General features: G+C 43.7%; 5 protein-coding genes and 2 long non-coding RNA genes across 11 annotated transcripts; all 7 read left to right on the top strand.

The window, feature by feature from the left end:
* Positions 1-2,545: 2,545 nt before the first annotated feature.
* LOC106568396 (uncharacterized) lies at positions 2,546-4,547 on the top strand. The gene is made up of 3 exons (XR_001320279.2): positions 2,546-2,837; positions 2,931-3,117; positions 3,190-4,547. It is a non-coding gene; the product is annotated as an uncharacterized lncRNA (long non-coding RNA).
* A 21,697-nt stretch (positions 4,548-26,244) lies between these two features.
* LOC106568349 (septin-5) lies at positions 26,245-40,621 on the top strand. Its single transcript, XM_014138627.2, has 12 exons — positions 26,245-26,344; positions 26,606-26,619; positions 28,741-28,831; positions 28,935-29,021; positions 29,152-29,275; positions 30,986-31,120; positions 31,281-31,398; positions 37,312-37,413; positions 37,649-37,745; positions 37,860-37,995; positions 38,460-38,562; positions 39,295-40,621. The coding sequence occupies exons 1-12, from the start codon at positions 26,302-26,304 to the stop codon at positions 39,358-39,360; spliced, it is 1,116 nt and encodes a 371-aa protein (XP_013994102.1). The 5' UTR covers positions 26,245-26,301; the 3' UTR covers positions 39,361-40,621.
* Positions 40,622-41,240: 619 nt separating this feature from the next.
* On the top strand, positions 41,241-42,225 carry LOC123726079 (uncharacterized). The gene is made up of 2 exons (XR_006758350.1): positions 41,241-41,411; positions 41,893-42,225. It is a non-coding gene; the product is annotated as an uncharacterized lncRNA (long non-coding RNA).
* Positions 42,226-51,287: 9,062 nt separating this feature from the next.
* Positions 51,288-57,087, top strand: LOC106568387 (toll-like receptor 8). Its single transcript, XM_014138696.2, has 2 exons — positions 51,288-51,666; positions 53,222-57,087. The coding sequence occupies exons 1-2, from the start codon at positions 51,653-51,655 to the stop codon at positions 56,310-56,312; spliced, it is 3,105 nt and encodes a 1,034-aa protein (XP_013994171.2). The 5' UTR covers positions 51,288-51,652; the 3' UTR covers positions 56,313-57,087.
* An 11,093-nt stretch (positions 57,088-68,180) lies between these two features.
* Positions 68,181-74,699, top strand: LOC106568345 (arrestin domain-containing protein 3). Of its 2 annotated transcripts, none has more exons than XM_014138614.2 (8): positions 68,181-68,702; positions 71,675-71,756; positions 71,999-72,146; positions 72,248-72,350; positions 72,455-72,711; positions 72,921-73,065; positions 73,199-73,353; positions 73,505-74,699. In XM_014138614.2, the coding sequence occupies exons 1-8, from the start codon at positions 68,423-68,425 to the stop codon at positions 73,574-73,576; spliced, it is 1,242 nt and encodes a 413-aa protein (XP_013994089.1). In that variant the 5' UTR covers positions 68,181-68,422; the 3' UTR covers positions 73,577-74,699. The 2 variants fall into 2 exon arrangements, with proteins under 2 accessions (XP_013994089.1, XP_045548155.1); XM_045692199.1 differs by lacking the exon at positions 68,181-68,702 and adding an exon at positions 70,995-71,067.
* A 16,788-nt stretch (positions 74,700-91,487) lies between these two features.
* Positions 91,488-93,807, top strand: LOC100286508 (centrin 3). Its single transcript, NM_001146447.1, is given in 5 exon segments — positions 91,488-91,584; positions 92,189-92,324; positions 92,433-92,547; positions 92,817-93,008; positions 93,164-93,807. Coding segments are annotated over 5 exon segments (507 nt in total). The 5' UTR covers positions 91,488-91,564; the 3' UTR covers positions 93,208-93,807.
* A 5,183-nt stretch (positions 93,808-98,990) lies between these two features.
* Positions 98,991-143,590, top strand: LOC106568324 (myocyte-specific enhancer factor 2C). 4 transcript variants are annotated; one of them, XM_014138574.2, is made up of 10 exons: positions 98,991-99,458; positions 109,927-110,134; positions 120,046-120,209; positions 121,501-121,704; positions 136,831-136,974; positions 137,067-137,319; positions 137,778-137,968; positions 141,544-141,673; positions 142,007-142,130; positions 142,208-143,590. In XM_014138574.2, the coding sequence occupies exons 3-10, from the start codon at positions 120,156-120,158 to the stop codon at positions 142,542-142,544; spliced, it is 1,437 nt and encodes a 478-aa protein (XP_013994049.2). In that variant the 5' UTR covers positions 98,991-99,458; positions 109,927-110,134; positions 120,046-120,155; the 3' UTR covers positions 142,545-143,590. The 4 variants fall into 4 exon arrangements, with proteins under 4 accessions (XP_013994049.2, XP_013994064.2, XP_013994076.2 ...); XM_014138601.2 differs by having other exon boundaries at positions 98,993-99,458; positions 137,070-137,319; XM_014138589.2 differs by lacking the exon at positions 109,927-110,134.
* The last annotated feature ends 589 nt before the right edge of the window (positions 143,591-144,179 follow it).

The raw sequence follows: 144,179 nt of genomic DNA, 5'->3' as shown, positions 1-144,179 counted from the left end.
TTCCACTGCTCCTGTTTCAATACAGGTGCATGATAATGGTCCATTCTAAATCAAAACAAATTTCACACATATATTTTTTTTGGTATATGTAATGACAATATTAAATCAAGAACAGTTTGATGGGTAACAATATTAGCTTATCACTTGTGAATTATATATTATCACTTGTGAACGATGCCCAACATAAGAAACAATGCATTTTTTGCGACTTTTTCTTATCATAGTTGCACACCCATAGGCCTATATGTTTTAATAAGGTTTGTATCACAACTCTCTGCTTTACAAGGGGTGTAGAGCCTAACTGGCATACATAAGCAGCGTGTGAGTTTCAAATGCACCTTTATAATAAAATAATTACATGCATAATTGCATTTGCGATCACTTTTGATTATGGTGTTTTCTGCTCATGGAACATTTGCTCTTAATGCTTCTACCATGTGCGCATTGTTGCACTTATGTGAAGAAATAGCCTAATAGTTGATCAACATTTTAAGGTAAACGTTCTGATCTGTTGTGTCAGCCACATAGGAATCTATTGCATTGTCACGGTAGTCGTAGAGATTAGACCAAGGCGCAGCGGATTGCGTGCTCATCATATTTTATTTAAACGTGAACACGAAAAAAAACAAGAAAACAAAGAAGCGACAGAATGACAGTTTCACAGGCTATACTAACAGCAATGCAAAAATAACTACCCACAAAGGGACAGGTGGAAAACAAGCTCCTTAAGTATGACTCTCAATCAGAAACAATGATGTACAGCTGTTCCTGATTGAGAGCCACACCAGGCAAACAAAGAAATACACAACATAGACAACCTAGAATACAAAACAAGAACATTAACCAAAAACCCCGGAATACATAAATCCAACACCCCTCTACATACACACACACCCCAAACCATATAAAACAAATACCCCTCTACCTAAATACATAGCCCAAACCACATGAAACAAACACCCCCTGCCACGTCCTGACCAAACTATAATAACAAATAACCCCTATTACTGGTCAGGACGTGACATGCATCACACAACTGTCCCAGACTATGTTTGGAATATTTATTTTTCGCACAGAATAGAATAGGTAGACTTTTGTACTATGGGGATAGTAGATTTACATAGGCTAGTGGTTTTGCTGTTCGTTAGGCCTACTCATCTTGTTGGCTGATAAAAAGTAAATGTGGACAGTTCTTCCAATATCTGCAATATGCACCTCGGAATTGGATAAGGATGCACGCAGTTGTGTCCCTGATGTGTCTGTCTTCAATAGTAGCCTGTGAGAAAGACCTGGGCCCTCATTTATCAATGTTGCATATGAACAGAAAGGTTCGTAAACCATGTGTGCAATCATTTCTAAGCAAAGTGTGGGATTTATCAATTTGTACTTATACTTGAGAATGTGTGGGATTTATCAATTTGTACTTATACTTGAGAATGTGTGGGATTTATCAATTTGTACTTCTACTTGAGAATGTGTGTAAATTGAAGGACACCTCTGACCATGCCTACCCACAGCACCTTGTGGTAGAAAAGTCAAACTGCTAATGAAATACCATCCACCAAATGGAGAAAGTATTGACATACTGGACCAAATCATAAAATATGAAGAAAAAAAATAATACATTAATTGTTTATTTCATATTTATTTTATAGACACTTAAGCTACTAATATTTTTCTCAGGGTGCTATCGAATTCATAAACATGAAACCATTTAAGCCTAATTGAATAATAATTGAATAATAAAGTCAATTAGAAAGAGAGTGGAATGTAAGGTTGGAGGCAATTTAGTTAAACCAGTTAAATAATATAAAAGGCAACACTGAGGCATTGTGACTTGTCCAAAATGGCAAATCTTGCATTGCTGGAGGATCTGGCACAAGCTGCATTACGCAGGGAGCGTGTTTTCAATGAGCGTGCAGATCTTTTTGCTGAGAGTGACACTTGGCTTATTAGTAGATTTTGTTTCCCAAGGCATATTTTATTGTATGTCTGCAACCAACTCTCTCCGGTATTAGAAAGGGAGACGAAATGCACCAATGCCATCCCAGTGCATACCCAAGTCCTCTCCACCCTGGGATTTTTGGCCACTGGAACATTCCAACGGGAGATTGCGTATCGGTCTGGCATTTCACAACCAACCATGAGCCAAATATTGCCTGCAGTCCTTCATGGTATTATTTCATTGACCCCACAATACATACCGTTTCCGTACACTGCTGTGCAACAGGCCAGAGTGAAAAAGGATTTCCATACCATAGCTGGGTTTGCAATCGGTCTGTGTGTAGCTGGTGTGGAGGAGTCAGGCGCAGAACAGCAGATATGAGTAAGGAACGTAATTTACTCAAGGAATCAAATAAATACAACACAATAAACTAGCACACAATAACGGACCGTATACATACAATCACTCACAAAAACCATGGGGAACAGAGGGTTAAATAATGAACAAGTAATTGGGGGATTGAAACCAGGTGTGTAAAACAAAGACAAAACAAATGGAAAATGTAAAGTGGATCGGCGATGGCTAGAAGGCCGGCGACGTCGATCGCCGAATGCCGCCCGAACAAGGAGAGGGACCGACTTCGGCGAGGGTCGTGACAGGATTTCCCAATGTCATTGGAGCAATTGACTGCACCCACATCGCAATAAAAGCACCATCAATGAATGAATTCAACTTCGTCAACAGAAAAGGTTTCCATTCTGTTAATGTGCAGGTCATCTGTGATTCACATTTGGCTTTGTTGAATGTAGTGGGCAAATGGCCAGGTGGGACACGAACAGTTCAGTTGGCCTTAACCTCCAGGAAGGAGCTGTTGAGGACGGATGGCTTATTGGTAATTGACTTATGTTTTATTTTCAAGGTTTTATTTGCCATGTTAGACCTCTACTGGGAAACAATATCTGAATGGTGTGTTTCATAACTGCAGGAGACCGGAGTTACCCGTTAAAAACATGGCTGATGACTCCCCTCACAAACTCCTCAAACCAACAAGAGTCAAGGTACAACGAAGCCCACGCAAGCACAAGAACAACAGTGCAGCGCACCATAGGCCTGCTGAAAGGGCGTTGTGCTTGTCTGGGACAGGAGGCACACTGCAATACTAGCCTAGCAAGGTTTGCCTCTGAAATGACATTCCTTCAAATGCCATTACGTGAATGTAATACAATGTGCAAATTCCTTTTTAGGCTTGCTACATTGTCAAGGCTTGGAGTGTATTCCACAACATTGCAATCAAAAATGGCATTCCACTGAATCATCCACCCAGACCCGATGAGCCCATGCCTGACAGGGAGTTTTTTCCACCACCCATAGCTCTGGCACTGAGGACAAGAGTCAATATCATACAACAGTTTTAGATATCTGTTCTTCCAAATATTGTAATCAAATTGACAAGGAAAACACATTTACATTGCACCAGAATTTATTGTCTCACATGTTTGACACAATCAACAAGTTCTTTCAATGATTGATTAATCTCTCTCAGGCCGTTGCATACATCCTCCAGCTGCTGTTTGAGTCCAAGAATTGATGCGTTGATCTCTTGTTTCAGGACTGCGTCAGTCAAAACATGTGGCACAGCTGAATTGCTCCACAAAAAGGATACCCTTCTGGTAGGCCTGGGACTGAGGGATCAGGCAAATCACCCACATCTGTCAAGAGTTCATGTTTTGTTATTTTTGTAATATTCATTTTGTTACATTTATTTTGTTATATATATTTCTTATATTTATTGTCAACAAAAATTATTTACATGTGGTCCATGTCTGAATATGGTTGCAAAAATAAAGCTTGACTTTTTAAATTTCATTAACTGTTCTGCACTCAGATGAGGCAGAATTTACCACAGCTCAAGCCTGCTCCCAAGCAATATTTTGTCTCTTATTTGTCAAGCCATTGCTGAGGGCACCAAAAAGTATGGCTTGTTTTGCTTCCACTTCAGTGATCAAAAGTTATATTTCTGTGTCCTAAAAAAGTTTTTTTTCTTTGTCTTCTTTGATTTCTCCATGTTGGTGGACAGAAATTAGTGACATTTCTTGCAGCTTTAAAGGGAAGGTTTGTGACCAGAAATGGTAATTTAGTGCGGTTCTTTATGTAAATGAGACTTTACGTGCACAGTGTTTTAGAACGTGTCTGATTTATCAAGGCAAAATAATTACAGGTGTGTGTAAATCTGTAAACGATGGGTGCTGAGAGTCGGGAAGCAAGTTCAGGGTGTGAGTGTTTTAAACGGTGACAGGTATGCGCCATAACGAGCAGCCTGGTGACCTAGATTCCGGAGAGGGAGCACACGTGACAAAATCAAGCATACGAGCAATTGATAAATACCACATTTTTTTGTACTTGCAAACATTCAAAATGTTCTTTGTACGAGTTAAATTAGAAGCTTTCTACGCAACATTGATAAATGAGGGCCCTGATCACGTGATGGAGTGCGCAGCACTAAGGGAGAAGGCCACAACGACCGCTGGCGGCAAAAGGCATGGATTTTTTTAGGGTGCATTACGGCCAAACAAAGGGGATGCCGCAGTGAAATTCTAGGCATTATCAAGTGTTTGTCAAATTGTGAATGAGTGACTGATGTAGTGTGTACAGCCTGCACAAAAATCTGAGATCATCGCTTTCAAGCAACTTTTTTCAAATCATCATTAGAGTCGCATCATGCAACTTAACATGTATTAAAAATCAACATATAGCCCAACGTTTTTCCAACAACTAAAGTTACATTAATAACTCTAAATTAAGCATATAGGAATACCTGTTTCTTTGTTAACCGCTCAACACAGAAGAGCCGCATGTGCGCACTCCCTCAAATTGTTTGGAGAAAATATCCTTTCTATTTTATTCAGCTTTGTTCAATTGTATTCTTCATACTATAAAATAATGCCAAGGAATTCTAAGAAAATCTTGACTGCTAAATTAACTAGTGTAGCACACAGCCATTTGGCATAGTCAGATCAGGATCTAACATTTTAAGGTTCTGCTTTTATTTTCTTAGTCAACCTTATGTTCTGTTTCTTCGTGTTCTTCAACGTAGTCTCTTTCATTTTTGTTCATTGATTTCACCTGTGTTCGTTTCTCAGCTGGTCTCATCAGCTCCCTATTTAGTTCAGTTCTTTCTGTTTGTATGGTTGTGAGGTATTGTTTGTTTTCGACTACCTACCTGTGTTTGACAATTGCTTGCCTGTGACCACGATTCCTGCCTCCTGCGAAGGCGTAATAAACATCTGCCGTGCTCTGCGCGTGAATCTACACCTTTTTCTCCCTGAGTATTCATTACAAACATAAGGACAACTCAGAGTATGCTATTCTATTCTTCTGAAATATATTACATTTTCTTAATATCATGCTTCTTTAAACCTGTCTAAAATAAATAATGGATTTATTGTGAAGGTGTTGGCTATATTACATGGATTTATTAGACTTTTTTTAAATGAAGATGCTCCAAAGGTACGCATCAGTGGCTTGTATGCTATGTGTTGAAACTAGGAGATGCTAAATGTGTTTATGTTAATTAACAGTCAATTACCGTGAGACCGACAGTTATTTGCTTGACAATCACCCACTGACAAGATTTTGTGACCGCCACAGCCCTAGATAATTACTGTGTAAGTCTACGGAAGGGGGTGAGAACCACAAGCCTCCTAGGTTTTGTATTGAAGTCAATGTACCCAGAGGAGGACAGAAACTAGTTGTTCTCTGGCTACACCATGGTGCTACTCTACAGAGTGCTGTTGAGGCTACTGTAGATCTCCATTGCAAAACAGTGTGTTTTAATCAATTATTTGTTGAGGTGAATATATTTAGTATAGTTTTATCTAAATAGGATAACTTTTTTAAAACTTCTTCAGCCTAGGGTCCTATTTTTATACATTTCTGCTTGACTGACGTGCCCAAAGTAAACTGCCTGTTGCTCAGGCCCTGAAGCCAGGATATGCATATAATTGGTACCATTGGAAGTAAAAAAAATATGTTTGAGAGCCCATGCTCTTACAATGGAAAGTATAGGGAAATAATTCAATCTAGCTCCCAGTATGTAATTCCTATGGCTTCCACAGGGTGTCAGCACAAAATGTTCAAGGTTTCAGGCTTGTTCCTTCCAAATCGAGTAAGAAATATGAGTTTTAGTACTGGGACACACTATTGGAAATTCGTGTTTGGGCGTGCGAGGAAGGCAAGTAAACCTGCAAATATCGGTTTCCTATTGAACATACTTCTTTCTGTATGAAATATTATAGTTGGATTACATTTTAGGGTATCTGAGGAGTCAATAGAGACGTATTGTAACGACCCTGGGTTTATAAGCGCGGATATCGACTCTGCCGATCGAGCATGCTTTTGCGGCACGGTCGATAGCACGCTGGACTTCAGGATAGAAGGTTGAGGGTTCGAGACCTGCTCCCTGCCTGTTTCATTATAGTATTTTTACTTGTTTTAACAAAGTTTAACGGTAGATTTTTGGATTCCTTTCTCTGCATGTTGAATGAGTGGATTACTAAAATCGATGGCGCCAACTAAACAGACTTTTTGGGATATAAAGAAGGATTTTATCTAACAAAACTACACTACATGTTATAGCTGGGACCCTTTGGATGACAAATCAGAGGAACATTTTCAAAATGTAAGTGAATATTTAATCGCTATTTGTGAATTTATAAAACCTGTGCCGGTGGAAAAATATTTTGATGTGGGGCGCCATCCTCAAACAATCGCATGGCATGCTTTCACTGTAATGGCTACTGTAAATCTGACAGTGAGGTTAGATTAGCAAGAATTTAAGCTTTCAACCGATATAAGACACTTGTATGTACCTACATGTTTAATATCCATCCTTTTTATGATTATTTATTTGAATTGCGCACCCTCCAGTTTCACCGGAAGTTGTCCTGCTAGCGGGACGCCTATCCCAGAGAGGTTTTTTAATGTTTCACTATTTTTCCTTTAAGTAAACACTGTGGATGGGCCTCCTCTTCCTCCTCTGAGAATCTTCCATTGTTATTGTGGTAGAGCGTGTTTATACGAGCAGAATTCAATATAAATCCAATGCAAAAAACAAATATGCAATGTAGACCCTGAGCCGATTTCAACTGCCCCCTTCTCCTGTTCTTCTCCGCAGATCCTCTCAAACGCTGTCAGGTTGGATGGGGAGCGTTGCTGCACAGGTATTTTCAGGTCTCCCCAGAGACGTTTGATCGGGTTCAAGTTCGGGCTCTGGCTGGGCCATTCAAGGACATTCAGAGACTTGTCCTGAAACCACTCCTGCTTTGTCTTGGCTGTGTGCTTAGGGTCATTGTCCTGTTGGAAGGTGAGGTTCCCCAATCTTTCTGTACTTTGCTCGGGTTCATCTTTGCCTCGATCCTTACTAGTCTCCCAGAACCTGCCGTTGGAAAACATACCCACAACATGATGCTGCCACCACCATGATTAACTGTAGGGATGGTGCCAGGTTTCAGACATGATGCTTGGCATTCAGGCCAAAGAGTTTCATCAGACCAGAGAATCTTGTTTCTCATGGTCTGATTCTTTAAGGTGCCTTTTGGCAAACACCAAGCGAGCTGTCGTGTGCCTTTTACTGAGGAGTGGCTTCTGTCCGGCCACTCTACCATAAAGGCCTGATTGGTGGAGTGCTGCAGAGATGGTTGTCCTTCTGGAAGGTTCTCCCATCTCCACAGAGGAACTCTAGAGCTCTGTCAGAGTGAACATCAAGTTCTTGGTCACCTCCCTGACTGTCTTCTCCCCAGATTGCTCAGTTTGGCCGGGCGGCCAGCTCTAGGAAGAGTCTTGGTGGTTCCAAACTCCTTCAATTTAAGATGGATGGAGGCCACTGCGTTCTTGGGGACCTTCAATGCTGCAGAAATGTTTGCCTTCCGCAGATCTGTTCCTCGACACAATCCTGTCTCGGAGCTCTATGGACAATTCCTTCGACCTCATGGCTTGGTTTTTGCTCTGACATGCACTGTCAACTGTGGACCTTATTTAGACAGGCGTGTGCCTTTCCAAATAATTTCCAATCAATTGAATTTACCACAGGTGGACTCCAGTCAAGTTGTAGAAACATCTCAAGGATGATCAATGGAAACTGGATGCTCCTGAGCTCAATTTCAAGTCTCATAGCAAAGTGTCTGAATACTTATGTAGATAAGGTATTTCCTTTTTTTAATTTTAAAATCTAAAAACCTGCTTTCGCTTTGTCATTATGGGGTATTGTGTGTAAATTGCGTAGTATTTTTTTAAAATTTTTTTTAAATACTTTCCGAAGGCACTATATGTACTTTGGGTGGTACCTATATTGATCTTGTCCCTGCTTACAAATATCTGGGCATCTGGATAAATGAAAAGATGTATTTCAAAAAGCATATTGATGAGTTTATTAAGCTGAGAGTAAACATGGGCTTCTTCTACAGAAATAGGTCATGCCTCTCACTAAATAGTAGAAAGTTGATTATTCAGTCGACGTTCCTATCGGTCCTAGAATATGGCGACATCATCTATATGAACACAGCTGCCACTTCATTAAAGCCATTAGATGCAGTTCATCATAGAGCACTGCTTTATTATGGGCAACAGTTTTAGTACTCATCACTGCATTCCTCTGTGATGTCATCACTGCATTCTCTACCAGAAAGTTGGTTGGCCCTCTGTGATGTCATCACTGCATTCTCTACCAGAACGTTGGTTGGCCCTCTGTGATGTCATCACTGCATTCTCTACCAGGAAGTTGGTTGGCCCTCTGTGATGTCATCACTGCATTCTTTACCAGGAAGTTGGTTGGCCCTCTGTGATGTCATCACTGCATTCTCTACCAGAACGTTGGTTGGCCCTCTTTGATGTCACATAGGTTGATACATTTCTATATGTTAATTTATAAAGCCCTTTTACAAAACCTCCGACTGTACCTAACAACAACATTATTAAACTTTAAACTTATGAGTTACCACACCCGGTCTCAGAGATGGCTAACTCTGGAAATTCCTTTGGTCTCTACTGAATTAGGTAAATCAGCTTTTAGTATTCTTGCACCTTATTTGTGGAACAATCTTCAAAATGATTTTATGTTGGATGTTCTGTTGCCTGTAGGGTAATTCAGAAAGCTGATTGAGGACCCTGTTGTTGGTAAATGTTTTTATGTTGGTAGTCCTGGTGCCTGTAGGGTAATTCAGAAAGCTGATTGACGACCCTGTTATTGGTAAATGTTTTTATGTTGGTAGTCCTGGTGCCTGTAGGGTAATTCAGAAAGCTGATTGAGGACCCTGTTATTGGTAAATGTTTTTATGTTGGTAGTCCTGGTGCCTGTAGGGTAATTCAGAAAGCTCATTGAGGACCCTGTTATTGGTAAATGTTTTTATGTTGGTAGTCCTGGTGCCTGTAGGGTAATTCAGAAAGCTGATTGAGGACCCTGTTATTGGTAAATGTTTTTATGTTGGTAGTCCTGGTGCCTGTAGGGTAATTCAGAAAGCTGATTGAGGACCCTGTTATTGGTAAATGTTTTTATGTTGGTAGTCCTGGTGCCTGTAGGGTAATTCAGAAAGCTGATTGAGGACCCTGTTATTGGTAAATGTTTTTATGTTGGTAGTCCTGGTGCCTGTAGGGTCATTCAGAAAGCTGATTGAGGACCCTGTTACTGATTAATGTTTTTGTTTATTACCGTGTTTTCTTTCTTCTTGCATGTTGTATCTATATTTTGATGTGTGGATTTTCTTTATTTTCGGAAATTTCAGGGCTCATTTGTAAACGAGACCTTGGTCTCAGTATGACTCTCTGATAAAATAAAGGTTCAATAAAATGCAAATTCTGAGGAGAAAAAAATAACAGTGATGTGAGGTCAGAGCAGAAACAAACATGGTCAACTATTTATGCTATCTGATATTGTTTTGAATAGGAGAAAACAGATTTAATTTGTTGTTATATTTGCAAACTATAGTGTGTGTGTGTTCTCCAAGCCAATGTCAGACCAAGTTTGTTTCTAGTTCCGTTCCTTGCTTGTGTCCACTTTGTCTGTCCGGAGACGTCTGGGAAATGCATAGACAGGAAGTGTTGTCCGCTGTGTCATTCTCTGGCCTAGCACTGGACACAGCTGCGCAGAGAATGAGGGATGGAAAGAGTGATGGAGAGGGAGGGAGAGGCAGTGGTGGAAAAATATCCAATTGTCATACTTGAGTAGAAGTAAATATACCTTCATATAAAACGACTCAAGTAAAAGTAAAAGTTACAGAGTAAAATTCTACTTGAGTAAAAGTCTAAAAGTATTTGGTTTCAAATATACTTAAGTATCAAAAGTAAATGTAATTGCTAAAATATATGAAAGTAAAAGTATAAATAATTTTAAATTCCTTGTATTAAGCAAACCAGACGGGACCCTTTTCTTGTTTTTATTTTATTTACGGATAGCCAGGGGCACACTCCAACATTCAGACATCATTTACAAACGCGGCATGTGTGTTTACTGAGTCCTCCAGATCAGAGGCAGTAGGGATGACCAGGGAAGTTCTGTGTTTAGTGGGCCCGCCAGATCAGAGGCAGTAGGGATGACCAGGGATGTTCTGTTGATAAGTACGTGAATTGGACAATTTTCCTGTTCTGCTAAGAATTCAAAATGTAACGAGTACTTTTGGGTGTCAAGGAAAATGTTTGGAGTAAAAAGTACATTATTTTATTTTAAGGAATGTAGTGAAATAAAAGTAAAAGTTGTTAAAAATATGAATAGTAAAGTAAAGTACAGATAAAGTACAGACCCCAGAAAACTACTTAAGTAGTACTTCAAAGTATTTTTACTTAAGTACTTTACACCACTGGGGAGAGGTGGGAGAGAATGGACTGTTGGAGGGATGGTAAAAGTAAGGCAATAAGAAGGAATGTTAACTTCAGCAAGACAATGGAGAGATTCCAAGAGTTTTGAATCTGTGATATCTGGATATCTGGTCTGCATGGAGGCAAGCTAACTGTTGACTTAGTAGAGAAATGCTACTGTCACTCATATCAGTCTGACAGGCCAGACAAACAGAGGCAGACAGGATACTCTCCATAGGGCTCTGTTGGTCCTCACTATTGTGTTCTGACAGGGTTGATGAAACGTTCTCTCAACGCTCTCTTATTAGTGTCTGGTCACACTAGACTTAAGTGACCATTTAGTCTAAGTAACAATCAGACTGATTTACTATGTTCATGTGTCTTCTTACACATTGTAAGAAGATGCAAGCTCAGCATTGTGTGTGTGTGTGTGTGAGGGTTACTGTGGACCCTACAGCGTTTACTGCAGAGAGAAGTGATGTGTGTTGATAACTATGTGGACAATGCCTAATTACTAAATTAACTTGTGGCAAAACGAAATACTCTTAACAACACTAATGCCTTCCGCGTTCTTGTAAAAGTGAGCTGTGGGGCTGATCTATTGTAGAGGCATATTTCTCAGTCAGTGGCACCAAGGCCGATAAACACACACACAGACACACAGGCAGACCGGGATGGAGGAGGGAAGCCCGGGGCTCACAGATAACAACTCTGTCTTAAACAGGAGAGAGAATGACAAAACAAGACATGATGTTTGTGTTTTGGTGTGGATGTTTTGTAGGTCTACGCCACTGCCTGAACTGCCTGCCTGCATGATAATCAATGAGAATAATAGATTTGGTTTATAAATTTCCTTATAACCAACTTACTTATATATATATAAATAAATAAAACAACGATCAATAGTTTAGTGGATTTATCCAGGGTTAATAACCCAGGCAATCATTAATATATGACCAATGCAGGAATAAAACGCAACTGGTGTTGCCAGAACCATGTTATAACTCACTGATTCAATGGATCTACAAGGACAGGAACAATTAACAAATACTTTACAGTAAACTCAGTCTGACTTTCTTAATGATGTTCACTTGATGTATGGTGAATGGGTTTAATATGAAAAGTAATTTATGGATTAGAGCAACATTCGCAGGTGCACTAGATGTTTGTTCATTAGGGGATGTCAACATGCTGACAAACAACATTCTATGTATATGACACACAAGCAGCTCTTGTCTGTATGGAAATGACATTAGTGAAGTATGCACGCACACACACACACACACACACACACACACACACACACACACACACACACACACACACACACACACACACACACACACACACACACACACACACGTGTATTTGTGGGTGTGTATATGTGTATGTTTGTATGTGTTGTCTTAACATCCTGGCCAGATGTTTCCTCTGCTTGGCTAGGGTGTGTGTGTGTGTGTGTTGCATGCCTATATCTGTATATGTGTGTATTGCTTGAGCACCAGGTGTCTGTGACTTACCCTTCTGGGCCTCATTAGCTACGTCAGAGCCTGGGGTACGTGTAGTTGGCTGTGCCCAGACAAACACACCACAAGGCTGGGAGGTCTGGTGAGAAGCTGGGGGAGGGACAAGAGGACAGGGGGAAAGGTTGTGAAGCCAAGTCTAAAGGGAGTTGGACAATACTGTATGCTGCTCAGTTGAAGACTATTGGAGCCTTACAACAAACCAATATGTGGGTGCAGAAATAAAGGACAGGAGTTAGCCACGGGGTCAGAGTGACAGTTCCTCCAGGCCTGGGGGCAGGGGGGTAATGTGTTACTTTGCGGGGGCCAGCTGAGACAGACAGAGAGGAGGATGAAGTAGCAGTTAGGATGTCCTGCCTCTGTCCTACTGTTTCCCTTGAGTCTATTGTTCTCTGGCCCCAGTGACAATCCCCCCTCCTCACTTTCCACATTACTGCTTTATTACTGCCTCACAGAACACACACACACACACACACACACTGAAAAATCCCCAGCCGTGACGTATGTGGCTGAGATTTGGCACTAAAACGTCTCTTGGCATGTATGTGTTTTGCATCTGGAATTTGGTATATATGTGTGTGTTAATGTGTATGTGTTGGGTCTGACATTTGGTGTGTGTGTGTTGGGTGTGTGTTTGCTTGTCTGAATTAGTGGTCACTCTGTTCTCTGTAGTTCTGTTTCAGCACAGAAATGCATCCACTTCCATGACCACAGATGACCCTGTATCAGTGGTTCCCAAACAGTGGCACAATGGGGCCACATCGCAGCCTGTCCCTCTTGGGTCACTGCTAAGGACTGGGTTGTGGCTAGAAGCATGGTTTTGGGTGAGTAACAAGAACATTCCTAGGACTTTAGGTGAGTCACAATATGTCTTATGTACAATTACTGCTATCACACTAATCTGTGTACCGTCACATAGGAAGGGTTACGGCCAAACAGGACATGCAGTCTTTGATGAGTCACATGCAATCCCAGAGTTTATGTTATGTTAAATGTGCCGTTGGTCAGTCCCAGTGGTGACCTGTTATTCAGGGCTGGTGGGGCAGAGCCTCACCTGTTTTGAGCCCCACATCTATTTTCTTTTTTTAAGGGGGGGGGGGGGCTTGCCTGTTTTACATGTTATTTTGGCATTAATATGTGATAACATATCAGTTTGCAAACAATATAAAAAAAATTATATATATCATTAAGTTAATAAAGCCGCATACAAACATGGTCTCTTTTTTTGTTTTCTTGAGTAAGGCAGCTCCAAAATGTAGGTGTTTCAGCCATGCTCAGTGCTTTCTGTGGTGGTGGGGCAATCCAGCAGAAAATACGGAATGTTGCGTCGTGATTGGCTCAGTGTTCTGTCACTCATGAGGACACTACTTCACCATCAAGTCTAAGGGTAGACCTCAAAAATACTAGCCCTTTGGGTGCTGCTGTTAGGTTTCGTTCCTTTTGTCCTTGTCAATCATTGGTGAAATTAGCATTATGACAATATTTTTTATTAAATCATTCAAAACCCTTTATTAATGCAATTGCAGACAGAAGTTGACAATCAGGAACATAGCACGCATGTTTCCAAGTAAGTTCTGCATCAAACAAAAGGTCTCAAGTTGTTTTATTAAACCCTCAGTCTAGCCTGATGATGTCACTACCTATGTCATTACATTTTTACTCCTGAGACCATAACCCTGCCTACCAAGCTATATAAACAATGGCTTTTAGTGTTATCTAAAAACTTAGCAGTAAACGTCCACTCCCCAAAGTTGATTTATTGTGGAATGTTTGACTAGTCTTATCTCCTTCACTCCCCTGCAGAGCTCCTTCTTCACAGTCACAGATTTCTCAGAGGGACCTCTTTATATTGAGGCAGAGAGAGAATTAGAAAACAACTGTGGAACAATATTAAAACCTCATAATGTGTATATATTGTTAATCTGTAGTCTAGGACCCTATAAATGTAAGGAGGGAGGGGTTTTATAACCCCTCCCCCTCTAATAATACAACATAAGTATAATCAATTATTCTAATACGTCAAACATTTTGGTACAACCCGTATCATGACCCCTAGGTGAACCTGACACTGCCATAGAGTTACATTAGAAGTGTCCATCCAAGAAGGCTCAAGGTCATTGGCCACAGATAAAATGACGTCATATCACATTATATGTACAGTAGCTTTGATTGCACTGATCATGTCAACATCATACTTTCAAAATCTTAGCTAGCAGTCATCATTGTGAATCAAGTCGACAATCTATTGGAAAATCCTTTTTAACCCTTGTCATATGAAGAGAAATAATGAAGAGAAATTATAGATAAAATGTGCTCATCAGCCATTGGACATAAACATTACACAAGTTGAAAATCGCAAATTCAACAATGAGTGGTTTGGAAGGAATCAGTGACAGTGGCAGTGTGGTCCCAAATCTGGGATTAAGTTTAATACGATAAACATTCAACATTGGCCGTGCTGTCAATGAAGCATGATTTGTGCCGCACTCAAAACAACTGTTAACTCGGAACTGTGAAAACTTGACTTCAGTGAGTTCAAGACAACTGTGAAGTCAGGAATAAATGAACTCCGACTGGGAAAATATGTTTTGAACGGTCATCCAACTCGAAATTGTAAATAGAGCTACGACCTGAAGATCAATGACGTCATCATGATTCGACCATGTTTTTTTTCAGAGTTCCCAGTTGTTTTGAGAGCACCATAAATCCAGAGAATGCCAGACTTTGATGATAAAATTTGCCAACTAAGGACCATCGCGCCACCTTCCTGTTCAAGTGAGCACAGCACAACAAGGTGAGTCCAAAGATGTATTGTATGCTGCTGCATAAATGATGTAATATGCCAGAGAGATATGCATGCTGTAGTTAAGAAAGTAACAATAAGTGTATGTTGTGTACTAAGATGTTAGTAGCCTATGTGCCTCACCCTAATAATTTGGTCTATTTACCCTTCTTAATTTCGCCTACTGTTCTGACTTGGTGGTGCACATTTAGCCTATAACCTGTTTTAGAAATGTAATCTTCGAATATTATAAGAGCTTTCATTGTCTGCTTATATGCCCCCTTTATTTATCCCATGGTTCTGACTTGGTGTACAGGGAGAATACTGTAAGAACGGCCCATGTTCTGAATTCTGTCGCTGTACATTTCAAATGTGCTAAACAAACAATTATATTGACTATGTTCGTCCTAGCTCGCTCATTAATGTTTTAATCAAAATTACGGATCGCTTCTTATTCGCTTGTCGTCCCCTTATGCCATAGTTTGTAAATCTCAATTGTCATTAGGAACCACATTTGTTTAAGCAAGTCAGGCCATATCAGCTATGTTTTTCTAAAAGGCAGTAAATGAGGCTGAATGAACTGTTTCGCTGCCAGACAAGGCTCTCCTGATAGCCAGGTGTAGCAGTGGTAAGGTGTTGGAACTTCTGTTGGGACAGTTTTATGTAGGCCCTAACAGTTTGTGGGCACCGTTTGTCACCGTTACAGTGCAATTCATGTATTGTTTAGTGTTGTGTAGTGGCTTTGCTGGCATGCATCACACTTTTTTTGTTGTTGTTGCCCCACCAAGATTTACATGCTAAAATCGCCACTGGTCAGTCCGATCACCCATCAGTAACACATTTAGGTTTCTTTGATTGACTTTGTGATAACAAGCATTCTTTCTCCTGATGACGCATCCAGAAGGTTACTCACTGGGAGAATGAGAGCATTTCCAACCTATTGTCAAGCCCACCATTCACTCCTGCTACACATAGCTCGGTGAGTCAGTTTCCAACTGCCCCTCTCAGTTCCCCTGGGAATTCCCGGTACCTCTCATCCTTAGGATGATTTATGATCTAGTACCATGGGAGTTAGCGGGACGTTATGTCAGTTGTTCCATGAACAACGTTTTTTGTTTGTTCACAAGAGTGTTGTGACGTTTCTTTAGGACATTCAGTTTACCATAATAATATCCATAGCAGAGCTACCATGCTAACTTTGCTAATGCTACTAACTATGCTCATGATGCTAGCGGTAATTAGACAAATGCTGTGTGTTTCCTGTCAGGGTAATCACTGCAGTGATAGACATGTCACTGTTTACATCGACAGTGTATATTAATAGGCTCTTTACTGTCACGTTTAATCACTCTGATGATCATGATGCTCTCATGGGAAAGTCATCTTGATAGTGTGTCTTACCCCCAACAGTTCTCTTAGACCTAAATGGCCTCAAAGCCTTTAAGTGGTCGCTGTGATTATCTTAATAGTAGCAAGCCTGTCTCCAGGGGATATGACTAAGGCCGCGATTCAATCTGAGGTGCATTGTAGAATGCTTTTGTAGATAATGTGCCATTCAATCGGAAATTATCTGTAAATGTGAAGCACTCAACAACATGCCTTGGATTGAATCCCGGCCTAACATTATGGGCAATCAGAAAAAAGGCATGGGGATAGCCCACACAATGCTACCTCAGGATGCATTAAACCACCTCATAGCTTTGTTTACCACCCGGCCTAATGGGCTTCTAGCCTGTATTCATCTCTGAGTTACAGTCATTACAGGAACTGAATCATCTGTGAGTCACCATAGATAGGCCACTTTCTCCTGTTGGGTTCCACCATTATTTGAACAACACCTCCCTGGTCTCCAGTAGATGTTTCTCGTCATGACCCTGGCCTGTTTTGATTTCTGGAGTCATATTCCTCCCCTTCCTATCATTCCATCAGCCCAGAACAACCCTGTTTCCTGACCCCATTAAGCACAATCAGTGAGATAACACAGTTACCAGATCTCTCTCTCTCTCTCTCTCTCTCTCTCTCTCTCTCTCTCTCTCTCTCTCTCTCTCTCTCTCTCTCTCTCTCTCTCTCTCTCAAAATTCAAGTGGCTTTGTTGGCATGGGAAACATATGTTAACATTGCCAAAGCAAGTGATGTAGATAATATACAAAAATGAAATGAACAGTAAACATTACACTCACAGAAGTTCCAAAATAATAAAGACGTTACAAATGTCATATTATGTATATATATACAGTGTTGTAACAATGTACAAAAGGGAAAATAAATATGGGTTGTATTTACAATGGTGTTTGTTCTTCACTAGTTTCCCTTTTCTTGTGGCAACAGGTCACACGTCTTTCTGCTGTGATTGCACACTGGTATTTCACCCAGTAGATATGGGAGTTTATCAAAATCGGGTTTGTTTTCAAATTCTTTGTGGATCTGTGTAATTTGAGGGAAATATGTGTCTCTAATATGGTCATACATTTGGCAGGAGGTTAGGAAGTGCAGCTCAGTTTCCACCTCATTTTGTGGGCAGTGTGCACATAGCCTGTCTTCTCTTGAGAGCCAGGTCTGCCTACGGTGGCCTTTCTCAATAGCAAGGCTATGGTCACTGAGTCTGTACATAGTCAAAGCTTTCCTTAATTTTGGGTCAGTCACAGTGGCCAGGTGTTCTGCCACTGTGTTCTCTCTGTTTAGGGCCAAATAGCATTCTAGTTTGCTCAGTTTTTTTGTTAATTCTTTCCAATGTGTCAAGTAATTATCTTTTTGTTTTCTCATGATTTGGTTGGGTCTAATTGTGTTGCTGTCCTGCGACTCTGTGGGGTGTGTTTGTGTTTGGGAATAGCTCTCTCTCTCTCTCTCTCTCTCTCTGTTATATTATCAGCTATGTACAGTATTTTAGCAATGTGCAAATAGTTGTAGTACGAATAGTGCTCTCTCATGTTTTCTCTCTCTCTCACTTTCTCTCTCTCTCTTCCCCTCTCTCTTTATTTCTCTCCAACTCGCCCCCTCATCTCCTTCCTTTCCTTCCCTCTCTCTTCTCTGTACACTCATTTAAGATTCGTCATTTTGGGAAGACCATGTGAGGATACAGCTAATGAGACTCTGTCTCCATCATGCCATCCCCCTGTCCCACCCTCACATCTAGTCTGTCTTGTTGACTCATACCAGACTAACAAAAATATAAATCTTTCAAAAACGAATAACTAACAGTTATGGTAAAAAAGAAACTGGAGTCTTGACCTAAGAAAGTTAATTTATTTTCAAGTGGGAGCAGAGAAACTCCCATCCTCTGGGTTTGGAGAACAAAACTAAACGTACTGAGAGGAACACTCCCAAGTGTCTGATTCAGCTGCCAACACACCATCACTCACGCTCCTTTTCCTATACATTAGTCTGCACAACAAAAAATAATAATAATGTTTTCCTTCTTGTTCTCTCCCCCCTTTACCCGTATCTCCTGCAATTGTTTCTCAGCGAGGGGGAAACTGAGAAAGAGCTCATTGAGAACAATAAACGCTTCCTGCAAATGAGTTAGGCTGGTCTGAAGGGGGGTGTGAATCAGGGCAGTACACATGCCATGGGCTATTGTATGTGTGTGAGGTAACCCACTTCCCAGTCATTGTGTGACCCTGGGACATAGCTTTGTCTGTAGGGAGGAAACACTCAGAAAATGTTTACACACACACACACACACACACACACACACACACACACACACACACACACACACACACACACACACACAACTGCATGTGAGTAGACTATGTGTAACAGAGTAGGTCCTGTCTCTCTTCCGGCCTAAGGTTGAACCAGGGACCTTCTGCAGAATAACACTTCAATGGACCAATTGAACACAAATGATGGTGGTTCACAAAAAAGGCAGAAGAGCCAATTTCCTCAGGCCTCAGATCATCAAGAGGTCTCGTGAGCTGGGCATGATTAAGAGAAATTATACTCGTAATCATCAGTAAAGTTGCAAAGGAAATGGTGAGGGAGGGGCACTTTGCCTGGCCACTGACCATACATTGTTGATAAAAAAGGCCTCCAAAAATGTAAATGAATCCATATAGCTGAATAATAATTCATAATAGATCAATAATTTGTTTCCATACATATACATATTTCATATCAATATTAATATAATTCAAGTTTGTATCATAATAGTAGAAAGAAGTGTAATTAATCACCCATGGACTGGTTGATAAAAAGGACTATTCCAGCCTGACAGAATTCCCGTGCATCGTTTCACGCAGCAATGAGGTGCTTTCAGGTGCAACTCAATATTAGGAAGGTGTCCTTAATGTTTTGTACGCTAAGTGTATAATAAAACAGAGGGGTGCTGTTTTTCTTGCTCAGATGCTTTCTCCTTTGAGATAGTTTCAGCCACTTGCGAATTGAAGGAAGTTGGTGGGTGCACTGTTCGGATCAATAAAGTATATAAACCCTGTATTGCTGATGCTATATATTGGCCATTGAGAGCCTTTGAAGCCTCCGGTCTGCCATATTGGCACTCCCCATTAGGAGCAGTCCTCCATAGGAATGAGTGGAATTCTACAATATTTCAATTAAATGTTTCAAGGACAAAATTACATGTATTTAAGTATTTTTTGTTATTGTAGTGGGGACAGTAACATTATTACTCTGTAAAACAATTACATTTACATTTAAGTCATTTAGCAGACGCTGTTATCCAGAGCGACTTACAAATTACCTCTGTCTGGGCCCTCCAAATCACTAAGTCCACCCCTGGTGATGTCATTGGGGAAAAGTGATGACCATCTTACCTCAGCTACAACAACACATAGAGGAAAATTAGATTAGTCTGTACAGCATCCTCACATTAAGGATGCTGTGGCAGTTATGCTCTAGCACCCTGACTCTGCCTGCAGCCCCACATTTCCATCACTGTTCTGCTGCTGTGCAGCACCAGACTCATTCCTATCACCCTTGTTGAATTGTGCAAAACCAATATAGTATAAATACAGGTATATACCATTAAGCAAACACTTTTATACTAATCGACGCACAGTACAGTGAGTGCATACATTTTGTATGGCCCCAGGGGGAATCAAACCCACAGCTCTTATCAACTGAGCCACACAGGACCACAACGACTCCTGTCTGCATTGTTGAAATGCAATGAAAGTGATTCTCAGGTATCTGTCAACCTCACAGTAGTTGATGTCTGCTTGTCACTTCTGTGTTTCTGCATGTCTTTGTTAGTGACCACAGAGTTTTGACCTCCACAAACCTTACACCAGTAAACCACCAGTAAAAACCATTATAATGTACCAGCCATAGGGTTTATGGTACCAAGGGTTCTTAGTAGTAGTAGCAGTAGTAATAGTAGTAGCAGTAGCAGCAGTAGTAGTAGCAGTAGTAATAGTAGCAGTAGCAGCAGTAGTAGTAGCAGTAGTAATAGTAGCAGAAGCAGCAGTAGTAGTAGCAGTAGTAATAGTAGCAGTAGCAGCAGTAGTAGTAGCAGTAGTAATAGTAGCAGTAGCAGCAGTAGTAGTAACAGTAGTAATAGTAGCAGTAGCAGCAGTAGCAGTAGCAGTAGTAATAGTAGCAGTAGCAGCAGTAGTAGTAGCAGTAGCAGTAGTAATAGTAGCAGAAGCAGCAGTAGTAGTAGCAGTAGTAATAGTAGCAGTAGCAGCAGTAGTAGTAGCAGTAGCAGTAGTAATAGTAGCAGAAGCAGCAGTAGTAGTAGCAGTAGTAATAGTAGCAGTAGCAGCAGTAGTAGTAGCAGTAGCAGTAGTAATAGTAGCAGAAGCAGCAGTAGTAGTAGCAGTAGTAATAGTAGCAGTAGCAGCAGCAGTAGTAGTAGCAGTAGTAATAGTAGCAGTAGCAGCAGTAGCAGTAGTAATAGTAGTAGCAATAGTAGCAGTAGTAGTAGCAGTAGTAATAGTAGTAGTAGTAGTAGCAGTAACAGTAGTTGCAGTAGTAGTAGTAGTAGTAGTAGTAGTAGTAGTAGTAGAAGAAGTAGTAGTAGTAGTAGTAGTATCAGTAGTAGTAATACTGGTAGCAGTAGTAGCAGTAGTAATAATAGTAGTAGTAGTAGTAGTATCAGTAGTAGTAGTAGTAGTATCAGTAGTAGTAATACTAGTAGCAGTAGTAGCAGTAGTAATAATAGTAGTAGTAGTAATAGCAGTAGTAGCAGTAGCAGTAATAGTAGTAGTAGTAGTAGTAGCAGTAGTAGAAGTAGTAGCAGCAGTAGTAGTAATTGCAGTAGTAATATCAGTATTAGTAGTAGTTGTAGCAGTAGCAGAAGTAGCAGTAATAGTAATAGTTGCAGTGGTAGTAGTAGTGGCAGTAGCAGTAGTAGTAGTAGTGGCAGTAGCAGTAGCAGTAGTAATAGTAGTAGTAGTAGTAGTATCAGTAGTAGTAGTAGTAATAGTAGCAGTAGTAGCAGTAGTAGTAGTAGTATCAATCAAATGTATTCATAAAGCCCTTCTTACATCAGCTGATGTCACAAAGTGCTGTACAGAAACCCAGCCTAAAGCCCCAAACAGCAAGCAATGCAGGTGTAGAAGCACGGTGGCTTGGAAAAACTCCCTAGAAAGGCCAGAACCTAGGAAGAAACCAGGCTATGAGGGGAGGCCAGTCCTCTTCTGGCTGTGCCGGGTGGAAATTATAACAGAACATGGCCAAGATGTTCAAATGTTCATAGATGACCAGCAGGGTCAAATAATAATAATCACAGTGGTTGTAGAGGGTGCAACAGGTCAGCACCTCAGGAGTAAATGTCAGTTGGCTTTTTATAGCCGATCATTCAGAGTATCTCTACCGCTTCTGCTGTCTCTAGAGAGTTGAAAACAGCAGGTCTGGGACAGGTCAGGGTTCCAGGCAGAACAGTTGAAACTGAAGCAGCAGCACGACCAGGTGGACTGGGGACAGCAAGGAGTCATCAGGTCAGGTAGTCCTGAGGCATGGTCCCATTGCTTTGGCAATGTAAACAGGGGCAGAGAGAGAGGGAAAAGGAGGGCGATGAAGAGTGAGTTCTGTTGAGGTTAAGAGTACAGTTCTAAGGCAACGTCCCTTTGATGTTTTAGGTCAATAAACCCTTATATATCTGTTCCCAGGAGAGAAGTCAGAGAATAGAGGTATTACTGAGTGGTCAACTCTGAGTACACATCAAACCACTTCCTCTTTGTGTCACAACTAGAACAATAATAATTTACTCGTTTTTTTTTACTACATTTACTCATTGGAAGCACCATTGTGTTAGTCTGGCTGACACCAGCTCTCTAAGTCCTACTGACTTAGTGAGTCACAGCTCTTCCTCGCTGTGTAGCCACATGGGTCACATCAGCCAGGCTACCGTTGTGTAGCACCATACACAGTTTCTATCCACATGGCAATCTCTCTCAATTCAATTCAATCTCTCTCAATTCAATTCAATCTCTCTCAATTCAATTCAATTCAATCTCTCTCTCTCTCTCTCTCTCTCTCTCTCTCTCTCTCTCTCTCTCTCTCTCTCTCTCTCTCTCTCTCTCTCTCTCTCTCTCTCTCTCTCTCTCTCTCTCTCTCTCTCTCTCTCTCTCTCTCTCTCTCTCTCTCTCTCAGGAGCTTTATTGGCATGGGAAACATATGTTACAGTTTTTCTCAATTGCTAAAACACAATTTCTGAAAGCTTGCTCCATTTCCTGAAAACATTAAACACAAAACCTCATCTTCAAGCACTATTTACATAACCTCTGACTCCTCTCGCAAAATGAAACATTCGCCTCAAAACAGTTTTACCTGTGTTCAAAATCAAACACTGCTCTCAAATCATAAACAAAGTGATCAAAATGATATACACTCTCAAGCAGTCAGTAAACAATACACTGAAAAATAGAAAACACATTGTTCAAAACATACAATTGTCAGGGAGAAGTACATTTTTAATCTAAAAAAAATATTCAGATTTTTCCGTCATTGTCTTTTGATGAACGAAAACATGTTCTATCATAGTAGCTCAAAATTGATCAGAAATTACTACTCTGCTTTGCTCTTTGCAATTTTGTTTTTTGTTCTTCCTCCTCCTTGTACCCCTATTTGTACAGTACTGTACCCTGCATCTCACAAACTTGTCCTTTGTCTCTGTGATACTGTAATTCTTGTTCTTTGTTGATATGAACCTGCAACCAGTCAAAATCTATTGAGCAGTCAGTACTGTTAATAAATGGAAAGCACAATGTTCAGGGCCATACAATTTGTCCATTATACAGCCTACAATGCACTGTACTACAGTATACAATACTAAAAGGGACAAAAATCAAAGGAGTAAACATGTGATCAATGTGCTTGTTCTTGTCTTTGGGCTGGGTCAGGCCAGAGCACTTCGTCGACATCACAAGCAATATTGTCCCTCCTGAGGCAACGGGGGAAGAAGCCTCTTGTGTGCCGTATCCAGCCCTGACATGATTCCTCACCTATATCACCACAGGCTAAATCCATGGCTTGCAGCAGATTTACTCTGGTGTAGGGTTGTCTATCATACACTTTCCATCTCCAAGAGGAGAACAACTCCTCAATCGGATTCAGGAAAGGCGAGTATGGAGGGAGGTACAAGTTCATAAACTGCACATTGATGTTAAACCATTCCCTTACCTGAGCAGCTCGGTGGAAACTGACATTGTCCCACACTATCACATAGGTGGGGATGGGATTCTCATTTAGCTCTTGACCCTGCTGCTCTTGAACCTGCTGCTCAAATAAAATATCTCTTAGATTGGCAATAAATGTTAGAAGGTGCTGGGTGTTATATGGCCCGAGTGTAACATGGTGATGTAGAACACCATGGTTGCTGATAGCAGCACAGATTGTGACATTGCCACCTCGTTGACCAGGGACTTCAACAATGGCCTGCTGTCCAATCATGTTTCGGCCTCTCCTTCTCCTCTTTGTTAGATTGAAGCCTGCTTCATCGACAAAGATGAACTCATGGGGTCTGTCCAAGGATTCCAAGTCAAATATTGTCTGTGTAGAAATACAATATACTGTATGTAGGATTTTGTAAGTCGAACAGAGACAGTGCTATACTGTAGAGTACAATTAGGCTTACTGTATGCACTTCTGATTCACATACATTGTATGTACTGAAGAGTAATGTCATTCACATAGTATGTGTTAGTACTGTAGACAATCTGGATTACAGTAAATGTTTCTGAATGTACACTTACTTGCACATACTGAGCTCGCAGTTCTTTCACCCTTGGTGAGTTGCGCTCAAAAGGTACTCTGTATACTTGTTTCATTCGCATCCTGTTACGATGGAGGACACGGTCAATTGTGGAAATGCTCACACTGTCGATTCCCTGGAAGTGTGTGTTGTCTTCTATCACTCGTTCCTGGATTTCTCTGAGTCGTATTGCATTATCTTGAAGGACCATGCCAACTATAACGGCCTCTTGCTCCCGAGTGAATATAGCTGTCCTTCCACCTGCATGTGGCAGCCTTGAAATTCTACAAAAGGTAGTTGTGCAGTTACAAAACATATTCATGCAGCACAATACATACAGTGATTAACTTTACAAATGTCTATTGAAACAGCTGCATATAGTGTAGTACAGTAAATTTGCAATTACTAAAATACAGTAGTATACTGTACCTGTTCTCTTCTCTGAACGTCCTTACTATGGTGGACACAGAAAATCGGCTCAAATTGGGTTGCACTCTAAGTCCTGCTTCCCTCATTGTCAGTCCATGGACAAGAACATGGTCTATAACTGTTGCTCGAATTTCATCAGATATTTCCACTCTTTGTCTTCCTCTTCCTCTTCGTCCTCCTCTTCCTCTTTCTTGCCCTCCTCCTCCTCCTCTTCCTCCTCGTCGGCCCACCTCGCATACGCACTCGTCCTCGTCCTCTCACATTGTTTCTTCTATCCATTCTCAGACTTTCTCCTTCCCACCTTCAACAACCTGTTTGCTCTCTGAACTGGCTTATATTGGTTGTGTCGCATCATTTGAAACAGGTTAAATCCATTTTGAGTGGTTGTGTTCAATCAATGACATGTGTTCTCTATTTGTATTTGATTGTTGCCACTTGTGTTTACCAGTATGGATGACATGTGCATTAGAGTGCAGAATGTGTTTTGAGAATGAGAATGTGTTTAGAGTTTTGCTGAAAAGTCTAAGTGAGATCTGCAAATTGTGTTTTACCATGTTAAATGGTTTAAGGTATTGACAACAGACTGCATAATTAGCTAAATGAGTCCAGGCAACTGAGAACTTTGTTCAGCCAATGGGTTTTAGTGTTTTAGCAATTGACAAAAACTGTAACATAGCCAAAGCAAGTGAAGTAGATAATATACAAAAGTAAAAAAAAACAATAAAAATGAACAGTAAACATTACACTCATAGATGTTCCAAAATAATAAAAACGTTACAAATGTCATATTATGTATATATATACAGTGTTGTAACAATGTACAAATGGTTAAAGTACAAAAGGGAAAATAAATAAGCATAAACATGGGTTGTATTTACAATGGTGTTTGTTCTTCACTAGTTTCCCTTTTCTTGTGGCAACAGGTCACACGTCTTTCTGCTGTGATGGCACACTGTGGTATTTCATCCAGTAGATATGGGAGTTTATCAAAATTGGGTTTGTTTTCAAATTCTTTGTATATCTGTGTAATCTGGGGGAAATATATGTCAGCCCCATCTACTGTACTTGTCAGATAACAGCCATATTTCAGCCAAAGCCCTTCATGGATCTGCTGGTTTAGGACTGGTGATAGACTACCACTCTGTGGCCATAGCAACCAACTACAACTTGACACAGTTCTGAGAAATGTAATTCACTGAGGTCTCAAGATGACAGAAACGAGGTTATTGTTTGTTTTGTACTCGACAATAATGTCAAATAAATGCAGTATTTTTCATGTATCTCTCTGGCTTTAGGCTACATTTGTAGAGATTTTTTGTTGTATAGTGCTCTTCTTGTGTTTATCTGTTACAATTATGAAAAATGAAGCACTCTCTTTTTGAGATTCCATGTTCTTGTTTTTATTATGGCCTATTTGCCTATAAGTTTTCACTAAGCTATAAGTGTCTTGAAAATGCAATCTAAAAATGCACAATAGTTTACAATTTTCCAATGCTATATCATTCATCTGTTTCTAATCAGGTCAAGTCTGTAATCTAATCGAACATAATTTTAGTGACTGCCCACACTGTAGCCCATCGTGAACGCGGGCGCGCGACCTTGTCCAGCTGTTTTTGCAACCAAGATGACGAGCAACACCAGGTACAAGAGCCGAGCACTCAGATCAGGTAGGCCTACGCGCACTAATCCAGCTGATCGCCAATCAGTTAATGGCACATTGATAATGATTTGAAACATATAATTATTAATAAAGATAACTGCTTTATCTATTTGCTATAACCTTTTCTTTTTTCTCTCCGCTCACGCGCCCATCGCTATGACTCGATGCGGTTCCATCTCCGTCTTTAATCTGCCCCACCGGGTCTCTCGTGCTGCCGTTGCCGCCTCCAATGGAATGTAACTCCAACGGATACCGTTTCCATTAACAGAGGATGGAAGAGAGGTAACCGTTTATAACTGCTCTATCGGCCCATGACTAGTCTGTCTGTGTGGCATGTGCATGGTAAATGCTCCAAAGTGCGGTTCGAATTTCATTATCTATTGATAATCTAGTCATGTCCAAATTAGGCAATAATCGAAATGGTATTACCACATCTGAAATTAGATTGAATAAATTCAGAAAGAGAGGAATATTTCCTCCTATATGGCACCTTTGAAGCAATTACTACCCTATTATGAATGACCGCATTACGCCTGCATAGTGCGGCTTGTCTTTTGTATGATGTTCTATGTTTCATCGCAGCAGCGAGAGGATGCAGACAACTGCTGCACTAGAGAACATAAAGAGCATATCTGCTCCGTGACCACAATTAGGACAGGCACCATGGATTGTTCGATCTTTACACACACACACACACACACACACACACACACACACACACACACACACACACACACACTCACACAGTTGTATTGTGTTGTCTGTTTGATTACCAGGGGTGTGAGCCCAGAGGTGGTCTGCTCATTAATTCCAGCTGTGCACAGATCACAGAGACCGGTGTCTATAGATTTCTCTATGGGTTTCCACCAGGCTGCTGAGGGGAGGACGGCTCATAATAATGGCTGGAACAGAGTACATGGAATGGTATTAAACACAAACACAAAGAAACCATGTATTTGATACAATTCCGCTCCAGCCATTACCACAAGCCCGGACTCCCCAATGAAGGTGCCCCCAACCTCCTGTGATCTCCACCTCAGTGGCTGTCTGCTTACATCCTGCTGTCTGCTAAGGTGTTCACTGCTCATCTTACAGCTCTCTAGTCCAGGGTTGGCCAACCTCCAAGCTGCCAAAGAGAGCTGGGTGTGCAGGATTTACTCAATTCTTTAAACACCAAATTGGCCACTGTAATTTTGGATCCTCGTTAGCTGTCTCCATAGCAACCCCTGCTAATGCGATTGTCTTCCAGCACTGCCAGAGGAGATACAGTAGCATGAAATCAAAGAGACGGATGGGCTTTCTCTCTTCCAATCTCTCCCTCTCTATCCCTATGCTCTCTCTCCTCCCAATCTCTATCCACATTCTCTCTGTTCCCCCTCTCTACACCCACCCCTCCTCTACCCCCTCTCTCTCCCCCTGGCCTAGCTCGCCTGCTGCTCCCATAAGGAGTTGGCCTACTACTAGATGCTTACATCCTGTATAATATCATAGATGTTGCATTACACTACAGTACCCAGTCACACTCCACTCTCTCTCCATCTGCCTCTCTCTCTCTCTCTCTCTCCCTATCTCTGTCGCCCCCTCTCTTCTGCTGCATATCTCTGTGTTGAATTCAGCCAAGTCATTTCCTTTGATATTTCACATGAACCCTCTGCCACATGATGCAGGCCTTTATGTAACAACAAGTCAAAGGTACAGATGATCTCATGTGTGCTCAGATCTGTGCTAATTTTGTAGCGGAGTGCAGTGACATATGAAATGTTAAAATGTAAGAAGCAGGACACTCGCAGGCGCACACATACAGACAAAGACACAGACACAGACACACACACACACATACACACACACACATACACACACACACAGCAAGAGCAGGATGTGCAGAGCAGCATCACCTCAGGACATCCAGTCTTTGTTCTGGAAGATTCCATAGTAGATGAGCTAATGAAACTGCTGGCTGGGCTGTATCAGGCTATATCTCCTACAGTCCAGGCAATAGGAATCCCTCTTTTAGCTCTCCTCATTCCTCCCTTCTTCATCCCTCCATCACTGCCCCTCACCCCTGTCACCCACACATCCTCTCCTCTTCTCCTCCCTACCTCCTCTCCTCCTCACCTACCCTTCTCCCCTCCCCCTCTCCTGTCCTCTCCTCCTCTCCCAACTCTGTCCTCCAGCAGGATTTCAGTGTTAGTAGGGCATTCCCAGAATTCCTGTCATGTTTTATTGAAGGAGAGCTGTGATGGGAGGCAGAGGGAGAGAGAGAGAGAGCATGCCCTCAGGACCTGTACTGCACTGTTGCAGCCCTTCACAGGCCTGGTGTGTGTGTGTGGTGGGTGGATGTTTCAAGATTGACCTGCTTCTAATCTACATGTGTTTATACCTGTGTGTGTGTGTTTCCTTCAGGAGAAGGAGTATGTGGGGTTTGCCACCCTCCCCAACCAGGTCCACAGGAAGTCAGTCAAGAAGGGGTTTGACTTCACCCTCATGGTGGCAGGCAAGAGATGCATAATCACACTCCCACAGTCTGTTGATTGATGCTTTTGACTGATGCTGACTGATGTATGTGTTTGGAATGTGGGTGTGTGTATGTGTTGTAGGAGAGTCTGGTCTGGGTAAATCTACTCTGGTCAACAGCCTTTTCCTCACAGACCTGCACAAGGACAGGAAACTACTCAATGCTGAGGGTGAGTTCAGTTGTTGCTGTTCCTCTCAGAGTGTATCACACAGTGTAGAACACATAGTGGATGTTGTCTTGGATCTCTGTCTCTCTCTCTCTCTCTCTCTCTCTCTCTCTCTCTCTCTCCTTCATTCCAGAGCGTATCAGTCAGACAGTGGAGATCACTAAGCACACGGTGGACATAGAGGAAAAAGGAGTTAAACTGAAACTGACCATCGTAGACACACCAGGGTTTGGAGACGCAGTCAACAACACTGAGTGGTGAGTGTGTGTGTGTTGTGTGGGTGTATGTGTGTGTGCTGTGTGGGTGTTGTAGCTGGAGGCGTATCACGTACAATATGACCACATACAGTACCAGTCAAAAGTTTGGACACACCTACTCATTCAAGGGTTTTTCTTTATTTTTACTATTTACTACATTGTAGAATAATAGTGAAGACATCAAAACATTGAAATAACATATGGAATCACGGTGTAACCAAAAAAGTGTAAAACAAATTAAAATATATTTTAGATTTTAGATTCTTCAAAGTAGCCACCCTTTGCCTTGATGACAGCTTTGCACACTCTTGGCATTCTCTCAACCAGCTTCATGAGGAATGCTTTTCCAACAGTCTTGAAGGAGTTCCCACATATGCTGAGCACTTGTTGGCTGCTTTTCCTTCACGTTGCGGTCCAACTCATCCCAAACCATCTCAATTGGGTTGAGGTTGGGTGATTGTGGAGGCCAGGTCATCTGATGCAGTTATCCATCACTCTCCTTCTTGGTCAAATAGCACTTACAAAGCCTGGACGTGTGTTTTGGGTCATTGTCCTATTGAAAAACAAATGATAGTTCAACGAAGTGCAACCCAGATGAGATGGCGTATCGCTGCAGAATGCTGTGGTAGCCATGCTGGTTAAGTGTGCCTTCAATTCTAAATAAATCACGACAGTGTCACCAGCAAAGCAACCCCACACCATCACACCTCCTCCTCCATGCTTCACAGTGGGAATCACACATGCGGAGATCATCTATTCACCTACTCTGAGTCTTACAAAGACACCGTGGTTGGAACCAAAAATCTCAAATTTGGACTCATCAGACCAAAGGACAGATTTCCACCAGTCTAATGTCCGTTGCTCGTGTTTCTTGGCCCATCAAGTCTCTTCTTCTAATCTGTGTCGTTTAGTAGTGGTTCTTGGCAGCAATGCGATCATGAAGGCCTGATTCACTCAGTCTCCTCTGAACAGTTGATGTTGTGATGTGTCTGTTACTTGAACTCTGTGAAGCATTTATTTGGGCTGCAATTTCTGAGGCAGGTAACTCTTATGAACTTATCCTCTGCAGCAGATGTAACTCTGGGTCTTCCTTTCCTGTGTCGGTCCTCATGAGAGACAGTTTCATCATAGCGCTTGATGTTCAAAGTTCTTGAAATTTTCCGAATTGATTGACCTTCATGTCTTAAAGTAATGATGGACTGTCATTTCTCTTTGCTTATTTGAGCTGTTCTTGCCATAATATGGACTTGGTCTTTTACCAAATAGGGTTGTCTTCTGTATACCACCCCTACCTTGTCACAAAACAACTGATTGGCTCAAACACATTAAGAACGGAAGAAATTCCACAAATTAACATTTAACAAGGCACACCTGTTAATGGAAATGCATTCCAGGTGACTACCTCATGAAGCTGGTTGAGAGAATGCCAAGAGGGTGCAAAGCTGTCATCAAGGCAAAGGGTGGCTACTTTGAAGAATCTCAAATATAACATTTTTTGGGGGGGTTACTACATAATTCCATATGTGTTATTTCATAGTTCTGATGTCTTCACTATTATTCTACAGTAGAATAATACATTCTACAATGTTGAAAATAGTAAAAATAAAGAAATATCCTTGAATGAGAAGGTGTCCAAACTTTTGACTGGTACTGTACATCGAGCAGTGGTATTGACATTTCGCTGTGCACGTGTGTGTGTGTGTGTTCCAGTTGGAGGCCAATCACAGATTACATTGACCAGCAGTTTGAGCAGTACTTCAGAGATGAGAGTGGACTGAACAGGAAGAATATCCAGGACAACAGAGTCCACTGCTGCCTCTACTTCATACCACCCTTTGGACACGGGTAACACACACACACTCACACACACTCGCACACACACACACACACACACACACACACACACACACACACACACACACACACACACACACACACACACACACACACACACACACACACACACACACACACACACTAAGCCCTGGCGTGTATCTCTCTACAGGCTTCGTCCAGTAGATATAGAGTTTATGAAGGCTCTGCAGGACAAGGTCAACGTGGTTCCTCTCATCTCTAAATCTGACTGCCTTACTCCCAACGAGATCAGGAAACTTAAAGACCGGGTGAGACAGATTACAATGACATGAATAAGCTGTGACTATGTACATACTGTACTGACTGATACTATGTACATACTGACTGGTACTGTGTACATACTGACTGGTACTGTGTATTTACTGACTGGTACTGTGTACATACTGACTGGTACTGTGTATTTACTGACTGGTACTGTGTACATACTGACTGGTACTGTGTACATACTGACTGGTACTGTGTACATACTGACTGGTACTGTGTACATACTGACTGGTACTGTGTACATACTGACTGATACTGTGTACATACTGACTGGTACTGTGTACATACTGACTGGTACTGTGTATTTACTGACTGGTACTGTGTACATACTGACTGGTACTGTGTACATACTGACTGGTACTGTGTACATACTGACTGTTACTGTGTACATACTGACTGGTACTGTGTATATACTGACTGGTACTGTGTACATATTGACGGGTACTGTGTACATATTGACGGGTACTGTGTACATATTGACGGGTACTGTGTACATGCTGACTGGTGCTGTGTACATATTGACTGGTACTGTGTACATATTGACTGGTACTGTGTACATATTGACTGGTACTGTGTTCATTCTGACTGGTACTGTGTACATATTGACTGGTACTGTGTTCCTTCTGACTGGTACTGTGTACATATTGACTGGTACTGTGTACATACTGACTGGTACTGTGTACATATTGACTGGTACTGTGTACATATTGACTGGTACTGTGTTCATTCTGACTGGTACTGTGTTCATTCTGACTGGTACTGTGTACATACTGACTGATTGTAAGGACCGACGACGGAGATGAGAAGCTGGTACGGGGAGTCAACTTTTAATCTTTAAACAGACAAGGACCAAGACAGGAACAGCGTCAGCACACGGGTAGAAAACGACAACTAATGCTGAAGCGGGGAACAGAGCGGGGGAACAGACAGATATAGGGGAGGTAATGACAGGTGATTGAGTCCAGGTGAGTCCAATAATACGCTGATGCGCGTGACGGGGGAAGGCAGGTGTGCGTAATGATGGTGGCAGGAGTGTGCAATGCTGGGGATCCTGGCACCCTCGAGTGCCAGGGGGGAGGAGCGAGAGCAGGCGTAACACTGGTACTGTGTACATACTGACTGGTACTGTGTACATACTGACTTGTACTGTGTACATACTGACTGGTACAGTGTACATACTGACTGGTACTGTGATAGTATTGTGTTTGTTCCTGACTCTGCTCCTCATGACCTCTCTCCCCAGGTTTGTGAAGAGATTGATCATCTTGAGATAAAGATGTGACTAGAGCTGTGGCGGTCATTACATTTTGTCAGCCAGTGATTGTTTTGCGAATAACTACCTTTGTCACAGTAATTGAGCGTTAATTAACATAAACACTTTTAGCATCTCCTGGCTTCCACACATAGCATACAAGCCACTGATGCGGACCTTTAGAACATCTACAAAATAACTTTAAAAAGCAATTAGGCTGATGCAACAGATCAGAACGTTTAGCTTAAAATGTTGATAAACTATTAGGCTATTTCTTCACATTATAAGCTCAGCAACACGCACACAGCAGTAGGCTATAAGCGCAAACGTTACAAAATACAATTAATTAGCGGGAAAACACCAGTCTCAAAAGTAGCCGCAATTATTCATGTAATGCTTATTAAAAGGTGCATTTTTATGGTGAAAATGATCTTCCCCAAACGTGATACTCACATGCTGCTTCTGTATGCCAGTTAGACTCTACACCCCTTGTAAAGTGGATTAATGTGCTTAATTTTAAGAAGTTATTTGGCCACTTTAGTTGTGATACAAACCTTATTAAAACATATAGGCCTATGGGCTAGGCTACATGAGGTGTGATACAAACCTTATTAAAACATATAGGACTATGGGCTAGGCTACATGAGGTGTGATACCAACCTTATTAAAACATATAGGCCTATGGGCTAGGCTACATGAGGTGTGATATAAACCTTATTAGGCCTATGGGCTAGGCTACATGAGGTGTGCGACTATGATTTAGAAAAAGTAGAAAAAAAAGGCATGTGCTGTTTCTTGTCTTACTGCACAAGCTGGGCATCAAGTGATAATATATCCTTCACAAGTGATAATATATCATTCACAAGTGATAATATATCATTCACAAGTGACAGGATAATATTGTTACCCATCAAACTGTTCTTGATTTAATCTTGTCTTTACATATACTAAATAATATATGTGTGAAATTAGTTTTGATTTAGAATGGACCATTATCATGCACCTGTATTGAAACAGGAGCAGCGGGAAAGAATACATGTGATCTATGCACTTAAATAGAGAATGGGCTACGCTTTTCCCCGTGGTTTATTTTCATGCCAGCCAGGTAGGTTGTATATATAAGCAATGTGCTTAAAATTAGGAAAGTTGAGAAAGAAATATAGTAGTCCTAGCCTATAGAAAGCTGATGGGATTCTCCTTTTTTTTTGTAGAATCCATTAAAACTCTGTTTTCTCTCGCAATTGCATAGCCTGTAGAAATGTTGTGCAACATGAGCTGATGGGCTCTCATGAAGTCTTTGATTAGATTTTCAATTACATTTGCATTGATGTCAGAGTGATTAGAGGGACAATAGAGTGCTGAGTACCAGCCAGTTATCAAGTTTGTTAGGCTACTAATGACCAGCAGCAGCATCAGAGCTTGGAGATGCCTGGTTACCATGGTTAAACGGTCACTTGGAATTTGACTGCTGGTGTGGTGGTAATACGGCCACCGTAGCAGCCCTAGTTGTAACTCTAAAGGCTGGTTTATACTTGGTCTACCGACATGTCTGTAGACAATTAGAATGTGACAAGTGTCGCTGGTCCAAACCACATTTAATTTATACTCAAATGGAATATCTGTAGACCGTCGCTGTGACTGTCGGTTTCCTTGTGGCAGACAGATGAAAAAAGTTCTTGTCATGGTTACCTGACTGAGCCAGCAATGAGACAGTGCCCAAGTTCTAACATTCTCAGATAGATTGCCGTGCTTTTATTCCATCACACTCTGTCATTAGCTCGCCATTAACTTGTAAATCTTTTCCTGTAATAATTATCTTAAGTTAAGATGTTGTCATCTATGATATGGTCATTATTTGAACTGGCTAGGCAGCTAACATTAGCTAGCTAACAAGCTAGAAACAAACCAAAACATTGTTTAGAAAGTTGCTTTTAGTTGCCTGGTTTCCAGTGGCGATTTTAGCATGTAAATCTTGATGATGAAAAATCAACATGCCTTTTTAGATGTATGCCACCAAAGCCACAACACAACACAACACTAAACAATACATGAATTGCACTGTAACGGTGACAACCGGTGCCCACAAACTATTAGGGCCTACATAAAGCTGTCCCAACAGCAGAGCTTTCTTCTCATGGAGTTAATCCTTACCAACGCTACACCTGGCTATCAGCCTCGTCTGGCAGCGAACTTCATTCAGCCTCATTTGCTGACTTTTTAAAACCATAGCTGATATGGTTGACTTGCTTAAACAAATATAGTTTCTACTGACTCCTTCTGGATTTGTGTGAGTCGATAAGAACCGCATTCTCCTTCAATAATAACAAGCGCCACAATGAGTTTTGACTTTTGAACCATACACAAACATTATTACATTTATGTTCAGTAAATGTATAATGTTTATTCTTATATCATTAACACTTAACTGTAAGTATAACAAAGTGCAAGCAAACGAGCTGTGACAAGGTAGGCCTGTTCGTTCAGCCCTTTCAAAATAGGCAAAGACAGAAATTCAGATAGATGTTAGTCCTGACAAATTCAGCAAGATTTTTAGGCCTTCATTTTACTTTTCTTGATGTCACCACAGAGAGAGAGAGAGGAAGAGAGAGAGAGAGTGACGAGGTTAGCCTACTATTTGAAGTATTTTATTAGGCCTATGTGGTCTAAAAAGTAAGTAAATACAATCAGGAGGATCCACTTTTATATACAATATACCGACGCACAGACAGCGCATTGCACAAACAAAACAACCCTCGCAATATCAATTGGAATTACATGGTTCGATCACTGAACTTGTTGAAAAGAAATATTTGAATGGGAAGAGACTGTCGCTGGAAAACATGGTTACAGACCAAACAACTGTCACGACTCCCGCCGAAGTCGGCTCCTCTCCTTGTTTGGGCGGCGCTCGGCGGTTGACGTCACCGGTCTTCTAGCCATCGCCGCTCCACTTTTCATTTTCCATTTGTTTTGTCTTGTTTTTCCACACACCTGTTTTACTTCCCTCATCACTCTACATGTATATTATCCTCTGTTCCCCCCCATGTCTGTGTGTGTAATTGTTCGTTACTTGTCATGTGTGACGCTTCATGCTGGTTTTTCGCCTGGTCTTGTTAGGAACCCGTGGTATTGTATGCTGTACATTATTTGTGTGACGAGTGCGCTATTCGCTTTTGCCTTTGGCGGGAGTGTCATTACGCAGTTGCGTCCGACTGTTTTCCTTCTGCCAAATAAAGTGTGCCTGTTCACTCATCTCTGCTCTCCTGCACCTGACTTCAGTTAACCAGTTGCGCACACTGTTGACAACAACATTATATAGTATCCCTTCCTCATGGTTACAGACCCAACAACATTATATAGTATCCCTTCCTCATGGTTACAGACCCAACAACATTATATAGTATCCCCTCCTCATGGTTACATACCCCGTTGTTGTGCTGTGCTCACTTGAACAGGCGCAACGGTCCTTCTTGTGGGCACATTTTGTCATCAAAGGTGCTTTCAAGACAACAGGGAACTCAGAGAAAAACAAGGTTGAATCATGATCTTAGTGATCTTCAGGTCGGAGCTCTAGATAGAAGCCTGACTTCCCGGGTTGGAATTCCGAGTTTTATGACCATTCAAAACGTATTTTCCCAGTAGGAGCTAGTTTTTTTCAGAGTTCCCAGTTGTCTTGAACTCACTGAAGTCTGAGATTTCCCAGTTCCGAGTTTGCAGTTGTTTTGAATGTGGCAGAAGTCATGCTGGATTGACAGCATGGCCAATGTATTCAACGTTTTCTGGCCCATGGTGTTGCGAGTGAATGATTATCATTTAAGCTTAGAAAAGAGACAATTTCAGACAGATGTTTTAAATCCTTGGACCACATACCCTCTCCACTGAATAGCAGGCAGAGGAAGTGAAATAGTGATTGCTTTGCAACGCTTGTAGTTAGCCACTGATTCCTTCCAAACCACTCATTGTTGAATTTGCAATTTCTGATGTTGTGTAATGTTTATGTCCAATGGCCGATGAGCACCGAGACCTTTTTATCTATAATTTATCTTCATATGATACGGTTTGAAAAATATTTGGCAGTAGATTGTCGACGTGATTCATGATGATGACTGCTTGTCTAGCTTGCTGATTTAAGATTTTGAAAGTAACATGATCAGTCCAATCAAAGCTACGGTAGATATAACGTGATTTGACATAATTTTATCTGTGTCCAATGACCTTGAGCCTTCTTGGATGTGCACTTTTAATGTAAATCTATGTCAGCACCTAGGGGGGCTTGAACTGCCTAGCTCTCCCTGCAGATTCTGCGGGGCTCACCTGCCCCTAAATTCCGGGTCGCCACTGCTGGTTTACTAGATTGACATATACTAAATTAATTTTTAAACAGATGGGTTTATTGGTGTTAAAATACACCAGTTATGCTATTTTGGACCGTCGTTTTTGTGTATGTAGTTTTTCATAACGACAAGTTTGATATTGGACGACAATATAATGTTCACGATGTCACTGCGACAACTGTCTACAGACATGTCTATAGATGAAGTATAAACCAGCCTTAACTCTCCTTGTCTGTCTGTGTGTGTGCATGTGCGTGCGCGTGCATGTGTGTGTGTCTGTGCAAGTACCGTTTGTGCGCGTGTGTGTGTAGGTCCGTGAGGAGATAGATACGTTTGGGATAAAGGTGTACCAGTTCCCAGACTGCGACTCTGATGAGGATGAGGATGCCAGACAGAAGGACAGAGAACTCAAGGTGCGACTAAAACACATGATCACACCGTTTACTGACTTCTTTTATTTTAATCCACATCCCTAAAATTTCCAAGAAAGTTTCTTAAGCTAATTAGCTAAATGATTATTATCGCAGTTAACTGAATAACTTTTTTGTGTTTGTGCACGTGCCTATCTGTGCTGCCGTCATTGTGTGTGTGTGGTAAATGCGTGCTGACACCCGCTTGTGTGTGTGTGTGTGTGTGTGTGTGTGTTAGGAGAGCACTCCGTTTGCTGTGATCGGCAGTAACATGGTGGTGGAGACCAGAGGTCAGAAAGTCAGAGGGAGACTCTACCCCTGGGGCATCGTAGAGGGTAGGTGCATGGGAGTTGGGTGTGTATGTTAACATTTATGTGTGAGTGTGTGTGTATACACATATTAATGTGTGTGTGTGTATTAACATAACATATGTGTATGTGTGTCTGCAGTGGAGAACCAGTCTCACTGTGACTTTGTGAAGCTGAGGACCATGCTGATCAGGACCCACATGCATGACCTGAAGGACATCACCTGTGACTGTCACTATGAGAACTACCGGGCTCATTGTATACACACCATGACCAGGTACAGGCTTTCTCTCCCTCTCTCTCTCTCTCTCTCTCTCTCTCTCTCTCTCTCTCTCGCTCTCTCGCTCTCTCGCTCTCTCTGTCTCTCTGTCTCTCTCTCTCTCTCTCTCTCTCTCTCTCTCTCTCTCTCTCTCTCTCGCTTTGTCTCTCTCTCTTTGTCTCTCTCTCTTTGTCTCTCTCTCTCTTTGTCTCTCTCTCTCTTTGTCTCTGTCTCTCTTTGTCTCGCTCTCTCTCTCTTTGTCTCGCTCTCTCTCTCTCTTTGTCTCTCTCTCTCTCTTTGTCTCTCTCTCTCTTTGTCTCTCTCTCTCTTTGTCTCTCTCTCTCTTTGTCTCTCTCTCTCTCTCTGTCTCTCTCTCTCTCTCTGTCTCTCTCTCTCTCTCTGTCTCTCTCTCTATGTGTGTGTGCACGTGTATGCTTGTGCACGTGTGTATCAGAGCTAACCCTCCTGTTTCTCTATTCCAGTAAAATGAATACAGATAACCGTGTGGAGAGCCCGATCCCCATCCTACCCTTGTCCACCCCAGACGTGGAGACAGCGAAACTCATCAAGATGAAGGACGAGGAGGTAATGGATAGTTAATTATATATTCATATGATAATTACATTTATATGATAATGATATGATAGTGGATTGCATTAATATAGTGCTATATAGTCACATATCAGTATACATTGTGTGGGGCAAGTATCCACATTGCATATTTTATTTTCTTTCCTCTCTATATACCTCTGTCTTTTTCACTCGCTCAATCTCTCTCTCCCTCTCTCCCCACTCTCTCTCTGTCTCTCCCTCTCTTCCTTGCTTCCTTCCCTCCCCTCTCTCTCTCTCTTGTCTCTCTTCCTTCCTTCCTTCCTTCCTTCCTTCCTTCCTTCCTTCCTTCCTTCCTTCCTTCCTTCCTTCCTTCCTTCCTTCCTTCCTTCCTTCCTTCCTTCCTTCCTTCCTTCCTTCCTTCCTTCCTTCCTTCCTTCCTTCCTTCCTTCCTCTCTCTCTCCTCTCTCTCTCTCTCTCTCTCTCTCTCTCTCTCTCTCTCTCTTCCTTCCCTCCCCCTCTCTCTCTCTCCCTCTCTTCCTTCCTTTCCTCCCCTTCTCTCTCTCTCTCTCGCTCTCTCTCTCTCTCTCTCTCTCTGTCTCTCCCTCTTTTCCTTCCCTCCTCTTTCTTTCTTTCTTTCTTTCTTTCTTTCTTTCTTTCTTTCTTTCTTTCTTTCTTTCTTTCTTTCTTTCTTTCTTTCTTTCTTTCTTTCTTTCTTTCTCTCTCTCTCCTTCTCTTCCTTCCTTCCTCTCTCCTCTCTCTCTCTAGTTGAGGAGGATGCAGGAGATGCTTCAGAAGATGCAGCAGCAGATGCAGCATGAGCAGGACCTGTGAGCCCTGACCCCTAACCTCTCACTCCTGACCTCTCACCTCTCTCTTCTCACCTAATGATATGTGGAAGGAGTAACACAGGGTCAATCACGTGCTGGCCAATCACACTGCCACCTCACTCCAACTGAAACAGTACAATTCTATCTGGATGTTCTGAAATATTACACTCTCTTCTCAATAATGTGCATCCCTAACAGAGACACTGGACACAGGGTAAAACCAACACCAAACACTCTCCAAACCATGGACATTATGGATGGGCCACACACCCTACACTGGAGAAACACTTTTAACAGGGACAAACATTTTGTGAACGATTTGTTGGTGTTGTGAAAACCCCCCAAAAACGATGCTTTGTTGGATGCAGTCAGAAGCCAAGACTATAGCCAGGCTTTATAGCATTATAGTAGATTTGCACCTTAGATTGCAGTTGGTTTCCAAGCCTGTTTTTGTATTTAAGGGAAGTAGTTTGGTACTGAATTAGACTGTTTATGATTATTGTTGAATATGTATTTTGCACTCTACTGGCTCACACAGTTAGAATGTGGGTCAAATTAATTTATTCTGTTTATGTTGAGTTCTGGGTTATTTATTCACATTTAAATGTGTGTATGAGAGAGAAATAGAGAGAAAGTGAAGAGTGATTACAGTATATGTGGGTGCATGTGTGTGTGTGTGTGTGTGTGTATATTTTTGTGTGCGAGAGGGAAAGAGAGAGTGTCTCTAAGTCAGCATTGACATAGAGACAGGCCACAGTGTCATTTCCTGTCCAACAGAAGTTGTGAGACAAACCAAAGTTTGGAGAGATTCTCAATCCTTCTTGTCCTTTACTCTGCTGACAGACTGAGGCTTTCTAAAGCATAGCTTCTGTCTCTGAGGGTTCTCTTATGGACCCAGGGCAACGTGTTGCAGCACAATCAATAGTCTGTGAGTCTACTGAAGATTCTAGGAGATAAACACATTAGGTCAAATTAAAATGAAATACACCATAGTCCCATAACCCATCCTCTTGACAAGATTGCATCCTGGAAAATACTGTGTGTGTGTGTGTGTGTGTGGAGCGCACGCATGCGTGTGTGTGGAGATGTGTGTGTGCACCTGTGTGTTAATGTGGTGTTGATTAGCCTGTATGATGGTCCATCCCGTTGTAGTACGTAACATAGATGAATAGATATCTCAGCATGGTCAAGGTTGTGTCCACACAGACACAGTGATGTCTCACACTGTTGCGTATCACTCAATAAAAGCCCACTGTTGTACCTTTGATGCTAGCTGTTATTACTGTGTGTGTGTGTGTGTGTGTGTGTGTGTGTGTGTGTGTGTGTGTGTGTGTGTGTGTGTGTGTGTGTGTGTGTGTGTGTGTGTGTGTGTGTGTGTGTGTGTGTGTGTGTGTGTGTGTGTGTGTGTGTGTGTGTGTGTGTGTGTGTGTTTTCTCCCTGATATGTGGCTGTGCCGTGTGCAATCACAACACAGTCTCATCATGGGTCAGTTTTGTTCAGTGCTGGTAAATTACAGTCAGATACTCTACTACATCATCACAACACATAGCTACTTTGGAAAGTGAAGCTATTTATCCCCAGTCACACCCACTCTGGATGAAATTTACCATAGACATCTAAGGTCAGCAAAGGTCATCTTTATATTTCCCCCCTCTAATGGTTAAGGTTAGGATTTGGTGAGGGTAAACTGATTTGAGATCTGTGCCTAAGGACTGCTTTGCGTTCTTGTATGAGGAAGATGAGACAAGGCCTGTTGACGGATCCCCCATGACGGGCAAAAACATGCCTCACGTATGGCTGACCAAAATCAAGGAAACGTTTAACCAGTCTGGTTTTTCTTGGCTTGACAGTAAGAGACAGAGACAGTATCTTGTTTCCTTGTTCCTTGTCATGTGATAGGTCATGGGAATGGGACAATTCTTTTTCCTAGTGCTCTCTCAGACCAACACAGACCAAGACACTGAGACTTACACAGATTTACTGAAACCACATTTCTGGGTTTTAACAAAATTCAGAGAAAAATGAAGGCAAAGTCTGAATCCAATTATCAAAGAGGTGAGTCTCTGAATGATTGTTTATTTCATTATACACATCCTTTCAGACATTTACAACCAATTTAGTACACCAGTACAACACATTTTCTAATTGAGATGTACGTACTGCAGTGAGCGCTACAATATATAAAATGTGATGGCCTACGTTATTTCTGATTTATTCTCTAAAGTTCTGTTGTATTGTTACAGGGCAGTTACTGTATTACAGTGTGTGTTAATCAGATTGAACACCATGCATTGGTTTGAAAGAGATGATTAGAGATAATGAGAATAACATTTTGGGAGTTTCCATGTTTCCTGATGACACATTTTGACAAAAACATAATACAAAAATACTATTCTCACGTTTCAATCCCTTCTCCTTTCTCCTCCCCTTCTCATTCTTTAATCATCCTTCCTTCCCTCTTTCTCCCCTTCTACCACTCCCTCATCCTCCCTTTGTTCTTTCGCCCTTGCTTTCCTCTCTTTCTCTACCTCTTCAGCCTCTCTCATGCTCCCAGAACTGAGGGCAGTGATTATGGGACCGCACAGGTCTGGGACACACTCAGTTGGAAACACCATCATGGGAAGAGAGGCCTTTCATTCTGAGGGAATCACTGCCCAGTGTGAAAAGAGAGATGGAGGATTGGGAGGAAGGAAAGTAACTCTGATCAAAGCTCCTGGCTGGTGGAGGGAATATCAGTTGTGTGACACACCAGAACTTGTTAAGGAACTTGTGTATGGTGCGTGTCTGTGTGACTTATTGTAATAGAAACCAATGTATTTACAGACTTATTTACATATTCATTTAGATACATTTGTTTTGGTTAAACTGAGTCTTGCTTTGGTAACTTTGTTTGGCATCATGCCAGCAACCAATGATTCTCACCTATAGTAATTGATCATCTATGAATTCCTCTTATACAGAAGATACCCATATTCTGAACAAACTGAGAATCCTGATGCTGGGGTGCGTCTTTGTCTGGAAAAGTGCTGCTGGAAACATTATCCTGAACACTGATAAGTTTGAGGCGGGAGAAAGAACACTGAAGTCTACAAGACGTTGTGGTGTGGTTGTAGACACACCAGGATGGTGGAAGCTCTTTCTGGCTGAGTTCACTCTTCCCTCAGTGAGGTCAGATATCCTGGCAGGTGTTTCTTTGTGCTCTCCTGCCCCCAATGCTGTCCTCCTGATGATTCCTGTGGATACATATTTTACTGAGGAACAGAGGAAGGTGACACAGGACAACATGAAGCTGCTGGGAGAGAACATCTGAAGACACACTATAGTGGTGTTTACCAGGGGGGCGTGGCTGAGAGACACAACAACCATTGAGCAGCACATTGAGAGTGAAGGGGAGGCCCTCCGGTGGCTCATCGAGAAATGTGGGAACAGGTATCATGTCTTTGACAGTAAGGGTGAAGACACTGAAACTTAGGTCACAGAGCTGCTGGATGAAATGGAGGAGATGGTGTCAGGAAACTTTTTTCTGATACCCATTGTCTAGTGGAGACAAAGTCTGATCCACAGCCAGAGGTCAATGAAGAGGAAGAAGCAACTGGCAAGATCGGACAAATTCTCAATAAAGACTGGGATCGGAGAAACTGTGATAGTCTGGAAATAGCGATGGCATCAAATAGAAGTATGAGTGCAGCTATTAACTGGGAGTACTCTCTCTTCTTTTCTCTCTCTTTCCCTTAGCGCTTTTTCTTTGATTGAGGTTCATCATCATTATTGTCATTTCTGTGCAGTCAGAGACAAGCCACCCTTGGAGAGCTCATAACTGGGAGAGGGAGTGTTTGGCAGAAGAGCAGAGACCATGGCAGAGCAGAAGGAGGTTGAGGCTGCCAGCAGCAGTAAGCAAGCATTGTCTTATTTTCATAAAGTTGTGTACCTGACAGTGTTCTTCTTTCATAATCGTCCTGGTTTCAACAGGAACAGGTCAAAGTACAGACATAAACCAGTTGACATGCAGAGCTGAACAGCATATTCAGAGAATTGCTGGAGAGGCAGTGGAGCAGGCATGAGATAGCCTATCTACAGAGTCATGGTGAGCATTTAGTCACAAACATAACAACCACAGGATGCATCAGGCTTGCTGTCTCCTGTCTGTATAGTCTCACCAAATCCCCATGAAACCTTAACAATAGTTTTCCAATGCAATGCCTATACAAAACATGGAAGATTTACCAAAACATTTATTGAAATATTACATTCATCTGTTTTATTTTACTTTCAATTAATACATTTTCAAAGTGCAAACTGCACTGTAGTATTACAGATGCAACACTCTGACATGAACACAGATAATATATCAGATACTGATGCTGAAGAGCTCCACAGATCCCGTCACAGAGCCACCGAGTGGCTGAAAGGACAGCAGAAACGTTATAACAGCTCTGGACTTGGCACCACAAGTATGGAATATATACACAGCAGTAACACAGGGGACTTTGAGACATATATGAGCAACTAGCTCATGATGAAGAGAAACATCATGCATTAACTTCTCTAGTTTAGGAGTAAATGTGACTAGCCTCAGAAGACAACAGAGATGTGACACAGATTCTTCTACTTTAACCCACCCAACACTGTGATGCTATATTGTGGACCATTTATCTGAAGTCAGTTTACGTTTTACATTCTCTTAGTTTTTGATTTGTAAATATGTATTTACAGTAGATGATCTACTAACTGAATATATACAGTATATTACACATGTGCTGCCCTATAAAACCCATCTTTGATACATGTCCTATGCATTATTGTCACGGCCGTCGTATAAAGTGGACCAAAATGCAGCGGGAGTCTGTATACTCATCTTCTTTTTTATTGTCAGAAAGAAGGAAAAACAAAACAAAACACACGTATACAAAAATAATGACGACAAACAGTCCTGTAAGGCACACAGCTATACACGAAACAACTACCCACAAAAACCCATGAAAAAACACCCCTGCTAAATAGGACCTTCAAAACCCCGAAACACATAAAACAAACACCCCCTGCCACATCCTGACCAAACTACAATAACAAATAACCCCTTTTACTGGTCAGGACGTGACAATTATGTATACAATTCTAATGTAATACTGTCCTTATCAAACTGTTTATTGTACCAATGCTAAAAAAATTCTGTAAATATAATTATTGAAATAATCAAATAAAGATTCTGATCAAACAGTGGAGTAATTCAGTATGAGAACAGCGTAGGCTACTTTATGTCACTCTGGATAATGTTTACTACTGAATTAGTAAATGTAGGCCTATAAATGCAAAAGTACTGCCTCCTCTGTGCTGTCCTAGCTCACACACATAATACACTTTATCTACCCATAGAGAACCCTAGAGATGTAGTCTATAGGCTGTAACTGTGTGTCACTCTGACATGAGGCTCTTGGGGAGCTCCAGGTCTAAATCATCCACTGAAGAATGATTGTTTACAGCTCACCTGTAAAGTGTATTGATGTGTGCACAGGTCAAATGTAGCCTATATGGAGAAACATCAGATACCTGTAAAAGGTGGTCAGGGGCAACGAGCTCTATTTAAACATACTGGTGTAAAAAATGACACCAGTATTAGTTTAGTTTAGTTTATTAATTCGACCATTTAAAAAAAACAGGCACACATAAAACTTAAAAGCCATACATGCACATTAATAAAATCATCGAGGATAACACACAATAAAGTCTGGGACTTATTTCCATTGTGGTCCTCTTGAGACAAGATGGCTAGACAAGATCCAACACAGTATGGCAGTGAAATAATAAAACAAAAACATAGAAGAAGAACATCTATCTCATCATTCCAGTTACATCATAGGGGTTATTCATATGGGCACAGAGGACATCAAACATATTTTTACTTTATTTTTAAAGCTGTCCATAGAGGACGTTGTTTTTAAAGACAGAGGCAACTCATTCCATTCTGAGGCTCCAGTATACAAGAAAGTACCTTTCCCAGCATTACTCCTGAACCTGTATAAGCACACATCAGCAACACCTGATCTAGTGCTGTGATTGTGTGCATCCCTAACATGAGGAAAGTAATCACTTAGATATCTGGGCGCAGGACCATAAATACTTCTGTAAACCAAACCTAGTCTAATCTGGGACACCCTAGCCTCAACAGGCAATCAGTTTAGTTCCTGAAAGCAGCTCCTGCCTATGTGTGTACATGGACTCACCTTCAATACTACCCTGATCAACTTATTCTGGGCTATCTGGACCCCTGTCATTGGTTGGTTCATCTTGGTTTGACCCCTGTCATTGGTTGGTTCATCTTGGTTTGACCCCTGTCATTGGTTGGTTCATCTTGGTTTGACCCCTGTCATTGGTTGGTTCATCTTGGTTTGACCGCTGTCATTGGTTGGTTCATCTTGGTTTGACCCCTGTCATTGGTTGGTTCATCTTGGTTTGACCGCTGTCATTGGTTTGTTCATCTTGGTTTGACCGCTGTCATTGACTCAACTTTTCATGAACCTTTTCATTGCCTTACCTCCCTTATCCTACCTCATTTGTACACACTGTATATAGACTTTATGTATTGTATTATTGACTGTATGTTTGTTTATTCCATGTGTAACTCTGTGTTGTTGTTTGTGTCGCACTGCTTTGCTTTATCTTGGCCAGGTCGCAGTTGTAAATGTCACAACTTATGGATGAGCCCCCACTTGTCACAACTTAAAATGATGTGCTTGCTCAAATGGTCTCATATGTTCATTCAACTATACATTTTTATTTGGACATCTTACCCCCCCCCCCCCAAAAAAAAAAAAGGCTGTGGAAGTTTTTAACATACAATGTTTTCAACTTACTTATATATTTGACACACGTTGACGTACATTTTGTGTACAAAACATTAGGAACATGTGTAGTGGTAGAGTAGTGTGTAATAATGTGTTGTGTGATGTACTGTTTTATTGTTTTTTGATGTAATCGCCTTAATCTTGTTTGGACCCCAGGAAGAGTAGCTGCTGCCTTGAAGGCAGCTAATGAGGATCCTTAATAAATACAAATACAAAATGTTTGAGGATTATCGTTACGCAAGCATGTTTCTGTGTCACTACACACTTCATATGTTTATTTGAACGATATACAGTATCTTGCTTCTATGGAGACAGCTGAATTTTATTTTTATTTAACCTTTATTTAACTAGGCAAGTCAATTAAGAACAAATTCTTATTTACAATGACGGCCTACCAAAAGGCAAAAGGCCTCCTGCGGGGACGAGGCCTGGGATTAAAAAAATAAAAAAATAAATGCAATATAAATATAGCACAAAACACAGATCACAACAAGAGAGACACAACACTACATAAAGAGAGACATAAGACAACAACATAACAAGGCAGCAAAACAAAACAACACAGCATGGTAGCAACAGAATATAACAACAACATGGTAGCAACACAACATGGTACTAGAACTAAAACATGGTACAAACATTATTGGGCAAAGTCAACACCACAAAGGTCAAGACGTTAGAGACAACAATACACCATACAAAGCAGCCACAACTGTCAGTAAAAGTGTCCATGATTGAGTCTTTGAATGAAGAGAATGAAATAAAATTGTCCAGTTTGAGTGTTTGTTGCAGCTCGTTCCAGTCGCTAGCTGCAGTGAACTAAAGAGGAGCGACCCAGGGATGTGTGTGCTTTGGGGACCTTTAACAGAATGTGATAGGCAGAACGGGTGTTGTATGTGGAGGATGAGGGCTGCAGTAGATATCTCAGATAGGGGGGAGTGAGGCCTAAGAGGGTTTTATGAATAAGCATCAACCAGTGGGTCTTGCGACGGGTATACAGAGATGACCAGTTTACAAAGGAGTATAGAGTGCAGTGATGTGTCCTATAATGAGCATTGGTGGCAAATCTGATGGCCGAATGGTATAGAACATCTCGCCGCTCGAGAGCACCCTTACCTGCAGATCTATAAATGATGTCTCCGTAATGTAGCATGGGTGGGATGGTCATCTGAATCAGGGTTAGTTTGGCAGCTGGGGGGAAAGAGGAGCGATTACGATAGAGGAAACCAAGTCTAGATGTATCTTTAGCCTGCAGCTTTGATATGTGCTGAGAGAAGGACAGTGTATCGTCTAGCCATACTCCCAAGTACTTGTATGAGGTGACTACCTCAAGCTCTAAACCCTCAGAGGTAGTAATAACACCTGTGAGAAGAGGGGCATTCTTCTTACCAAACCATATGACCTTTGTTTTGGAGGTGTTAAGAACAAGGTTAAGGGTAGAGAAAGCTTGTTGGACACTAAGAAAGCTTTGTTGTAGAGCATTTAACACAAAATCCGGGGAGGGGCCAGCTGATATAAGACTGTATCATCTGCATTTAAATGGATGAGAGAGCTTCCTACTGCCTGAGCTATGCTGTTGGTGTAAATTGAGAAGAGCGTGGGGTCTAGGATAGAGCCTTGGGGTACTCCCTTGGTGACAGGCAGTGGCTGAGACAGCAGATTTTCGGACTTTATGTAACCGATGTGAAATGGCTAGTTAGTTAGCGGTGGTGCGCGCTAAATAGCATTTCAATCAGTGACGTCACTCGCTCTGAGACTTGAAGTAGGGTTTCCCCTTGCGTTGCAAGGGCCGCGGCTTTTGTGGCGCGATGGGTAACGATGCTTCGTGGGGTGTCAGTTGTTGATGTGTGCAAGGGTCCCTGGTTCGAGCCCAGGTTGGGGCGAAGAGAGGGACGGAACCTACACTGTTACATTTATACACTGCACTCTTTGAGAGAGGTAGTTAGAAAACCAGGCCAAAGACCTCTCAGAGACACCAATACAAATTAGCTGTCACACAAGAATGGAATCAAATCAAATTTATTTTTATATAGCCCTTCGTACATCAGCTGATATCTCAAAGTGCTGTACAGAAACCCAGCCTAAAACCCCAAACAGCAAGCAAAGCATGTGAAAGAAGCACGGTGGCTAGGAAAAACTCCCTAGGAAAAACTCCCTAGAAAGGCCAAAAACCTAGGAAGAAACCTAGAGAGGAACCAGGCTATGAGGGGTGGCCAGTCCTCTTCTGGCTGTGCAGGGTGGATATTATAACAGAACATGGTCAAGATGTTAAAATGTTAAAATGTTCATAAATGACCAGCATGGTCAAATAATAATAATCATAGTAGTTGTCGAGGGTGCAACAAGCACGTCCGGTGAACAGGTCAGGGTTCCATAGCCGCAGGCAGAACAGTTGAAACTGGAGCAGCAGCACGGCCAGGTGGACTGGGGACAGCAAGGAGTCATCATACCAGGTAGTCCTGAGGCATGGTCCTAGGGCTCAGGTCCTCCGAGAGAAAGACAGAAAGAGAGAATTAGAGAAAGCATATTTAAATTCACACAGGACACCGGATAAGACAAGAGAAATACTCCAGATGTAACAGACTGACCCTAGCCCCCCGACACATAAACTACTGCAGCATAAATACTGGAGGCTGAGACAGGAGGGATCAGAAGACACTGGAATGGTCTACCGTATCAAAAGCTTTGGCCAAGTCAATAAAAATAGCAGCACAATATTGCTTAGAGTAAAGGGCAATGGTGACATCATTGAGGACCTTTAAGGTTGCAGTGACACAGCCATAACCTGAGCGGAAACCAGATTGCATACACAAGACAATACTATAGACATCAAGAAAGCCAGTCAGTTGATTATTGACAAGTTTTTCCAACACTTGTGATAAACAGGGCAAAATAGAAATAGGCCTATAACATTTAGGATCAGCTTGATCTCCCCCTCTAAATAAAGAATGAACTGTGACTGCCTTCCAAGCAATGGGAACCTCCCCAGAAAGGAGAGACAGGTTAAAAAGGTTGGAGATAGGCTTTGCGATGGTAGGGGCAGCAACCTTAAAGAAGAAAGGATCTAAACCATCTGACCCAGATGGTTTTTTGGGGTCAAGTTTAAGGAGCTCCTTTAGCACCTCGGACTCAGTGACTGCCTGCAGGGAGAAACTTTGTAGGGGATAGTGGCATTAGAAGGGGTGGGAGATGAGGAAATGTTGGACAGGTAAGGAGGCATGGCTGAGTCAAATAGTTATCCTGACTTAATGAAGTGGTGATTAAAGAGCTCAGCCATGTGCTTATTGTCAGTAACAACCACATCATCAACATTAAGGGACATGGGCAGCTGTGAGGAGGAAGGTATATTCTCCAAGTCTTTAACCATTTTCCAAAACTTCTTGGGGTTAGACCCACAGAGAGAGAACTGCTCCTTAAAGTAACTAACTTTGGCCTTCCGGATAGCCTGAGTGCACTTATTTCTCATTTGCCTGAATGATAGCCAGTCAGCCTGAGCATTTCACCAAATGCAATTCTTGAGGTGGAGTAACTCTGCAAGATCACGGTCGAACCAGGGGCTGAACCTGTTTTTTAATTCTCATTTTGTTTATGGTGGCGTGTTTGTTAACAATACCACTGAAAATATCAAAAAAGAAGGTCCAAGCCTCTTTGAGAACCCTTTTAGGTTCAAGGTAGTACACCCTTAGGAAAAAAGGTGCTAAAATGTATAATGCAGGAAGGCTACTGAGCCATTTACTTCATGTTTGTATTATCTTTTATGTCTTGTTGTTGCATTGTCGAGAAGGAACCTGCAAGTAAGCATTGAGTTGGACGGTGTAATCAGATTACACATAATTAAAAAAAACTAGATTACTTTTTGGATTATTTTTTAATTCAGAAAGGATGTTTGTGAAAAAAATACATTGACACCATTCTGTTCTCACTGACGTTCAAATCAGCCTTGAAAAAAGGCTCAAGTTTGTTCCACCTGAGAGTCTGACTAAAAGTCAGAGACCACTACGACACACCAAATTAGTTTGATGGATCCTTTTTGTCTTTTAACACCTCTTAAAGGAAAAGTAATCCAAAAGTAACTGAAAGTAATCAGATTACGTTACTGAGTTGTGGTATTCCAAACATTACGTTACTGATTACAATTTCACTGGTAACTAGTAACTAACATTTAGAACGTAACCTACCCAACCCTGCAGCCATGCATTGTGGTCTACAACCCTGGTCCAGAGGAGTTACAGGGTAGCCTTACAACCCCTAATCACTCTCCATCAACCTCAAAAACCAAACTACATATTTCAAACCAAAGAAAGGCACCTACAGTGAGGGAAAAAAGTATTTGATCCCCTGCTGACTTTGTACATTTTATAACATTAAGTGGACATGTGTTTTTCTGGATTTTTGTTGTTATTCTGTCTCTCACTGTTCAAATAAACCTACCATTAAAATTATAGACTGATAATTTCTTTGTCAGTGGGCAAATGTACAAAATCAGTAGGGGATCAAATACTTTTTTCCCTCACTGTATCACAATTCTAAATCTGTTCTTACTACAAAGACAATCTGTAGCCTCTTTTTCCTCTGTGGTGGACAAATTACATGCACAATCACGGGGTTGGGTTGGTGGCACGTTCGTTGGAATGATCGGACCAAAGCGCAGCGTGAGTAGCGTTCCACGTAATTTATTATAAAGTGAAACTTTATGCAAATACAAAACAAATAATGAATAAACGAACCGTGACTACAATGTAAAGCAAACACGCAACTAAACATAAACAATATCCCATAACCCACAGGTGGAAAACATGCTACTTAAGTATGATCCCAATTAGAGACAACGATTACCAGCTGCCTCTAATTGGGAATCATACCAATCACCCAAACATAGAAAAACTAAACTAGAACCCCACATAGAAAATATAAACTAGGTTAACCCCTAGTCACGCCCTGACCTACTCTAACATAGAAAATAAGAGCTTTCTATGGTCAGGACGTGACAGTTGGGGTGAGATCATCCAAGGGTCATTCCACTTTTCTAAATAGAGGAACAAAGATATTACTAAAGGGGGTGGGAGTACATTGTACAGAGAGGTCCCGGGCACACCAAGAAAAACGGATAGAGACAATGGTTTTTCTACGGGGTCATACGTTGACGGACAACAGAGAGTTAACATTTTGATGGATTAAACATATTCATAGTGCATTCCTTGTGTGGCTGGGGCCTGATGGGATGCTTTGCACAACCTTGACACACACATAACATGCACATAGAGGAAGTTTCAACATCTATGTAAAAAGGTCAGAATTCACAGAGCATTCAGAATACTCCTACAAAATACTTAGAATACACTCTCGATGTGGAAGTACAACCAGCAAGGCTCCAGATGACTTCCTGTGTGATGTACACACAAAAAAAGAGTTGGCTCATCCACAACTACTGTCTGACATCTCTCTGGGAGCACTATGAAGAAACACTGGTAAGTACCGAGGCATTTGTGTATCAGAAATTATTTGGATGTCTAAATGAGAGAATCTTAATATTTTGGATCACTTTTAAAAGTACCTTCAATTTAATTGAAGAGTTTTATGGTTCCTTATGACCAGTACATTCCTACAATGGGCTTAGGATATGAGGAAAACTGAAATATTGTGTTGATACATCCCAACATCATTCAACAATGGATGGACAGCCCAAATGCTCTGCCTATGACATGGCACACATGAACCACCAAGTTAAATATTTCCTTACAGGGCACTTCACAGTATTGTTTTTGTATATACTTAAACGTTAAGTATACCTATGCATTATTTACAGATGTATAAATTAATAAGTAAAATATATATGGCAAATTCAATTAGCTAAATCTTGAACTTAAAGCTACCTTAAAAGATTTTGTGAAGTTCAGGAAAGCAGAAGTAAGATAATGATAAATGTTTTCCCCTCACTGTAGGCCTACTACACAAACCTGATTTTATTTATATATATATAAAAAAAAATTACGTGAGGAGAAGTCCTTGGGACTAATCTAAAACACACAGGTTCTTTGCGTCAGGAAGTGGAACATGGGAATGACCAGCCAGATATCAGATACAAAATACATTTATTTTCAGGAAAAGAGTTCAGGTATGTTCATCATTGACACAATCTTCAGCGGCTAGTGTTTCAAACGTTCACTACTGACCAGAAGCACAAAATAGTAGAATAATCTCAGTTTCGTCATCAGCACAAATACTCAATAATCACTTCATGTATCACAATATATTTAAGTTCTGATTATCTCCGGCCAACACACAATAAATATATACCCATCAGATAGTACGGAAGGCGAGCCAAGGGAGAATGAAAGCAGCCAGCAGTGAAGAGGGGCACACCTTGCCCTAGACACAATTATGTTCTGGTAGAATTTGGATTACGTCCTCGTCCTCCCGGGGCACGCCAGCCTGAACAATAGCAAGGGTATCCCCTAAATGAGTGATAACACACAGCTTTTATACCAAAAGCACACTCTTAATTGGTAATTACGAACACCTGACGCTGACACAGGCTGCATTCAACACGTCAACAGTTAAAACCTGTTACATACTTACAAAGCACTATACAATTAATTATACAAATGTCCCATTGTTCTTGACTGTGCAATCATCTCCCTCCTCTCAGTAAGCCGCAGAGACATCAGGTAGCCTACCAGTGGAGGCTGCTGAGGAGAGGTTTTAATGTGTTTGATACCATTCCATTCCCTCAATTCCAGCCATTATACTCAATTCTAGCCATTATTATGAGCTGTCCTCCCCTCAGCAGCCTCCACTGTAGCCTACTCACAATTAGCTGAGGAGCTCAGCATTAATTTCCTTTTTTTTTTAAAGCTGATAACCTAAGGTGAAGCACTCAACGGTTATAGCAATACTATCTGTGCCGTTGTCATCTTATATATCATTTTGTCATACCTCTCACTCTCCTCTTGCAGAGAACCGAGACTACTTTCGGAATCAGATATTTTCAATCAATATTCATATGATATCCTCTTCCCACAGGTTTCCCCTTTCCCCTGCCTTTCAGAGTCTGCTGTTCATCCTGGTGTTGCTGTGTCTCTCCCTCTCTTGCTCTGGGAGGACCTGGGCTCAGAGGAAACTACCCTGCAATGTCATCTCTCTCAACCAATCAGAGTCCTTTGACTGCTCGGACAGGAAGCTACTCCAGGTACCCCAGGATATCAGCCGGAATGCCACATGGCTCGACCTTTCCTCCAACCGGATCAAGAAACTCTCCGGCACCTCGTTCAGGAACCTCCGAAACCTGACTCGACTAGACCTTAGCAATAACGTCAACCCCCAGAAACATCCTCTGATAATAGAGAACCAAACATTCTCCATGCTGGATCAGCTCAAGGAACTGCTCCTCGATGGTAATGGTCTTTCTGCAGTGTCAAGTGCCCTTCCGTCCAGGCTGCGGTTTCTGAGCCTGAAGTTCAATCACATCAAAACCATCAGGCCAAACGACTTCATGCATGTCAGACTCTTAGAAACAATCCATTTAACTGGAAATTGCGACTACGGGAGTGTCTGTAATGGACCCCTAGTCATCGAAAACAGAACTTTCTCCCACCTCACCTACCTTGCTAGTTTATCGCTGTCAAACAACAGATTGATAGGTGTCCCCCAGTTCCTCCCCCCATCCCTCCAGCAGCTCAAACTCAAACAGAACACTATCACCCACATTCACCAGCATGACCTTAGTGGTCTCACTAGCCTGAGGCTTCTGGGCCTGTCAGGTAACTGCCCTGTGTGTTCTAACACCCCGATTTCCTGCTCGCCCTGTAATACATCCAATAGGGCATTACAGATCCACCCATATGCCTTCTGGAAGCTATCCAAGCTGCAGGAGCTGAGACTATCCGGAAACTCTCTAGATCACCTACAGTCCTCCTGGTTTGAGAACCTCACCAACTTACGCTACCTGTACCTTTCATTCAACCGTCTAGTTGGTGAGATAGCCAATGGGGACTTCCTCTCTGTGTTACCTGGCGTAGAGGTGATGGACTTGTCTTACAATCACCCTGGACAATCTTCATATTCCCACAACTTGAAGCTCTCTATGAACTTTTCCAACCTGACATCTCTGAAGACATTACACCTAGAAAACTATGTTTTTTCAACTCTTCACAAAAATGACTTGAACCCACTTTACAATTTATCTCACCTGTCTGTGCTCAATTTGGGAACTAACTTTATCTATCAGACAAACCTCTCATTATTTGGTATGTTCCATAACTTGTCCAGTGTTGGCCTCTCTGAGAACAAATTTTCTTTCCAGTCTAAGAGAGAAGATGTTTTGTCAATATGTGGGTGTAGCTGTGGCTATGAGCTGAATAGAGACAGGTTTGGGCCTTACGTACACAAGGATCGACTCTATCGTCGCCATCTGCCTAACATTAAGCCAAAGTGTATTGCGTACGGTCCAGTGCTTGACCTTAGCAGAAACAACATCTTCCACATAAACCCTGATATGCTGCAAGGCCTGGATAACACAGCTTGTCTCAACCTGTCATCTAACTCTATTGGAGACATGTTCAACGGTAGTGAGTTTGTACATTTCCCCAAACTTAAGTACTTGGATCTATCCCAGAATAAGATCTACCTGCGATATGAGCATGCATTCAGTGAGCTAACAGAACTGGAGGTGTTGGACCTGAGTCATAATAATCATTACTTTGTGGTGGCAGGGCTAAACCACAGTTTAGCATTCATGGAAAACCTGGGTTCTCTGAAGGTTTTGAACCTGAGCTGGAACGAGATCAGCACCCTCACTCATAACAACATCTCAAGCAGCTCCCTGCAGGAGTTGAACTTCCAGGGCAACCGCCTAGACATCATGTGGAAAATATGCCAGAACTATGAACTTTTCAGAGCGCTCCAAAACCTGACTTCCCTGGATCTGTCATACAACAAGCTTCACCGTGTACCGCCTGAGGTCTACAAACACTTCCCCAAGACCCTGAGACGCCTGTCTCTGAGTAAAAACCGACTGAAGGTCTTTGGCTGGGAGACGCTCACACAACTACCGCATCTTGAGGAGCTGGACTTGAGTAAGAACAAACTGGAGCAGGTGGCCTGTGCTTTAACCAGTTCACTAAAGTTTCTGGACCTGAGCCAAAACAGGATTTCCCAGCTAGCGCCTGGTTTCCTTGGGGGCTCCAGGAGCCTGTATGTGCTGGACCTCAGCTTCAACCTGTTGGAGCTCATCAACCAGACCACGTTTGAGACTGGAGCAGAGAACCACCTCCAGCAGCTGTCCCTACAGGGCAACCCGCTCCACTGCACCTGTGACCTGTTGGACTTCCATCTGTGGATGAGGCGCAACGAGGTGGAGCTCCCTCTGCTGGCCACTGAGGTGACATGCGACATGCCCGTGGAGAGGAGGGGCAAGTCTGTGTTGAGCTATGACATAGAAGAGTGTGTGAACGATGAAAACGCAATGGCCTTCTGCATCATCACATCATTTCTCATCATTCTCATTATTTTGGTATCTCTCACAGCACATCTGTTCTACTGGGATCTGTCCTATATTCTGGACTACTGTGGGGCCAAGATGAAGCATCACCGTCGCTTAGTGCCCACAGACTTTATCTACGATGCCTTTGTCATGTATGACACGGCAGACCCGCTGGCTTCTGATTGGGTATTAAACCATCTAAGGGTGGAGCTAGAGGAGCGTGGAGAGATGGCCCGACCCCTCTGCCTGGAGGAGCATGATTGGACACTGGGTATGCCTGTCATGGACAACCTGTCCAATAGCGTGCGGCAGAGCAGGAAGACAGTGTTCGTGCTGACGGACGGCTTCCTGTTGCGTGGTGTAGTCAAAATGGCTGCCCTGCTGGTGCAGCAGCGGCTGGTGGAGGAGGGGGTGGACGCCATGGTGCTGCTGCTACTGCAGCCCCAAGTCTTGCAACGCTCACGCATCCTCCACCTGCGCAGGCGGCTCTGCAGGCGCAGTGTTCTGGAGTGGCCCGCGGATGCCAGTCCAGCTGCCCAGCGATGGTTCTGGCACCACCTGAAGAGAACCATTCGGAAAGATCAGACAGGCACTCACACATCCCTACACAGCACATACTTCACTGGGCGGTGAACCCACAGACATTAGAGAAACTTATGACTTAGAAAGTAAAAGTTAAGGATATGGGTGACCTAAGACTACTGTATAATTTGGAATATTAAATGTGGAGAAAGTATGAAGACTGTGATGAAGGCAACATTGGTGATTTGCTGGCCTCAAAGCACAGTGTGTGGTTCACCAGCACCCTCCCCATGAGCGAGACTTCCCTGTGGCGCACCAAAGTTCCTAGTGCCCTTGAGGCGTGAAATGTAATAAAACTGGAGTTGACGTTCTCAATGTATTTTTATGTCTGATTTCTTTCTAAAGTTCATATAAAGAGCTGAACATGTTGATATGACTCTCTGTAGGCCTATTGCATGTTTTGTGGTTTTTCCTTTTCAGAGACGTTGTCCTAATCTGGTCGCTGGTCTGATGGCTGTATCAGAAGAGGAGCAGCCTGGTTGTTCCCATAATATTGCAAGGCGATTTGGTTAGAAGAGAGTTGCGATGTTTTCCTTCTTTTGTTTCAGCCACCAGAGTGATGCTAATTAAACGCTGAGGATATTGTAATTTGAGTTCCGTCCGGGATGGTTTAAAGGAGGATGTTTTGCCATGTTCAAATGTAATTATTGTATTTTCCAAGCTCCTAGCTATACCTGCGTATGGCTATACATGCAGTATTGTTGTTATCTTAGACTTTTTGAACTTTTACCTAGACGACTTATACGGTTTCTTCTTTTAGATAATTGCATCTTATTGGATTTATTGTAATACATGTTGATTCATTTTAAATTGATACATGACTGCAGTCCTCATATTTCAGAGCGATACTTATTGACTGTTGATATGGCTTATTGGTAAAATGAATTACACACATTGTATTCTTTTAGATACACACACTGATACCTCTGCTTTAAATTGACTTATTTATTACTAGACTATGATTGCAAGGATCAGCTCATAGTTCTAGCCTCTTAAACATGTCATAATGAAGTCAGATTAATTAGGTTAGAATTGTTCCTACCCTAATTCTGTCATCCTCAGCAAGTTGGAGTGGATTTTCATCCGATACAAGCGTGCAACAGTGTGATTGAATATTTGTAATGTTGTGATGAGGGCCAATGAACATGATGGGACACATACAATCATGCATGAAAAAGTATAATATTTAGGACCATATAATCATATAAGCCAGATAGGCCTATCATGTACATGCCCTTATAAATAGAGGGTGAATTGTCCAGTTCCTGAAATCTGCTTCTGCATTCATCCCAGTCATCAACAAACAGAGCATTAGGGAAGGTGCATGTCTGACATCAGTGTGTGCACAATTACAATGATCATTTAATATGGTACATTTAAAAAAGATATGTATAACATAAGTGTACTGTTGACACGTAGGCTATGGTGTAATGGAATGTTTTGCCTTGTGTGATGGTTATGGCTTGTTTTGTTGGTTATAACAGGTTACGATAAGTTTTGTCAGCTGTTATGACATATTATGACATGGTTAGGACCGTTGGGTGTCAAGTGTTACCCAATTATTTGTAATTTCTCTCAGTCAAGCTGTGAATTTCAAACACAGATTCAACCACAAAGACCAGGGAGGTTTTCCAATGCATCGCAAAGAAGGGCACCTTAAAAACTTACCCAGAAAGACTCACAGCTGTAATCACTGCCAAACATGATTCTAACATATATTGAGTCAGGAGTGTGAATACTTATGTAAATTAGATATTTCTGTATTTCATTTTCATTGAATTTGCAAAAATGTCAAAAAACATGTTTTTACTTTGTCATTATGGGGTATTGTGTACCCAAAAGCGTTCTACCTGAAATGAAAAAGGGTTCTCCTATGGGGACAGCCAGAGAACCCTTTTGGAAACCTTTTTTCGTTAGAGTGTAGATATTCAATGCTTCTTTTGAAAAAAGTATTTAAAAAGGAATAGTTTCACCATATTAAAATGAGAGCTCAGTTCACGTAACAGGATTGACCTAAAGGGTTGATGTAAATGAATCTGTAATGAAATAAATAATCATTTTCAGAAATGACTTTGCCAAAGCAACAAAATAAGTAGGGCTTTACAATGATGGTGAAACTTGGAGAAATTTGCCGATAAAAATCTGAATTTTGGCATTTTACCAAGCCTTTATTCATATACAGTACCAGTCAAAAGTTTGGACACACCTACTCATTCAAGGGGTTTTCTTTACATTTACTATTTTCTACATTATAGAATAATAGTGAAGACATGAAAACATTGAAATAACATATGGAATCATGTAGTATTCAAAAAAGTGTTAAACAAATCTAAATATATTTTAGATTTAAGATCCTTCAAAGTAGCCACCCTTGGCCTTGATGACAGCTTTGCACACTCTTGGTATTCTCTCAACCAGCTTCACATGGAATGCTTTTCCAACAGTCTTCAAGGAGTTCTCACATGTGCTGAGCACTTGTTGGCTGCTTTTCCTTCACTCTGCGGTCCAACTCATCCCAAACCATTTCAATTGGGTTGAGGTCGGGTGATTGTGGAGGACAGGTCATCTGATGCAACACTCCATCACTCTCCTTCTTGATCAAGTAGCCCTTACACAGCATGGAGGTGTGTTGGGTCATTGTCTTGTTGAAAAACAAATGATAGTCCCATTAAGTGCAAACCAGATAGGATAGCGTATCACTGCAGAATGCTGTGGTAGCCATGCTGTCTACCTTGAAGTCTAAATAAATCACAGACAGTGTCACCAGCAAAGCACCCCCACACCATCACACCTCCTCCTCCATGCTTCACGGTGGGAATCACACATGCGGAGATCATCCGTTCACCTACTCTGAGTCTTACAAAGACACCGTGGTTAGAACCAAAAATCTCAAATTTGGACTCATCAGACCAAAGGACAGATTTCCACTGGTCTAATGGCCATTGCTTGTGTTTCTTGGCCCAAGCAAGTCTCTTCTTATTATTGGTGTCCTTTAGTAGTGGTTTCTTTGCAGAAATTCGACCATGAAGGTCTGATTCACTCAGTCTCCTCTGAATGGTCGATGTTGAGATGTGTCTTTTACTTTAACTCTGTGAAGCATTTATTTGGGCTGCAATTTCTGAGGATGGTAACTCTAATGAACTTATCCTCTGCAGCAGAGGTAACTCTGGGGCTTCCTTTCCTGTGGCGGTCCTCATGAGAGCCAGTTTCATCATAGCGCTTGATGTTTTTTGCAACTGCACTTGAAGAAACTTTCAAAGTACTTAGTGTCTTAAAGTAATACTGGACTGTCGTTTCTCTTTGCATATTTGAGCTGTTCTTGACATAATATGGACTTGGTCTTTTACCAAATAGGGCTTTTACCAAATAGGGCTACACAACTGACTGGCTGAAATGCATTAAGAAGGAAAGAAATTCCACAATTAACTTTTAGTGTGCAAAGCTGTCATCAAGGCAAATGTTGGCTACTTTGAAGAATGTCAAATGTAAAATAATTTTGATTTGTTTAATACTTTTTTGGTTTTCATAGTTTTGATATCGTCACTATTATTCTACAATGTAGAAAATAGTACAAATTAAGAAAAACCCTGGAATGAGTCGGTGTGTCCAAACTTTTGACTTGAACTGTACTGTACATAGTTTTATTGAATTCACCATAAGGGCTATATTAAAGGCTTTTAAAAATGCAACATTGTTGCACAATTTATACTTAAGGGCACTTTTTTCTTAGAATGACCCTATTAACATACACTATATATACAAACATTTGTGGATTTGGCTATTTCAGCCACACCCGTTGCTGACAGGTGTATAAAATCGAGACACAGCCATGCAATCTCCATAGGAAAAAACATTGGCAGTAGAATGGCCATACTGAAGAGCTCAGTGGCTTTCAATGTGGCACCATCATAGGATGTCACTTTTCCAACAAGTCAGTTCTTAAAATTTCTGCCCTGCTAGACCTGCCCAAGTGAATTGTAAGTCATGTTATTGTGAAGTGGAAACATCTAGGAGCAACAACGGCTCAGCCGCGAAGTGGTGGGCCACACAAGCTCACAGAACGGGACCGCCGAGTGCTGAAGCAAGTAGCGCATACAAATCTTCTGTCCTCGGTTTCAACACTCTCTACCGAGTTCCAAACTGCCTCTGGAAGCAACATCAGCACAATAACTGTTCGTCGGGATCTTCATGAAATGGGTTTCCATGGCCGAACAGCCGCACACAAGCCTAAGATCACCATGCTCAATGCCAGGCGTCGACTGGAGTGGTGTAAAGCTCGCCGCCAATGGACTCTGGAGCAACGGAAACGAGTTCTGGCAGTCCGACAAACAAATCTGGGTTTGGTAGATGCCAGGAGAACACCACCTGACCCAATGCATAATGCCAACTGTACAGTTTGGTGGAGGAGGAATAATGTTATGGGGCTGTTTTTCATGGTTCTGGCTAGGCCCCTTAGTTCCAATGAAGGGAAATTTGAAAACTACAGCATACAATGACATTCTAGATGATTCTGTACTTCCAACTTTGTGGCAACAGTTCAGGGAAGACCCTTTCCTGTTTCAGCATGACAATGCCCCCGTGCACAAAGCGAGGTCCATAAAGAAATGGTTTGTCGAGTTCAGTGTGGAAGAACTTGACTGGCCTGCACAGAGCCATGACCTCAACCCCATCGAACACCTTTGGGATGAATTGGAACGAGGACTGTGAGCCAGGCCTAATCGCCCAATATCAGTGCTCGACCTCACTAATGCTCTTGTGGCTGAATGGAAGCAAGTCGCCACAGCAATGTTTCAACATCTAGTGGATAGCCTTCCCAGAAGAGTGGAGGCTGTTATAGCAGCAAAGGGGGGACCAACTCCATATTAATCTCCATGATTTTGGAATGAGATGTTTGACGAGCACATACCTTTGTTCATGTAGTGTATCATTACACTGGTTTACACCTGGTCAAAACATCTGAATGTAGCCAACATATTATCACAGTATGTTTTAATTCCAGGTCCCATTATTTACTATATTGTACTGTAGATGAGGCAGAGGGAGGTGGGTTTTCTTTTACAGTGAAACTAATTAGACCATTGATGATTCAATCCACACAGAAATGAACGCCAAATGTTTTTATTACAGATTATACAGAAAACCATGCATCCCTTACAATAGGCTATGTGTGTGTATGTGTGTGTGGGCATACATGTGGGTGTGTGGTGTCGTGTCTTTGGCTTGTCATTAAATGTGAAGACTGCTATTTTATCAAATAAATTCTCTGTAATTATTATTACGTGATTAAACTAATCATGTACATTGAATTAACTAGGAAGTCAGGGCACCACGGACAATGTTCAGATTACAAAGTTATAATTTTCCGAATATAACTCTTCAGATATTTTAATATCTGATCAATTAGTCTTCTATTAATGAATTATTACCTCATCTGTTCTCATTCCAAACGTCGTAAAATTCTTGGCTATCTGCACGAACCCAGCCTTTACTATTTATCATCCATACACCAATTGGCTCAATTATTTATTTACTAACTAATTAAACAATTAAACAGAATACACAATACATAATAACATTATAATAACTGACTGTGGCTGGCATTGGTACTGTGTAACGGCTGTCTGTAAGAGGGAACCAAGGTGCAGCAGAGGATGTGTTCATCATTAGAATTTTAATTACAAAAAAACAAGAGAACACTACAAAATGAACAAAACCGACAGCAAACAGTCCTGTTAGGAAAATACTCAAAACAGAAACAATTACCCACAAAACCCAAAGGAAAAACATGCTCCTTATGTGTGACTGCCAATCAGCAGCAACGAGCTTCAGCTGTGCCTGATTGGGAGCCACACACATGGCCCAAAACAAAGAAATACCAAAACATAGAAAAAGGAACATAGAACGCCCACCCAATGTAACACCCTGGCCTAACCAAAATAAAGAACAAAAACCCCTCTCTATGGCCAGGGCGTTACATACTGGTACTCAAGGCAACCAGTTATCCTACTGATTTATTCTGAAATATTATCCTACCGAAACACATGATTAGAGCATTTTACTAGTTGTATTGTAGTTGAACCTACACATGGCAAGGCTTGACTATTTTTGCCATTTGTTTGAGGTGGAAGTCCACTGGACTTCTTTTACGACCAGTGTGGTACACCTCAGTAATATCTTAGATGTGTTCTAAGATTATTCCCATCTAGGGGGTTGTCTGCTCCTCACTGTTCTCGTAGGGGAGTTTACAACTAGACTTGTTTTATGCTCTGGCGGCCTCGTACGGTGTTGCGCGTAGTCTCGACCCCCCCACCGGCCTCGATGAGGCTCATCATGGGTCTGGGCTACTATTCCCCCCCTTTGTGTCTCAGGACTCCCCCACCAGCGGGTGGTGTTGGTATCTGAGGCACAAACGAAAAGGTTGGACCCTATGTACGAGTTGTCAGCGGCCGCGTTGTTATGAGAATGGCTGTAACCTTTTAACCAAATCTCCTGGTGTTTGTGCATCAAAACGCTCAGTGGCTGTCAAGGCCTGTCAGTCAACACCGCGTCCGCGTGTGGCAACCTCTTCAGTACCTGTGAACTGTGTTTCACCAGTGGGAGTCATCGGGTCAGTTGCTGGACTGATGCCATTAGTGTCATTGTAAGAGGTGACAGTCCCTCACAAAGCGGAAGATGTATCATCGGAAGCAGAGAACACTCTGCACATCAATGTTTTTCTTGCTGAGACGGCCGCAGTGCTTGCGGAAGTGTCCGAAGGGCAAGAGAAGTTCATCTCAACTACAGTATTGTATGACTGCAAGGAAAAGGAAAGTTGTTCATTCGCAGAGACAACTGTCTCGAAATCATGAACAGAATGATCCATCAGGTTTGCTGATGGAATGTGTCGAGATATCGTAATATCTCCTTGGATTGGATTCTGCACCAAGAGGTTTTGAAACGTCTTTTTCCCAAGGGGTGCTTTCGACAGATACCACTCGTGGATGACTGCGTTGCAGCTAGCGTTAGGGGAAGACAGTGTGGTCAGTGGAGAAGGCACTGTGACCTGTGACCATAAATGGTTGGTTTTCCAATCCATCAGTGGGAGTAATCAATACATCAAGTCTGCTCCGAGTAGCAGGGGTTCAGATTCGAGGCTGGTAACATACACAGGGTGAACGAGCGATTCGTCCTGGAAGTGTAGTTTCAGCATGACTCTCAATGTGAGGGGATGAGGTAGTCTGAGTGAAACCTTGAAATGTAGTGTCACATCGTTCCACTTTTAACCAACGTTTAGTTGGCTTCAAAGCCCTTTTGAGATCATCAAACGTTTAGTGGACATATCCCCCACAAAGTGGAGTGGTCGTTCGCAATGACGTGATGTGCAATTTCTGTTCAAGGTGAAAGCAGATTGACTTTTCAGATTTTGAGTGGGCTTGGCTTTAACGAAGCTTTTGACCTTTTTCTTTGCAATCTTTGTACCGGAGTCTATAGACAAAGCCTATGGCCATATTTCTTGATCAAGCGGGCCCTGGATAGGGGCTTGAGTGAGAGTGGGAGAAATTAGAATTTTAACGTCCTTGCTAAGGGTGTTAATTCCCGCGGACCTGGTGTCCGGCAATTCCCCGTCTAGTCCTTGTGACTTTTACCCTTTTCTCAAATTTTTCTCGCTTCACGTAATGGAACTTCTAGAGAACATTGGTCTACGTTTTGATTGTCCTTTAACCCTTTGTTACCCTTTTGATCTGACACTTTTTGTGTGTTGGGTGCAGGAACGTAGCGAACATGTCAATTGTAGCGGTAGTCATTTCGATGGCGACATACTTTACAGTTATTTTGACCGCGGAGGTTATTGGATTCGTGGTTTCATGGTAGAAACCGTTGTTGTGCGTCATCTGTCAACGCTCCAATACCTGATAATTCACCCTCTAACTGAAGTGAGTGCTCCTGGTCAAACTTCAAAACCGAGTGGTCAGGGCTCTTTGTATTGCGAGCTTTTGATGCCTTGCAAGCTCTCTGAGTTGTAAAATAGGCAAGCCAACGTGGGCTGCAGGGCCCAAGTAGGTAATGAAGGTGGGATACATGTTTGACAGAAACATTTGTTTGAATGGTAACAGCTCTTCCATTCCTGTTTCAGTGAGTAGGCCAAAGTAAGCTGAAAGAACCTATGATAGTAAGCTTGTGGGTGTTCGTTCCGAGTTTGTTTGACAGTGTTAGCCAGTGAGCTATTGTGTTTGCGAGCCACAGAACCACTGAATTCAAATTTTAAAGCTGTGGCAAGTTTAGCGCAGTCATTTAGCACGTGTTGCTGTTGTAGACAAATGAACATCACGTGTCTATTTGACCATCGCAGGTAAAGGGTTTACCTGACAGGTAAACCCTGTCAGAACCCGTAGGGTCCGGGTAGCCATCCAATGCATCCTCTATGTCAGCTAGGAACGTCTCAGTATCATTTGGCTGACCTGGAACGTGGTCAAAGGTGGGGAAATTCTTGACGAGTTTGTCAAGGCGTTCCGCCAAGCGGGCGGAGAGGGTTGGCTTCATCCTGTGGGGAAATTGGGGCCGAAGGGCCAAGAGAAGAAGCTGGCGAAGAGGCGCCATATTACTCAGTGCCGAATGGCCAAGAGGAGAAAACTGAGGGACACTTGCGGGAGGCAAAGTCTGAAACCTATCGTCTTCACTCCTTTGAGTGCTGGACTCTAGTTGCTTGGTTGGGTAGTCACGCTGTAGCGCATGACCATTCTGGAATTCCACCAGATTGTACCTAAAGGTGGTATTCTGCTGTATTGTAGAGTCCACTTGAGCACTTAGAGTACTGATTTTGGACACGTGAGTGTCGCACTTGCTCCTTCGGTCTCAAACTTATCCGTCATTGTTTGCAGATAGAGGTCTTGATTACGGAGTGAGAGATTCAGTGATGAGACTTCCTCCGCTTGTTTAGAAATCAATATTTACATTTTTCATCACCTGAGTTCTCTCATCATTCATTTGGTCATCGACTTCAATGAGTTCTACTGACCTGTCATCCAACTTAGTCATTGTGTTCATTAACTGATCGTCTTTGGTCTGCAGCATTTGTAGTAGAACAGTGTTACTTTAGTAACGTTCAAGAAAACGGCATGCATGTTATCAAGTTTTGCGCTTCTGTTTGTACATAACTCGTCAGATTTATCTAGTTTGGCTTGGACATCATCGTATTTAGTTTGGGCTAAATCGAGTTGTTCCTGTAGAATACGATTTTGTTCCTGTAGAAGATGATTTTGTTGAAGAGCTTGTGCTTGTTCATCGTCATACGTTTTTGCAATAACATTAAATTGTTCACTTTTCAAACGCAGTTCCATAGCTAGCAGAATTTTTCCCTTTTCTGCATTTGTCATCAGTTTCCCGGTTCTCTCCACCTGTCTCTTTATGTCTACCGTTTCCTGCTTGTGCTTCAGCTGTGCACTGCAGTATTGGACCGATGCCAATTTCAGATGGCAAGACATCAGGGCTAGACTGGAGAGAACCTTTACAAGGCCTTCGCCTGATGGTAGATTTTGGAAAGCGTTGTTCGCAATTTCTGCTGTTTCTGCTGTTCAATGGCATAATTAGGGTTGGTATCGTTGCTGAGGTCAGAGTTCAATCCATTTATGGGTGGAGGTTCACTAATTAGCGGGCGATTGGGGACTACCCCCTCTGAGAGCTTGCATATTATTCGAAATTTGAAAGGATAAATGTTTTTCCTAATTTTCCAAAGTTTGGTTTTGGAATATATTGGAAGCTGCAAAGACGATTTTAATCTATTTATAGACGTTAATGAACCATCAGTACTGTACCAGTAATGTGGGAGTTGGACGTGAATGAATTTGCAAAAGCAAATTGAATTAATTTATCAATGATATATGTTTTTGCAAATTTGTAACATTATGTACTTTTAAAACATTTGTAAAGGAATTAAAGGAATATTTCTGTCTGTAATAAAGGCCTTTTGTGTGGAAAAACTCATTCTGATTGGCTGGGCCTGGCTCCCAAGTGAGTGGGCCTATACCCTCCCATGGCTGCGCCCCACCCAGTCATGGGAAAGCCATAAATTATGGCCTAAATTAACTAGGCAAGTCAGTTAAGAACAAATTCTTATTTACAATGACAGCCTAGGACCAGTGGGTTAAAGTCCTTGTTCAGGGGCAGAATGACAGATTTGTATCTTGTCAGCTTAGGGATTCGATCTATCAACCTTTTGGTTACTGGCCCAACGCTCTAACCACTAGGCTACCTGTCGCCCCAATTGACTTTAACTCAGTAAAACCTTTTAAATGGTTGCATGTTGCGTTTATATTTTTGTTCAGTATAATTTGACCATCATGAAATGCACTTACCAGCGTGTTCTTCTTTTCACAAGTAGATGGCAGTAAGGGACTATAGTGTCGTCATTTTCTGTAAGAAGGTTCATATGGCCGGTAGGACTTTCATCAAAACCAATATTTGGACCAAATGTTAAAAGTGAATGTGGAAGAGTGGCCATAAGGGTAGGAACACAGCAAAGGAAGGGTTGAAGGTCCATAATGTATCAACTCTTTAAGAATGAGACAAGTCCTTAAATCTCATTCCGTGGCCTCCAACTGCTCTTAAATGCAAGTAAAACAAAATGCATGCTCTTCAACCGATCACTGCCCGCACCTGCCCACCCGTCCAGCATCACTACTCTGGACGGTTCTGACTTAGAACATGTGGACAACTACAAATACCTATGTGTCTGGTTAGACTGTAAACTCTCCTTCCAGACTCACATAAAACATCTCCAATCCAAAATTAAATCTAGAATCAGCTTCCTATTTCGCAACAAAGCATCCTTCACTCATGTTGCCAAACATACCCTCGTAAAACTGACCATCCTACCAATCCTCGACTTCGGCAATGTCATTTACAAAATAGCCTCCAACACTCTACTCAACCAATTGGATGCAGTCTATCACAGTGCCATCCGTTTTGTCACCAAAGCCCCATATACTACCCACCAGTACGCTCTCATTGGCTGGCCCTCGCTTAATACTCGTCGTCAAACCCACTGGCTCCAGGTCATCTACAAGTCTCTGCTAGGTAAAGCCCCGCCTTATCTCAGCTCACTGGTCACCATAGCAGCACCCACCCGTAGCACGCGCTCCAGCAGGTATATCTCACTGGTCACCCCCAAAGCCAATTCTTCCTTTGGCCGCCTCTCCTTCCAGTCCTCTGCTGCCAATGACTGGAACGAACTGCAAAAATCTCTGAAGCTGGAGACTCATATCTCCCTCACTAGCTTTAAGCACCAGCTGTCAGAGCAGCTCACAGATCACTGCACCTGTACATAGCTCATCTGTAAATAGCCCATCCAATCTACCTCATCCCCATACTGTATTTATTTATTTATCTTGCTCCTTTGCACCCCAGTATCTCAACTTGCACGTTCATCTTCTGCACATCCTACCATTCCAGTGTGTAATTGCTATATTGTAATTACTTTGCCACCATAGCCTATTTATTGCACCTCCCTTATCTTACCTCATTTGCACATGCTGTATATAGACTTTTTCTACTGTATTATTGATTGTATGTTTGTTTATTCCATGTGTAACTCTGTGTTGTTGTATGTGTCGAACTGCTTTGCTTTATCGTGGCCAGGTCGCAGTTGCAAATGAGAACTTGTTCTCAACTAGCCTACCTGGTTAAATAAAGGTGAAATAAAATTTAAAAAAATAAAAATGCAACAGTTGTGGAAACTGTAGGCCAATCCCCAACACTGCTCGAAGGTCAGTTATGTTTTTCGGGTTTGCATTTGGGTTTTTGGATTTGGGAAGCTGATCCGAGATCTGTAGCCTATCTATATGAACTCAACTCAGCAACATGCGGAAGGATGAACGAATGCGTAATTGTACGCACATGCCCAATAAATGTATTATAGGAGGCTCCTTTAAGAGCGCTGAGACACGACGCAGCTGTTCATACTAGAAAGCGGAGGAGGAGACCATAGAAATGAACGCACTGGGAGGATGACAGCTTTTAGCCGCTGCTGTAACCCTGAACCTCTGACACCCATAAGAACCGTCAGCGAGAGGACCACTAACCCAGCCCGCAGGGCGCATCCTCTATCCCGAGCAAAAAGCGAGGGGCCGTGGGCGGAGGATTCCTTATGATTTCTCAGTTTTCATAGACGCTATTTTTCTAACACCATGGTGCTGGGCAAGGTGAAAACTTTAGCGGTCTACTTCGACTATCTGAACGACAACAACGTCCCCGTTTACTCCGGCGGGGATTCGGTCTCGGGGAGGGTGATAATCGAAGTCACCGGCGAGGTTCGCGTCAAAACGTTGAACATAACCGCCAGAGGCGTAGCCAAGGTGCGGTGGACCGAGTCCCGGAACGCCGGAGCCAACACTGCCTACACTCAGAATTACACCGAGGAGGTGGAATACTTAAACCATAGCGACACGTTAATAGGAGAGGAGAGAGGTAAGGGACAACCACATCATAATTACGCACTCATTCTCACAGAGATGTGCTGGCAAACTTGAAATAGGGTATATGGAAAGGCCTAGTTCCGGTTGTTCTGAATTTTCAGATTCCAGCTATGTTATGGAGCTCTGTCATTGCTAGTAATTATAGCCTACGCCATTTGTAGGTTACGTGACTGATGATGGGTTAAATTTGACATAAACTGCGTAACACACACATCACACATTCATTGGAACAAATTACAGTTCTTAGTCAGGTGGGATAGTGGTCCTGATGCGACAAAGGATAGGTTTTCCGCATCCAATTTAGGCTGTCTAATTAATAGGTCAGATCCGACATAAATATTTGCTCAATTGATGTCTTATTATGACACATATTACAATTATTGTAGATTCTACAGTAATTGTGTTTTATTCGAATTTAAGTTTGTAAAGCCTTCTCTGCGTTTTATTTAGCGAGTTAAGAAACCTCAAAATGTTGTGAAAATTTTACACGAGCGAGGGCTAATCTAACTGAAAGCGGTTAAAGTTATAATTTTTTTAGGTTTATTACTGCTTTTGTTTTATAATTTAATCAGTAACATTGTTAGCTGATGACAAGCTGAAGTTTACTCCCTTTGTTAGAAGCGGTTCAAACCTGATCACAAACTGGCTGAGGGAAGGGGGTGCGTGGGGGACACACCCCTTTCGTCTCTGATTGGTCTAAACTGCCATATGTGTCTAGGATGACGTCATTCCATCTGGGGAAATAACAATTGTAAAGCATGCAACTTTGTCTTCAACTTGCTGCTGTAACAGTTCCATTATGTACTGCACAACTAGCCTAACACATGCCACACATCTTTCATAAACTAACTGATGTGTTACATTTATTAATAGTAACTGTTAATGTATTATTGCATTGACGAAAGAGGGCGTTTACAGTAGTAGTGCCCATTACCTTACTAGGCTACTGAGGTTCAGTTTCAGTCAATAACAATTTTCATAATAGCTGGTCTAGTGGGACATGTAAAGTGATACATTTAGGATTTATTTAGCATTTTTACAGAGCATAACAACACCAAGTGATACACTTTCAATTTTTCCATTTAAAAGAAAAACAATCCCATAGTTAGTATACAGCGCAATAAAAATACACTCTTGACGTAACACAGCAATACAAACAAGTCCTGTCTCATATCTTATATTATAGTAAATGCACCTTTGCATGGGCGAATCAGGCACTTGTTGCCAGGGTAATGTGAGAGCTGAAGTCATATTTTATCGAACATTTTATCCATCACAATTTGACAACACCAAGACCTTCAGCAGAAGACTGGTTGCCTTTTCAGCAACATAACCTACCGGTGGCAACGCAACCTACCGGTGCCCTTTAGTTCAGATAACCTACCGGTGCCCTTTAGTTCAGATAACCTACCGGTGCCCTTTAGTTCAGATAACCTACCGGTGCCCTTTAGTTCAGATAACCTACCGGTGCCCTTTAGTTCAGATAACCTACCGGTGCCCTTTAGTTCAGATAACCTACCGGTGCCCTTTAGTTCAGATAACCTACCGGTGCCCTTTAGTTCAGATAACCTACCGGTGCCCTTTAGTTCAGATAACCTACCGGTGCCCTTTAGTTCAGAATAGCCTTTATGAAAACAGTGTTAATCAGTAGGGTAGGGTTCATTATGTAGCTGGCTGGTAAATGATGTCATGTATGTGCTGATAATCTGTTTACCTCAGGAAAGCTACATGGGGTGCAGGATTTTTATTTCCAGCACTAACTCACCTGATTGAACCAACAGTGTTCTAAATAGTGGACCATGAGTAGGTGACCCAGGTGTGTTAGTGCTGGGCTGGAACAAAAGCCGGTACACCCTGTAGCTCTCCAGGACCAGAGCCTACACTGATTTGATCTCCACTGTTGCTCAACCATAGTGTTTATTAGTTCATGATCTGTAAGTATTTGATGTTTTCCTTGTTTTGTTGCACTGTAATAACCTTGATTGTATTTGTGTGTTGATTGATTGAGGAATTTGTCAAATAAAATATGTTGTTGGCTTTTAATAAAGATGCATGAATGTACCTACTCTCGAGTCCCTCTTTATTTCTCTCAAATAGACAGACAGATCTGTCTGTCTGTCTGTCTGTCTGTCTGTCTGTCTGTCTGTCAAACTCCCTCCCTCTGTCTCTGACTATCACTCAATACCTAAATCTTTCTATCTCCCTCCCTTTTTCTTTCTCTCTCTCCTACCCTCCCTATCTCTCTGTTCATGTCTCTCTCTCTCTCAATTCTCCCATATTACAGAACACATGGCCATTCATAAAGGGGCTTGGTGGAGGGGCGGGACCAGGTTAGCTTTCCTCCAATGGCAAGCTAAGTATGTATGCATTGGAGTATCATGCTGAAAATCCGCTGCTCATTCTGGTTCATACCAGTCTGCTCCTGCTCTCCTCGCGCTGCCGGTGTGATTTAACAACACACACACGCACATACACAATGCTCTCAGCTGCAAAAGAGAACATACAAGACTGCTGAGGTGGCAGAAAATAGATGATCAGAGATTCACACATCAACGTATACAATAACATGTAGATAAAGGAAGTGAAAGGGGATGTATGTTTGCTCAGCCTGGGTGTGTCTTCAGGTCTCTGCTGTGCTCTGTAGTATCTGAAGTGTTCATGGATGAAATGTATTTGATGCGTTTATGACCTGACACAATGGGTAATATTCAAATGAAATACCATGACTGGGTTTTATGTGTTATAAAGCATTTATTATGTGTGAATTTGTGTGGTGTGTTATAAAAAACATTTAATGTCCTCTTATGTGTCGTCCAGCATTTACTACTGGGTTTATTATCTTGGTGTTGACTTGGAAGGAGGCACTTGAAAGCACAATGTGAAACAATGAAATGAAATGGTGGGTGTGTGTAGATTAGTGTGTGTCAGGTATGGTATTTGGAATCTTGTTTTCCTGTATTTCAGATGAGGACAGTCCAGAGGAGGCCCTCACTGTTCTCAACACAGGATTACACGAATTCGCCTTTAGCTTCCTGCTACCACAGATGTATGTAACACACCACACACAGACACACACAGCTATAACATAAAATCTGAACCCCAAATATGGAATCTTATCTAAAGATAGAAATGTAAAAAGTATAATCCTACAGACCTCTCTCCTCCTCTCTTCTCCTCCCCTCTTCTACTCTCCCCCTCTCTTTTCCTCTCCCCCTTTCTTTTCCCCTCCTCTTCTCCTCTCCCCCCACTCCCCCTCTTCTCCTCTTTCCTCCTCTCCCCCTCTCTCAGGCCCCTGGCCACGTCGTTTGAAGGGAAGCATGGCAGTGTGAGGTACTGGGTGAGAGCAGAGCTCTACAGACCATGGCTGCTGCCTGTCAGAGTCAAGAAAGAGTTCACTGTGTTTGAACACATCGATATCAACACACCGCGGCTGCTGGTGAGGATTGTGGAGTACACATCCACACACAAACACACATGCATGCACACACATCTCACGCACACACATGCTCACAGTTTATGTGAAATGTCTGTGTCTAGGCCCCTCAAGCTGGCACTAAGGACAAGACCTTATGTTGTTGGTTCTGTGCCTCGGGACCCATCTCACTCAGCGCCAAGATAGAGAGGAAGGGATACACGCCAGGTGAGTAACACACACACACACACACACACTGTCCCATTCCCCCCTCACATACCACCCCCATCTCACAGCCTCCTCCTCTCCTCTTTCCTCTCCTCCTCTTCTAGGTGAGTCCATCCAGATCTTTGCAGAGGTGGAGAACTGTTCGTCCAGGGTGGTGGTGCCCAAGGCAGCGCTGAGCCAGACCCAGACCTACTTCGCCAAGGGCAAGGCCAGGCAGCTCCAGCAGCAGATGGCAGCCCTGCGTGGGGACACCCTACCCCAGGGGAAGAGCCAGAGCTGGGATGGAAAACTCCTCCACATACCCCCGGTGTCCCCATCCATCCTGGACTGTCCACTCATCAGAGTGGAGTACACACTGGTGGTGAGAAATTATAATATAGTGTATAGTTTATATGGTAATACATGTATTAATATTGTAGAATGGTAAATAAGTGTTGTCAGTCAAATCGGCTCGCAAAATCGAACTGGTTTAGCAGGATCTTCACAGTCATGTACTGTAAAGGTTATCTTTATGGTATATCATTACTTGAGCTGTCAATAAGACAATATCTACCTCTCTGTCTCTCTCAGGTGTATGTGGACATCCCTGGGGGGTTGAACCTGTCTCTATCGTTGCCGTTGGTGATCGGGACCATCCCCCTCCACGCATTCCCCAATCGAACAAGCAGCATCAGCAGCTACTGTAGTAGCATCAGCTGGCCAGAGAGACCTGAGGGTACGACATACACCTGTGTGTGTGTGCGTGTACTGTGTGTTTGTGTACTGTGTGTGTGTGTTCGTACTGTGTATTGTTTGTGTGTTTATGTGTGTTCTCCCAAGTTAATCCTATGCTGTGTGTGTATTCACAGCTCCCCCTAGCTACAGTGACTTGGTGGTGACAGAGGAGCAGAGGTGGGGCTGTCTGGAGCGCTGTGACGGGTCAGTGGTCAACGAAGAGGACCAGGGAACACTGCGCGCTTACATCACAGAGTTCAGATACCAGCCCCCACCACTCTATTCTGAGGTACACACACCCCCCACTCATCCACGCTTACACACACACACACACACACACACACACACACACACACACACACACACACACACACACACACACACACACACACACATTATTGTAGGTCTAACTAGCCTACTCTTCCCCCTGTGTTCCTCAGGTTGACCCTAACCCAGAGCCGGGCTGTGGAGGTCAGGTGGTCAGGAGACCCGACCTCTGCCCCTCTCGCTGAGCACAACACTGACCTGCTCAGAGCAGACAGGCATCTACACCTACAGATGGATCCAACATGGCCGCTGCTATAGCCCCCTACTGGAGCCAGTCACCTACAGATGGATCCAACATGGCCGCCGCTATAGCCCCCTACTGGAGCCAGTCATCTACAGATGGATCCAACATGGCCGCCGCTATAACCCCCTACTGGAGCCAGCATTGCGTCTCATCCTTAGTTTCCTCGGGTACATAGATCAACAGATGCAGGGATGTCAGCTCTGATAGACACTCTGTGGAGAGGCCAGGAGACTCCTCAGTCTGACCAGCATCGCGGTTCTCTGCTGGTCAGAAAGAATAGATAGTCCTTAGACCCAGCTTCTGTTACATATGACCATTACGTGGCACATCTAAGACTAGAAAGGAGAGGAGAAGAAGAAAATAGATAATCCACTGTTGGACTGTTGGAAACAGTGGTCAGGATCTCCTCCAGCCTCAGATTGAATTTTGCACATGCCTCTCTCACTGTTTTTCTACTTAACTTCCATAGCTTTTCTTCCTCAACGGTCATATATGCTGAAAAATGTCCGTTGTCTTCTCACCACCATTACTGCTTAACTAGAAACAACACCGATCAGACTCTTTTAGATCAAAGTAAGTAAGAAACAAATGAAAGGAGATGTTTTTAGAGAGGTGTTAGTGTGTCTCGGGTTTCCTGAATGGGGAATGTGGTACATGGTGAAATGACTAGTGTGTGTTCAGACAGACACTGGTGTATCTGTGAAGCACTCACTCACACTCTCTGTCTTTCAGGTGTCTTTCCTCACTAAACCCTCCATAGATACAGTACCCTACTAAGCACATGTTTGATTGTAGTATGTGGACATATGACACAGAAAGAAGCTCTGTATTTACATAAGAGGCAAAGAAACAGCCAGATGTAAAATAAAATAAGAAAAAAATACATTTGAAATGTTTACAGGTCAATTGTCGTTCAAATTTGATCTTCACTTCCAAACAAAGTGCAATATATTTTTGTATTTGTCGTTTTTCTGTTTGTGTACGTGATGCCATTATAGCCATTACTGATCTGAATGCTATCATGATCTTCCTTTGTTTGAAATAAAGATGCCTTTTTGTAGAAACTGTGTAAACTGTGTAAGAATTAGTTCAGTGGATTAATAGCAGGGTCATGGGTCCCTCTTTCAATAGCAGGGTTATTGGTTAATAGTAGGGTTTGGAGTTACTGGGCCCGCTATCACATTGTACACTACAGCAGGGTTTGGAGAGAGCTGCCTGTTCCTTCTGCCTCTTGTGGATTCTATTTTCCCCCCTCTCCCTCTTTCCTCTCTTTCTCTCCTCCCTCTCTCCCTCTCTCGCTCTTTTTCCATTCCAATGCTGGAGAACCAGACAGGACAAGAGAGCATTGTATCCTCCAACACGCTCTGTCTCTCCTCCAACATGCTCTCTCTCTCCTCCAGCATGCTCTCTCTCTGTCTCTCCTCCAACACGCTCTCTCTCTGTCTCTCACCCCCTCCAAACACACACACACACACACACACACACGCACACACACAGAGAGAGCAGATATTGGCTAAAAGGCTCAAGTGAACTACTAACTCAGTTCATCTCTGTGGTCTGGACAGTGGACACAGTTGTGTGGACAGATTCAGATGTCATGATGTAGTATACTATGCTAATACTGTAATGGGCACTGCAGATAGAGTGACAAAGATCTTTGAAACGTGAGCTTGTGAACCGTTCCCAACCCCCCACACATAGGGAAAGGCCCTAGCGTGTCTATCTGAGCAAGGCCTGTCCCATTCTTTGCTAGAACTTCGTCACATCTTAGTCACCACCCTGACACGGAGAGAGAGAGAGAGCACTCGTGTTTTTCATTCGCATTAGCACGTTTCAAGCTCACTCCAGTGTCTGCTGGTTTTCGCTTCACCCTTGACAGTCTTCATTGAAAGGAAAAAAACTAAATCCTGTGTGGAATGAGTTTGATGCCCTGTTCTACAGGGTAGTACAGGGCTGCCCAACCCTCTTCCTGGAGATCTACCGTCCTTTGAGTTTTTAGTCCAACCGTAATTTAACACACCTGATTCTACTTATTAGCTGGTCAACAAGTCCTTAACTAGCTGAATCAGATATGCTAAATTAGGGTTGGACTGAAAACCTACAGGACAGTAGATCTCCAGGAAGAGGGTTGGGCAGCCCTGGTATAGTAGTTGTGGTCATATTGAGAAGTAGTGCGTCAGGAAGTCAGATATCTCTGCAACAGGAAAAAGGCGGTGTTTCCCCCCTGGGGTCTGTTCTCATGTCTCACACATACACACACACACACACACATACACATTCATGCCACACACACACACACACACATACATTCATGCTACACACACACACATACATTCATGCTACACACACACACACACACGCACGCACGCGCGCGCACGCACGCACGCACACACATACATTCATGCTGCGCACACACACACACACACACACACACACACACACACACATTCATGCTGCACACACACACACACACACACACACACATACATTCATGCTACACACACATCCCAACTGCTACTACCACACTCTTATTATGATTGCTAAACACTGCACAATTTAACCACTTGACCCCAATCTCCCCTTCCCCAAAACACGTGTAAATATTGGACTATAAATTCTACTGAGCCATTTACTTTATGTTCGCATTTTTATATTTTATTATTTCTTATTGTTGTTGCATTGTCGAGAACTAAACTGAAAGTAAGCATTTGGTTGGACTGTGTATACCATGGGTATCCCGTAAATATAACTAAACTAATGAAACTTGAAACTTGTTGTGTTTCAGATGTGGTGTGTTCAGAACAGACACACCGATATACAGTATGTGTCAGGAAATATATATACACACACACACACACACACACACACACACACACACACACACACACACACACACACACACACACACACGATGAAAGGTCACTTGAGTACAGTTTTGGCTGATGCTCTACAGGAGCAGCTTCTGTGCCATAGATAAACACAAACCGGTTTGGACTGGCTGGAGAGACACAGTCAGAAATGCAACCTAGTACATGTTTGTGTGTGTGTGTTGTGTAAGTGTTTGTATATCCTAACACAGATATTTGAAGTCCTGGAATATGTTCTCAGGGGAGAACATGCTCTGGGCTATATGCCTCTCACTGTAGCACACATGCCCCCCACCCGCCCCCCATGTTACCTTATGACCCAGGTTGTGAGTGTGCGAGTTTGTGTGTGGGTGTGTGGTGACCCAGGGCAGTGAAAAAATACTCTGGGCACAGTCTGTACTTGTCTGAGGGCATAGGAGAGAGAGACATAATTTAATTAGACTGTTATTAGATAACAACATACCACATTGGACAGCAGATTATATAACAATCCCACAGAAGCACGCACCCAATTCATTTCTAAATCATCCCCCAAAAAACTAACCTGATAAATGAATAGGAAGTCAACATGGAGAAGAATAAAGTAGTCTCTAGACACTGATCTAAGAGCAGTTTTGCAATTCCTCCTATAATGGTTTTCATCAAGGTTAGCTGATCCTAGATCTGCGTTTAATGCCAAGTTAGAGCCTGTTGCAGACACGCAGTAAGGCAAAAACATTTTTTACAGTTGTTGATAAGGTCAATAATAGAACATGGAATCTCACAGAGAGACTGGAACTCAGATAAATTCAGATAAAGAGAGAGAGTTCTTGCGTGAGTTGTTTGAATGTAGGGTCATTCCACGAAATGAGTGCCTTTTGCATCCCTTTGACATTTTCTGTAAAATTTGTGCAGCAATATTGGGTTTTAAAAGCCTTATCAGGTATGAAGGTAAGACCCAGATGCAGACAACGTTGAATTCACAATGGTTTAATAATCCAACAGGGGCAGGCAATAGACAGGTCAAGGCGGGCAGGGGTCAGTAAACCAGAGGTGGGGCAACGGTACCAGACGGCAAGCAGGCTCAGCGTCAGGGTAGGCAGAGGTCAATAATCCAAAGGTGGGGCAAAGGTACAGGTCGGCAGGCAGGGTCAGGGTCAGGGGCAGGCAGAGTGGTCAGGCAGGCGGGCTCAGACTTAGGACAGGCAAGGGTCAAAGCCAGGAGGGTGAGAAAAAGAGAGACTGGGAAAAGCAGGAGCTGAGACACAAAAACGCTGGTTGACTTGACAAACGAGATGAACAAGCAACAGACAAACAGAGAACACAGGTATAAATACACAGGGGATAATGCGGAAGATGGGTGACACCTGGAGGGGGGTGGAGACAATCACAAAGATAGGTGAAACAGATCAGGGTGTGACAGTACCACCCCCCTCTAGGGGCGCCACCTGGTGTCCTACCTGGGCGCATACCTGGTTGACTGGGGTGCCGGCGGTGGAAGCCGGCGATGAGGGGAGGCTGATATCCCAAGGAACACTCAAAGGGAGAGACCCGTGGCAGAGCAAGGAAGGGTGTTGCGAGCGTACTCAACCCATACCGGTTGCTGACTCCAGGTGGTAGATTTGGTGGAGACTAGGCAGCGAAGAGTCGTCTCTAAGTCCTGGTTGGTTCGCGCTGACTGGCCGTTGGACTGGGGGTGGAATCCAGAGAACACGCTGGCCGACGACCCAATGAGCGTGTAGAACGCCTTCCAGAACCGGGACGAGAACTGCGGACCTCGGTCGGAGACTATGACAACTGGGAGTCCGTGGATCCAGAAGACGTGCTGCACCATAAGCTAGGCCATCTTCTTGGCTGAGGGTAGTTTGGGGAGGGGAATGAAGTGGGCGGCTTTGAAAAACTGTTTGACCACAGTCAGGATGGCAGTGTTGCCCTCAGATGGGGGGAGACCCATGACGAAATCCAGGGATATATGAGACCAGGGACGGTGAGGGACAGGCAGTGGTTGGAGAAGACCAGCCAGAGCTTGCCGAGGAGTCTTGTTCTGTGTATAGACTGTGCAGGCGGCGACAAATGTGGCAACATCTGGAACCATACTAGGCCACCAAAAGCGTTGTCGCACGAAGGCCAGGGTCCGACGAGAGCCCGGGTGACAGGCTCTCGTTGGTCAATCACCACCTTCTGTAGACACCTGAAACCCCACCTCTTTAAGGAATACCTGGGTTAGGATATAGTAATCCTTCTACCCCCCCCCCCAAAAAAACATATATAGATGTACTATTGTAAAGTGGTTGTTCCACTGGATATCATAAGGTGAATGCACCAATTTGTAAGTCGCTCTGGATAAGAGCGTCTGCTAAATGACGTAAATGTAAAAAAAATGTAAATGTAAGGAGGAATGGGAGGAATGGGTCCACTCCAGGACTGCGGAGTGGACAGCGTCAGGCACAAACATCCAGTTATCTGGAACACAGTGGCCCCCTGGAGCGTCTCGAAGGCCAAGGAAATGAGTGGTAGTGGATAACGGTTCTTCACAGTAATGTCATTGAGTCCTCAATAGTCAATGCACGGGCGCAGGGTCTCGTCCTTTTTCTCCACGAAGAAGCAACCTGCGCCAGCGGGATGGATAAATCCTGTAGCTAAGGAGTCCCCAATGTAGGTCTCCATAGCCTTGGACTCTAGTCCCGACAAAGAGTACAGATGTCCCTGGTGTCCCTGGTGCTAGGAAGAAGGTCAATCCCGCAGTCATAGGGGCAGTGTGGCGGAGGGGAAGTGGTACTCCGCAGGAATGGCGGAGAGGTCCGGAGCAACTTCCGAGCCTCCAGGAAGATGTCCCGGGGCAGGTTGCGCAAACTTCAGACAATGGGCGTGGCAGAATGGACTAAAGCCCATGATAGCACCCGTAGATCAGTTGATGAGGGGATTGTGTCGCTGGAGCCATTAGAATCCCAAAACCACAGGAATCTGGGGGACATAATGAGCAGGAATTGAATGGTCTCGCTGTGATTCCCTGACACACGTAGATTGATGGGAGTGGTGTTATGGGTGACCCAACATATAGAACGCCCGTCCAGCACTCTAACATCCATGGGAATGGAGAGGGGCTGAGTGGGGATGTTCAGCTCGGAAGCCAGTGTGGCGTCCAAAAAGCACTCATCGGCCCCAGAGTCAATGAGGACCCTAGAGATTTGGACTGGTTTCCCCAAAGCAGAATGGCATGAAAAGGGGTGTGAGTAAGGGAAGCAGAAAAGTTCCCCATATGGCCCACCAGAGTACTGGCTCCTACCGGTGAGCCTGGTCTTTTACCAGGCAAGAGGACACAAAATGACCATAACTCCCACAATACAGACAGCTCCTTGTGTTGATCCTGTGTTGCAGTTCCACTGGTGACAGCCCAGCTCTGTTTAGTTGCGTAGGCTTGGGAAATAGTGCCTCGGCCATCTTCGGTGACTGTCGAGGAATGTCGGGAAAACTCGAGTGCTCTCGGCAACGGGACCGTCGGAGACTTCGGGGATGACTCAGAGGCGAGGTGGAATCCCTGGACGTGTGAGTGAAATCGAATTTCCTCTCCATCCATCGTTCCCGCAATCGCCCATCGATGCAGATGGTCAAAGCGATGAGGGAGTCAAGATCCGTGGGTAACTCCTGAACAGCAAACTCGTCCTTAACCTCCTCCGAGACGCCGTGCAGGAACATGTCGAACAGTGCTTCCTGGTTCCATGCACTCTCTGCTGCCAACGTGCGGAAATCTACCGCATAGTCGGCCACTCTGCGGGCATCTCTCCCGGAGAACGGAGCATCAAAAACCTTCCTCACCTTTCCCATGAACCCCTCCAGACTCAATCACATGGCCGGCTGTTGTTCCCATACGGCGGTAGCCAAAGTGAGAGCCCTCCCAAACATCAGCATGATGAGATAGGCTATCTTGGAGCGATCCGAGGGGAAGAAGGAGGGCTGAAGCTCAAAGATGAGGGCACACTGAGCTAAAAACGGCCGACAGTGTCACGCCCTGACCTGAGAGAGATGTTTTATTTCTCTATTTTGTTAGGTCAGGGTGTGGGGTGGGCATTCTATGTGATGTATTTCTTTGTTTTGGCCGAGTATGGTTCCTTATCAGAGGCAGCTGTCTATCGTTGTCTCTGATTGGGAATCATACTTAGGCAGCCCTTTCTCCCTTCTTCAGTGTGGGATCTTGTTTTTGTACAGCTCAGTAAAGCCTGCAGAACGTGACATTCATTTTTTCCTTTGTTTGTTGTTTTGATTTAGTGTTCTGAGTTAATAAAATATTAATCATGAGCACTCACCACGCTGCACCTTGGTCTCCTCACTACGACGATCATCACAGAAGATTCCACCACAATAAGACCAAGCAGCGTGGTATGGACCAGTGGACATGGGAGAAGATTCTGGATGGGAAAGGACCCTGGAGTCAGGCTGGGGAGTATCGCCGTCCGAGGGAGGAGATTGAGGCAGCGAGAGAGGAGCGGCGATATTACGAGGCACTATACCAACCATGAAGCAAGCACGAGAGGCAGCCCCCAAAACATGTTGGGGAGATTGGCAGAGTCAGGGTGGTGACCTGAGCCAACTCCCCGTGCTTACCGTGGGGAGCGAGTGACTGAGCAAGCACCGTGTTATGCGGTGATGCGCACGGTGTCGCAGTGCGCATCTGCTCAGCCCGGCGTGCTCTGTGCCAGCGCCCGCATTTGCAGGGCTAGAGTTACCTTCAGCCAGGAAGGGTGGTGCCAGCTCAGCGGCCCCTCAGTTCGCCTCCTCAGTCCAGGATATCCTGCACCGGGTCCGCGCACTGTTTCGCCAGTCCGCATTCACAGCGAGCCGTGCGCCTGTGCCAGCGCCCTGCATTTGCCGGGCAAAAGTAAGCATCCAGCCAGGACGGTGCCAGCTCTCCACGCTCGAGACCTCCAGTGCGCCTCCACGGCCCAGTTATCCTGTGCCTGTCACCCCCTCTGAGCCTCCAGTCTCAGTCCACCTGTGCCTGCACTGGCCTGCGGTACAGAACCTCCGGCGATGATCTACGGTTCGGTTCCTCCTCCGGTCCGATGGCACAAAAGTGGAGGGATCAGTGGGCGGAGTGGGGGCTACGCCCGGAACCGGAGCCGCCACCATGGGTAGATGCCCACCTGGACCCTCCCCTATAGGTTCAGGTTTGCAGCCGGGAGTCCGCACCTTTGGGGGGGTGGGGGGTGGTACTGTCACACCCTGACCTGAAAGAGACGTTTTATTTCTCTATTTTGTTAGGTCAGGGTGTGGGGTGGGCATTCTATGTGATGTATTTCTTTGTTTTGGCCGAGTATGGTTCCTAATCAGAGGCAGCTTTCTATCGTTGTCTCTGATTGGGAATCATACTTAGGCAGCCCTTTCTCCCTCCTTCAGTGTGGGATCTTGTTTTTGTACAGCTCAGTAAAGCCTGCAGAACGTGACGTTCATTTTTTCCTTTGTTTGTTGTTTTGATTTAGTGTTCTGAGTTAATAAAATATTAATCATGAGCACTCACCACGCTGCACCTTGGTCTCCTCACTACAACGATCATCACAGACAGGTGCTCGGCTCTCCATTAAAGTGTTCCAGGGGAGGTAAACAGGGCTCCCGGGAAGGTGGAGTGGCCGGTGGGGCGGCGTTGCTAACCGCCGAGTTACTGAGGGGCGGTGGGGTTACCACTGTGTCAGGCTGCCCCATAGACAACCCGCAAAATTGCTCCAGCAGAATGTCCAACGCCCATCATGGCGCTCAGCCAACGTTTGGACCCCCTTCATAAGACCACGAAGCAATTCCTCGTACCTACCAATGGAGGCTCTTTGGGAGGAGATTGCGTTGTGCAGCTGGCCCGGGTCTGCTGAGTCAGTCATGGCCAGTTCGTACTACCAGGTATGAAGGTAAGACCCAGACCTGGAGGGGGGTGGAGACAATCACAAAGACAGGTGAAACAGATCAGGGTGTGACAAGCCTGTTATATTCAATGAAGTGCCCTTTAATATGGACCACATGGAGAATTCAGTAAATCAGATTTTTAATATGAATAAAGACGTTTCGACATTTCCTTGCACTATCTGTTACTTCCAGGAAGATTTTAGCCCACTTAACCCCAACATTTCTCCAAATTTTCACCTTCATTATAAAGCCCTAGCTATTGTGTTGCTTAGATAGTCATTTCTAAAGATTATTATTTATTTAATGTGATTAGTGATTCATTTTAAGGTAAAAAAAAACCTGTCACTCATTTTCAAGTCAATCCTCTTATGTGAACTGAACTCTCATTTTAATATGGTGAAACTATTCCTTTTTAGAATTGTTTATTTTTAAAGAAACATTGAACAACTAATAGTCATAATGTAGACATAGTGCAGACTTCCGGGTTTGGAGCGAGTAGTCGTGCTGCACTTCGCTCCGCAGGTAATATTATATTTCATTACATTACAACGGTTTTATTTGTTTGATCTGAGCAATTTTTAGCTAGCTACATAGCTGTCTTTGTATCAAAGATAATTGTGTAGTTTAGAGTAATTATCGAGGTTAGCTTGCCAGCTATTTTCGTCCGCCGCGACGCCATTCTCCAAACTTAGTCAACACTGCTAGCTAGCCAACTTCTACCGACTAGCAGCACTGTAGAAACTAATACATTACAACGGAACGATTTGATTAGTGTAGTGTTAGCTAGCTACATAGTTGTCTTCGCTGTCTTTGTATCTAAGATAATTGTGTAGTTTTAGAGTAATTATCGAGGTTAGCTAGCCAGCTATTTTCGTCCGCCGCGACGCCGTTCTCCAAACTTAGTCAACACACCTAGTCAACATCAAACCCACTGCTAGCTAGCCAACTTCTACCGACTAGCAGCACTGTAGAAACTAATACATTACAACGGAACGATTTGATTAGTGTAGTGTTAGCTAGCTACATAGTTGTCTTTGTCATAGTTTGATAATTGTGTAGTTTAGAGTAATTATCGAGGTTAGCTAGCCAGCTATTTTCGTCCCCCGCGACGCCATTTTCCAAACCTAGCCAACTTTTATCGACGAGCAGCATTGTAGAAACTAAATACATTACAAAGGAACGTCTTGATTAGTGTTATGTTAGCTAGCTACATAGTTGCCTTTGTATCATGATAAAGGTGCAGTACTGAAACTATCGAGGTTACCTAGCCAGCTTCATAGTTTGATAATTGTGTAGTTTAGAGTAATTATCGAGGTTAGCTAGCCAGCTATTTTCGTCCACCGCGACGCCATTTTCCAAACCTAGCCAACTTTTATCGACGAGCAGCATTGTAGAAACTAAATACATTACAAAGGAACGTCTTGATTAGTGTTATGATAGCTAGCTACATAGTTGCCTTTGTATCATGATAAAGGTGCAGTACTGAAACTATCGAGGTTACCTAGCCAGCTACACTTTCAAACAAAGTCAACAACGCAGCCACTGCTAGCTAGCCTACTTCACCAGCCAGCAGTACTGTATCATTTTAGTCATTTTAGTCAATAAGATTTTTGCAACGTAAGCTTAACTTTCTGAACATTCGAGACGTGTAGTCCACTTGTCATTCCAATCTCCTTTGCATTAGCGTGGCCTCTTTTGTAGCCTGTCAACTATGTGTCTATCTATCCCTGTTCTCTCCCCTCTGCACAGGCCATACAAACGCTTCACACCGCGTGGCCGCTGCCACTCTAACCTGGTGGTCCCAGCGCGCACGACCCACGTGGAGTTCCAGGTCTCCGGCAGCCTCTGGAACTGCCGGTCTGCGGCCAACAAGTCAGAGTTCATCTCAGCCTATGCTACCCTCCAGTCCCTCGACTTCTTGGCGCTGACGGAAACATGGATTACCACAGATAACACTGCTACTCCTACTGCTCTCTCCTCGTCTGACCACGTGTTCTCGCATACCCCGAGAGCATCTGGACAGCGGGGTGGTGGCACTGGAATCCTCATCTCTCCCAAGTGGACATTCTCTCTTTCTCCCCTGACCCTCCTCCTTTGAATTCCATGCTGTCACAGTTACCAGCCCTTTCAAGCTTAACATCCTTTTCATTTATCGCCCTCCAGGTTCCCTTGGAGAGTTCATCAATGAGCTTGACGCCTTGATAAGTTCCTTTCCTGAGGATGGCTCACCTCTCACAGTTCTGGGTGACTTTAACCTCCCCACGTCTACCTTTGACTCATTCCTCTCTGCCTCCTTCTTTCCACTCCTCTCCTCTTTTGACCTCACCCTCTCACCTTCCCCCCCTACTCACAAGGCAGGCAATACGCTTGACCTCATCTTTACTAGATGCTGTTCTTCCACTAATCTCATTGCAACTCCCCTCCAAGTCTCCGACCACTACCTTGTATCCTTTTCCCTCTTGCTCTCCTCCAAGACTTCTCACTCTGCCCCTACTCGGATGGTATTGCGCCGTCGCAACCTTCGCCTCTCTCTCTCCCGCTACTCTCTCCTCTTCCATCCTATCATCTCTTCTCTCTGCTCAAACCTTCTCCAACCTATCTCCTGATTCTGCCTCCTCAACCCTCCTCTCCTCCCTTTCTGCATCCTTTGACTCTCTATGTCCTCTATCCTCCAGGCCGGCTCGGCCCTCCCATCCTGCTCCGTGGCTCGACGACTCATTGCGAGCTCACAGAACAGGGCTCCGGGCAGCCGAGCGGAAATGGAGGAAAACTCGCCTCCCTGCGGACCTGGCATCCTTTCACTCCCTCCTCTCTACATTTTCCTCTTCTGTTTCTGCTGCTAAAACCACTTTCTACCACTCTAAATTCCAAGCATCTGCCTCTAACCCTAGGAAGCTCTTTGCCACCTTCTCCTCCCTCCTGAATCCTCCCCCCCTCCCCCATCCCTCTCTGCGGATGACTTTGTCAACCATTTTGAAAAGAAGGTTGACGACATCCGCTCCTCGTTTGTTAAGTCAAACGACACCGCTGGTCCACTTTCTACCACTGGTCCTGCTCACATTGCCCTACCCTATGCTTTGACCTCTTTCTCCCCTCTCTCTCCAGATGAAATCTTGTGACTTGTGACGGCCGGCCGCCCAACAACCTGCCCGCTTGACCCTATCCCCTCCTCTCTCCTCCAGACCATTTCCAGAGACCTTCTCCCTTACCTCACCTTGTTCATCAACTCATCCTTGACCACTGGATACGTCCCTTCCGTCCTCAAGAGAGCGAGAGTTGCACCCCTTCTCAAAAAACCTACACTCGATCCCTCCGATGTCAACAACTACAGACCAGTTTCCCTTCTTTCTTTTCTCTCCAAAACTCTTGAGCGTGCCGTCCTTGGCCAGCTCTCTTGCTATCTCTCTCAGAATGACCTTCTCGATCCAAATCAGTCAGGCTTCAAGACTGGTCATTCAACTGAGACTGCTCTTCTCTGTGTCACGGAGGCTCTCCGCACTGCTAAAGCTAACTCTCTCTCCTCTGCTCTCATCCTAGACCTATTTGCTGCCTTTGATACTGTGAACCACCAGATCCTCCTCTCCACCCTCTCCGAGTTGGGCATCTCCGGTGCGGCCCACGCTTGGATTGCGTCCTACCTGACAGGTCGCTCCTACCAGGTGGCATGGCGAGAATCTGTCTCCGCACCACGTGCTCTCACCACTGGTGTCCCCCAGGGCTCTGTTCTAGGCCCTCTCCTATTCTCGCTATACACCAAGTCACTTGGCTCTGTCATATCCTCACATGGTCTCTCCTATCATTGCTATGCAGACGACACACAATTCATCTTCTCCTTTCCCCCGTCTGATAACCAGGTGGCGAATCGCATCTCTGCATGTCTGGCAGACATATCATTGTGGATGACGGATCACCAACTCAAGCTGAACCTCGGCAAGACGGAGCTGCTTTTCCTCCCGGAGAAAGGACTGCCCGTTCCATGATCTCGCCATCACGGTTGACAACTCCATTGTGTCCTCCTCCCAGAGTGCTAAGAACCTTGGCGTGACCCTGGACAACACCCTGTCATTCTCCACTAACATCAAGGCGGTGACCCGATCCTGTAGGTTCATGCTCTACAACATTCGCAGAGTACAACCCTGTCTCACACAGGAAGCGGCGCAGGTCCTAATCCAGGCACTTGTCTTCTCCCGTCTGGATTACTGCAACTCGCTGTTGGCTGGGCTCCCTGCCTGTGCCATTAAACCCCTACAACTCATCCAGAACGCCGCAGCCCGTCTGGTGTTCAACCTTCCCAAGTTCTCTCACGTCACCCCGCTCCTCCGCTCTCTCCACTGGTTTCCAGTTGAAGCTCGCATCCGCTACAAGACCATGGTGCTTGCCTATCGAGCCGTGAGGGGAACGGCACCTCCGTACCTTCAGGCTCTGATCAGTCCCTACACCCAAACGAGGGCATTGCGCTCATCCACCTCTGGCCTGCTGGCCCCCCTACCTCTGAGGAAGCACAGTTCCCGCTCAGCCCAGTCAAAACTGTTCGCTGCTCTGGCACACCTATGGTGGAACAAGCTCCCTCACGACGCCAGGACAGCGGAGTCAATCACCACCTTCCAGAGACACCTGAAACCCCACCTCTTTAACCTCTCTGGGCCTACGCAACAGCCAGTGTAATCCCGTGGCGCGATATTCAAATACCTTAGAAATGCTATTACTTCAATTTCTCAAACATATGACTATTTTACACCATTTTAAAGACAAGACTCTCGTTAATCTAACCACACTGTCCGATTTCAAAAAGGCTTTACAATGAAATCAAAACATTAGATTATGTCAGCAGAGTACCCAGACAGAAATAATCAGACACCCATTTTTCAAGCTAGCATATAATGTCACATAAACCCAAACCACAGCTAAATGCAGCACTAACCTTTGATGATCTTCATCAGATGACAATCCTAGGACATTATGTTATACAATACATGCATGTTTTGTTCAATCAAGTTCATATTTATATCAAAAACCAGCTTTTTACATTAGCATGTGACGTTCAGAACTAGCATACCCCCCGCAAACTTCCGGTGAATTTACTAAATTACTCACGATAAACGTTCACAAAAAACACAACAATTATTTTAAGAATTATAGATACAGAACTCCTTTATGCACTCGCTATGTCCGATTTTAAAATAGCTTTTCGGTGAAAGCACATTTTGCAATATTCTGAGTAGATAGCCCGGCATCACAGGGCTAGCTATTTAGACACCCACCAAGTTTAGCCCTCACCAAAGTCAGATTTACTATAATAAAAATGTTATTACCTTTGCTGTTCTTCGTCAGAATGCACTCCCAGGACTTCTACTTCAATAACAAATGTTGGTTTGGTTCAAAATAATCCATAGTTATATCCAAATAGCGGCGTTTTGTTCGTGCGTTCAAGACACTATCCGAAAGGGTAAAGAAGGGTGACGCGCCCGACGCGTTTCGTGACAGAAAAATTCTAAATATTCCATTACCGTACTTCGAAGCATGTCAACCGCTGTTTAAAACAAATTTTTATGCCATTTTTCTCGTAAAAAAGCGATAATATTCCAACCGGGAAACCGTGTTTTACTACAAAGAGAGAGAAAATAAAAACATGGGGTCGCCTCGTGCACGCGCCTCAATCTCATTGTCCTCTGATAGACCACTTACCAAAGGCGCTAATGTTTTTCAGCCAGGGGCTGCAATGACATCATTCAGCTTTTTCCCGGGTTCTGAGAGCCTATGGGAGCCGTAGGAAGTGTCACATTACAGCAAAGATCCTAAGTTTTCAATAAAAAGGGTCAAGAAGCCCAAGGAATGGTCAGAGAGGGCACTTCCTGTACAGAATCTTCTCAGGTTTTTGCCTGCCATATGAGTTCTGTTATACTCACAGACACCATTCAAACAGTTTTAGAAACTTTAGGGTGTTTTCTATCCAAAGCCAATAATTATATGCATATTCTAGTTTCTGGGCAGTAGTAATAACCAGATTAAATCGGGTACGTTTTTTATCCGGCTGTGCAAATACTGCCCCCTACCCTCAACAGGTTTTAAGGAATACCTGGGATAGGATAAAGTAATCCTTCTACCCCCCCCTAAAAGATTTAGATGCACTATTGTAAAGTGGTTGTTCCACTGGATATCATAAGGTGAATGCACCAATTTGTAAGTCGCTCTGGATAAGAGCGTCTGCTAAATGACTTAAATGTAAAAGCAGATGGGCTGGTTCTACTATTTTTCATTACATTTACATTTTACACACACTCTTATCCAGAGTGACTTACAGTAGTGAATGCATACATTTCATACAATTTCATACATTGTTTTTCTGTGCTGGCCCCCCGTGGGAATCAAACCCACAACCCTGGTGTTCCAAACACCATGCTCTACCAACTGAGCTACATAACACATAAAGTAGATAGACAGGCTAGAAATGTTTCAACAATTTAACTTTTTTTGGTGAAGCTTGCATTCAATTGCCCCTCTATGTTGCACACAAAAAGCTTCCATTCTCCCTGTCATAAGGAGATATATGGCTAATTTAAGATGAAATTATCAACCCTGTTACGGTCAACCCTGTTACTTTATTTGGCACTTAAGGTAATTACTATAGAAGTATTTTATTTGTTTTGCTCTTGAGATGGGAAAATGTGGAACATGTGCTCTTTATGAAAGAATGTAAAAATGTTGTGAAATCGAACTGAATTGGTGGAAAGACCCTGTAGCTCAATTGAGAATTTTACACTGAGATAAAAGTGAAACAAAATCTACACTTTCCTGATATGGCCTAGTAGTCTACTACGATTGTTACATAATTACCAATACTGGCCTCTACTACTACTACGACGACTACTATTACTATGACTACTACTGCATTTTATATTTGACATTTTAGTCATTTAGCAGACACTCTTATCCAGAGCGACTTACATTCATCTTGAGATAGCTAGGTGGGACAACCACATATCACAGGCATAGAAAGCACATTTTCCTCAATAACGTAGCTATCAGTAGAGTCAGATCTAGAAGGGGGGGGGGTCGAGGTGAGGAGGAAGATTATTTAAGATAATGTTTGAAGTGGTAGGGTTTCAGATTTTTTCGGAAGATGGGCAGGGACTCTGCTGTCCTAGCTTCAGGGGGAAGCTGGGTCCACCTTTGGGGTGCCAGTGTAACCGATGTGAAATGGCTAGTTAGTTAGCGGTGGTGCGCGCTAATAGCATTTCAATCAGTGACGTCACTCGCTCTGAGACTTGAAGTAGGGTTTCCCCTTGCGTTGCAAGGGCCGCGGCTTTTGTGGCGCGATGGGTAACGATGCTTCGTTGGGTGTCAGTTGTTGATGTGTGCCAGGGTCCCTGGTTCGAGCCCGGGTTGGGGCGAAGAGAGGGACGGAACCTACACTGTTACATTGGTGCCGTGACCCGGATCATTGGTTGCTGTGGAAAAGGGGGGTGAGTGTAACCGATGTGAAATGGCTAGTTAGTTAGCGGTGGTGTGCGCTAATAGCGTTTCAATCAGTGACGTCACTCGCTCTGAGACTTGAAGTAGGGTTTCTCCTTGCGTTGCAAGGGCCGTGGCTTTTGTGGCGCGATGGGTAACGATGCTTCGTGGGGTGTCAGTTGTTGATGTGTGCAAGGGTCCCTGGTTCGAGCCCGGGTTGGGGCGAAGAGAGGGACGGAACCTACACTGTTACACCAGGACAGAGAAGAGCTTGGACTGGGCTGAGTGGGAGCTGCCCTCCCATAGGGGTGGGAGGTCTAAGAGACCCGAGGTGACAGAACGGAGTGCTCGGGTTGGGGTGTAGGGTTTTAGCATAGCCTGAAGGTAGGGAGGGGCAGTTCATCTTGCTGTTCCGTAGTTAAGCACCCTGGTTTATAGTAGTGGATGCGTGCTTCAACTGGAAGCCAGTGGAGTGTGTGGAGGAGCGGGGTGACATGAGAGAACTTGGGAAGGTTGAAAACCAGGTGGGCTGCAGTGTTCTGGATAAATTGCAGAGGTTTGATGGCACAAGTGAAGAGCCCAGCCAACAGCAAGTTGCAGTAGTCCAGACAGGAGAGGACAAGAGCCTGGATTAGGACCTGCGCCGCTTCCTGTGTGAGGTAGAGTTGTACGCTAAGGATGTTGTAGAGCATGAACCTGCAGCAGTGGGTCACTGTTTTGATGTTTGCAGAGAACGACAGGGTATTGTTCAGGGTCACACCAAGGTTCTTTGCACTCTGGGAGGGTGACACTGTGGAGTTGTCAACCATGATGGAGAGGTCTACTACTACTACTACTACTACCACTACCACTACTACTACTACTACTACTACTTACCGTTATCCAGAGTGATATATTTTGATATATTCTAAATATATGTCTCTGCTGTTATCAACATTTGATTATATTTCAAACAAAAAAAATTAAGTTCTCATGCAATGGGCAAAGGGTGGTACATGTCTTCCATAGCTATCATCAAATATGCAGACTTTTGCTAATGAAGATCAAGTTTGTATACTGATCCTGATTAACTGATTTCACATAGAAAGGATTTCTTCTTTTTTTTAACCTTTATTTAACTAGGCAAGTCACTTAAGAACAAATTCTTATTTACAATGACTGCCTAACGGAACAGCGGGTCAACTGCCTTGTTCAGGGGCAGATTGACATATTTTTATCTTGTCAGCACGGGATTCAATCCAGCAACATTTCAGGTTACTGGCCTAACGCTCTAACCACTATGATACCCGAGGCGTCACCTGTTGTCTTGTCATCGCAAACGTGAACAGCCGGTAACCAGCACAAGATAGCTCACGTGTAGGTCTACCAGTCCCTCTTGCTTCACTTGGGTCTAAAGACTGTGAAACAGATCTCATGCATGAGTATTTTCCATCACTGGTCTCTGCCTCGCTTGTCAATATGGACATGCATCACCCTCTACTGGGCAGAGAGTGTAACAAGCACTTCGGGACGTCTTTTCGGGAGGAAAATGTGCAGCACCGCGATATTTCATTTGTCCAATCAAAAGTGACTTTGTAGCGGAGCAATGATGTAGCAACCAATGGGAATCAACGAAACACGCGCGGATTAACGGATTTGCTACAAGGTGGTTTGTTGTGATTTTGGAAGCTATTGTGTGCCTGTTACCGGTTCACGTTTAGTCGGATTCGCTTGACATTTTAGGTCTACATAGCACAACTTCAATGATGAGTCTGTCTTTAAGGTATTTTGTTTATTATTCGAGCACAGTATTTAAACGATTGGATTACTACCTAGCAAGAACTGTGAAACAAACTAGCACCAACCAGCGAGATTCCTTGTTGCCAATGGTGGCGAGTTAGCGAGCATATCTAGCTAGCGTTATATTTTTTTGATAGTTAGCTAGCTATTGTTAGCTGGTAACCAACTGTGTTGCTCAACCTTAGCACCTGACAGTGTAATATGTGTATGTAGTCGCAATGAAGTATTTCCAAATCAAATCACATTTTATTTGTCACATGTGCCGAATACAACAGTTGTAGACCTACAGTGAAATGCTTACTTACAAACCATTAACCAACAATGCTTTAAGAAGTTTTATAGTTTTAAGTAAATTTTAAAAAATAAAAGTAACAAATAATTAAACAGCAGCAGTAAAATAACAATAGCGAGGCTATATACACTACAGGGGGTACCGATACAGAGTCAATGTGCGGGTGCACCGGTTAGTCGAGATAATTGAGGTAATATGTACATGTGATTAAGTGATTCATCGACTAACTCATCGTGTCTATAGTCAACCTATGCTATTTCTTTGTTTTGACACAACACCTGACACTGATGTTCAGGACTGAGCTGGCAGTGGATAAAACCAAGCGGAAGAAGAGGAGAGAGCTGACTGAGGAGCAAAAGCTTGAAATCAAAGAGGCATTTGAGCTGTTCGACACAGACAAAGACAAAGAGATAGACTACCATGAACTCAAGGTAAACGTCTACCTACAACCTTGTAAAATTACTAGTATTCTGGTGTCCCTCTGCTGTCTAATATGACAGTATAAGTATCATACATAACTCTTCCGCTCTCACCCAAAGGTGGCAATGAGAGCTCTGGGTTTTGAGGTGAAGAAAGTGGATGTGCTGAAGATACTAAAAGATTACAACAGAGAGGGCAATGGCAAAATAACTTTTGATGACTTTAATGAAGTCGGTAAGTTCCTGCTGTGTTTAATTTCATGTTGTATAATTACACACAATTGGAATAGTTCCATGCCTAATATTAGTGTACATTCCTTTTGTTGGTGTGTGTGCCTTTATTAATGCTGCACACTTTCTACTCCTCCTGTATTCCCCCTCACAACCCCTGATTGGACAAAATATGATATGTAGAGCAGACATGCTTCGCTGTACTGTAAGGGATCATGTCAACTCAATTCACTGCATTTAACCCTGTGTGTTTATCCATGTTATTTGTCTCAGTGACAGACCGTATGCTACAGCGCGACCCTAAGGAGGAGATCCTGAAGGCCTTTAAGCTGTTTGATGATGACGACTCCGGGAGGATCAGCATGAGGAACCTGAGACGTGTGGCCAGAGAGCTTGGAGAGAGCATCACAGATGAGGAGCTGCGCAGCATGATCGATGAGTTCGATACAGACGGAGATGGAGAGAGTGAGTACACACAGGGAGCAGACACGGCATACATGCGCGCACACACACTCACTCGCTAACACGCACTCGCACACATTCAGCTGAATAACCATCAATTTAAAATGTTAAAGTGACGTTCAGCGTTCAAAACAAAGTTTTCTCTCTCTTTCTCCCAGTCAACCAGGAGGAGTTTGTTTCCATAATGACTGGAGACTCCTGATTAGGGAGCAGCTGCTTTGGGGGCTTGGCTAGGAGGCTGAGGCTGTAGATTCACTGTGGGATGGATGGGTCCCCCAGGTCACTGAGGAACTGCTGGAGAGGTTACCTTGTCTCCTTTCCTTCATCTAAACTGACTTAAAAGATCTGGCCAGTTGAAGGAGAGGAGGTAAGGAAGCCACTGTAGACTATTTGGACTCATCATCTGGCCCAGTAGCACTGCTTTAGCTCTTGTCTTTGTTGAAACATGTTTTTTTTTAAGTCTGATCCAACTACAACCGTATATAGTGTATGTTCTTTTATTTTTAGGACAGTTATTTCAAATGCAAATGGTATTCCCAAAAAAATGAATATTTGCTTGCTGTGACTTATGTTTGTTCCCTACAGAAAACTGTAGAGGTTATATTACAGGTCATCTCTCTGAAACATTCCAGGTAAACTTCAGTTTTCAATAGTATTTTTGGATGGTGGTTTAAACAGCAAATACAAACAGGTTATACGCTCCCACATTTTGTAGTTTAATAGACCATTTTATTTGATTATTACCTTGTTTCTTTGTTATTTATTTTACATAATAAACCAAATTGACTGACGTCTGCTCTTAACCTCTGTTATGGTTTGTAATCTCTTGACAAAATGGGTGCAGAGTTCAGACTTCACACTGATGCAACAGGTTGGTCTATCTGGCAATATGTGATTGTCTGCTGTTATGACTTTTAATCACTAGAGAGAGGTGTTGTATATCTCAAACACTGCATTGGACAAGAGAATGAATTGACTTACCATACACACACACTGCTGTTGAGTGAGGCAAGAACCCCTATAACATAATCTATCATACCTGTTAAGTAAAGATGAGTTACAATAAACCTGAACTTGAAAGGAAGCCTTGTTGGAGAGCTTATACAGTGAAAGACATGATACTGAGAGCTCAACTGTCTCACAGCAGAATGCTCCCTCTCATTTTGGTTTCATCCAAAACCCCAGGCAGGCTGGTTTTAGATGAAGAGTTTCAGTCCCATAGTTGGTCTCGTGTTTTAGGAGGGTTTGGCTCTTTTCTCTGGTTTGTGTTTGATTACCCAGTTTGCTTAGGTAATGACCCCAGCCAATCAGATGATGACAGGGTGGAGGATACTTGGAGTTTCCTCCCTGTAATTGGAGGGTTTGAGGTTTCTGAGGCCAGATGTGTGTGTGTGTGTAGCCCACAGGGGGGAGATGGAGTTTCTGGGGCGGTTTCTTTCTGGAGTCTTTGTGTGTGTGTGTCTTTACTGCTGAGTGACTCTGGCTGGACAGTTTGCCCTTACCGAACAGCTGAGCATGTGTCAATGCAAGGGGGGACATTTAACACCCATCCATAGAGCTAGAGGACTCATCTTTGTATCTGCCATTATAGTGGCTGTGACCGCATGGGCAGCGCCATTGAGGCAATCTCCATTTTGAAGTAGTACATTTTCTTCCCGATTGACTGATGACCCGGTTGGACATGACTCCAACAGGGTCACCAAGAGGGATCAGCCAATGAAGTTTGAAATGGTAGAAGCCCTCAATGGCGCTATCGATGCTAGTACAGCCTTTTGGCCACTAGAGACTTCTGTCATTCTCTAGGCACCAATCCTACTTTTATTTAACTAGGCAAGTCAGTTAAGAAGAAATTCTTATTTACAATGACTGCCTACCTCGGGCCAAATCCTAACCGGACGACGCTGGGCCAATTGTGCGCCGCCCTATGGGACTCCCAATCATGGCCGGTTGTGATACAGCCTGTAATCGTACCAGGGTCTGTAGTGACGCCTTTAGCACTGAGATGCAGTGTCTTAGACCATTGCGCCACTTGGGAGCCCTACCCTCAAATAAAATCTAACTTTATTTGTCACATGCCGAATACAACAACTGTAGCTCTTACTGTGAAATGCTTACTTACAAGCCCTTAACCAACAGTGCAGTTCAAGAAGAGTTAAGAAAATATTTACCAAATAAACTAAAGTAAAAAAATAAAAAGTAACACAACAATAACGAGGCTATATACAGGGGGTACAGGTTAGATGAGGTCATTTGTACATGTAGGTAGGGGTGAAGTGACTATGCATAGATAATAAACAGCCAGTAGCAGCAGTGTACAAAACAAATGGAGGGAGGGGGTCAATGTAAACAGTCCGGTGGTCATTTGATTAATTGTTCAGAAGTCTTATGGCTTGAGGGTAGAAGCTGTTAAGGAGCCTTTTGGTCCTAGACTTGGTGCTCCAGTACCGCTTGCCGTGCGGTAGCAGAGAAAACAGTCTATGACTTGGGTGACTGGAGGGTGGGTGATCCTTTACTCAGTTGCCGGAGAGGAAGGAAACCGCTCAGAGATTTCACCATGAGGCCAATGGTGATTTTTAAAACGCTTATCGAGTTTAATAGCTGTGATAGGAGAACTGAAAATGGATCAACAACATTGTTGTTACTCCTCAATAGCAGAGTGAAAAGAAGGAAGCCTGTACAGAATCCAAATATTCCAAAACATGCATCCTGTTTGCAATAAGTAATACTGCAAAAAATGGCAAAGAAATTAACTTTTTGTCTGGAATACAAAGTGTTATGTTTGGGGCAAATCCAACACATCACTGAGTACAAATCATCATATTTTCAAGCATGATGGTGGCTGCATCATATTATGAGTATGCTTGTCATCGGCAAGGTCTAGGTAGTTTTCCAACACACTGGGAATCAAATTCTCCTTTCAGCAGGGCATTAACCTAAAACATAAGGCCAAATATACACTGGAGTTGCTTACCAAGACGACATTGAATGTTCTTGAGTGGCCTAGTTACAGTTTTGACTTAAATCGGCTTGAAAATCTATGGCAAGACTTGAAAATGGCTGTCTAGCAATGATCATCAATCAACTTGACAGAGCTTGAAGAATTTTCTAAAAGAATAATGTGCAAATATTGTACAATCCAGGTGTGCAAAGCTCTTTGAGACTTACCCAGAACAACTCACAACTGTAGTCACTGCCTAAGGTGATTCTAACATGTATTGACACAGAGGGTTGAATACTTGACTAATCCAGATAAATTAGTGTTATATTTTCCATTAATAAGAAATAAATTAAATGTTCTACCACTTTAAACAAAGTATTTTGTGTAGATAAATTGTAATTAAATACATTTTTTTTTTAAAGTTTAAAGTCAAGGGGGTGTGAATACTTTCTGAAGAAACTGTAAACCCAGTCCTGGAATCTCCATTGAAAGTGTATTTTATTCCAGGAATTGGTTTTTAAACTTTGTCCTGGAAATTGGCCCGTATACCCTCAGCCCCAGCTCATAGCCATGTCATGTCAGTGTGTATCCACCTGTTGTGTCCTTTATGGCTGTTCCAGTCTGTTGTTATGACTGACCCAGGATAGAGCGAACACTTCAAAGGTTTCCTGCTCATTGTTGAGATGCCCTCCTGCACTTAGAGAGGTGTGTGTGTGTGTCCACTTGAGTGCATGAATTGAGCTGTACTTAGAAGTATGGGGTTTTCAAGCTTTTTTCTAAACACCATTGACTGGAAGAGATGCAAGCAGTTGGTGAAACACCCAGACGTAGTGTGGACTGTGATCTATGCCAGGCAGCTTGGTAAAGGCAGATTAGTTTCCACATGCTCATGGCTTTCACAGTAACCCTATCCTCTGAGGAGTGGAGCCACAACCCTACCCCACATAATCTCATCTCTGGACCAACGCCCCAACCCAAACACGCAGCACAGGGCTCTCTGCTGGTCCCAGTCCAACCCTACAGGGCGCTCAGCCTAACCCAACACACCAGCTCAACCCTAGCCCATAACCCCTACCCCAGACCAGACGCATTCTCCAGTGAATTAAAACATATGTACTGTAGTTACTTGCCATTCTCCCGGTAACTGGCATTTGAAACTTTTACAGCTTGTATAATGCTGGGGGGATAATGTCATGTGCAGACAGGGATTCTCTTCACTGATTTATCCACTACAAGCACTACTGCTCTCTGTGGCCATTAGTCATGTCCCCCACAGAAGAGGGTAGAGAGGAGGGAGGGGGGGTTGGGAAACAGCAAGATGAGAGGCGGTCAGAAGGAGAGGAGGGCAGAGCAGAAAGAGGAGAGGAAAGGAGGGCTGAGGAGAGAGGAAAGGAGGGCTGAGGAGAGAGGAAAGGAGGGCTGAGGAGAGAGGAAAGGAGGGCTGAGGAGAGAGGAAAGGAGGGCGGAGGGAAAGGAGAGGAGGGCGGAGGGAAAGGAGAGGAAAGGAAGGCAGATGGAAAAGAGAGGAGAGGAAAGGAGGGCAGAGTGAAAAGAGAGGAAAGGAGAGTGATTGTTTACTCTACACTCTGCCAGTAAACCTTACTACACCACAGGTTTGTTACAGCTATAGTTTGTTTGACTGGTTCATTCATAACTAAAACATGACATGGTCCAATGAAAAGCCACACTGCTAGAGGAAGGGTTTTATATAGGAAAAGAACATGAAGTGCCTTCCCGTCTGTGATGCAGGTGTAGCGATTTAGGTGGAACACCGGAATGGGGCTTGAACCAGCAGCTCTATGGGAAACGGGTCTCCAGCCAAAAGCTACTGAGAGGGGACAGGGGATAGCGGACAAGGGAACACAAGTTATTGCGTTCGTATGCGTGTATGTGTGATTGCAGTGTGGGTGAAAGACAAACAAACAGTGTCAGTATCTATAAGGCCTATGTAAAGACAACCAGATGTTTTAATGAGCGCTCTCTATTATCGCCCCTGTCTTCTCTACCACTGCCGTCTGTTCTCTGCCACTGCCGTCTGTTCTCTGCCACTGCCGTCTGTTCTCTGCCACTGCCGCCTGTTCTCTTTCTCTTTCTTTCTCTCCCACGTCTCTTCCTTGAGGGTGGGGGAATCAGGGGTGCTAATGGTCAGGACCATCTAGTAAATGCGAGCGCACACCTGCAAACAGCCACCGACACAAACCTGTCAACTAACTCGTTAATGGCCTGGATGTGCTGATGTTTTCCTGTAACAACAAACTGAACCTGAACTGAACTCTTAGACAGACAGACTTTAGGACTGCTTAGCTTAGGCTCAAACTAAATATTTGCCATGTCAGCACCGTACTGTATATGAGCTGTACGATATATAGTAATTCCAGACTGTGTGTGGTGAATCTGGGGACTCAGCAGGTCGTAGCCAAGTACAGTAAAGTCATCGGCGTGGGGAAGCCATTAAAGTTGTGAAGGTGTAACTTCCCATCAGCTATAGAGTAGGTTTATACCTGAGCTCTCATGCATAAAGAGATGCCCACAGCTGTGACCAATGTGCTGCCCACTATTTGTTATCATTGTGTGTGTATGTGTGATATCCTTGTTCCTCAAGAATCACTGTATCCTCACACTAACCCTATAGGAACTTTGTAGGTTTGTCTAGTAGCTTCCTCTCCTCAGTCGTCACCTCATCTATTTTCCTTCATCTGCAGGGATCTAAGAGAAGTGGACAGGTGTAAACTAATCCTCAGCCTATAGCAGATGCTCAGTGTGTTGAAATCTAGGCAGTGTTCATAGGTTTGATCTCTTTCTCTCTCTCTGGTATGTGAAGAGCCATAGGCCTTTAGACCAGTAATCCTGGGCTCTTATGCCAAAGCTTACATGTTATTTTTTTATTTAACTAGGCAAGTCAGTTAAGAACAAATTCTTATTTACAATGACGGCCTACACTGGCCAAACCCGGACGACGCTGGGACAATTGTGCGCTGCCCTATGGGACTCCCAATCACGGCCAGTTGTGATACCCTGGTTCGAATCCAGGCTGTATCTGTAGTGACGCCTATAGCACTGAGATGTAGTGCCTTAGAGCGTTGTGCCACTCGGGAACAAAGGCCAGAGTGTCAGCGGCACACACACCACCTACAGTATATCGTGGTGTAGTTGGATAAATATAGCTAAATATACCCAGAGTGACAGAGACTGCTGACTAGACCTCTGCCACAGACACGCACCCAACCAGCACACACTGGGGAGGTCACCGGGGGGTGTGTGTGTTCCAGGGTGCTGCTGGGGGCTGGTTATGTCTCTCTCCTGTCAGTGTACAGTTAGCTCTGAGCCAAACAGTCACCCAGCTCTCTGGGTTCTCTCCTCTAAGCCAGCTGGTCTGGCTTTATCACTTCTTCTACTCTTCTTCTAATCCTTCGTTCAGTTTCATCCCTTCATTTCTGAGGTAAAAGATAAAGTGGTCTGACCCTCAGCTGGAGCTGTAGGGAACCTTCCAGGAGAAGATAATACAAGCAGCACTGGTGAGTGTGTTTGTGTGTGTATAACACAGCGAACTCTTACCGACTCATAGCTCCTCTGGAGTTTCATGTTAGTTGGAGAATTTTGGGCTCTAAGGAGTGTACCACATAGTCGTAAAGAGTTTGTGAGTGTGCGAGACCATTTAAGAGTGTGTGGGCTAGTCTGTCAATGGGATAGTGTGTGTGAGTGTGCTGCAAATGTCCAGTATTAGAAACATTGCATGACAGATTAGAGAACATGAAAACTGCGATGTCTTCTATGGTGTTTTCTCATGATGTAGTCAGCTAGTACTATGGCTTCATCTGCTGAACAGAAACCATAGAAAGGAACATCTAAAGGACTTGTAATGCCTCCCATAGTCAAGCCTCTCTCACCTCTGTGTGTGGTTGGCTAAGGTCCCCTAGTCTGCTGTCCGTCTGTGTCTGCCTTTCCGACCGTAGCGAGATGCACAGCCACTGCTGCAGGAGTCAATCAGGAGTGGCCCGAGACAGAGACACAAAGTGACATTCTGACCATGAAAATCAAAATAAAACAATATCAAATTCACTGTTATACTCTTATACTGTACTTGTAGCAAGCTATATAGCTACATCCCAATGGGCACACCTTGACATTTCAATGTGGATAATTGAGTAACATTTTGTTGAGACATGGATCGATGAGATTAAAACCTATATTCACAACAACAAAAAAGACAGCCAAAAGTTAGTTGAATTTCCAATGTGTTATCACTATGCTTTCAACCATCTAAAAGCACAACCAAATTCCAATGGAAAAACAATGTCTGATTTTTGGTTTAGTTGTCACTCAAATGTCTATCACTGTGCTTTCAACCATTTTAAAGCACAGCAAAGTTCAAATGTGAATACAGTGTCAGATATTTTGTTTATTTATATAACAGATTGTGTTACTTATCACTGTGCTTCATCTAATCGCAGAACCAAATGACCTGTTTTGCATTATTATAATATTGATATAAGCCATTTAGCAGACTTTTATCCAAAGGGATTTACAGTCATGCGTGCATACATTTTACATGTGGGTGGTCTCGTGAATGGAGCCCACTACCCTGGCGTTAGAAGCGCCATGTCCTACCAACTGAGCTACAAAGGACATTGAAATACATTAAAAGTACATGGTGCAAGAGATCAATGCCGTTCGAGATTCTGCACAGATTATTACAGCAGTTGTGAAGATCTCCATAGACTTGCGATGACCTATGCATGCTATCTTAACATGCTGCAAAAAACTCTCAAACTGGACAGTTTTATCTCCATCTCTTCATTCAAAGACTCAATCATGGACACTCTTACTGACAGTTGTGGCTGCTTAGCGTGATGTATTGCTGTCTCTACCTTCTTGCCCTTTGTGCTGTTGTCTGTGCCCAATAATGTTTGTACCATGTTTTGTGCTGCTGCCATTTTGTGTTGGTACCATGTTGTTGTCATGTTGTGTTGCTACCATGCTGTGTTGTCATGTGTTGCTGCCATGCTATGTTGTTGTCTTATGTCTCTCTTTATGTAGTGTTGTGTCTCTCTTGTTGTGATGTGTGTTTGTGTTTTTTTTAATTTTTATCCCAGCCCCGCAGGAGGCCTTTTGGTAGGGCATCATTGTAAATAAGAATTTGTTCTTAACTGACTTGACTAGTTAAAAAAAAGGTTAAATTATTTATATATATATATATATATATATGATTACATAGAAGATATTTATAGTTATTGTGACCATGGTAAGATGGCGCCGGAGAAGAAGGCAGACGTTTTACGTGCCCCCAACCAATTGTGTTTATTTGTGTTGTTTGTAACTTAAAAAAAAAAAGGTTTACTTATTTTGTACATAATGTTGCCGCTACCGTCTCTTATGACCGAAAATAACTTCTGGACATCAGGACTGCGATTACTCACCATGGACTGACAGAAACCTTTTATTCCTTTAACGAGTCTGACGAGGCCGACTCCAACAATATACTGCTTTCTCGGGAACAGGCCCAGATCCCCGTGATTGTGTGACGAGGAGGTGGAGAAAAAGGGGCCAGAGGGCGGGCTGCCTTCTGAGAATTCGTAGGTGATTGAATAAACCCCCACTCTATTCCATTCTGCTAGCAAACGTGCTATCTTTGGACAATAAAATAGATGATCTACGCGGAAGATTAAACTACCAGCGGGACATTCAAAACTGTAATATCTTATGCTTGACGAAGACGTGACTGAACGACGACACTATCAACATACAGCTGGCTTGTTATACGCAGGATAGAACAGCGGCGTCTGGTAAGACAAGGGGCGGCGGACTATGTATTTTTGTAAATAACAGCTGGTGCACGATATCTAAGGAAGTCTCGAGCTATTGCTCGCCTGAGGTAGAGTATCTCATGATAAACTGTAGACCACACTACCTACCCAGAGAGTTATCATCTGTATTTTTCGTAGCTCTTTACATACCACCACATTCAGAGGCTGGCACTAAGACAGTATTGAATGAGCTGTATTCCGCCATAAGCAAACAAGAAAACGCTCACCCAGAGGTGGCCTTCCTAGTACCCGGGGTCTTTAATGTAGGGAAACTTAAATCCGTTTTACCAAATTTCTATCAGCATGTTAAATGTGCAACCAGAGGAAAAAAACTCTGGACCATCTTTATTCCACACACAGAGACGCAAACAAAGCTCTCCCTCGCCTCCATTTGGCAAATCTGACCATAATTCTATCCTCCTGATTCCTGCTTACAAGCAAAAATTAAAGCAGGAAGCACCAATGACTAGATCAATAAAAAAGTGGTCAGATGAAGCAGATGCTAAGCTACAGAACTGTTTTGCTAGCACAGACTGGAATATGTTCCGGGATTCCTCCGATGGCATTGAAGAGTACACCACATCAGTCATTGGCTTCATCAATAAGTGCATCAATGATGTCGTCCCCAGAGTGACCGTACGTACATACCCCAACCAGAAGCCATGGATTACAGGCAACATCCGCATTGAGCTAAAGGCTAGAGCTGCCACTTTCAAGGAGCGGGAGACTAATCCGGACACTTATAAGATATCCCGCTATGCCCTCAGACGAAACATAAAACAGGCAAAGCATCAATACAGGACTAAGATCGAATCGTACTACACCAGCACTGACGCTCGTCGGATGTGGCAGGGCTTGTAAACCATTACAGACTACAAAGGCAAGAACAGCCGAGAGCTGCCCAGTGACATGAGCCTACCACATGAGCTAAACTACTTCTATGCTCGCTTCGAGGCAAATAACACTGAAACATGCATGAGAGCACCAGCTGTTCTGGAAGACTGTGATCATGCTCTCCGCAGTCGATGTGAGTAAGACCTTTAAACAGGTAAACATTCACAAGGCCGCAGGGCCAGATGGATTACCAGGACACTCACATCAACACCATTATCCCAGAAACCATAGACCCACTCCAATTTGCATACCGCCCCAACAGATCCACAGATGATGCATTCTCTATGGCACTCTACACTGCCCTTTCCTACCTGGACAAAAGGAACACCTATGTGAGAATGCTTTTCATTGACTACAGCTCAGCGTTCAACATCATAGTGCCCTCAAAGCTCATCAATAAGCTAAGGACCCTGGGACTAAACACCTCCCTCTGTAACTGGATCCTGGACTTCCTGACGGGCCGCCCCCAGGTGGTAAGGGTAGGTAACAACACATCCGCCACGTTGATCCTCAACACAGGGGCCCCTGAGGGGTGCGTGCTCAGTCCCCTCCTGTACTCCCTGTTCACTCACGACTGCACGGCCAGGCACGACTCCAACACCATCATTACGTTTGCCGATGACACAACAGTGGTAGGCCTGATCAACGACAAGACGGCCTATAGGGAGGAGGTCAGAGACCTGGCCGTGTGGTGCCAGGACAATCAATCAATCAAATGTATTTATAAAGCCCTTCTTACATCAGCTGATGTCACAAAGTGCTGTACAGAAACCCAGCCTAAACCCCCAAACAGCAAGCAATGCAGGTGTAGACGCACGGTGGCCATTCCTCTTCTGGCTGTGCCAGGTGGAGATTGTAACAGAACATGGCCAAGATATTCAAATGTTCATAGATGACCAGCAGGGTCAAATAATAATAATCACAGTGGTTGTCTAGGGTGCAACAAGTCAGCACCTCAGGAGTAAATGTCAGTTGGCTTTTCATAGCCGATCATTCAGAGTATCTCAACCGCTCCTGCTGTCTATAGAGAGTTGAAAACAGCAGGCTGGGACAGGTAGCACGTCCAGTGAACAGGTCAGGGTTCCATAGCCGCAGGCAAAACAGTTCAAACTAGGTGGACTGGGGACAGCAAGGAGTCATCAGGCCAGTTAGTCCTGAGGCGTGGTCTCGAGGGAGGAGAGAGGGAGGGAGAGAGAGAGAGAATACTTAAATTCACACAGGACACCGGATAAGACAGGATAAATACTCCAGATATAACAGACTGACCCTAGACCCCGACACACAAACTACTGCAGCATAATTTCCCACTAGAGGGAAATGTTCAACCACCAACTTACCATCATGAGACAAGGCCGAGTATAGCCCACAAACAACCTCTCCCTCAACGTGACCAAGACAAAGGAGATAATTGTGGTCTACAGGAAAAAGAGGACCGAGCACGCCCCCATTCTCATCGATGGGGCTGCAGTGGAGCAGGTTGAGAGCTTCAAGTTTCTTGGTGTCCACATCACCAAAAAACGAACATAGTCCAAGCAAACCAAGGCAGTCGTGAAGAGGGCACGACAAAACCTATTCCCCCTCAGGAGACTGAAAAGATTTGGCATGGCTCCTCAGATCCTCAAAAGGTTCTCCAGCTGCACCATCGAGAGCATCCTGACTGGTTGCATCACTGCCTGGTATGGCAACTGCTCGGCCTCTGAACGCAAGGCACTACAGAGGGTAGTGCGAACTGCCCAGTACATCACTGGGGCCAAGCTTCCTGCCATCCAGGACCTCTATACCAGGCGGTGTCAGAGGAAGGCCCTAAAAATGGTCAAAGACTCCAGCCACCCTAGTCATAGACTGTTCTCTCTGCTACCGTACGGCAAGCAGTACCGGAGCGCCAAGTCTAGGTCCAAGAAGCTTCTAAACAGCTTCACCCCCAAGCCATAAGACTCCTGAACATCTAATTAAATGGCTACCCAGACTATTTGCATTGCCCTACCCCCCCCCTTTTACGCCGCTGCTACTCTCTGATGTTATCAGCTATGCATAGTCACTTTAATAACTCTACATACATGTACATATTACCTCAACTAACCGGTGCCCCTACACATTCACTCTGTACCGGTACCCCCCCGTATATAGTCTCGCTATTGTTATTTTACTGCTGCTCTTTAATTACTTGTTACTTTTATTTCTTATTCTTATCTGTATTTTTTAAACTGCATTGTTGGTTAGGGGATTGTAAGTAAACATTTCACTGTAAGGTCTACACCTGTTGTATTCGGCGCATGTGACTAATAAAATTTGATTTGATCTGTTACTCATTTTAAGGTTGAATGTCACATTCGTTTAGTTTAGGCTATTAACTGTATTACAAAATGTATAGTAAATTGTGTTTGGTTGTCAACGCAACCAAATACCAACATTTGAAGGAGATGATCTGCTTGGATAGTTCCATCTGTGTCACTGACTTTTTTTCTACAAATGAATCATTGCTATGTTGGATTTAAGTCTCCATCTCAACCAAAAATCAAATAAAAAAATATGAATAAATCAAATCAAACTTTAAATGCACTTTAAATAAAGTTAGATTTAATGTAATTTAGTCTTATTTACCTTTTGGGGGGTTGAGATCGCAACTTGAATCCTACATAAATTGTTTCAATTATCATATACATATAATGAATAATGAATAATCATATAAATGATCAATTATTCCAGACAAACTGTAATTAAAGCCAGAATAAGTCAGTGGCACAGATGGAACTATCTAAGCAAGAGATACATCTCCTTCAAATGTTGATATTTAGTTGTGTTGACAACACAATTCAATATCATACAATTTTAAATCAACCAGAGCTGGAAACCCTAGGTATTGACTATTTTTTTGTTGAATTATGTGTTTAATTGAAACAATAGCTGTTAATGACTGTGCAATTGCCATAATAGCCCTGAATGCTATCATTGATGATAGGCCTATATAAGTGATAAAGTATGGTCACATTTCATTTGCTCTGTTAAACCTACCCTTTAGAATGACCTTGATAACAACAGTGAATCTATTTCGTTTTTAAGCGGAGATCTCTTAATAATCATTCTCGCGATAGCACATTGGTAATATTCAGTGACAAATATCATAGCTACGCAGGGCTGGGCTTGGTTAAAACCCTGGATGGGCCACTAAAGGGTAGCTGTAGACAGATCAATTCTACAGTAGAAGGTGCTGCCCAGTCTATAGTTTGTTTTCTATTAGTGAATATAATGTTGAAGATCTGATGTTGTTTTAAAGGTACAAATTCAACATATTTTATACAAGGCTTGTCTATGTTGAAATTTGGTTACCATGATGACAAAACCACCTCTCTGACCTATGATCTTTGACCTCTGGTCAACTGTGACCTTTGATACTTTAACATTTTGTTTCTAGGTTACCTCTGGGTCGTTCCACCTCAAAAAACACAAGAAAGAGGGTTTAGACGCCCACCATCTCAGATTGTTCTGAAATTGTTGCTGTTGTTGGAAACAGATAAGATTAGCATTCCTGCAACATAATAAAAAATATATATAAGCAGGTTGACATTTATTGTCATGAGTCTTGTCCTGGAGGCATAATTGAGCGATATAGTAAAATTGAATGAAAACAAAAACCTTAATTTAAGGTTAGGGTTAGGCATTAGGGTTAGCAGTGTGGTTAAAGTTTAGGGTAAGGTATAAAATCAGATTTGATGACTTTGTGGCTATGCCAGCTAGTGACCACTCTGCAGAGATGCCTCCAGAACAAGATTCATGATGATAAAAAAATGACATATTGGTTTACTTAAAAAGGCTCTGCATGGTCAATCCGATATCTGAAGTGGCCGTACAGCATTTACTGCGATGCAGCCTCCGCAGACTTCAGCACTTTCATACATCTTGCGCTTAGCAGAGCTATTGTGAAGTTAGCTGTCAAGAAGGTGAGTTTGTGTTTATTCGCAATGTACCGCCCCCACCTACCATTAACCAATCATGTCAATGCAGAGTTTTATGGAGCCCTCTGCATTGTTGCAACATTTGTGAGGCGCACAGCGATGCAGTACACAGCTTGATTTGGTCTCTGCATGCCTCCGGAGGCTCCACAATTACCTCACACCCTCCATACGAAGCCTCCGACCGCATTTTCAGGTCAAGCATGAATTGGCTTTTACCCTGTAAGCAGTTTATGGACAAGATATGACAGCAACCCATGCTTTTTCTGTCATACCTTGTCCATAAACTGCTTACAGGGTAAGGAAACCAATATGTAATTTTGTAATTTGTGTGAACTATCCCTTCAACATTGAGGGGTAGAGATTTTTTTTTTTTTTTATCACATAGTAGCAGGAACAGCACCATGTAGTGGTCAGAACCTGGTAATATCAGGATGTAGGATGGGACAAAAACCTAACAACTTCAATTATTAATTTCTCTGAACAGGGGATAATATTCACTGAGAATACCTTACATAGGATGAAGAAACAATACTCCAAGCTGCAGCTCCATACTACTTGTCAGACAGAGAACTGATACTGCATACTCGTTGTTGGGGTGGGATTAGCGTGGGTGGTCCGTGGGTGGCTTTTTACCATTTTGTTGGATTCCTCATGTCTAACTCATTGATTGTTAGAAAAATGTTTGGTCCAAATTGGATGTTAGGTTCTATATTTATTGAATATTATATGAATCCTATCAATTTAAATGGCCAATTTGGGTGCAATCAGTTAGCTTAATTTCACAGAGACCAAATTATATTTAAACAAAATAATGTTGCAGGAATGCTAATCTTATCTGTTTCTAACTACAGACATGATTTCAGAACAATCTCAGATGGTGGGTGTCATGGGTTGCTGAAATGACATGGAACGACCCATCTTGCTTAATTCCTAATGACATTGAACAAATGTATTTTTTTATGAAACTGGTCTTTAATTTATAACCATGGCTGACAGTCTACTGTGTGATACAGTACAATAGGTTGACTGTATTTATCATAAGTAGCCTTATGCCTTTACCTTGTGGTCTCTTGTGTCGTTACAGTCTAGTTGGTCATGTCACATCCCTGACAGGCAGGGTTTGTGGTGTAGATTCTGGAAGCCTACTACTGTATACAATTACACTGCAACAATTCCATAGCTACTGTTAGCCACTGTCTGACTGGCTATCACTGCAGTACTGTGTGATTGCTGTGTGTCCATGCTGAAATTCTCAAGAGTGTATCTGAGCTTAAAATATATCTGGTGGTACTGCCCTAACGCTGCCATACACTCTGTCCACAGAACCAGGGCGCTACATGCCACATGTGTTTGTGTGCGTGCGTGTATGTGTGCCTATGAGTAAATGGATGGAGGAGAGAATAAACTTAAAGCACAGTCCTATGGAACATGAATTGAAAGCATGCTTTGAAATACCCCCTCATATTATACTCAGCTTGTTGAGACATGCTTTCATTGTTGTTAAAATGCTACTGGAATTACTGTGCCTTTGTTGTTAACAGGCCTGTCTCACAGAAATAACAGGTAGTGTGTGTGTGTGTGTGTGTGTGTGTGTGTGTGTGTGTGTGTGTGTGTGTGTGTGTGTGTGTGTGTGTGTGTGTGTGTGTGTGTGTGTGTGTGTGTGTGTGAAAGAGAGAGAGAACAGTATATGTGTGTGTCAGCAAGAGTGATGGAAGTGCCAGGGAACAATGACAGCAGGCTTGTCAGGTGAGATGCATACATACGCAGTAGCATCTTTTCTCAGGGTGTATAATCCTAGCAGTTTGATGATTGTACAGCAGTTTTTCCATGCTGTCGGTCCGTCAGTGAAACAGGATCCTGTAACACTACAAAAGGAACCATATTTCTGTCTGCTTCAGGCTCATCCATTATTCATTGCAGGTGTAACGCTCTGGGTGGTCCACTAGACCACTAATGACCAAACTAGACCCCCATGGGACATACACAACAGGAACACACTAGACCCCCATGGGACATACACAACAGGAACACACTAGACCCCCATGGGACATACACAACAGGAACACACTAGACCCCCATGGGACATACACAACAGGGACACACTAGACCCCCATGGGACATACACAACAGGGACACACTAGACCCCCATGGGACATACACAACAGGAACACACTAGACCCCCATGGGACATACACAACAGGAACACACTAGACCCCCATGGGACATACACAACAGGGACACACTAGACCCCCATGGGACACACACAACAGGAACACACTAGACCCCCATGGGACATACACAACAGGGACACACTAGACCCCCATGGGACATACATAACAGGGACACACTAGACCCCCATGGGACATACACAACAGGAACACACTAGACCCCCATGGGACATACACAACAGGAACACACTAGACCCCCATGGGACATACACAACAGGCACACACTAGACCCCCATGGGACACACACAACAGGGACACACTAGACCCCCATGGGACATACACAACAGGGACACACTAGACCCCCATGGGACATACATAACAGGGACACACTAGACCCCCATGGGACATACACAACAGGGACACACTAGACCCCCATGGGACATACACAACAGGGACACACTAGACCCCCATGGGACATACACAACAGGGACACACTAGACCCCCATGGGACATACACAACAGGGACACACTAGACCCCCATGGGACATACACAACAGGAACACACTAGACCCCCATGGGACATGCACAACAGGGACACACTAGACCCCCATGGGACATACACAACAGGAACACACTAGACCCCCATGGGACATACACAACAGGAACACACTAGACCCCCATGGGACATGCATAACAGGAACATATTTGCAGTAAAAACACTCCCCAGAGATCGTCTATTTGCTTGTGTGTGTGTGTGTGTGTGTGTGTGTGTGTGTGTGTGTGTGGTGTGTGTGTGTGAGCTACAAAGTGGGTTGGAGCAGATAGAAGTAGCCTACTGCTGTAGAGTACTAGGACATTTTTTAAGTCCATCCACCACTACAGTTCTAGTAAACAGGTGCAGTTCCAATAGCTTCCACTGTAGAGCTGCAGTGAGCTGCAGACCAATACCTCATACTTTCTGTTTGCCCTGTGTATTTCAGGGCAGGGAGAGTACATTACGCACTGATAATGTACGTTCATTTGAGTTTAATCATTCGTGTTATGATTAAAAGCAGGTGTCTCACTGTCTGAATTGGCCGTGTGTGTATATAAACTACATATGAATCTATGATATTAGCACCAGACCCAGTCTCATACTGTACCTCTCCTGTATGTCTCTCCCAGGTCCGCTGTAAACCTATGGACCTGGTACCCTTACAGACCACCCTGATGGAACACTCAGACACAGACTGACAGAAAGACTAAGACAGCGGACTGAAACACAGATGAGATTGAGATAAAGCCAAACCTAGAGACAGAAACGAAGACTGAAACGCATGTAGAACGACTGAGGCTTTGATGGAACAGAAGGACATGTGCAAGTGATTGACTGGTAAGAGATCAAAGTTTTCTCAGCATGCTAAACCAGAATGGAAATGTAGTTCTACTCCGACTCGAGTGGTTTATTTATTTGGCACATGTGTTGACTGAACATACGTCAGACAGACTGGCAGCAGTGGTGAGTAGTGTGTGTGTGCCGCCCGCCAGAGCGTTCATCATAGAAACGTGTTCAGGGATCGCGTGTGTGAGAGGGAGTAAAGAAGGAGAGAGAGAGACAGACAGAGAGAGAAGAGAGAGCGGTGGGAGTGTCGCACATTACCGATTGGAAACAAACATTAACGGGATAAACCCAGTTTCCTTCTCGTCCTCCTTTCCCTCCCTGGGGATATCACGCACTCACTCACTCACACTGAGAACCTGCGTAGCACGGGTCATTGGATTCTTCCTCTTCATTTCAAACCTGGAGCGGAGAGTTTCACTTTTGCCAGTTGTCTGCCTGTTCCAGCGCTGTGTTTTTATTCATGATAAATACTAGGCTATTGCCGTTCCGGATTTAAAGTGAATTCCCTTTTCTAAACGGGCTCGAGGACTTTCCCCTGTCCAGTTCAACCGGACAAGCCTTGTTAAAACGCCCGCCGTAACGCACACGAATATCGGACAGAGCAGCCTCATGAGGAGTAAAGTAAGTGTGTCCACGCCTCCACGGTGCTTCATTTATCATATTCGTTTAGAAAGTTTACGCAGTTGGTACAGTTTGCGCTATTGACAGATAGCGTGCAGTGTTTGCTCTCCAAACTCGACCGTAAACGCATAACATGAGTCTGTCACTACGAGGCTGTAATAGATGCGTAATAAGGGAAAACCATGTTTTTCATGAAGTATAAAACAGCCTAGTGAGATAAATGTGAATTATGTAGGCTTGTTTATTCATATCAAGTATTGTCTTCATGTCAATTTGAAGTTGATTGAGATCACTACATCTATACATGTTAGAGAAAGTGAAATCACAGGCAGAGGCCATGCACTTACATTTTCAGTATATTCAAAGTCATTTTGAGAAAATAAACAATCTATTATATTTTTCAGTGTAGGCTACCAATGCAAGTAAGGGGCTTGTGCATCCAGGGCATGATGACCATGGTAACAGGCTAGAGCAGTGTGTGTGGCCCAGAGGGATGTCTTTAGGAGTCTGCTGCCCCTTAGGTCCACCTGGAGAGCTACAGTGTGTGTAGACTTATGTTCCAGCCCAGCACTAACACACCTGACCTGATCCGTGGCTCCTGTCCTCTGGATACGCCTCTAGTGTCTGTGTCTTGCCCATTGAGCCAGAGAGATCAGCTCATGTCTCTGGATTAAAGACTAAAAACTAGCCTGACCTGCCAGCCACGTCTCAGCTTTATGGACCAACACATGGCTGGGAGTGGGAACACATGTCTGGGCAGGGGTGCACAACACAGACCCTAGAGTTCCACAGTCCTGACGCTTTTAGTTTATCGCTAGCGTTCTACTTGATCAATTGATTGTCACTTGATCAATTGCGCTGATTAGCTGGAGGTTAACGAGGTAGTAAACCAGAAAACACTGTGGGCCTCACTCACTTCTCTCTTCACCACAGGCAGACCTGATTAAATCACAACCCAAACATGTTTATTTAAAAGTACATGGCAGAGGATGTGCTGCATTGTCCCCATTATGGGCCTTAAAGGGTCAATCAGCAGTTGCTACATACATTTTTGGACTTATAAGTTAATAATTAGTTCAACTGTCGTAGCCCATCAGAACCCAAAATATAAGCTGGTTTTACTCCAATGGGGGGGACTGCTTTGTTATTGTTTCTACTGCTGATTGCCACTTTTTAACTCTGAACCCCCTGTCTCATAAGCCAGTCTCTGACATGCCTGAATTTTGCCCCAACGCTTGTGTTCTCAGGGGCGAAAATCTGATATCCACTTTGGAGGGGACAATTACATGAAATTTTCTCAAGAGCAATTCCTGAGGGGGACACCAAAGGTAGTGCTGTAACACATAGCCTACATTGTAATATGGTAAATGTATATTGAGGAACCAAAGAAATAAGGTGTTTGCCGTACTCCTAACTACCGGTACCCAAAACTACACAACTAATCACAACAGCAATACCATTGCCTTTAACAAATCTTAGTTCAGTCACCAGTTTAAGTTGAGAGTGGGGGTATCCATGGCATTTTCCAATTATGTTCCTATTTTACAAGTCCAAAAAATTGAGAACCTTTCATAATGTTGCCAAACAAAGACTCAACAAACTTACCTGAGACTCCCTGTCTCTGCCAGTCTGTCCCTGCATATCTGTCCCCAACTCTGCTGTCTGTGTGCCATCTGTTGCCTGCTCTGCCTAATGACATCATTGTGAAACATTTCCATTAGAATTTCATTTCTTTCTTATGAACATTTTATCAACTAGTCTTTGAGATATTAGGCTACTAGGGTTCTTACTATGCGTTTTGGTGTATTGAAAAATACTCTGATGTCCGTCTTTTATTTTTCTGCCATTTTTCTACCTGGCTGGCTACACACACAGTGTGTAGGTTATTTACAGTAGGAGATGGGCTTCTATCATCTTCAATCATTCTATATGGGCTTCGATCTAAAAGGTAGCTAGCAAATGTGAAACGGATTAAAATGACAAGAGTTGACAGCTGTATGAGTTCACCATTTACACAACATATGCTGCAACCTTTTGTAATTTTAATAATTTTTTTCATATTGGCTGGCTTCCAACAATAGCTGAATTTGCAAAGCTAGCGAGCACCAATTCAGTTTCAGTGGTGTTTGCTATAATCTTTGCTACCTTTGCTAATCTTTGCTACCTATTCCATTTATGTGGCGTCGTCAAAGATGGAATCAGCATGCAGATGATGTAAGTTAGTGCTTCAAAGTCCCTGTGATAAGGTTAGCGATAAACTGAAGTCCAAACTGAACAGAACTACACTCTCTTCTACCATTGTCTTAAATAAATAAAAGTTCCCTTGCGACAATTTAGCTTTTGCAACGAGACCATTAAATATATTTAAGACAATGGTAGAAGAGAGTGTAGTTCTGTTCAGTTTGGACTAAAGTTTATCGCTAACCTTATCACAGGGACTTTGAAGCACTAACTTACATCATCTGCATGCTGATTCCATCTTTGACAACGCCACATAAATGGAATAGGTACTAGCTAGCTTAATAGTTAATATTTGCGCGCTAGCTCTGCATATTCAGCTAGTGTGTGTGTGCGCGATTGACTGGATGAACCTCACGGCAGTTACATAGCAAGCTAAGGAACTGGCAGTGGATCAAACCATTGTGAGGCAAAGGGCGGGGGGGTCGCAATCTTTTGAAACTTAAAAACGCGCTATTAAGTGTCTATAATCAGCACAATTGCTTTCATTGCGTATTATTAATATCATTTAAATTACATAGTTATGTTTCAGTGATATATTGGGGGGGACAAATCATATTTTTCCCAGGATGGGGGGGGTCGTGTCCCCCCCGTCCCCCCCGGGATTTCCGCCCCTGTGTGTTCTAGTGAGTGCAATGTCATCTGCCACTGCCGTAAAACAATCTAGTTACTTACTGTTGCATCCTCCATCCTCCAGTTATAGAGTCTAATACAGAGGAGTCTTTGTCTGCTTGTTGCCTGTAGCTACAGTAGTGTTAATCAGTAGTGTTATTCAGAAACTTCCCCCCACTCTAGTCTCCTCTAGTCTGAAGTATTTATAGTGGGTCATGTGGCCATAGTGGAGAATAGGGTGAAAATGGTGACGTATAAAGCATCTACTTGGTAGGGCTGTAGGACACCAAGTCATGACCTTTGCTTCTTATTCTCTTCCTGACAAAGTGATAGAACAACTAGATGTTTTGACATGTTTTATTTGCAGTGCCCATTGCGCAGTGTTGAAGTTGACGCAGACTCTATGTCTGGGGGCTGCGAATGACTGCCAGCCTGCCACCACACTGAGACTCGGCTACATCCACCCCCAGCCCACTACCCCTCCCATCCTCTATCTGCCCCCTGCCCGGTACCCATCCGCCTAACCCACCTACCCCCCTACCCTTGCCCCTCTGACACTGGCATGTAGATCGTCCTGCCAAGATATACAAGGGCATTGCCACTCTGTCACTGTCTGTCTGTCTGTCTGTCTGTGTCCCCCCCCCCATCCAGCCTCAAAATACACACTTACACATTCTGTCTAGCCTGGCCGACTCCATGTCTATATGTCTGGCTGTCTGTGTTTGGTCCAGGGAGAGACTGGGATCAGAAATCCACCCAGTCATTTCTAATACCTGAGCCCATTTCTTTACTTGAGGCCCCCATTATTAGCCATAATGATCATTCTGCACAAAACCCATTATTTACACCGGCCCACTGGGATAAAGATGGACCAGCCCATCTGGCATTTGCCTGAAATTCCCTACGGCCAGTCTGTTTCTGCTCTGGTCCTTCTGTCTGTCCTTCTCTTGCCCCAGAATACACACACATACGTGTATAGCATGGGGGTAAATGAGGACTCTGAATCATCTTCACGGCTATGGTGTGTTTATGTTTGTGACAGAGAAGGGGTACTGTGATTATTGTGAATGTGGGTGTTAAGGGGGTTAGTTAGGGGAAATGAGGACTGTGCTGTATGGCATTGGTCCATCTCTGTTCTGTAGTTCTATTGTCTGTTTGTCTCTCTGTCTCAGTGTGAACTAAATACAGGCAGCTCCACTTTGTTTGGGGTATGAAATTAATTGTTTTATTTTTGGAGCACCGCTGGTTTACATTTAGGCTATTCATAGAGGAGGAAGAGTGTGTGTGTGTGTGTGTGTGTGTGCGTGCGTGCGTGCGCGCGCGCGTGGAGGGGAAATCGGGTGGAAACCTGCCGTCATCCTGGTTTGGTTTACAGGCTCTACATCACGTCCTCTTAGAGGGAACACACATGCTGGGAATACATCTAACTGACACACACATATAAACTTCCTGGTTTGATAGAATGCTGAGTTGGCTTGACAAGGAGTGTTCTATATTTACTCCAAAGCAGAGAAATATGGTGTTTCCTGAAACAGCCTCACTGTCTGCATGACTGAATGAGAGCACAGAAGTTTAAATGTATCCTGGCTGGCATGTTGGTGCTTGTTTTGATTTGATATTATGTCCTTGCTAGCTTGATTATATCTGGTGCTGGCAGATACTGTGTAGAAGAGCTGTGTGTAAGATGTGCCTTTGTCGGTCAGTCTACTGGGGAGTTTGTACAGATCCGCTCTATTCTCCTCTAGTCAGGGATGGTACGTTGTGGCACGCTGGAGCTGATGTTACCTATCAAATCCTCTCAGATCGCGGTTAGGGGTTAGGGATGGTACGTTGTGATAGGAGTTATGATCAAATCAAATGTTTTTGGTCACATACACATGGCTAGCAGATGTTATTGCAAGTGTAGCGAATTGCTTGATGACAGCCTGGTTACAAGTCTGTTTCTGCTTTAGCTATTCAAAAACATACCTTCAAATACGTCATACCGTCACTCGTATTATAGGCTGTATAGCTAATTACATTTGCTCTGACTCAGTACATTTATTAGCTAGCTAGCAATTAGCATTAGCGGCTAACAAGAGTTAGGCCCAACTTGCTAAGAAAAGACAAACTAGTGTAATTATATCAAGCTAGTGTATTTATATTAAGAAGCAAAGTGAAAACTGCATCATTGTCATCAACTTTGTTGCATGTGCTGCATTGACCATGCAGACTGAACGCAAGTGTCTCGTGGTCGAGGAACAACAAATGCCCTCCTTGAGTGACGGGGCAGGGCTAGGTCTGTGTGGAAAGCGGCATGGAGAGAGAGAGTGGAGAGAGATGACTCAAGTAGCGAAGTAAACATTTAACAAGGCAAACATTCAAATACCGTTATAGAAGATAAAGTAAAAACCCAACACCTTACTCGTTGTCATGTCATTGACAAACCTGTGATCTCTCTTTCGCTCTCTCTCTCTCTCTCTCTCTCTCCCCCCCTCCCTTTCTCCCCACATTCCTTCAGCCATGCTTCTGTCTCTGACTGTAAGCTGGTAACCGTGTGTGTGTGTGTGTGTGTGTGTGTGTGTGTGTCGGACGCTATAAGCCATGTTGGCTCTACTTGTGTCTAGCTACTTAAGAGGATCTTAAAGAACCTATAGGCCAGGGAGACAGCAGGATACACACACACACACACACACAATCCTTCAGATCCTTTGTGCCAAGGACTCCTCACCTGGACTTGTACTGTGCTGGATGTGTTTTGGATGGAGAAATTATGTAAATGTCAACATTCTAATAGAATATGATGTGATGTCAACATTCTAATAGAATATGATGTGATTTCAACATTCTAATAGAATATGATGTGATGTCAACATTGTAATAGAATATGATGTGATGTCAACATTGTAATAGAATATGATGTGATGTCAACATTCTAATAGAATATGATGTGATTTCAACATTCTAATAGAATATGATGTGATGTCAACATTGTAATAGAATATGATGTGATGTCAACATTCTAATAGAATATGATGTGATGTCAACATTCTAATAGAATATGATGTGATGTCAACATTCTAATAGAATATGATGTGATGTCAACATTCTAATAGAATATGATGTGAGGTCAATATTCTAATAGAATATGATGTGATGTCAACATTGTAATAGAATATGATGTGATGTCAACATTCTAATAGAATATGATGTGATTTCAACATTCTAATAGAATATGATGTGAGGTCAACATTCTAATAGAATATGATGTGAGGTCAACATTCTAATAGAATATGATGTGAGGTCAACATTCTAATAGAATATGATGTGATGTCAACATTGTAATAGAATATGATGTGATGTCAACATTGTAATAGAATATGATGTGATGTCAACATTCTAATAGAATATGATGTGAGGTCAACATTCTAATAGAATATGATGTGATGTCAACATTCTAATAGAATATGATTTCAACATTCTAATAGAATATGATTTCAACATTCTAATAGAATATGATGTCAACATTCTAATAGAATATGATGCCAACATTCTAATAGAATATGATGTGATGCCAACATTCTAATAGAATATGATGTGATGTCAACATTCTAATAGAATATGCTGTCAACATTCTAATAGAATATGATGTGATGTCAACATTCTAATAAAATATGATGTGATGTCAACATTCTAATAGAATATGATGTGATGTCAACATTCTAATAGAGTATGATGTGAGGTCAACATTCTAATAGAGTATGATGTGAGGTCAACATTCTAATAGAATATGATGTCACCATTCTAATAGAATGTGATGTCAACATTCTAATAGAATATGATGTGAGGTCAATATTCTAATAGAATATGATGTGATGTCAACATTGTAATAGAATATGATGTGATGTCAACATTCTAATAGAATATGATGTGATTTCAACATTCTAATAGAATATGATGTGAGGTCAGCATTCTAATAGAATATGATGTGAGGTCAACATTCTAATAGAATATGATGTGAGGTCAACATTCTAATAGAATATGATGTGATGTCAACATTGTAATAGAATATGATGTGATGTCAACATTGTAATAGAATATGATGTGATGTCAACATTCTAATAGAATATGATGTGAGGTCAACATTCTAATAGAATATGATGTGATGTCAACATTCTAATAGAATATGATTTCAACATTCTAATAGAATATGATTTCAACATTCTAATAGAATATGATGTCAACATTCTAATAGAATATGATGCCAACATTCTAATAGAATATGATGTGATGCCAACATTCTAATAGAATATGATGTGGTGTCAACATTCTAATAGAATATGCTGTCAACATTCTAATAGAATATGATGTGATGTCAACATTCTAATAAAATATGATGTGATGTCAACATTCTAATAGAATATGATGTGATGTCAACATTCTAATAGAGTATGATGTGAGGTCAACATTCTAATAGAGTATGATGTGAGGTCAACATTCTAATAGAATATGATGTCACCATTCTAATAGAATGTGATGTCAACATTCTAATAGAATATGATGTGATGTCAACATTCTAATAGGATATGATGTCACCATTCTAATAGAATATGATGTGATGTCAACATTCTAATAGAATATGATGTGAGGTCAACATTCTAATAGAATATGATGTGAGTGCACCATTCTAATAGAATATGATCTCAACATTCTAATAGAATATGATGTGATGCCAACATTCTAATAGAATATGATGTGATGCCAACATTCTAATAGAATATGATGTGATGTCAACATTCTAATAGAATATGATGTCAACATTCTAATAGAATATGATCTCAACATTCTAATAGAATATGATGTGATGTCAACATTCTAATAAAATATGATGTGATGTCAACATTCTAATAGAATATGATGTGATGTCAACATTCTAATAGAGTATGATGTGAGGTCAACATTCTAATATAATATGATGTCAACATTCTAATAGAATATGATGTCACCATTCTAATAGAATATGATGTGATGTCAACATTCTAATAGAATATCATGTGATGTCAACATTCTAATAGGATATGATGTCACCATTCTAATAGAATATGATGTGATGTCAACATTCTAATAGAATATGATGTGAGGTCAACATTCTAATAGAATATGATATGATGTGATGTCAACATTCTAATAGAATATGATGTGATGTCAACATTCTAATAGAATATGATGTGAGGTCAACATTCTAATAGAATATGATGTGAGGTCAACATTCTAATAGAATATGATGTGAGGTCAACATTCTAATAGAATATGATGTGAGGTCAACATTCTAATAGAATATGATGTGATATCAACATTCTAATAGAATATGATGTCAACATTCTAATAGAATATGATGTGATGTCAACATTCTAATAGAATATGATGTGAGGTCAACATTCTAATAGAATATGATGTGATGTCAACATTTTAATAGAATATGATGTGATGTCAACATTTTAATAGAATATGATGTGAGGTCACCATTCTAATAGAATATGATGTGAGGTCAACATTCTAATAGAATGTGATGTCAACATTCTAATAGAATGTGATGTCAACATTCTAATAGAATGTGATGTCAACATTCTAATAGAATATGATGTCAACATTGTAATAGAATATGATGTGATGTCAACATTCTAATAGAATATGATGTGATGTCAACATTCTAATAGAATATGATGTGATGTCAACATTCTAATAGAATATGATGTGAGGTCAACATTCTAATAGAATATGATGTGAGGTCAACATTTTAATAGAATATGATGTGATGTCAACATTTTAATAGAATATGATGTGAGGTCACCATTCTAATAGAATATGATGTGATGTCAACATTCTAATAGAATATGATATCAACATTCTAATAGAATATGATGTCACCATTCTAAAAGAATATGATGTGATGTCACCATTCTAATAGAATATGATGTGATGTCAACATTCTAATAGAATATGATGTGATGTCACCATTCTAATAGAATATGATGTGATGTCAACATTCTAATAGAATATGATGTGATGTAACATGCAAACAGGGTTTTGGGACATCGTAAAGTCAAGCCAACAACATTAACATATAATTTCTCATAATATTCTGTAGCATGAAGCGAACATATCATTTTTTTCTCGTGCCATGTTTTCTATCTTGCATTTCTTCAGTGGGAAGCAAATGCCATCTCTCTGGTGATGAATGAAATGTGGTGTTTTGAACTGAGTTGTGTGGTAGAGATGAGCTGTATGTTTTAATCAGTGAGTTATTCTCCTCTCTCAGGTCAACCTGTTGAATGATCAAGTCTTTACTTATACACAAACATAGTTGAACCATTCTCTATGACCGCTCCACAAGGACTACTGTGTGTGTTTGATGGCGTTTTAACTGATTTCTCTCTCTCTGTCTCTTTAAGGAGTGAATGCCAGAGGAATTGAGAGAAGAAGAATTGAGAGAATACTGCTGTGAGGATTTGGAAGACAAGAGAAGAAGAACAGGACATTTGGGATAGGAAAGGGAGAGAAGATGGGGAGGAAAAAGATCCAGATAGCACGGATTATGGATGAACGTAACAGACAGGTAAATGAACATTAAGCTTTCTCCGAATAATGGTCACACACACATACAAGCCCCAACACTCCCACACCTGCAGACAACTAGGTGGGCAGGAAGTAGAGGTGAAGGCATTTTGAGGAGTATGTGTGTGTGTAGTGGGGCAGTGGTTCCTCTCTTCCTGTTATGACAGGAAATGCACTAACATGTGCTTCCTGACCCCTAGAGCTGGGATGACCTCCCTGTTCTCTCTGTCTTCTGTGTGTGTTGTTATTGTGTGTGTGTTAAGGGTCCTTGCCTGCGAGCATGCGCGTGTGTGTGGGTGTGGGTGGGGTTATCCATACAGTGACCAGCCTCACATTTCTTCCTCAGTGTTCTGATTGAGACATTGTAATAGAGACAGTGATTCTGTGCCCATATCTATGTATCCTAACGTGATAGTGACTTACAGTCAGTCTTAAGTTAAGCAGTAATGGCCAAGGGCGCCAGCCTCCATAATTAGATTCTATCTAAATGTTAACATGACTGTCACAGTCTGTCTGTTTGTCTCTCAGTTTAAGTATTCCCCTCAGGGGGGGTTTAGAAGGCAACATCAGAGTGCAAGAGCATACATACATACAGACAGACAGACAGACAGACAGACAGACAGACAGACAGACAGACAGACAGACAGACAGACAGACAGACAGACAGACAGACCTTACATATGTAGATACATACCTTACATACATACATACGTACCTACCTTACATACAGACATACCGTACATACAGACATACCGTACATATGTAGATACATACCTTACATACATACGTACATACCTACCTTACAGACATACTTTACATATGTACATATGTACCGACCTTACATACATACATATCTTACATATGTACACACAGACAGACAGACAGACAGACAGACAGACAGACAGACAGACAGACCTTACATATGTACATACATACCTTACGTACATACGCACATACCTTACGTACATACGCACATACCTTACATACATACGTACATACCTTACATACGTACCTTACATATGTGCATACATACCTTACATACCTTACATACATACCTTACATACTTATTGGATTTTCTATATAGTCTATTGTCAACATGCAGGCCAACATGCGTACATACAACAGTTCACTTACTGTATACACTGTACACTCCCCCTCTCTCTCCTCTCTCTCTTCCCCTCTCTCTCTCTCCGTCTCTCTCTCTCTCTCTCTCTCTCTCTCTCTCTCTCTCCCTCTCTTTTCCTCTCTCTTCCTCTCTGTCTCTCCCTCACCCTCTCTCTCTCCCTCTCCAGGTGACATTCACCAAGCGGAAGTTTGGCCTGATGAAGAAGGCGTATGAGCTGAGTGTTCTGTGTGACTGTGAGATCGCCCTCATCATCTTCAACAGCACCAATAAATTGTTCCAGTACGCCAGCACTGACATGGACAAGGTCCTGCTCAAATACACAGAGTACAACGAACCTCACGAGAGCAGGACTAACTCCGACATCGTGGAAGTGAGTCCCACACACTGTATTGCAGACTAGTTCACCAACATGGTTTCACTGGTGGAAATCTGATTAAAAAGCAGTAGACACTCAGGCCCATAAGGACTGGTTACAAGTCAAAACTTCAGTTGGTTGAATGAACAGCTAGTGTAATACAGCTAGTGTAATACAGCTAGTGTAATACAGCTAGTGTAATATAGCTAGTGTAATACAGCTAGTGTAATACAGCTAGTGTAATACAGCTAGTGTAATACAGCTAGTGTAATACAGCTAGTGTAATACAGCTAGTGTAATACATGTGTGTGTTTGGCTAAGGACTCAGAGCTCAGGGAGGCTAACGTGTGCATGGCTGAGTCTCAGTCAGCCAGCCTGGAGTTATGCAATGGTGTTAGGAGAACAAGTCTGGTGTCTCCTCACACACACATGTCCAACGTCCCCATTCAACCCTCTTCAGGGCCACCCATCGGTCCATGTGACCGAGGTCAGAGGTTAGGGATCAGAGTTCAAAGGACAGGTGCGTTGGATTTAGTCTCTGGATCGCTGACGGGAATCTGTAGCGGCTTGGAGGACAGTGGTCATGGTCTTCCAGTGAAAGATGTGTGTTCCAAGACAGGCCATGAGCCTCCCATTGGGAGTAGTGGGAAAACAGGCTGAGTTTGGTAGAGTGCAGAGGGGGATGTTTCTGTGTGGGAATGGGGAAAGTAAGATATGCAGCCCAGTATTGGGAATATTCCATTGGTTCCATTGTAAACCAGGCAAACTAAATCAATCAAGCACAGCTCAAATATTCCACACTTAAAATTAGTCTGGTGGTCGATACTTTATGTCAGAGGTCCATAAGGGGGTGGTCCTCATAGCTGATGTCCCTCTCCACCTGTCCCACTTTTTGGTCAATTAGCCAGCAGCAGCATATAATCTATGTTAATATACTGTAATCCTATCACTCATTACTATAATCTCAATATGCTCTTCCTAATCCCTCTCAACAAATGTCCTCTCCTTTCCCTCGCTGACCCCTAGTGTGTAGGGGTCTTCTGGAAGACAGATCAATGATGTCTTTTCCTCCTCTGTCACTTTCCTTCTCCTCTCTCACATGCAAGCCTTTCTATCTCTCCTCCTCTCACTCTGTTTCTCTCCTCTCTCACAAGCAAGCCTTTCTATCTCTCCTCCTCTCACTCTGTTTCTCTCCTCTCTCACATGCAAGCCTTTCTATCTCTCCTCTCACTCTGTTTCTCTCCTCTCTCACATGCAAGCCTTTCTATCTCTCCTCCTCTCACTGTTTCTCTCCTCTCTCACATGCAAGCCTTTCTATCTCTCCTCCTCTCACTCTTTCTCTCCTCTCTCACATGCAAGCCTTTCTATCTCTCCTCTCACTCTGTTTCTCTCCTCTCTCACATGCAAGCCTTTCTATCTCTCCTCCTCTTTCTCTCCTCTCTCACATGCAAGCCTTTCTCTCTCCTCCTCCTCTCACTCTGTTTCTCTCCTCTCACACGCAAGCCTTTCTATCTCTCCCTCCTCCTCTCACTCTGTTTCCCTCCTCTCTCACATGCAAGCCTTTCTATCTCTCCTCCTCCTCTCACTCTGTTTCTCTCCTCTCACACGCAAGCCTTTCTATCTCTCCCTCTCCTCCTTCCCATTCTCTCTATGTATCTCCTTCCAGATTCTTTGTGTTCAGTCTTGGAAATATCTATCAGCCTCTCTCTTCATTTCTCTCTCCTTTTCCCCTTATTTCCCCATCCCTCCATCTCTCTACCTCCACTGTTTTTGGTTAGTTCAGTCTGACATTGTAACTCATTGTAACTGACTGGTTTTCCCCCAGCTCTGAGTTATTGTGACTTCCAGTGCATATCTCTGCTATGAGGTGTGTTTGTTGTTGGTTCCTTTAAGTGTTTTTACCTGCACATGTGCTGTTTACCTAATTCACTTGGTTTACACCACAGAAACAATGCTCAACAATTTTGACAGATTTTTGTATTTTTCATTACAACAAGAATCCCAACTCAGTCATTTTTCTGGAGGGTGTTCTGTGCTTCATAAATGAGTAATCACTTTCTAAGAGCTGGTCCTCCTCTATAACAACATACCTGTATGTTTTACAGCATCGCACAGTCCGTCTCTGTATTGATTAACATGGTCAGAGATGACCTAGCTGTGGAACCCTGTGAGCTGTTGAACTATCTTTCTGACAGGAATGGAGCAGAATAGACACTCCTTTGTCTGGGTTGTTTTCTTTCCATAACGAGGTATGTGTGTGTGTGTGGGGGCGCGTGTGTGTGTTCTGTATTTGAGCTTGTTCTATTTGGTGCAGGAGGCCCAGGATAATGGCTATTTATAACTCTAAGAACTCCTGCATTCCTCACCCCTCTTCTACTAACCCTATTTCACTCCATTCTGTGGTGTGTGTCTGTGTTGTAGATTGAAAACAGCTGAAGCTCTCAGTAAGGCTCATCAATTAGAACACACACACAGGCCCAGTGGAACTCCAGCTGTGGAACCGATCTCTCCCTGTTCAACGTTTGGAAACCGGCAGCAGGCTAAAAATAGTATGCTGCTGCTAAGAATAGCCTCGGTGGGATGTGCATATGAGTGTGTGTGTGTGCGTGTGTGTGTGTGCGTGTGTGTTTTGGTAGACTGACTGGGAGGCAAAATACTTTTGTAATAAAGTATTTGCAGGCGAACAATAAAATTCAATTCCTAATGTGTTGTTGCCTAAACATAGGACATGACGTAACAGTAGTCACTGCAGCCTAAAGTAAATTGAAATAAGTTTGCCAAAATTGTATAAGCCTAATTACTCCAGTCTATTCCGAAATAAATCTAATCATTTGAAATACTTCACCACAGAGCATCATTAACTTATTTTAAAGCTCTGGTTTGTTTTAAATCACAAACGTGTTGGGAAGCCCGCAATTTGGGCACCGCGCATTTTCAGAGACCTAGCTGATTATTGAGTTGTGGCTGTCAGGGAATAGCATCTATAATATGTCTGAAGATAATGTGCCTTGAATATAGTTTTAAATGTTCAGACAAGAAAAATGGGAGGGGGGTGTGGCAAAGATATTGGCATGTACAGTGCATTCGAAAAGCATTCAGACCCCTAGACAGTTTCCACATTTTGTTACGTTACAGCCTTATTCTAAAATGATTTAAATTGTTTTTTCCCCTCATCAATCTACACACAATACCCCATAATGACAAAGCAAAAACAGGTTTTTAGAAATGTAGGCAAATGTATTAAAAAACGTATAAATAAAATATCATATTTACATACAGTTGAAGTCGGAAGTTTACATACACCTTAGCCAAATATATTTAAACTCAGTTTTTCACAATTCCTGACATTCAATCCAATTAAAAATTCCCTGTCTTAGGTCAGTTAGGATCACCACTGTATTTTAAGAACGTGAAATGTCCGAATAATAGTAGAGAGAATGATTTATTTCAGCTTTTATTTGTTTCATCACATTCCCAGTGGGTCAGAAGTTTACATACACTCAATTAGTATTTGGTAGCATTGCCTTTAAATTGTTTAACTTGGGTCAAACGTTTCGGATAGCCTTCCACGAGCTTCCCACAACAAATTGGGTGAATTTTGGCCCATTCCTCCTGACAGAGCTGGTGTAACTGAGTCAGATTTGTAGGCCTCCTTGCTCGCGCACACTTTTTCAGTTCTGCCCACAATTTTCTATAAGATTGAGGTCAGGGCTTTGTGATGGCCACTCCAATACCTTGACTTTATTGTCCTTAAGCCATTTTGTCACAACTTTGGAATATGCTTGGGTGTTGCTTCAATATATCCACATAATTTTCACTCCTCATGATGCCATTTATTTTGTGAAGTGCACCAGTCCCTCCTGCAGCAAAGCACCCCCACAACATGATGCCGCCACCCCCGTGCTTCACGGTTGAGATTGTGTTCTTAGGCTTGCAAGCCTCCCCCTTTTTCCTCCAAACATAACGATGGTCATTATGGCCAAACAGTTCTATTTTGTTTCATCAGACCAGTGGACACTTCTCCAAAAACTATGATCTTTGTCCCCATGTGCAGTTGCAAACCGTAGTCTGGCTTTTTTATTGCGGTTTTGGAGCAGTGGCTTCTTCCTTGCTGAGCGGCCTTTCAGGTTATGTCGATATAGGACTCGTTTTACTGTGGATATAGATACTTTTGTACCTGTTTCCTCCAGCATCTTCACAAGGTCATTTGAAGTTGTTCTGGGATTGAGTTGCACTTTTCGCACCAAAGTACATTCATCTCTAGGAGACACAACACATCTCCTTCCTGAGTGGTATGACGGCTGCGTGGTCCCATGGTATTTATACTTGCGTACTATTGTTTGTACAGATGAACGTGGTACCTTCAGGCGTTTGGAAATTGCTCCCAAGGATGAACCAGACTTGTGGCGGTCTACAATTTTTTTTCTGAGGTCTTGGCTGATTTCTTTTGATTTTCCCATGATGTCAAGCAAAGAGGCGCTGAGTTTGGAAGTAGTCCTTGAAATACATCCACAGGTACACCTCCAATTGACTCAAATGATGTCAATTAGCCTATCAAAAGCTTCTAAAGCAATGACATTTTCTGAAATTTTCTAAGCTGTTTAAAGGCACAGTCATCTTAGTGTATGTACATTTCTGACCCACTGGAATTGTGATACAGTGTTGTGCAGCGACAATAAGTTAAATAATCTGTCTGTAAACAATTGTTGGAAAAATGACTTGTGTCATGCACGAAGTAGATGTCCTAACCGACTTGCCAAAAGTATAGTTTGTTAACAAGAAATTTGTGGAGTGGTTAAACATTTTTGTTTTAATGACTCCAACCTAAGTGCATGTAAACTTCTGACTTCAACTGTAAGTATTTAGACCCTTTACTTGTATTTTTCTGAAGCACCTTTTGATAGCGATTACAACCTCAAGTCTTCTTTGGTATGACGCAACAAGCTTGGCACACCTGGATTTGGGAAGTTTCTCCCTTTCTTCTCTGCAGATCCTCTCTAGCTCTATCTTGTTGGATGGGGAGCGTCGCTGCACAACTATTTTCAGGTCTCCAGAGATGTCCGGGCTCTGGCTGGGCCACTCAAGGACATTCAGAGGTTTGTCCCAAAGCCACTCCTGCGTTGTCTTGGCTGTGGGCTTAGGGTTGTTGTCCTGTTGGAAGGTGAACCTTCTCCACAGTCTGAGGTCCTGAGCGTTGTGGAGCAGGTTTTCGTCAAGGATCCCTCTGTACTTTGCACCGATCTCGACAAACCATTTCTGTATGGACATTGCTTTGTGCATAGTGGCATTGTCATGCTTAAACAGGAAAGGGCCTTCCCCAAACTGTTGCCACAAGGTTGGAGGAACAGTTGTGTTGTAAGTATGTGATAGTGGAGTAGTGTTTTGAGGGAACACACTAAATGTATTGGGTAAAGTGTTTTGAAATGTAATGTTGTGTTATATTTTTAATTGTATGTACCTGCCTTAATGTTGCTGGACCCCAGGAGCTAATGTAGATCCTTAATAAATACAAATACAAACAGAATTATCTAGAATATCGTTGTATGCTGTAGCGTTAAGATTTTCCTTCATTGGAACTAAGGGGCCCGAACCATGAAAACACCCCCAGACCATTATTCCTCTTCCACTAACCTTTACAGTTGGCACTATGCATTGGGGCAGGTAGCGTTCTCCTGGCATCCGCCAAACCCAGATTAGTCCGTCGGACTGTCAGATGGTTAAAGCGTGATTAATCACTCCAGAGTTTAATGCGGCAAGCTTTACACCACTCCAGTTGACGCTTGACATTACGCATGGTAATGTTAGGCTTGTGTGCACCTGCTCGGCCATGGAAACTCATTTCATGAAGCTCCCGACGAACAGTTATTGTAATGATGTTGCTTCCAGAGGCAGTTTTGAACTCGGTAGTGTGTGTTGCAACCGAGGACAGATGATTTGTACATGCTTCAGCACACGGTGGTCCCGTTCTGTGAGCTTGTGTGGCCTACCACTTCGTGGCTAAGCCTTTGTTGTCCAAGCCGTTTCCACTTCACAATAACAGCCCTTACAGTTGACTGGGGCAGCTCTAGCAGGGCAGAAATTTGATGAACTGACTTGTTAGAAAGGTGGCATCCTATGATGGTGCCACGTTGAAAGTTACTGAGCTCTTCAGTATGGGCCAGCTATGGAGATTGTATGGCTGTGTGCTCAATTTTATACACCTGTCAGTAACAGGTGTGGCTGAAATTGCTAAATCCACTCATTTGAAAGTGTGTCCACATACTTTTGACCATGTAGTTTATGACCATGCATCAACACTGGAATTTATTTCATTATTTTTCTCCACACGACTACATACTTTGTGTGTGTGTGTGTGTGTGTGTGTGTGTGTGTGTGTGTGTGTGTGTGTGTGTGTGTGTGTGGTAGAAATGTCCGCCTGTTACGGCAGGAGAGGTGAGAGGTGCACATCATGTTACTTGGCATATGGAGAGGAGCTGCTGCCTTGTAAAGCCAACACACACATACACACTCTAATTGATCTGGAAGTGGTTAGGAGACCAGACCACCCATAGGGGAGGAAGAACAACAAGGAGTAGACGAGAAACATGAGAGAGAGATTGTAGACAGTTGAGGGTGGCTTGGAATGGAGATATGGTGGTTCAGGGCTCTCTCTTCTTTTGTCTTTCTTTCTCTCTGACCTATCCTCTCTTCTTTTGTCTTTCTTTCTCTCTGACCTATCCTCTCTTCTTTTGTCTTTCTTTCTCTCTATCTCCTCCTTCTTTCTCTCTCTTTCTCATTCCTTCCCTCTCTCTCCTTCACTTCCCTTTCTCTCTTTCCCTTTCCTTTTCTCTCTTTCTCTCTCCCTCTTTCTATCAGTTGTGTTCTCCTCTGAGCACCTTCAGTCAGCTGCCCACTCAACCAGCTGCTGTCTTCACCACACACACACACACACACACACACACACACACACACACACACACACACACACACACACACACACACACACACACACACACACACCACTCACCACACATGCACACACCTCTGTGTAGTTCTGTGTAGGCCAGGGCTCTGTGTAGGACAGGGCTCTGTGTAGGGCTGTGTAGGCCAGGGCTCTGTGTAGGGCTGTGTAGGCCAGGGCTCTGTGTAGGGCTGTGTAGGCCAGGGCTCTGTGTAGGCCAGGGCTCTGTGTAGAGCTGTGCAAAGCCAGGGCTCTGTATAGAGCTGTGTAGAGCCAGGGCTCTGTGTAGAGCTGTGTAGAGCCAGGGCTCTGTGTAGAGCCAGGACTCTGTGTAGAGCTGTGTAGAGCCAGGGCTCTGTGTAGAGCTGTGTAGAGCCAGGGCTCTGTGTAGAGCTGTGTAGAGCCAGGGCTCTGTGTAGAGCTGTGTAGGCCAGGGCTCTGTGTAGAGCTGTGTAGAGCCAGGGCTCTGTGTAGAGCCAGGGCTCTGTGTAGAGCTGTGTAGGCCAGGGCTCTGTGTAGAGCTGTGTAGGCCAGGGCTCTGTGTAGAGCTGTGTAGGCCAGGGCTCTGTGTAGAGCTGTATAGAGCTAGGGCTCTGTGTAGAGCTGTGTAGAGCCAGGGCTCTGTGTAGAGCTGTGTAGAGCCAGGGCTCTGTGTAGAGCTGTATAGAGCCAGGGCTCTGTGTAGAGCTGTGTAGAGCCAGGGCTCTGTGTAGAGCCAGGGCTCTGTGTAGAGCTGTGTAGAGCCAGGGCTCTGTGTAGAGCTGTGTAGAGCAAGGGCTCTGTGTAGAGCCAGGGCTCTGTGTAGAGCTGGGTAGGCCAGGGCTCTGTCTAGAGCCGTGTAGAGCCAGGGCTCTGTCTAGAGCCGTGTAGAGCCAGGGGCTCTGTGTAGAGCCAGGGCTCTGTGTAGAGCCGTGTAGGCCAGGGCTCTGTGTAGAGTCGTGTAGGCCAGGGCTCTGTGTAGAGTCGTGTAGGCCAGGGCTCTGTGTAGAGTCGTGTAGAGCCAGGACTCTGTGTAGAGCTGTGTAGGCCAGGGCTCTGTGTAGAGTCGTGTATAGCCAGGGCTCTGTGTAGAGCTGTGTAGGCCAGGGCTCTGTGTAGAGCTGTGTATAGCCAGGGCTCTGTGTAGAGCTGTGTATAGCCAGGGCTCTGTGTAGAACTGTGTATAGCCAGGGCTCTGTGTAGAGCTGTGTATAGCCAGGGCTCTGTGTAGAGCTGTGTATAGCCAGGGCTCTGTGTAGAGCTGTGTATAGCCAGGGCTCTGTGTAGAACTGTGTATAGCCAGGGCTCTGTGTAGAGCTGTGTATAGCCAGGGCTCTGTGTAGAGCTGTGTATAGCCAGGGCTCTGTGTAGAACTGTGTATAGCCAGGGCTCTGTGTAGAGCTGTGTATAGCCAGGGCTCTGTGTAGAGCTGTGTATAGCCAGGGCTCTGTGTAGAGCTGTGTATAGCCAGGGCTCTGTGTAGAGCTGTGTAGGCCAGGGCTCTGTGTAGAGCTGTGTATAGCCAGGGCTCTGTGTAGAGCTGTGTATAGCCAGGGCTCTGTGTAGAGTTGTGTATAGCCAGGGCTCTGTGTAGAGCTGTGTATAGCCAGGGCTCTGTGTAGAGCATTGTATATCCAGGGCTCTGTGTAGAGCTGTGTATAGCCAGGGCTCTGTGTAGAGCTGTGTATAGCCAGGGCTCTGTGTAGAGCTGTGTATAGCCAGGGCTCTGTGTAGAGCTGTGTATAGCCAGGGCTCTGTGTAGAGCTGTGTATAGCCAGGGCTCTGTGTAGAGCTGTGTAGGCCAGGGCTCTGTGTAGAGCTGTGTAGGCCAGGGCTCTGTGTAGAGCTGTGTATAGCCAGGGCTCTGTGTAGAGCTGTGTATAGCCAGGGCTCTGTGTAGAGCTGTGTATAGCCAGGGCTCTGTGTAGAGCTGTGTATAGCCAGGGCTCTGTGTAGAGCTGTGTATAGCCAGGGCTCTGTGTAGAGCTGTGTATAGCCAGGGCTCTGTGTAGAGCTGTGTATAGCCAGGGCTCTGTGTAGAGCTGTGTATAGCCAGGGCTCTGTGTAGAGCTGTGTATAGCCAGGGCTCTGTGTAGAGCTGTGTATGCCAGGGCTCTGTGTAGAGCTGTGTATAGCCAGGGCTCTGTGTAGAGCTGTGTATAGCCAGGGCTCTGTGTAGAGCTGTGTATAGCCAGGGCTCTGTGTAGAGCTGTGTATAGCCAGGGCTCTGTGTAGAGCTGTGTATAGCCAGGGCTCTGTGTAGAGCTGTGTATAGCCAGGGCTCTGTGTAGAGCTGTGTATAGCCAGGGCTCTGTGTAGAGCTGTGTAGGCCAGGGCTCTGTGTAGAGCTGTGTAGGCCAGGGCTCTGTGTAGAGCTGTGTAGGCCAGGGCTCTGTGTAGAGCTGTGTAAGCCAGGGCTCTGTGTAGAGCTGTGTAGGCCAGGGCTCTGTGTAGAGCTGTGTAGGCCAGGGCTCTGTGTAGAGCTGTGTAGGCCAGGGCTCTGTGTAGAGCTGTGTAGGCCAGGGCTCTGTGTAGAGCTGTGTATAGCCAGGGCTCTGTGTAGAGCTGTGTATAGCCAGGGCTCTGTGTAGAGCTGTGTATAGCCAGGGCTCTGTGTAGAGCTGTGTAGGCCAGGGCTCTGTGTAGAGCTGTGTAGGCCAGGGCTCTGTGTAGAGCTGTGTAGGCCAGGGCTCTGTGTAGAGCTGTGTAGGCCAGGGCTCTGTGTAGAGCTGTGTAGGCCAGGGCTCTGTGTAGAGCTGTGTATAGCCAGGGCTCTGTGTAGAGCTGTGTAGGCCAGGGCTCTGTGTAGAGCTGTGTAGGCCAGGGCTCTGTGTAGAGCTGTGTAGGCCAGGGCTCTGTGTAGAGCTGTGTAGAGCCAGGGCTCTGTGTAGAGCTGTGTAGAGCCAGGGCTCTGTGTAGAGCTGTATAGAGCCAGGGCTCTGTGTAGAGCTGTGTAGAGCCAGGGCTCTGTGTAGAGCCAGGGCTCTGTGTAGAGCTGTGTAGAGCCAGGGCTCTGTGTAGAGCTGTGTAGAGCAAGGGCTCTGTGTAGAGCCAGGGCTCTGTGTAGAGCTGGGTAGGCCAGGGCTCTGTCTAGAGCCGTGTAGAGCCAGGGCTCTGTCTAGAGCCGTGTAGAGCCAGGGCTCTGTGTAGAGCCAGGGCTCTGTGTAGAGCCGTGTAGGCCAGGGCTCTGTGTAGAGTCGTGTAGGCCAGGGCTCTGTGTAGAGTCGTGTAGGCCAGGGCTCTGTGTAGAGTCGTGTATAGCCAGGGCTCTGTGTAGAGCTGTGTAGGCCAGGGCTCTGTGTAGAGTCGTGTATAGCCAGGGCTCTGTGTAGAGCTGTGTAGGCCAGGGCTCTGTGTAGAGCTGTGTATAGCCAGGGCTCTGTGTAGAGCTGTGTATAGCCAGGGCTCTGTGTAGAGCTGTGTATAGCCAGGGCTCTGTGTAGAACTGTGTATAGCCAGGGCTCTGTGTAGAGCTGTGTATAGCCAGGGCTCTGTGTAGAGCTGTGTATAGCCAGGGCTCTGTGTAGAGCTGTGTATAGCCAGGGCTCTGTGTAGAGCTGTGTATAGCCAGGGCTCTGTGTAGAGCTGTGTATAGCCAGGGCTCTGTGTAGAGCTGTGTATAGCCAGGGCTCTGTGTAGAGCTGTGTATAGCCAGGGCTCTGTGTAGAACTGTGTATAGCCAGGGCTCTGTGTAGAGCTGTGTAGGCCAGGGCTCTGTGTAGAGCTGTGTATAGCCAGGGCTCTGTGTAGAGCTGTGTATAGCCAGGGCTCTGTGTAGAGCTGTGTATAGCCAGGGCTCTGTGTAGAGCTGTGTATAGCCAGGGCTCTGTGTAGAGCATTGTATATCCAGGGCTCTGTGTAGAGCTGTGTATAGCCAGGGCTCTGTGTAGAGCTGTGTATAGCCAGGGCTCTGTGTAGAGCTGTGTATAGCCAGGGCTCTGTGTAGAGCTGTGTATAGCCAGGGCTCTGTGTAGAGCTGTGTAGGCCAGGGCTCTGTGTAGAGCTGTGTAGGCCAGGGCTCTGTGTAGAGCTGTGTATAGCCAGGGCTCTGTGTAGAGCTGTGTATAGCCAGGGCTCTGTGTAGAGCTGTGTATAGCCAGGGCTCTGTGTAGAGCTGTGTATAGCCAGGGCTCTGTGTAGAGCTGTGTATAGCCAGGGCTCTGTGTAGAGCTGTGTATAGCCAGGGCTCTGTGTAGAGCTGTGTATAGCCAGGGCTCTGTGTAGAGCTGTGTATAGCCAGGGCTCTGTGTAGAGCTGTGTATAGCCAGGGCTCTGTGTAGAGCTGTGTATAGCCAGGGCTCTGTGTAGAGCTGTGTAGGCCAGGGCTCTGTGTAGAGCTGTGTATAGCCAGGGCTCTGTGTAGAGCTGTGTATAGCCAGGGCTCTGTGTAGAGCTGTGTATAGCCAGGGCTCTGTGTAGAGCTGTGTATAGCCAGGGCTCTGTGTAGAGCTGTGTATAGCCAGGGCTCTGTGTAGAGCTGTGTATAGCCAGGGCTCTGTGTAGAGCTGTGTATAGCCAGGGCTCTGTGTAGAGCTGTGTATAGCCAGGGCTCTGTGTAGAGCTGTGTAGGCCAGGGCTCTGTGTAGAGCTGTGTAGGCCAGGGCTCTGTGTAGAGCTGTGTAGGCCAGGGCTCTGTGTAGAGCTGTGTAAGCCAGGGCTCTGTGTAGAGCTGTGTAGGCCAGGGCTCTGTGTAGAGCTGTGTAGGCCAGGGCTCTGTGTAGAGCTGTGTAGGCCAGGGCTCTGTGTAGAGCTGTGTATAGCCAGGGCTCTGTGTAGAGCTGTGTATAGCCAGGGCTCTGTGTAGAGCTGTGTATAGCCAGGGCTCTGTGTAGAGCTGTGTAGGCCAGGGCTCTGTGTAGAGCTGTGTAGGCCAGGGCTCTGTGTAGAGCTGTGTAGGCCAGGTCTCTGTGTAGAGCTGTGTAGGCCAGGGCTCTGTGTAGAGCTGTGTATAGCCAGGGCTCTGTGTAGAGCTGTGTAGGCCAGGGCTCTGTGTAGAGCTGTGTAGGCCAGGGCTCTGTGTAGAGCTGTGTAGGCCAGGGCTCTGTGTAGAGCTGTGTAGGCCAGGGCTCTGTGTAGAGCTGTGTAGGCCAGGGCTCTGTGTAGAGCTGTGTAGGCCAGGGCTCTGTGTAGAGCTGTGTATAGCCAGGGCTCTGTGTAGAGCTGTGTAGGCCAGGGCTCTGTGTAGAGCTGTGTAGGCCAGGGTATGGAGAGTCATGTATTCTGAAATAAAGTCTAAGAGTTCTTCCTTTTCATGTCTACTGTCATTTTGTTGTTGTGTTGCTGATGTGTGTTTTGTCAGTCATGGACATGGAAGGTGGAGATAGAGGTGTGGGGGGAGGGAGGGGGCATAAGAGAGAGAGAGAGAGAGAAGGGGTAGTGGGGGTGAGAGGGATGGTGGGTGGGGACTGGAAACGAGGGGTGATCTGGGTGCCGCAGAGGTAAAAAAAATAGCCTTCTATGGACATCCTTCAGACACAGGGCTGCTAACCCTGGGCTCGCACACTACCTACCCCCTGGGTCGGCCAGTGACAGGTGGGCATGGCTGGGATGTGTGTGTGTGTGTGTGTGTGTGTGTGTGTGTGTGTGTGTGTGTGTGTGTGTGTGTGTGTGTGTGTGTGTGTGTGTGTGTGTGTGTGTGTGTGTGTGTGTGTGTGTGTGTGTGTGTGTGTGTGTGTGTGTGTGTGTGTGGCTCAGTTGGTAGAGCATGGTGTTTGCAACGCCAGGGTTGTGGGTTCGATTCCCACGGGGGACCAGTACGGAGAAAAAAATGTATGAAATGTATGCATTCACTACTGTAAGTCGCTCTGGATAAGAGCGTCTGCTAAATGACTGAAATTTAATGTAAAAAAATGTGTGTGTGAGAGCTGTAGTGGTCTAGTGATAGGCTGTAAAGTGCTGAGACAGGACAGAGTTGAGCCTATCTGCACACACACACACTAGGGGTTAACATCACAGCTCCATGGACAATATCAGGAGTGATAAGAGGCCTACTCTCTCCACTCCATTCTACACTCCCTCTCTCTCTCCCCCCTCTTTTCTACTCTCATCTCTTTAAATCTATGTCTACCACCCTCTCTCCCTCTATTTACAATACTTTATTTCTCTGTCACTATGTCTACCCTCTCCTCTCATACTGGTTTTCAATTAGACTATCTATCTGCCAGGTATTCTTTTGAGGATGTTATTTCTGCTCCAAATAGCGCCTCTTGGTGGTAGAAAAGAAGACTGCAGCTTTTCAGTGGTCTGCCATGCACATGTGGCCTTTAGAATAACTGTTGAGCTTTATTCACTGACTATGCTTTTGTAAAAGTAGCAGTAACTCTCAAGCCATTTGGAGAGTATCATCAACCTTGGTTGTGTTCTCTGTGTCTGTCTCTCTCTCTGTCTGTCTTTCTCTCTGTATCTGTCTCTCTCTGTGTCTCTCTCTCTCTCTGTGTCTGTCTCTCTCTCTGTGTCTGTCTCTCTCTCTGTGTCTGTCTCTCTCTCTGTGTCTGTCTCTCTCTCTGTGTCTGTCTCTCTCTCTGTGTCTGTCTCTCTCTCTGTGTCTGTCTCTCTCTGTGTTTGTCTCTCTCTCTGTATCTGTATCTGTTTCTCTCTGTATCTGTCTCTCTCTCTGTATCTGTCTCTCTCTCTGTATCTGTATCTGTTTCTCTCTGTATCTGTCTCTCTCTCTGTATCTGTCTCTCTCTCTATCTGTCTCTCTCTCTCTCTCTCTGTGTCTGTCTCTCTCTCTCTCTGTATCTGTCTCTCTCTCTCTGTATCTGTCTCTCTCTCTGTATCTGTTTCTCTCTCTGTATCTGTCTCTCTCTCTCTGTATCTGTCTCTCTCTCTGTATCTGTTTCTCTCTCTGTATCTGTTTCTCTCTCTGTATCTGTCTCTCTCTCTCTGTATCTGCCTGTCTCTCTCTGTGTCTGTCTCTCTCTGTGTCTGTCTCTCTCTGTATCTGTCTCTCTCTCTGTATCTGTCTCTCTCTCTGTATCTGTCTCTCTCTCTCTGTATCTGTCTCTCTCTCTGTGCCTGTCTCTGTATCTGTCTCTCTCTCTGTCTGTCTCTCTCTCTGTGCCTGTCTCTCTCTGTGTCTCTGTATCTGTCTCTCTCTCTGTGTCTCTCTCTATCTGTCTCTCTCTCTGTATCTGTTTCTCTCTCTGTGTCTGTCTCTCTCTCTCTGTATCTGTCTCTCTCTCTGTGTCTGTCTCTCTCTCTGTGTCTGTCTCTCTCTCTCTGTGTCTGTCTCTCTCTCTCTGTGTCTGTCTCTCTCTCTCTGTGTCTGTCTCTCTCTCTCTGTGTCTGTCTCTCTCTCTCTGTGTCTGTCTCTCTCTCTCTGTGTCTCTCTCTCTCTCTCTCTGTGTCTGTCTCTCTCTCTCTGTGTCTCTCTCTCTCTCTGTGTCTCTCTCTCTCTCTGTATCTGTCTCTCTCTCTGTATCTCTCTCTCTGTATCTGTCTCTCGCTCTCTGTATCTGTCTCTCTCTCTGTATCTGTATCTGTCTCTCTCTATCTGTCTCTCTCTCTGTGTCTCTCTCTCTCTCTGTCTGTCTCTCTCTCTGTGCCTGTCTCTCTCTCTGTCTCTCTGTCTGTGCCTGTCTCTCTCTGTCTCTCTCTCTCTCTCTCTCTCTCTCTCTCTCTCTGTGTCTCTCTCTCTGTGTCTCTCTCTCTCTGTGTCTCTCTCTCTCTGTGTCTCTCTCTCTATGTGTCTCTCTCTCTCTGTGTGTCTCTCTCTCTCTCTGTGTCTGTCTCTCTCTCTCTGTGTCTGTCTCTCTCTCTCTGTGTCTGTCTCTCTCTCTCTGTGTCTGTCTCTCTCTCTCTCTGTGTCTGTCTCTCTCTCTGTGTCTGTCTCTCTCTCTCTGTCTCTCTCTGTGTCTCTCTCTGTCTCTCTCTCTCTGTGTCTCTCTCTCTGTGTCTGTCTCTCTCTCTGTGTCTGTCTCTCTCTCTGTGTTTGTCTCTCTCTGTGTCTGTCTCTCTCTGTGTCTGTCTCTCTCTGTGTCTGTCTCTCTCTGTGTCTGTCTCTCTCTGTGTCTGTCTCTCTCTCTGTGTCTGTCTCTCTCTCTGTGTCTGTCTCTCTCACTCTCTCTCTGTGTCTGTCTCTCTCTCTCTCTCTCTCTCTGTCTCTCTCTCTCTCTCTCTCTGTGTCTCTCTCTCTCTCTCTCTGTGTCTGTCTCTCTCTCTGTATCTGTCTGTCTGTGTCTCTGTGCCTGTCTCTCTCTCTCTGTGTCTGTCTCTCTCAGACTCTGCGTAAGAAGGGTCTAAATGGTTGTGACAGTCCCGACATCGAGGCAGACGATTCTGCTGGTCAGAGCCCCGAGTCAGAGGACAAATACCGCAAGATCAACGATGACATCGACCTCATGATCAGCAGACAGAGACTCTGTGTAAGTACAACTGGACCTGTGTGTGTGTATCCACTCATGCCTGTTCCACTTCTCCATTTGCCTTGCTAACCCTGGTGTCTGTCTCTGTCCAGCAGGCTCTCCCCCCACCTAACTACGACATGGTTGGCTCCATCCAGGGCCAAAACAACAGTGGACTACTATACTCTCACCCCGGGGCGGGGGGATCCTTGTATAACCACAATCTTCTGCCCCTTTCCCACACACACCCTGGCCTGCAGAGGAACAGCATGTCACCTGTACCCCAACACACACACCAACCCCCCAGTGCTGGAAACTCAGGAGGGATGATGGGTTCAGAGCTGTCTAACACTGTCTCCAGCGCTGGTCAGTTAACTATGCTATTACTTTACATGCTGTCTTTTCTAATGTCTGATGCATTGATCATGTACACTACCAGTCAAACGTTTTAGAACACCTACTCGTTCCAGGGTTTTTCTTTATTTGTACTATTTTCTACATTGTAGAATAATAGTGAAGACATCAAACTATGAAATAACACATATGGCAAAGGGTGGCTACTTTAAAGAATCTCAAATATAAAATATATTTTTGGGTTACTACATGATTCCATATGTGTTATTTCATAGTTTTGATGTCTTCACTATTATTCTACAATGTAGAAAATAGTAAAAATAAAGAAAAACCCTTGAATAAGCAGGTGTGTCCAAACTTTTGGCTGGTACTGTATATTTTATTAGGCCTATTATGATTCCAGTTTCAATGTGTCCTCCCAGGTTAAACAAGAAAAACATACATTATTCTCCTGTCCATCCGTCTCCTAGTTAGCGGTAACTATGGTAACCACCGTACCTCCCTGGGGCGGCTGTCTCCAGGAGGCATGGCCAAGACTTCGCCCCCGATGATTCAGGCCAAGACTTCGCCCCCGATGAACTCCATGACCCTGAGTGGCAACCGCAAGCCGGACCTCCGCACGCTGCTACCCCCTGGGAACAAGAGCAACATGCCCTCCATCGTGAGTGATCTCCCCTTTCTCCATCTCTGTCTATCTCCTCTTTCTCTATCTCCTCTTTCTCTATCTCCTCCCTCCATCTCTGTCTATCTCCTCCCTCCATCTCTGTCTATCTCCTCCCTCCATCTCTGTCTATCTCCTCCCTCCATCTCTGTCTATCTCCTCCCTCCATCTCTGTCTATCTCCTCCCTCCATCTCTGTCTATCTCCTCCCTCTATCTCTGTCTATCTCCTCCCTCCATCTCTGGCTATCTCCTCCCTCCATCTCTGTCTATCTCCTCTTTCTCCATCTCCCCTGAGACAGTTAGAACCTTCCTGACTCTTATGCAGTTCCTCTGACTTACACAGTTCCTCTGACTCCTACACAGTTCCTCTGACTCTTACACAGTTCCTCTGACTTACACAGTTCCTCTGACTCCTACACAGTTCCTCTGACTCCTACACAGTTCCTCTGACTCCTACACAGTTCCTCTGACTCCTACACAGTTCCTCTGACTCCTACACAGTTCCTCTGACTCTTACACAGTTCCTCTGACTCCTACACAGTTCCTCTGACTCTTACACAGTTCCTCTGACTCTTACACAGTTCCTCTGACTCTTACACAGTTCCTCTGACTCTGACTCTTACACAGTTCCTCTGACTCTTACACAGTTCCTCTGACTCTGACTCTTACACAGTTCCTCTGACTCTTACACAGTTCCTCTGACTCTTATACAGTTCCTCTGACTCCTACACAGTTCCTCTGACTCTTACACAGTTCCTCTGACTCTTACACAGTTCCTCTGACTCTTACACAGTTCCTCTGACTCTTACACAGTTCCTCTGACTCTTACACAGTTCCTCTGACTCCTACACAGTTCCTCTGACTCTTACACAGTTCCTCTGACTCCTACACAGTTCCTCTGACTCTTACACAGTTCCTCTGACTCCTACACAGTTCCTCTGACTCTTACACAGTTCCTCTGACTCTTACACAGTTCCTCTGACTCTTACACAGTTCCTCTGACTCCTACACAGTTCCTCTGACTCTTACACAGTTCCTCTGACTCCTACACAGTTCCTCTGACTCCTACACAGTTCCTCTGACTCCTACACAGTTCCTCTGACTCCTACACAGTTCCTCTGACTCTTACACAGTTCCTCTGACTCTTACACAGTTCCTCTGACTCTTACACAGTTCCTCTGACTCCTACACAGTTCCTCTGACTCCTACACAGTTCCTCTGACTCCTACACAGTTCCTCTGACTCCTACACAGTTCCTCTGACTCTTACACAGTTCCTCTGACTCTTACACAGTTCCTCAGACTCCTACACAGTTCCTCTGACTCCTACACAGTTCCTCTGACTCCTACACAGTTCCTCTGACTCCTACACAGTTCCTCTGACTCCTACACAGTTCCTCTGACTCTTACACAGTTCCTCTGACTCTTACACAGTTCCTCTGACTTCTACACAGTTCCTCTGACTCCTACACAGTTCCTCTGACTCTTACACAGTTCCTCTGACTCTTACACAGTTCCTCTGACTCTTACACAGTTCCTCTGACTTCTACACAGTTCCTCTGACTCCTACACAGTTCCTCTGACTCTTACACAGTTCCTCTGACTCTTACACAGTTCCTCTGACTCTTACACAGTTCCTCTGACTCCTACACAGTTCCTCTGACTCTTACACAGTTCCTCTGACTCTTACACAGTTCCTCTGACTCTTACACAGTTCCTCTGACTCCTACACAGTTCCTCTGACTCTTACACAGTTCCTCTGACTCTTACACAGTTCCTCTGACTCTTACACAGTTCCTCTGACTCTTACACAGTTCCTCTGACTCCTACACAGTTCCTCTGACTCTTACACAGTTCCTCTGACTCCTACACAGTTCCTCTGACTCTTACACAGTTCCTCTGACTCCTACACAGTTCCTCTGACTCTTACACAGTTCCTCTGACTCTTACACAGTTCCTCTGACTCTTACACAGTTCCTCTGACTCCTACACAGTTCCTCTGACTCTTACACAGTTCCTCTGACTCCTACACAGTTCCTCTGACTCCTACACAGTTCCTCTGACTCTTACACAGTTCTTCTGACTCCTACACAGTTCCTCTGACTCTTACACAGTTCCTCTGACTCTTACACAGTTCCTCTGACTCTTACACAGTTCCTCTGACTCTTACACAGTTCCTCTGACTCTTACACAGTTCCTCTGACTCCTACACAGTTCCTCTGACTCTTACACAGTTCCTCTGACTCCTACACAGTTCCTCTGACTCTTACACAGTTCCTCTGACTCCTACACAGTTCCTCTGACTCTTACACAGTTCCTCTGACTCTTACACAGTTCCTCTGACTCTTACACAGTTCCTCTGACTCCTACACAGTTCCTCTGACTCTTACACAGTTCCTCTGACTCCTACACAGTTCCTCTGACTCCTACACAGTTCCTCTGACTCTTACACAGTTCTTCTGACTCCTACACAGTTCCTCTGACTCTTACACAGTTCCTCTGACTCTTACACAGTTCCTCTGACTCTTACACAGTTCCTCTGACTCCTACACAGTTCCTCTGACTCCTACACAGTTCCTCTGACTCCTACACAGTTCCTCTGACTCTTACACAGTTCCTCTGACTCTTACACAGTTCCTCAGACTCCTACACAGTTCCTCTGACTCCTACACAGTTCCTCTGACTCCTACACAGTTCCTCTGACTCCTACACAGTTCCTCTGACTCTTACACAGTTCCTCTGACTCTTACACAGTTCCTCTGACTTCTACACAGTTCCTCTGACTCCTACACAGTTCCTCTGACTCTTACACAGTTCCTCTGACTCCTACACAGTTCCTCTGACTCTTACACAGTTCCTCTGACTCTTACACAGTTCCTCTGACTCTTACACAGTTCCTCTGACTCTTACACAGTTCCTCTGACTTCTACACAGTTCCTCTGACTCCTACACAGTTCCTCTGACTCTTACACAGTTCCTCTGACTCTTACACAGTTCCTCTGACTCCTACACAGTTCCTCTGACTCTTACACAGTTCCTCTGACTCTTACACAGTTCCTCTGACTCTTACACAGTTCCTCTGACTCTTACACAGTTCCTCTGACTCTTACACAGTTCCTCTGACTCTTACACAGTTCCTCTGACTCTTACACAGTTCCTCTGACTCCTACACAGTTCCTCTGACTCCTACACAGTTCCTCTGACTCTTACACAGTTCCTCTGACTCCTACACAGTTCCTCTGACTCTTACACAGTTCTTCTGACTCCTACACAGTTCCTCTGACTCTTACACAGTTCCTCTGACTCTTACACAGTTCCTCTGACTCTTACACAGTTCCTCTGACTCCTACACAGTTCCTCTGACTCCAACCCCCTCCGTACTCTAATGAGTTGTATTGTTTTTCATGCTGCCAGTGTGAGGATTCTGACATGAGGCTGGTAAGTAGTGTGACATCACACAGATGGACAAGGTGGAGTTGCTATGCGGAATATGTGTTTATATCTAGAATGACCATAGACCCAAATCCTTCTAGCTACAAGTGTACTAATGTTAGTTTATTATTTTGTTGTTTCAGAACCAGAGAATAAACCACTCTCAGTCTGCCCAGACATTGACTACCCCCGTGGTCTCCATAGCAACACCTACTCTGCCCGGGCAGGGTATGGTAGGGTACCCCTCTGCCCTCTCCACCTCATATGACACAGGTAGGCACTCCGTCTTCTACCACTTCCTCTTCTGTAAATATGTGTTATTATTTGTATTATTGTTTCATTCACGTCTCACTTCCCCCCTTGCTGCTCCTCCTATGAACATTCCCTCAGGGACATTCGACTTTCACTGTACCCTGCAATTACCTCTGCAACCCTGTGCATGTGACTAATAAACTAATCTAATCTAATCTCTTCTGGACAGTGACCTCAGCTCCTCAGAACATCTCTGACCAAAAGAAGCGCTCTTATAGGGAATAGGAAGAAGTCATTTCAGATTTGCCCAAGATGTGTAACTTTTGTCCCCCCCCTCTATCCCTTCCTCTGTAGAGTACTCTCTGGGTGACCTGTCAGGGTTTGGTAACAGATCAGGATCTCTCCACCTGGGATCAGTAACAGGCTGGCAGCAACAACCGCTACAGAATATACAGCACTCAGCACTAGGACACATGGGGTAAGGGTGTGTCTGTCTGTCTGTCTGTCTGTTTCCTCCCCCTCTTTCTAATCACTATCTCTCCTCTCCTCTGTCAGAAACCTTTGTCAGAACTCCAACCTTAACCTCCAGAATGTCCATCAGAACCTTTACATCAAGTCAGAGCCCACCTCCCCGCCCAGAGATCGAGGCATCGGATTTGTCAGCGGAAGGATGGGGGGCGTGTCCCATGGCTACCCAACAAATCAGGGCCCGGCAGAGGCAGGGCAGTCTCCTGGCGACAGCCTATCCAGCTGTGGCAGCTCGTATGATGGCAGTGATCGCGAGGATCACCACGGAAACGATAACTTCCTGCAACGCCCGATGCCCAATCAGGAGGAGCGCCACAGCCCGTCTCTCAAACGAATGCGCCTATCAGAATGCTGGGCTACATGATAAGGCCTGCCTCTGATTTACAGAGGGGGAGGGGCTTGTGTAGTTACATTTAGTGTTATTATAACTATTATTAAGCTTGTGTCCAAAATGGCACTCTATTCCCTACATACTGCTCTTGCCAAAAGTAGTGCACTTTATAGGGAATAGGGTTCGATTTCAGATTTGCCCTATATTCTTCTTGTGCAGAGTGAGAGTGTTCCACTATAAGAGGGACATTATAAACAGGAGTGTGGGGGGAATATAACAGTGACAGACTGGGTCTGAAATGGAACCCTATTGCCCACGTAGTGCACTACCTATGGGGAAATAGGGAGTGATTTGAGACAACCAGTGATATTATACAGGAGTGAGGGTGGATATGGTGTGAGGGAGTCAGTGTGGGAGGTATGTTGCCTGTATTGTGTATTTGTGGGAGAGAGAGGGAATCAGTAAATTAATATGTACACTATGTAAACTAACTAACAAAGGTTGAAGAAGTCTGGTACTCTGTATGGATAAGATACTGGTGAGTCAATAATATACTAGGAGACACTAGGACAGGCACTGTGAGTGGACATGTCAGGGTGTGTGTGTGTGTGTGTGTGTGTGTGTGTGTGTGTGTGTGTGTGTGTGTGTGTGTGTGTGTGTGTGTGTGTGTGTGTGTGTGTGTGTGTGTGTGTGTGTGTGTGTGTGTGTGTGTGTGTGTGTGTGTGTGTGTGTGTGTGTGTGTGTGTGTGTGTGTGTGTGTGTGTGTGTGTGTGTGTGTGTGTGTGTGTGTGTGTGTGTGTGTGTGCGCACGCGCGCGCTACCTAGGCTCTGATTTCCCAATCTGCAGCTGGCTGACTAGCAGACAGAGTGAGTGTTCACTACAACCCATTCATGTTGCCGGTTCAACATATTTATGTGTATATATAAATGAAGAACAAGGGAGGATTTGGCAGACAGAGAGAGAAAATTAAAGGGATAGAGAGATAGACAGAGAAGGGAGGGAAAGACTGATGGAGAAAGAGAGAAAAAAAGAGAACGATAGAAGGAGACAGAGAAAGAGGACAACGATAGGGGGAGAGGGAAGAAGGAGAGGGTGAAAGCCATTATGCAACAGGTTGCACAAAGCTGGAACTATAGAATAATAGCGATCGATCGATCAAGAAGTCATTCTAATATTCTAATTATACAGCTGGAACCCTGGACAACTAGAATGTCTCACTTGAAATGAAGGCGCCTAGGAATTGTAGTTAAATTCAGTCAGAATACCTTTTAAGAGCCATATGCTAACAAATACTATCTGAGTCATATACACTACAGTGCTACTCATTCAGATGGAGAGAGAGACTGTTTTACCAGACAGATAGACAAAGCCACGGGGAGGAAGGGGTGGGAGTTATAACAGAACTCCCAAAGCCATATTATTATAAAATGGGAAGTCAAAGCTTTGCTGCACAAACAAGTGGTTTCTCTTTATAGTATTTTGAAAATGTACACTACCGGTCCAAAGTTTTAGAGCACCAACTCATTCCAGGGTTTTTCTTTATTTTTACAATTTTCTACATTGTAGAATAATAGTGAAGACATCAAAACTATGAAATAACACATATGGAATCATGTAGTAACCAAAAAGTGTTAAACAAATGAAAATAGGTTTTATATTTGAGATTC

The sequence above is a fragment of the Salmo salar genome, chromosome ssa01 (assembly GCF_905237065.1).
Source record: "Salmo salar chromosome ssa01, Ssal_v3.1, whole genome shotgun sequence".
Lineage (NCBI taxonomy): Eukaryota > Metazoa > Chordata > Actinopteri > Salmoniformes > Salmonidae > Salmo > Salmo salar.
Note: the sequence above shows the minus strand (reverse complement) of the source record. Positions and strands in the feature narration are given on the sequence as shown.

Bases quoted from the DNA above. Each gene is read 5' to 3' on its own strand.
- LOC106568349 (XM_014138627.2), top strand. From the start codon at position 26,302: ATGACGAGCAACACCAGGTACAAGAGCCGAGCACTCAGATCAG. The intron at 29,022-29,151 runs GTGAGTTCAGTT...CCTTCATTCCAG, and splicing joins GAAACTACTCAATGCTGAGG to AGCGTATCAGTCAGACAGTG. The intron at 37,746-37,859 runs GTAGGTGCATGG...GTGTGTCTGCAG, and splicing joins CCCCTGGGGCATCGTAGAGG to TGGAGAACCAGTCTCACTGT.
- LOC106568345 (XM_014138614.2), top strand. From the start codon at position 68,423: ATGGTGCTGGGCAAGGTGAAAACTTTAGCGGTCTACTTCGACTATCTG. The intron at 68,703-71,674 runs GTAAGGGACAAC...CCTGTATTTCAG, and splicing joins GTTAATAGGAGAGGAGAGAG to ATGAGGACAGTCCAGAGGAG. The intron at 72,712-72,920 runs GTGAGAAATTAT...TGTCTCTCTCAG, and splicing joins GAGTGGAGTACACACTGGTG to GTGTATGTGGACATCCCTGG.
- LOC106568324 (XM_014138589.2), top strand. From the start codon at position 120,156: ATGGGGAGGAAAAAGATCCAGATAGCACGGATTATGGATGAACGTAAC. The intron at 136,975-137,066 runs GTAAGTACAACT...GTCTCTGTCCAG, and splicing joins TCAGCAGACAGAGACTCTGT to CAGGCTCTCCCCCCACCTAA. The intron at 137,969-141,543 runs GTGAGTGATCTC...TTGTTGTTTCAG, and splicing joins AGAGCAACATGCCCTCCATC to AACCAGAGAATAAACCACTC.